This window comes from Mustelus asterias, chromosome 15, assembly GCF_964213995.1.
Source record: "Mustelus asterias chromosome 15, sMusAst1.hap1.1, whole genome shotgun sequence".
Taxonomy (NCBI): Eukaryota; Metazoa; Chordata; class Chondrichthyes; order Carcharhiniformes; family Triakidae; genus Mustelus; species Mustelus asterias.
The window spans coordinates 60138223-60282401 of record NC_135815.1 but is presented as its reverse complement, the minus strand read 5'-3'; positions in this window follow the sequence as shown (position 1 = coordinate 60282401).

Genomic DNA, 144179 nt, shown 5'->3' with positions numbered 1-144179 from the left:
TGGCCAAATTCTCACTGAACTCACTGCTTTTCACTGGCTCCATTCTCACTCTACTCACTGCGTTTCACTGGCCCCATTCTCACTGAACTCACTGCTTTTCACAGGCTCCATTCTCACTCATCTCACTGCTTTTCACTGGCCCCATTCTCACTGAACTCACTGCTTTTCACTGGCCCCATTTTCACTGAACTCACTGCTTTTCACTGGCCCCATTCTCACTGAACTCACTGCTTTTCACTGACGAAAATCCCACTCAATTCTCAGCTTTTCACTGGCCCCATTCTCACTGAACTCACTGCTTTTCTCTGGCCCCATTCTCACTGAACTCACTGCTTTTCTCTGGCCCCATTCTCACTGAACTCACTGCTTTTCACTGGCTCCAATCTCACTGCATTCTCAGCTTTTCACTGGCCCCATTCCCACTGAACTCACTGCTTTTCACTGGCCCCATTCACACTAACCTCACTGCTTTTCACTGGCTCCATTCTCACTCTACTCACTGAGTTAAACTGGCCCCATTGTCACTGAACTCACTGCTTTTCACTGGTCCCATTCTCACTGAACTCACTGCGTTTCACTGGCTCCATTCTCACTCATGTCACTGCTTTTCACTGGCCCCATTCTCACTCATGTCACTGCTTTTCACTGGCGCCATTCTCACTGAACTCACTGCTTTTCACTGGCCCCATTCTCACTGAACTCACTGCGTTTCACTGGCTCCATTCTCACTCATCTCACTGCTTTTCACTGGCCCCATTCTCACTGAACTCAGTGCTTTTCATTGGCCCCATTCGCGCTGAACCAACTGCTTTTCACTGGCCCCATTCTCACTGAACTCTCCATTTTCACTGACAACATTCGCACAGCACTCACTGCTTTTCTCTGGCCCCATTCTCAATGAACTAACTGCCTTTCAATCACCCAACTCTCACTCAATTCTCAGCTTTTCACTGGCCCCATTCTCACTGAACTCACTGCTTTTCACTGGCCCCATTCTCACTGAACTCAGTGCTTTTCATTGGCCCCACCCGCGCTGAACTCACTGCTTTTCACTGGCCCCATTCTCACTGAACTCTCCATTTTCACTGACACCATTCCCACAGCACTCACTGTTTTTCACTGGCCCCATTCTCAATGAACTAACTGCCTTTCAATCACCCAACTCTCACTCAATTCTCAGCTTTTCACTGGCCCCACTCTCACTGAACTCACTGCTTTTCACCGGCTCCATTCTCAGTGAACTCACTACCTTTCTCTGGCCCCATTCTCAGTGAATTCACTGCTTTTCACTGGCCCCATTCTCAATGCACTCACTGCTTTTCACTGGCCCCATTCTCACTCAATTCTCAGCTTTTTACTGGCCCCATTCTCACTGAACTCACTGCCTTTCGCTGGCCCAATTGTCACTGAACTCACTGCTTTCCACTGGCCCCATTCTCACTGACCTCACTGCGTTTCACTGGCCCCATTCTCACTGAACTCACTGCTTTTCACTGGCTCCATTCTCACTCTACTCACTGCGTTTCACTGGCCCCATTCTCACTGAACTCACTGCTTTTCACAGGCTCCATTCTCACTCATCTCACTGCTTTTCACTGGCCCCATTCTCACTGAACTCACTGCTTTTCACTGGCCCCATTTTCACTGAACTCACTGCTTTTCACTGGCCCCATTCTCACTGAACTCACTGCTTTTCACTGACGAAAATCCCACTCAATTCTCAGCTTTTCACTGGCCCCATTCTCACTGAACTCACTGCTATTCTCTGGCCCCATTCTCACTGAACTCACTGCTTTTCACTGGCTCCAATCTCACTGCATTCTCAGCTTTTCACTGGCCCCATTCTCACTGAACACACTGATTTTCACTGGCCCCATTTTCACTGAACTCTCAATTTTCACTGACCCCATTCTCAATGAACTCACTGCTTTTGCGGGCCCCATACTCACTGAACTTACTGCTTTTCACTGGCCCCATTCTCACTGAACTCACTGCTTTTCACTGGCCCCATTCACATTGAACTCACTGCTTTTCACTGGCTCCATTCTCACTCTACTCATTGCGTTTCAGTGGCTCCATTCTCACTGAACTCACTGCTTTTCACTGGCCCCATTCTCACTGAACTCACTGCGTTTCACTGGCTCCATTCTCACTCTTCTCACTGCTTTTCACTGGCCCCATGCTCACTGAACTCACTGCTTTTCACTGGCCCCATTCTCACTGAACTCACTGCTTTTCACTGGCCCCATTCACACTGAACTCACTGCTTTTCACTGGCTCCATTCTCACTCTACTCACTCCGTTTCACTGGCCCCATTCTCACTGAACTCACTGCTTTTCACCGGCTCCATTCTCAGTGAACTCACTGCCTTTCTCTGGCCCCATTCTCAGTGAATTCACTGCTTTTCACTGGCCCCATTCTCAATGCACTCACTGCATTTCACTGGCCCCATTCTCACTCAATTCTCAGCTTTTTACTGGCCCCATTCTCACTGAACTCACTGCTTTTCAATGGCCCCATTTTCACTGAACTCTCAATTTGCACGAACCCCATTCTCACTGAACTCACTGCTTTCCACTGGCCCATTCTCACTGACCTCACTGCTTTTCACTGGCTCCATTCTCACTCTACTTACTGTGTTTCACTGGCCCCATTCTCACTGAACTCACTGCTTTTCCCAGGCTCCATTCACACTCATCTCACTGCTTTTCACTGGCCCCATTCTCACTGAACTCACTGCTTTTCACTGGCCCCATTTTCACTGAACTCACTACTTTTCACTGGCCCCATTCTCACTGAACTCACAGCTTTTCACTGGCTCCATTCTCACTCTACTCACTGTGTTTCTATGGCCCCATTCTCACTGAACTGACTGCTTTTCACTGAACCCCATTCTCACTGAACTCACTGCGTTTCACTGGCTCCATTCTCACTCATGTCACTGCTTTTCACTGGCCCCATTCTCACTGAACTCACTGCTTTTCACTGGCCCCATTCTCACTGAACTTACTGCGTTTCACTGGCTCCATTCTCACTCATCTCATTGCTTTTCACTGGCCCCATTCTCACTGAACTCACTGTTTTTCACTGGCTCCATTTTCACTGAACTCACTGCTTTTCACTGGCCCCATTCTCACTGAACTCACTGCTTTTCACTGACGAAAATCCCACTCAATTCTCAGCTTTTCACTGGCCCCATTCTCACTGAACTCACTGCTTTTCTCTGGCCCCATTGTCACTGAACTCACTGCTTTTCACTGGCTCCAATCTCACTGCATTCTCAGCTTTTCACTGGCCCCATTCTCACTGAACACACTGATTTTCACTGGCCCCATTTTCACTGAACTCACTGCTTTTCACTGGCCTGATTCACACTGAACTCACTGCTTTTCACTGGTCCAATCTCACTGCATTCTCAGCTTTTCAATGGCCCCGTTCTCATTGAACACACTGCTTTTCACTGGCCCCATTTTCACTGAACTCTCAATTTTCACTGACCCCAGTCTCACTGAACTCACTGCTTTTCGCCGACCCCATTCTTACTGAACTCACTGCTTTTCACTGGCCCCATTCACACTGAACTCACTGCTCTTCACTGGCCTCATTCTCACTTAACTCAATGCTTTTCATTGGCCCCATTCTCACTGAACTCACTGATTTTCACTGGCTCAAATCTCACTGCCATCTTAGCTTTTCACTGACCCCATTCTCACTAAACTCATTGCTTTTCGCTGGACCCATTTTCACTGACCTCACTGCTTTTCACTGGCTCCATTCTCACTCTACTCACTGCGTTTCACTGGCCCCATTCTCACTGAACTCACTGCTTTTCACAGGCTCCATTCGCACTCATCTCACTGCTTTTCACTGCCCCCATTCTCACTGAACTCACTGCTTTTCACTGGCCCCATTTTCACTGAACTCACTGCTTTTCACTGCCCCCATTCTCACTGAACTCACTGCTTTTCACTGGCTCCATTCTCACTGAACTCACTGCTTTTCACAGGCTCCATTCGCACTCATCTCACTGCTTTTCACTGCCCCCATTCTCACTGAACTCACTGCTTTTCACTGGCCCCATTTTCACTGAACTCACTGCTTTTCACTGCCCCCATTCTCACTGAACTCACTGCTTTTCACTGCCCCCATTCTCACTGAACTCACTGCTTTTCACTGGCTCCATTCTCACTGAACTCACTGCTTTTCACTGGCCCCATTTTCCCTGAACTCTCAATTTTCACTGTCCCCATTCTCACTGCACTCACTGCTTTTCGCTGGCCCCATTCTAACTGAACTCTCTGCATTTCACTGGCCCCATTCACACTGAACTCACAGCTGTTCACTCTCCCCATTCTCACTCTACTCACTGCGTTTCACTGGCCCCATTCTCACTCATCTCACTGCTTTTCACTGGCCCCATTCTCACTGTACTCACTGCTTTTCACTGGCCCCATTCTCACTGACGTCACTGCCTTTCGCTGGCCCCATTCTCACTGTACTCACTGCTTTTCACTGTCCTCATTCTCACTGAACTCACTGCTTTTCACTGGCTCCATTCTCACTCCACTCTCTGCTTTTCACTGGCCCCATTCTCACTGAACTCACTGCTTTTCACTGGCCCCATTCTCACTGAACTCACTGCTTTTCACTGACCCAATTCCCACTCAATTCTCAGCTTTTCACTGGCCCCATTCTCACCGAACTCACTGCTTTTCTCTGGCCCCATTCTCACTGAACTCACTGCTTATCACTGGCTCCAATCTCACTGCATTCTCAGCTTTTCACTGGCCCCATTCTCACTGAACACACTGATTTTCACTGGCCCCATTTTCACTGAACTCTCAATTTTCACTGACCCCATTCTCACCGAACTCACAGCTTTTTGCGGGCCCCATTCTCACTGAACTCACTGCTTTTCACTGGCCCCATTCTCACTGAACTCACTGCTTTTCACTGATCCAATTCCCACTCAATTCTCAGCTTTTCACTGGCCCCATTCTCACTGAACTCACTGCTTTTCACTGGCACCATTCTCACTGAACTCACTGCTTTTCACTGGCTCCAATCTCACTGCATTCTCAGCTTTTCACTGGCCCCATTCTCACTGACCACACTGCTTTTCGCTGGCCCCATTCTCACTGAACTCACTGTTTTTCACTGGCCCCATTCACACTGACCTCACTGCTTTTCACTGGCTCCATTCTCACTCTACTCACTGCGTTAAACTGGCCCCATTGTCACTGAACTCACTGCTTTTCACTGGTCCCATTCTCACTGAACTCACTGCGTTTCACTGGCTCCATTCTCACTCATGTCACTGCATTTCACTGGCCCCATTGCACTCATGTCACTGCTTTTCACTGGCCCCATTCTCACTGAACTCACTGCTTTTCACTGGCTCCAATCTCACTGCATTCTCAGCTTTTCACTGGCCCCATTCTCACTGAACACACTGATTTTCACTGGCCCAATTTTCACTGAACTCTCAATTTTCATTGACCCCATTCTCACTGAACTCACTGCTTTTCGCTGGCCCCATTCTCACTGAACTCACTGCTTTTCACTGGCCCCATTCACACTGACCTCACTGCTTTTCACTGGCTCCATTCTCACTCTACTCACTGCGATTCAATGGCCCCATTCTCACTGAACTCACTGCTTTTCGCTGGCCCCATTCTCACTGAACTCAGTGCTTTTCACTGGCCCCATTCACACTGAACTCACTGCTTTTCACTGGCCCCATTCTCACTGAACTCACTGCGTTTCGCTGGCTCCATTCTCACTCTTCTCACTGCTTTTCACTGGCCCCATGCTCACTGAACTCACTGCGTTCCACTGGCCCCATTCTCACTCATCTCACTGCTTTTCACTGGCCCCATTCTCACTGAACTCACTGTTTTTCACTGGCTCCATTTTCACTGAACTCACTGCTTTTCACTGGCCCCATTCTCACTGAACTCACTGCTTTTCACTGACGAAAATCCCACTCAATTCTCAGCTTTTCACTGGCCCCATTCTCACTGAACTCACTGCTTTTCTCTGGCCCCATTGTCACTGAACTCACTGCTTTTCACTGGCTCCAATCTCACTGCATTCTCAGCTTTTCACTGGCCCCATTCTCACTGAACACACTGATTTTCACTGGCCCCATTTTCACTGAACTCACTGCTTTTCACTGGCCTGATTCACACTGAACTCACTGCTTTTCACTGGTCCAATCTCACTGCATTCTCAGCTTTTCACTGGCCCCGTTCTCATTGAACACACTGCTTTTCACTGGCCCCATTTTCACTGAACTCTCAATTTTTACTGACCCCAGTCTCACTGAACTCACTGCTTTTCGCCGACCCCATTCTCACTGAACTCACTGCTTTTCACTGGCCCCATTCACACTGAACTCACTGCTCTTCACTGGCCTCATTCTCACTTAACTCAATGCTTTTCATTGGCCCCATTCTCACTGAACTCACTGATTTTCACTGGCTCAAATCTCACTGCCATCTTAGCTTTTCACTGACCCCATTCTCACTAAACTCATTGCTTTTCGCTGGACCCATTTTCACTGACCTCCCTGCTTTTCACTGGCTCCATTCTCACTCTACTCACTGCGTTTCACTGGCCCCATTCTCACTGAACTCACTGCTTTTCACAGGCTCCATTCGCACTCATCTCACTGCTTTTCACTGCCCCCATTCTCACTGAACTCACTGCTTTTCACTGGCCCCATTTTCACTGAACTCACTGATTTTCACTGCCCCCATTCTCACTGAACTCACTGCTTTTCACTGGCTCCATTCTCACTGAACTCACTGCTTTTCACTGGCCCCATTTTCCCTGAACTCTCAATTTTCACTGTCCCCATTCTCACTGCACTCACTGCTTTTCGCTGGCCCCATTCTAACTGAACTCTCTGCATTTCACTGGCCCCATTCACACTGAACTCACAGCTGTTCACTCTCCCCATTCTCACTCTACTCACTGCGTTTCACTGGCCCCATTCTCACTCATCTCACTGCTTTTCACTGGCCCCATTCTCACTGTACTCACTGCTTTTCACTGGCCCCATTCTCACTGAAGTCACTGCCTTTCGCTGGCCCCATTCTCACTGTACTCACTGCTTTTCACTGGCCTCATTCTCACTGAACTCACTGCTTTTCACTGGCTCCATTCTCACTCCACTCTCTGCTTTTCACTGGCCCCATTCTCACTGAACTCACTGCTTTTCACTGGCCCCATTCTCACTGAACTCACTGCTTTTCACTGACCCAATTCCCACTCAATTCTCAGCTTTTCACTGGCCCCATTCTCACTGAACTCACTGCTTTTCACTGGCCCCATTCTCACTGAACTCACTGCTTTTCACTGGCTGCAATCTCACTGCATTCTCAGCTTTTCACTGGCCCCATTCACACTGAACTCACTGCTTTTCACTGGCTCCATTCTCACTCTACTCACTGCGTTTCACTGGCCACATTCTCACTGAACTCACGACTTTTCACTGGCCCCATTCTCACTGAACTCACTGCGTTTCACTGGCTCCATTCTCACTGAACTCACTGCGTTTCACTGGCTCCATTCTCACTCATCTCACTGCTTTTCACTGGCCCCCATTCCCACTGAACTCAGTGCTATTCATTGGCCCCATTCTCAGTGAACTCACTGCTTTTCACTGGCCCCATACTCACTGAACTCGCCATTTTCACTGACAACATTCTCTGAGCACTCACTGCTTTTCACTGGCTCCATTCTCAATGAACTAACTGCTTTTCACTGACCCCATTCTCACTGCCCTCACTGCTTTTCACTGGCCCCATTCTCAGTGAACTCACTGCTTTTCTCTGGCCCCATTGTCACTGAACTCACTGCTTTTCACTGGCTCCAATCTCACTGCATTCTCAGCTTTTCACTGGCCCCATTCTCACTGAACACACTGATTTTCACTGGCCCCATTTTCACTGAACTCACTGCTTTTCACTGGCCTGATTCACACTGAACTCACTGCTTTTCACTGGTCCAATCTCACTGCATTCTCAGCTTTTCACTGGCCCCGTTCTCATTCAACACACTGCTTTTCACTGGCCCCATTTTCACTGAACTCTCAATTTTCACTGACCCCAGTCTCACTGAACTCACTGCTTTTCGCCGACCCCATTCTCACTGAACTCACTGCTTTTCACTGGCCCCATTCACACTGAACTCACTGCTCTTCACTGGCCTCATTCTCACTTAACTCAATGCTTTTCATTGGCCCCATTCTCACTGAACTCACTGATTTTCACTGGCTCAAATCTCACTGCCATCTTAGCTTTTCACTGACCCCATTCTCACTAAACTCATTGCTTTTCGCTGGACCCATTTTCACTGACCTCACTGCTTTTCACTGGCTCCATTCTCACTCTACTCACTGCGTTTCACTGGCCCCATTCTCACTGAACTCACTGCTTTTCACAGGCTCCATTCGCACTCATCTCACTGCTTTTCACTGCCCCCATTCTCACTGAACTCACTGCTTTTCACTGGCCCCATTTTCACTGAACTCACTGCTTTTCACTGCCCCCATTCTCACTGAACTCACTGCTTTTCACTGGCTCCATTCTCACTGAACTCACTGCTTTTCACTGGCCCCATTTTCCCTGAACTCTCAATTTTCACTGTCCCCATTCTCACTGCACTCACTGCTTTTCGCTGGCCCCATTCTAACTGAACTCTCTGCATTTCACTGGCCCCATTCACACTGAACTCACAGCTGTTCACTCTCCCCATTCTCACTCTACTCACTGCGTTTCACTGGCCCCATTCTCACTCATCTCACTGCTTTTCACTGGCCCCATTCTCACTGTACTCACTGCTTTTCACTGGCCCCATTCTCACTGAAGTCACTGCCTTTCGCTGGCCCCATTCTCACTGTACTCACTGCTTTTCACTGTCCTCATTCTCACTGAACTCACTGCTTTTCACTGGCTCCATTCTCACTCCACTCTCTGCTTTTCACTGGCCCCATTCTCACTGAACTCACTGCTTTTCACTGGCCCCATTCTCACTGAACTCACTGCTTTTCACTGACCCAATTCCCACTCAATTCTCAGCTTTTCACTGGCCCCATTCTCACTGAACTCACTGCTTTTCACTGGCCCCATTCTCACTGAACTCACTGCTTTTCACTGGCTGCAATCTCACTGCATTCTCAGCTTTTTACTGGCCCCATTCACACTGAACTCACTGCTTTTCACTGGCTCCATTCTCACTCTACTCACTGCGTTTCACTGGCCACATTCTCACTGAACTCACGACTTTTCACTGGCCCCATTCTCACTGAACTCACTGCGTTTCACTGGCTCCATTCTCACTGAACTCACTGCGTTTCACTGGCTCCATTCTCACTCATCTCACTGCTTTTCACTGGCCCCCATTCCCACTGAACTCAGTGCTATTCATTGGCCCCATTCGCACTGAACTCACTGCTTTTCACTGGCCCCATACTCACTGAACTCGCCATTTTCACTGACACCATTCTCTGAGCACTCACTGCTTTTCACTGGCTCCATTCTCAATGAACTAACTGCTTTTCACTGACCCCATTCTCACTGCCCTCACTGCTTTTCACTGGCCCCATTCTCAGTGAATTCACTGCTTTTCACTGGCCCCATGCTCACTGAACTCACTGCTTTTCACTGACCCCATTCTCACTGCACTCACCGCTTTTCACTGACCCCATTCTCACTGCACTCACTGCTTTTCACTGGCCCCATTCTCAGTGAACTCATTGCTTTTCACTGGCCTCATTCTCAGTGAACTCACTGCTTTTCACTGGCCCCATTCTCACTGAACTCACTGCTTTTCACTGGCCCCATTCCAACTGAACTCACTGATTTTCACTGACCCAATTCCCAATCTATTATCAGCTTTTTACTCTCCCCATTCTCACTGAACTCACTGCTTTTCACTGGCCCCATTTTCACTGAACTCACTGCTTTTCGCTGGCCCCATTCTCACTGAACTCACTGCTTTTCACTGGCTCCAATCTCACTGCATTCTCAGCTTTTCACTGGCCCCATTCTCACTGAACTCACTACTTTTCACTGATCCAATTCCCACTCAATTCTCAGCTTTTCACTGGCCCCATTCTCACGGAACTCAATGCTTTTCATTGGCCCCATTCTCACTGAACTCACTGATTTTCACTGGCTCAAAACTCACTGCCATCTCAGCTTTTCACTGACCCCATTCTCACTACATTCACTGCTTTTCTCTGGCCCCATTCTCACTGCACTCACTGCTTTTCACTGGCTCCATTCTCACTCTACTCACTGCGTTTCACTGGCCCCATTCTCACTGAACTCACTGAACTGACTGAACTCACTGCTTTTCACTGGCCCCATTCTCACTGAACTCACTGCTTTTCACTGGCCCCTTTCTCTCTGAACTCTCCATTTTCACTGAACCCATTTTCACTGCACTCACTGCTTTTCACTGGCCCCATTCACACTGAACTCACAGCTGTTCACACGCCCCATTCTCACTCTACTCACTGCGTTTCACTGGCCCCAATCTCACTCATCTCACTGCTTTTCACTGGCCCCATTCTCACTGTACTCACTGCTTTTCACTGGCCCCATTCTCACTAAAGTCACTGCCGTTCGCTGGCCCCATTCTCACTGAACTCACTGCTTTTCACTGGCCTCATTCTCACTGAACTCACTGCTTTTCACTGGCTCCATTCTCACTTCACTGCTTTTCACTGGCCCCATTCTCACTGAACTCACTGCTTTTCACTGCCCCATTCTCACTGAACTCACTGCTTTTCACTGGCCCCATTCTCACTGAACTCACTGCTTTTCACTGACCCAATTCCCACTCAATTCTCAGCTTTTCACTGGCCCCATTCTCACTGAACTCACTGCTTTTCACTGGCCCCATTCTCACCGAACTCACTGCTTTTCACTGGCTGCAATCTCACTGCATTCTCAGCTGTTCACTGGCCCCATTCACACTGAACTCACTGCTTTTCACTGGCTCCATTCTCACTCTACTCACTGCGTTTCACTGGCCACATTCTCACTGAACTCACGGCTTTTCACTGGCCCCATTCTCACTGAACTCACTGCGTTTCACTGGCTCCATTCTCACTCATCTCACTGCTTTTCACTGGACCCCATTCCCACTGAACTCAGTGCTATTCATTCGCCCCATTCGCACTGAACTCACTGCTTTTCACTGGCCCCATACTCACTGAACTCGCCATTTTCACTGACACCATTCTCTGAGCACTCACTGCTTTTCACTGGCTCCATTCTCAATGAACTAACTGCTTTTCACTGACCCCATTCTCACTGCCCTCACTGCTTTTCACTGGCCCCATTCTCAGTGAATTCACTGCTTTTCACTGGCCCCATGCTCACTGAACTCACTGCTTTTCACTGACCCCATTCTCACTGCATTCTCAGCTTTACACTGACCCCATTCTCACTGCACTCACTGCTTTTCACTGGCCCCATTCTCAGTGAACTCATTGCTTTTCACTGGCCTCATTCTCAGTGAACTCACGGCTTTTCACTGGCCCCATTCTCACTGAAATCTCCATTTTCACTGACACCATTCCCACAGCCCCATTCTCACTGAACTCACTGCTTTTCACCGGCTCCATTCTCAGTGAACTCACTGCCATTCTCTGGCCCCATTCTCAGTGAATTCACTGCTTTTCACTGGCCCCATTCTCAATGCACTCACTGCTTTTCACTGGCCCCATTCTCACTCAATTCTCAGCTTTTTACTGGCCCCATTCTCACTGAAATCACTGCTTTTCACTGGCCCCATTTTCACTGAACTCTCAATTTGCACTGACCCCATTCTCACTGAACTCACTGCCCTTCGCTGGCCCAATTGTCACTGAACTCACTGCTTTCCACTGGCCCCATTCTCACTGACCTCACTGCGTTTCACTGGCTCCATTCTCACTGAACTCACTGCTTTTCACAGGCTCCATTCTCACTCATTTCACTGCTTTTCACTGGCACCATTCTCACTGAACTCACTGCTTTTCACTGGCCCCATTTTCACTCTACTCACTGCGTTTCACTGGCCCCATTCTCACTGAACTCACTGCTTTTCACTGGCTCCATTCTCACTCCACTCTCTGCGTTTCACTGGCCCCATTCTCACTGAACTCACTGAACTCACTGCTTTTCACAGGCTCCATTCTCACTCATCTCACTGCTTTTCACTGGCCCATTCTCACTTCACTGCTTTTCACTGGCCCCATTCTCACTGAACTCACTGCTTTTCACTGCCCCATTCTCACTGAACTCACTGCTTTTCACTGGCCCCATTCTCACTGAACTCACTGCTTTTCACTGACCCAATTCCCACTCAATTCTCAGCTTTTCACTGGCCCCATTCTCACTGAACTCACTGCTTTTCACTGGCCCCATTCTCACCGAACTCACTGCTTTTCACTGGCTGCAATCTCACTGCATTCTCAGCTGTTCACTGGCCCCATTCACACTGAACTCACTGCTTTTCACTGGCTCCATTCTCACTCTACTCACTGCGTTTCACTGGCCACATTCTCACTGAACTCACGGCTTTTCACTGGCCCCATTCTCACTGAACTCACTGCGTTTCACTGGCTCCATTCTCACTCATCTCACTGCTTTTCACTGGCCCCCATTCCCACTGAACTCAGTGCTATTCATTCGCCCCATTCGCACTGAACTCACTGCTTTTCACTGGCCCCATACTCACTGAACTCGCCATTTTCACTGACACCATTCTCTGAGCACTCACTGCTTTTCACTGGCTCCATTCTCAATGAACTAACTGCTTTTCACTGACCCCATTCTCACTGCCCTCACTGCTTTTCACTGGCCCCATTCTCAGTGAATTCACTGCTTTTCACTGGCCCCATGCTCACTGAACTCACTGCTTTTCACTGACCCCATTCTCACTGCATTCTCAGCTTTACACTGACCCCATTCTCACTGCACTCACTGCTTTTCACTGGCCCCATTCTCAGTGAACTCATTGCTTTTCACTGGCCTCATTCTCAGTGAACTCACGGCTTTTCACTGGCCCCATTCTCACTGAAATCTCCATTTTCACTGACACCATTCCCACAGCCCCATTCTCACTGAACTCACTGCTTTTCACCGGCTCCATTCTCAGTGAACTCACTGCCATTCTCTGGCCCCATTCTCAGTGAATTCACTGCTTTTCACTGGCCCCATTCTCAATGCACTCACTGCTTTTCACTGGCCCCATTCTCACTCAATTCTCAGCTTTTTACTGGCCCCATTCTCACTGAACTCACTGCTTTTCACTGGCCCCATTTTCACTGAACTCTCAATTTGCACTGACCCCATTCTCACTGAACTCACTGCCCTTCGCTGGCCCAATTGTCACTGAACTCACTGCTTTCCACTGGCCCCATTCTCACTGACCTCACTGCGTTTCACTGGCTCCATTCTCACTGAACTCACTGCTTTTCACAGGCTCCATTCTCACTCATTTCACTGCTTTTCACTGGCACCATTCTCACTGAACTCACTGCTTTTCACTGGCCCCATTTTCACTCTACTCACTGCGTTTCACTGGCCCCATTCTCACTGAACTCACTGCTTTTCACAGGCTCCATTCTCACTCATCTCACTGCTTTTCACTTGCCCCCTTCTCACTGAACTCACTGCTTTTCACTGGCCCCATTTTCACTGAACTCACTGCTTTTCACTGGCCCCATTCTCACTGAACTCACTGCTTTTCACTGACGAAATTCCCACTCAATTCTCAGCTTTTCACTGGCCCCATTCTCACTGAACTCACTGCTTTTCTCTGGCCCCATTCTCACTGAACTCACTGCTTTTCACTGGCCCCAATCTCACTGCATTCTCAGCTTTTCACTGGCCCCATTCTCACTGAACACACTGATTTTCACTGGCCCCATTTTCACTGAACTCTCAATTTTCACTGACCCCATTCTCACAGAACTCACTGCTTTTGCGGGCCCCATCCTCACTGAACTTACTGCTTTTCACTGGCCCCATTCTCACTGAACTCACTGCTTTTCACTGGCTCCATTCTCACTCTACTCACTGCGTTTCACTGGCCCCATTCTCACTGAACTCACTGAACTGACTGAACTCACTGCTTTTCACTGGCCCCATTCTCACTGAACTCACTGCTTTTCACTGGCCCCTTTCTCTCTGAACTCTCCATTTTCACTGAACCCATTTTCACTGCACTCACTGCTTTTCACTGGCCCCATTCACACTGAACTCACAGCTGTTCACACGCCCCATTCTCACTCTACTCACTGCGTTTCACTGGCCCCAATCTCACTCATCTCACTGCTTTTCACTGGCCCCATTCTCACTGTACTCACTGCTTTTCACTGGCCCCATTCTCACTAAAGTCACTGCCGTTCGCTGGCCCCATTCTCACTGAACTCACTGCTTTTCACTGGCCTCATTCTCACTGAACTCACTGCTTTTCACTGGCTCCATTCTCACTCCACTCTCTGCGTTTCACTGGCCCCATTCTCACTGAACTCACTGAACTCACTGCTTTTCACAGGCTCCATTCTCACTCATCTCACTGCTTTTCACTGGCCCATTCTCACTTCACTGCTTTTCACTGGCCCCATTCTCACTGAACTCACTGCTTTTCACTGCCCCATTCTCACTGAACTCACTGCTTTTCACTGGCCCCATTCTCACTGAACTCACTGCTTTTCACTGACCCAATTCCCACTCAATTCTCAGCTTTTCACTGGCCCCATTCTCACTGAACTCACTGCTTTTCACTGGCCCCATTCTCACCGAACTCACTGCTTTTCACTGGCTGCAATCTCACTGCATTCTCAGCTGTTCACTGGCCCCATTCACACTGAACTCACTGCTTTTCACTGGCTCCATTCTCACTCTACTCACTGCGTTTCACTGGCCACATTCTCACTGAACTCACGGCTTTTCACTGGCCCCATTCTCACTGAACTCACTGCGTTTCACTGGCTCCATTCTCACTCATCTCACTGCTTTTCACTGGACCCCATTCCCACTGAACTCAGTGCTATTCATTCGCCCCATTCGCACTGAACTCACTGCTTTTCACTGGCCCCATACTCACTGAACTCGCCATTTTCACTGACACCATTCTCTGAGCACTCACTGCTTTTCACTGGCTCCATTCTCAATGAACTAACTGCTTTTCACTGACCCCATTCTCACTGCCCTCACTGCTTTTCACTGGCCCCATTCTCAGTGAATTCACTGCTTTTCACTGGCCCCATGCTCACTGAACTCACTGCTTTTCACTGACCCCATTCTCACTGCATTCTCAGCTTTACACTGACCCCATTCTCACTGCACTCACTGCTTTTCACTGGCCCCATTCTCAGTGAACTCATTGCTTTTCACTGGCCTCATTCTCAGTGAACTCACGGCTTTTCACTGGCCCCATTCTCACTGAAATCTCCATTTTCACTGACACCATTCCCACAGCCCCATTCTCACTGAACTCACTGCTTTTCACCGGCTCCATTCTCAGTGAACTCACTGCCATTCTCTGGCCCCATTCTCAGTGAATTCACTGCTTTTCACTGGCCCCATTCTCAATGCACTCACTGCTTTTCACTGGCCCCATTCTCACTCAATTCTCAGCTTTTTACTGGCCCCATTCTCACTGAACTCACTGCTTTTCACTGGCCCCATTTTCACTGAACTCTCAATTTGCACTGACCCCATTCTCACTGAACTCACTGCCCTTCGCTGGCCCAATTGTCACTGAACTCACTGCTTTCCACTGGCCCCATTCTCACTGACCTCACTGCGTTTCACTGGCTCCATTCTCACTGAACTCACTGCTTTTCACAGGCTCCATTCTCACTCATTTCACTGCTTTTCACTGGCACCATTCTCACTGAACTCACTGCTTTTCACTGGCCCCATTTTCACTCTACTCACTGCGTTTCACTGGCCCCATTCTCACTGAACTCACTGCTTTTCACAGGCTCCATTCTCACTCATCTCACTGCTTTTCACTTGCCCCCTTCTCACTGAACTCACTGCTTTTCACTGGCCCCATTCTCACTGAAATCTCCATTTTCACTGACACCATTCCCACAGCCCCATTCTCACTGAACTCACTGCTTTTCACCGGCTCCATTCTCAGTGAACTCACTGCCATTCTCTGGCCCCATTCTCAGTGAATTCACTGCTTTTCACTGGCCCCATTCTCAATGCACTCACTGCTTTTCACTGGCCCCATTCTCACTCAATTCTCAGCTTTTTACTGGCCCCATTCGCACTGAACTCACTGCTTTTCACTGGCCCCATTTTCACTGAACTCTCAATTTGCACTGACCCCATTCTCACTGAACTCACTGCCCTTCGCTGGCCCAATTGTCACTGAACTCACTGCTTTCCACTGGCCCCATTCTCACTGACCTCACTGCGTTTCACTGGCTCCATTCTCACTGAACTCACTGCTTTTCACAGGCTCCATTCTCACTCATTTCACTGCTTTTCACTGGCACCATTCTCACTGAACTCACTGCTTTTCACTGGCCCCATTTTCACTCTACTCACTGCGTTTCACTGGCCCCATTCTCACTGAACTCACTGCTTTTCACAGGCTCCATTCTCACTCATCTCACTGCTTTTCTCTTGCCCCCTTCTCACTGAACTCACTGCTTTTCACTGGCCCCATTTTCACTGAACTCACTGCTTTTCACTGGCCCCATTCTCACTGAACTCACTGCTTTTCACTGACGACATTCCCACTCAATTCTCAGCTTTTCACTGGCCCCATTCTCACTGAACTCACTGCTTTTCTCTGGCCCCATTCTCACTGAACTCACTGCTTTTCACTGGCTCCAATCTCACTGCATTCTCAGCTTTTCACTGGCCCCATTCTCACTGAACACACTGATTTTCACTGGCCCCATTTTCACTGAACTCTCAATTTTCACTGACCCCATTCTCACAGAACTCACTGCTTTTGCGGGCCCCATCCTCACTGAACTTACTGCTTTTCACTGGCCCCATTCTCACTGAACTCACTGCTTTTCACTGGCTCCATTCTCACTCTACTCACTGCGTTTCACTGGCTCCATTCTCACTGAACTCACTGCTTTTCACTGGCCCCATTTTCACTGAACTCACTGCGTTTCACTGGCTCCATTCTCACTCTTCTCACTGCTTTTCACTGGCCCCATGCTCACTGAACTCACTGCTTTTCACTGGCCCCATTCTCTCTGAACTCACTGCTTTTCACTGGCTCCATTCTCACTCTACTCACTCCGTTTCACTGGCCCCATTCTCACTGAACTCACTGCTTTTCACCGGCCCCATTCTCACTCAATTCTCAGCTTTTTACTGGCCCCATTCTCACTGAACTCACTGCCTTTCTCTGGCCCCATTCTCAGTGAATTCACTGCTTTACACTGGCCCTATTCTCAATGCACTCACTGCTTTTCACTGGCCCCATTCTCACTCAATTCTCAGCTTTTTACTGGCCCCATTCTCACTGAACTCACTGCTTTTCACTGGCCCTATTTTCACTGAACTCTCAATTTGCACGAACCCCATTCTCACTGAACTCACTGCCTTTCGCTGGCCCAGTTCTCACTGAACTCACTGCTTTCCAGTGGCCCATTCTCACTGACCTCACTGCTTTTCACTGGCCCCATTTTCACTCGACTCACTGCGTTTCACTGGCCCCATTCTCACTGAACTCACTGCTTTTCACAGGCTCCATTCTCACTCATCTCACTGCTTTTCACTTGCCCCCTTCTCACTGAACTCACTGCTTTTCACTGGCCCCATTTTCACTGAACTCACTGCTTTTCACTGGCCCCATTCTCACTGAACTCACTGCTTTTCACTGACGAAATTCCCACTCAATTCTCAGCTTTTCACTGGCCCCATTCTCACTGAACTCACTGCTTTTCTCTGGCCCCATTCTCATTGAACTCACTGCTTTTCACTGGCTCCAATCTCACTGCATTCTCAGCTTTTCACTGGCCCCATTCTGACTGAACACACTGATTTTCACTGGCCCCATTTTCACTGAACTCTCAATTTTCACTGACCCCATTCTCACTGAACTCACTGCTTTTGCGGGCCCCATACTCACTAAACGTACTGCTTTTCACTGGCCCCATTCTCACTGAACTCACTGCTTTTAACTGGCCCCATTCACATTGAACTCACTGCTTTTCACTGGCTCCATTCTCACTCTACTCACTGCGTTTCACTGGCTCCATTCTCACTGAACTCACTGCTTTTCACTGGCCCCATTCTCACTGAACTCACTGCGTTTCACTGGCTCCATTCTCACTCATCTCACTGCTTTTCACTGGCCCCATGCTCACTGAACTCACTGCTTTTCACTGGCCCCATTCTCACTGAACTCACTGCTTTTCACTGGCCCCATTCACACTGAACTCACTGCTTTTCACTGGCTCCATTCTCACTCTACTCACTGCGTTTCACTGGCTCCATTCTCACTGAACTCACTGCTTTTCACTGGCCCCATTCTCACTGAACTCACTGCGATTCACTGGCTCCATTCTCTCTCTTCTCACTGCTTTTCACTGGCCCCATGCTCAATGAACTCACTGCTTTTCACTGGCCCCATTCTCACTGAACTCACTGCTTTTCACTGGCCCCATTCACACTGAACTCACTGCTTTTCACTGGCTCCATTCTCACTCTACTCACTCCGTTTCACTGGCCCCATTCTCACTGAACTCACTGCTTTTCACCGGCTCCATTCTCAGTGAACTCACTGCCTTTCTCTGGCCCCATTCTCAGTGAATTCACTGCTTTTCACTGGCCCCATTCTCAATGCACTCAATGCTTTTCAGTGGCCCCATTCTCACTCAATTCTCAGCTTTTTACTGGCCCCATTCTCACTGAACTCACTGCTTTTCACTGGCCCCATTTTCACTGAACTCTCAATTTGCGAGAACCCCATTCTCACTGAACTCACTGCCTTTCGCTGGCCCAGTTCTCACTGAACTCACTGCTTTCCACTGGCCCCATTCTCACTGACCTCACTGCTTTTCACTGGCTCCATTCTCACTCTACTTACTGTGTTTCACTGGCCCCATTCTCACTGAACTCACTGCTTTTCACAGGCTCCCTTCTCACTCATCTCACTGCTTTTCACTGGCCCCATTCTCACTGAACTGACTGCTTTTCACTGAACCCCATTCTCACTGAACTCACTGCGTTTCACTGGCTCCATTCTCACTCATGTCACTGCTTTTCACTGGCCCCATTCTCACTGAACTCACTGCTTTTCACTGGCCCCATTCTCACTGAACTCACTGCGTTTCACTGGCTCCATTCTCACTCATCTCACTGCTTTTCACTGGCCCCATTCTCACTGAACTCAGTGCTTTTCATTGGCCCCACCCGCGCTGAACTCACTGCTTTTCACTGGCCCCATTCTCACTGAACTCTCCATTTTCACTGACACCATTCCCACAGCACTCACTGTTTTTCACTTGCCCCATTCTCAATGAACTAACTGCCTTTCAATCACGCAACTCTCACTCAATTCTCAGCTTTTCACTGGCCCCATTCTCACTGAACTCACTGCTTTTCACCGGCTCCATTCTCAGTGAACTCACTACCTTTCTCTGGCCCCATTCTGAGTGAATTCACTGCTTTTCACTGGCCCCATTCTCAATGCACTCACTGCTTTTCACTGGCCCCATTCTCACTCAATTCTCAGCTTTTTACTGGCCCCATTCTCACTGAAATCACTGCTTTTCACTGGCCCCATTTTCACTGAACTCTCAATTTGCACTGACCCCATTCTCACTGAACTCACTGCCTTTCGCTGGCCAAATTCTCACTGAACTCACTGCTTTTCACTGGCTCCATTCTCACTCTACTCACTGCGTTTCACTGGCCCCATTCTCACTGAACTCACTGCTTTTCACAGGCTCCATTCTCACTCATCTCACTGCTTTTCACTGGCCCCATTCTCACTGAACTCACTGCTTTTCACTGGCCCCATTTTCACTGAACTCACTGCTTTTCACTGGCCCCATTCTCACTGAACTCACTGCTTTTCACTGACGAAAATCCCACTCAATTCTCAGCTTTTCACTGGCCCCATTCTCACTGAACTCAATGCTTTTCTCTGGCCCCATTCTCACTGAACTCACTGCTTTTCACTGGCTCCAATCTCACTGCATTCTCAGCTTTTCACTGGCCCCATTCTCACTGAACACATTGATTTTCACTGGCCCCATTTTCACTGAACTCTCAATTTTCACTGACCCCATTCTCAATGAACTCACTGCTTTTGCGGGCCCCATACTCACTGAACTTACTGCTTTTCACTGGCCCCATTCTCACTGAACTCACTGCTTTTCACTGGCCCCATTCACATTGAACTCACTGCTTTTCACTGGCTCCATTCTCACTCTACTCATTGCGTTTCAGTGGCTCCATTCTCACTGAACTCACTGCTTTTCACTGGCCCCATTCTCACTGAACTCACTGCGTTTCACTGGCTCCATTCTCACTCTTCTCACTGCTTTTCACTGGCCCCATGCTCACTGAACTCACTGCTTTTCACTGGCCCCATTCTCACTGAACTCACTGCTTTTCACTGGCCCCATTCACACTGAACTCACTGCTTTTCACTGGCTCCATTCTCACTCTACTCACTCCGTTTCACTGGCCCCATTTTCACTGAACTCACTGCTTTTCACTGGCCCCATTCTCACTGAACTCACTGCTTTTCACTGACGAAAATCCCACTCAATTCTCAGCTTTTCACTGGCCCCATTCTCACTGAACTCACTGCTTTTCTCTGGCCCCATTCTCACTGAACTCACTGCTTTTCTCTGGCCCCATTCTCACTGAACTCACTGCTTTTCACTGGCTCCAATCTCACTGCATTCTCAGCTTTTCACTGGCCCCATTCCCACTGAACTCACTGCTTTTCACTGGCCCCATTCACACTAACCTCACTGCTTTTCACTGGCTCCATTCTCACTCTACTCACTGACTTAAACTGGCCCCATTGTCACTGAACTCACTGCTTTTCACTGGTCCCATTCTCACTGAACTCACTGCGTTTCACTGGCTCCATTCTCACTCATGTCACTGCTTTTCACTGGCCCCATTCTCACTCATGTCACTGCTTTTCACTGGCGCCATTCTCACTGAACTCACTGCTTTTCACTGGCCCCATTCTCACTGAACTCACTGCGTTTCACTGGCTCCATTCTCACTCATCTCACTGCTTTTCACTGGCCCCATTCTCACTGAACTCAGTGCTTTTCATTGGCCCCATTCGCGCTGAACCAACTGCTTTTCACTGGCCCCATTCTCACTGAACTCTCCATTTTCACTGACAACATTCGCACAGCACTCACTGCTTTTCTCTGGCCCCATTCTCAATGAACTAACTGCCTTTCAATCACCCAACTCTCACTCAATTCTCAGCTTTTCACTGGCCCCATTCTCACTGAACTCACTGCTTTTCACTGGCCCCATTCTCACTGAACTCAGTGCTTTTCATTGGCCCCACCCGCGCTGAACTCACTGCTTTTCACTGGCCCCATTCTCACTGAACTCTCCATTTTCACTGACACCATTCCCACAGCACTCACTATTTTTCACTGGCCCCATTCTCAATGAACTAACTGCCTTTCAATCACCCAACTCTCACTCAATTCTCAGCTTTTCACTGGCCCCACTCTCACTGAACTCACTGCTTTTCACCGGCTCCATTCTCAGTGAACTCACTACCTTTCTCTGGCCCCATTCTCAGTGAATTCACTGCTTTTCACTGGCCCCATTCTCAATGCACTCACTGCTTTTCACTGGCCCCATTTTCACTGAACTCTCAATTTGCACTGACCCCATTCTCACTGAACTCACTGCCTTTCGCTGGCCAAATTCTCACTGAACTCACTGCTTTTCACTGGCTCCATTCTCACTCTACTCACTGCGTTTCACTGGCCCCATTCTCACTGAACTCACTGCTTTTCACAGGCTCCATTCTCACTCATCTCACTGCTTTTCACTGGCCCCATTCTCACTGAACTCACTGCTTTTCACTGGCCCCATTTTCACTGAACTCACTGCTTTTCACTGGCCCCATTCTCACTGAACTCACTGCTTTTCACTGACGAAAATCCCACTCAATTCTCAGCTTTTCACTGGCCCCATTCTCACTGAACTCACTGCTTTTCTCTGGCCCCATTCTCACTGAACTCACTGCTTTTCACTGGCTCCAATCTCACTGCATTCTCAGCTTTTCACTGGCCCCATTCTCACTGAACTCACTGCTTTTCACTGGCCCCATTCACACTAACCTCACTGCTTTTCACTGGCTCCTTTCTCACTCCACTCACTGAGTTAAACTGGCCCCATTGTCACTGAACTCACTGCTTTTCACTGGTCCCATTCTCACTGAACTCACTGCGTTTCACTGGCTGCATTCTCACTCATGTCACTGCTTTTCACTGGCCCCATTCTCACTCATGTCACTGCTTTTCACTGGCCCCATTCTCACTGAACTCACTGCTTTTCACTGGCCCCATTCTCACTGAACTCACTGCGTTTCACTGGCTCCATTCTCACTCATCTCACTGCTTTTCACTGGCCCCATTCTCACTGAACTCAGTGCTTTTCATTGGCCCCATTCGCGCTGAACCCACTGCTTTTCACTGGCCCCATTCTCACTGAACTCTCCATTTTCACTGACAACATTCGCACAGCACTCACTGCTTTTCTCTGGCCCCATTCTCAATGAACTAACTGCCTTTCAATCACCCAACTCTCACTCAATTCTCAGCTTTTCACTGGCCCCATTCTCACTGAACTCACTGCTTTTCACTGGCCCCATTCTCAATGCACTCACTGCTTTTCTCTGGCCCCATTCTCAGTGAATTCTCAGCTTTTTACTGGCCCCATTCTCACTGAACTCACTGCTTTTCACTGGCCCCATTTTCACTGAACTCTCACTTTGCACTGACCCCATTCTCACTGAACTCACTGCCTTTCGCTGGCCCAATTGTCACTAAACTCACTGCTTTCCACTGGCCCCATTCTCACTGACCTCACTGCGTTTCACTGGCCCCATTCTCACTGAACTCACTGCTTTTCACTGGCTCCATTCTCACTCTACTCACTGCGTTTCACTGGCCCCATTCTCACTGAACTCACTGCTTTTCACAGGCTCCATTCTCACTCATCTCACTGCTTTTCACTGGCCCCATTCTCACTGAACTCACTGCTTTTCACTGGCCCCATTTTCACTGAACTCACTGCTTTTCACTGGCCCCATTCTCACTGAACTCACTGCTTTTCACTGACGAAAATCCCACTCAATTCTCAGCTTTTCACTGGCCCCATTCTCACTGAACTCACTGCTTTTCTCTGGCCCCATTCTCACTGAACTCACTGCTTTTCACTGGCTCCAATCTCACTGCATTCTCAGTTTTTCACTGGCCGCATTCTCACTGAACACACTGATTTTCACTGGCCCCATTTTCACTGAACTCTCAATTTTCACTGACCCCATTCTCAATGAACTCACTGCTTTTCACTGGCCCCATACTCACTGAACTTACTGCTTTTCACTGGCCCCATTCTCACTGAACTCACTGCTTTTCACTGGCCCCATTCTCATTGAACTCACTGCTTTTCACTGGCTCCATTCTCACTCTACTCATTGCGTTTCAGTGGCTCCATTCTCACTGAACTCACTGCTTTTCACTGGCCCCATTCTCACTGAACTCACTGCTTTTCACAGGCTCCATTCTCACTCATCTCACTGCTTTTCACTGGCCCCATTCTCACTGAACTCACTGCTTTTCACTGGCCCCATTTTCACTGAACTCACTGCTTTTCACTGGCCCCATTCTCACTGAACTCACTGCTTTTCACTGACGAAAATCCCACTCAATTCTCAGCTTTTCACTGGCCCCATTCTCACTGAACTCACTGCTTTTCTCTGGCCCCATTCTCACTGAACTCACTGCTTTTCACTGGCTCCAATCTCACTGCATTCTCAGCTTTTCACTGGCCCCATTCTCACTGAACTCACTGCTTTTCACTGGCCCCATTCACACTAACCTCACTGCTTTTCACTGGCTCCTTTCTCACTCCACTCACTGAGTTAAACTGGCCCCATTGTCACTGAACTCACTGCTTTTCACTGGTCCCATTCTCACTGAACTCACTGCGTTTCACTGGCTGCATTCTCACTCATGTCACTGCTTTTCACTGGCCCCATTCTCACTCATGTTACTGCTTTTCACTGGCCCCATTCTCACTGAACTCACTGCTTTTCACTGGCCCCATTCTCACTGAACTCACTGCGTTTCACTGGCTCCATTCTCACTCATCTCACTGCTTTTCACTGGCCCCATTCTCACTGAACTCAGTGCTTTTCATTGGCCCCATTCGCGCTGAACCCACTGCTTTTCACTGGCCCCATTCTCACTGAACTCTCCATTTTCACTGACAACATTCGCACAGCACTCACTGCTTTTCTCTGGCCCCATTCTCAATGAACTAACTGCCTTTCAATCACCCAACTCTCACTCAATTCTCAGCTTTTCACTGGCCCCATTCTCACTGAACTCACTGCTTTTCACTGGCCCCATTCTCAATGCACTCACTGCTTTTCTCTGGCCCCATTCTCAGTGAATTCTCAGCTTTTTACTGGCCCCATTCTCACTGAACTCACTGCTTTTCACTGGCCCCATTTTCACTGAACTCTCACTTTGCACTGACCCCATTCTCACTGAACTCACTGCCTTTCGCTGGCCCAATTGTCACTGAACTCACTGCTTTTCACTGACGAAAATCCCACTCAATTCTCAGCTTTTCACTGGCCCCATTCTCACTGAACTCACTGCTTTTCTCTGGCCCCATTCTCACTGAACTCACTGCTTTTCACTGGCTCCAATCTCACTGCATTCTCAGCTTTTCACTGGCCCCATTCTCACTGAACTCACTGCTTTTCACTGGCCCCATTCACACTAACCTCACTGCTTTTCACTGGCTCCTTTCTCACTCCACTCACTGAGTTAAACTGGCCCCATTGTCACTGAACTCACTGCTTTTCACTGGTCCCATTCTCACTGAACTCACTGCGTTTCACTGGCTGCATTCTCACTCATGTCACTGCTTTTCACTGGCCCCATTCTCACTCATGTTACTGCTTTTCACTGGCCCCATTCTCACTGAACTCACTGCTTTTCACTGGCCCCATTCTCACTGAACTCACTGCGTTTCACTGGCTCCATTCTCACTCATCTCACTGCTTTTCACTGGCCCCATTCTCACTGAACTCAGTGCTTTTCATTGGCCCCATTCGCGCTGAACCCACTGCTTTTCACTGGCCCCATTCTCACTGAACTCTCCATTTTCACTGACAACATTCGCACAGCACTCACTGCTTTTCTCTGGCCCCATTCTCAATGAACTAACTGCCTTTCAATCACCCAACTCTCACTCAATTCTCAGCTTTTCACTGGCCCCATTCTCACTGAACTCACTGCTTTTCACTGGCCCCATTCTCAATGCACTCACTGCTTTTCTCTGGCCCCATTCTCAGTGAATTCTCAGCTTTTTACTGGCCCCATTCTCACTGAACTCACTGCTTTTCACTGGCCCCATTTTCACTGAACTCTCACTTTGCACTGACCCCATTCTCACTGAACTCACTGCCTTTCGCTGGCCCAATTGTCACTAAACTCACTGCTTTCCACTGGCCCCATTCTCACTGACCTCACTGCCTTTCACTGGCCCCATTCTCACTGAACTCACTGCTTTTCACTGGCTCCATTCTCACTCTACTCACTGCGTTTCACTGGCCCCATTCTCACTGAACTCACTGCTTTTCACAGGCTCCATTCTCACTCATCTCACTGCTTTTCACTGGCCCCATTCTCACTGAACTCACTGCTTTTCACTGGCCCCATTTTCACTGAACTCACTGCTTTTCACTGGCCCCATTCTCACTGAACTCACTGCTTTTCACTGACGAAAATCCCACTCAATTCTCAGCTTTTCACTGGCCCCATTCTCACTGAACTCACTGCTTTTCTCTGGCCCCATTCTCACTGAACTCACTGCTTTTCACTGGCTCCAATCTCACTGCATTCTCAGTTTTTCACTGGCCGCATTCTCACTGAACACACTGATTTTCACTGGCCCCATTTTCACTGAACTCTCAATTTTCACTGACCCCATTCTCAATGAACTCACTGCTTTTCACTGGCCCCATACTCACTGAACTTACTGCTTTTCACTGGCCCCATTCTCACTGAACTCACTGCTTTTCACTGGCCCCATTCTCATTGAACTCACTGCTTTTCACTGGCTCCATTCTCACTCTACTCATTGCGTTTCAGTGGCTCCATTCTCACTGAACTCACTGCTTTTCACTGGCCCCATTCTCACTGAACTCACTGCGTTTCACTGGCTCCATTCTCATTCTTCTCACTGCTTTTCACTGGCCCCATGCTCACTGAACTCACTGCTTTTCACTGGCCCCATTCTCACTGAACTCACTGCTTTTCACTGGCCCCATTCACACTGAACTCACTGCTTTTCACTGGCTCCATTCTCACTCTACTCACTCCGTTTCACTGGCCCCATTCTCACTGAACTCACTGCTTTTCACCGGCTCCATTCTCAGTGAACTCACTGCCTTTCTCTGGCCCCATTCTCAGTGAATTCACTGCTTTTCACTGGCCCCATTCTCAATGCACTCACTGCATTTCACTGGCCCCATTCCCACTCAATTCTCAGCTTTTTACTGGCCCCATTCTCACTGAACTCACTGCTTTTCACTGGCCCCATTTTCACTGAACTCTGAATTTGCACTGACCCCATTCTCACTGAACTCACTGCTTTCCACTGGCCCATTCTCACTGACCTCACTGCTTTTCACTGGCTCCATTCTCACTCTACTTACTGTGTTTCACTGGCCCCATTCTCACTGAACTCACTGCTTTTCCCCGGCTCCATTCTCACTCATCTCACTGCTTTTCACTGGCCCCATTCTCACTGAACTCACTGCTTTTCACTGGCCCCATTTTCACTGAACTCACTACTTTTCACTGGCCCCATTCTCACTGAACTCACAGCTTTTCACTGGCCCCATTCTCACTCTACTCACTGTGTTTCTATGGCCCCATTCTCACTGAACTGACTGCTTTTCACTGAACCCCATTCTCACTGAACTCACTGCGTTTCACTGGCTCCATTCTCACTCATGTCACTGCTTTTCACTGGCCCCATTCTCACTGAACTCACTGCTTTTCACTGGCCCCATTCTCACTGAACTCACTGCGTTTCACTGGCTCCATTCTCACTCATCTCACTGCTTTTCACTGGCCCCATTCTCACTGAACTCAGTGCTTTTCATTGGCCCCACCCGCGCTGAACTCACTGCTTTTCACTGGCCCCATTCTCACTGAACTCTCCATTTTCACTGACACCATTCCCACAGCACTCACTGTTTTTCACTGGCCCCATTCTCAATGAACTAACTGCCTTTCAATCACCCAACTCTCACTCAATTCTCAGCTTTTCACTGGCCCCATTCTCACTGAACTCACTGCTTTTCACCGGCTCCATTCTCAGTGAACTCACTACCTTTCTCTGGCCCCATTCTCAGTGAATTCACTGCTTTTCACTGGCCCCATTCTCAATGCACTCACTGCTTTTCACTGGCCCCATTCTCACTCAATTCTCAGCATTTTACTGGCCCCATTCTCACTGAACTCACTGCTTTTCACTGGCCCCATTTTCACTGAACTCTCAATTTGCACTGACCCCATTCTCACTGAACTCACTGCCTTTCGCTGGCCAAATTCTGACTGAACTCACTGCTTTCCACTGGCCCCATTCTCACTGACCTCACAGCTTTGCACTGGCTCCATTCTCACTCTACTCACTGCGTTTCACTGGCCCCATTCTCACTGAACTCACTGCTTTTCACAGGCTCCATTCTCACTCATCTCACTGATTTTCACTGGCCCCATTCTCACTGAACTCACTGCTTTTCACTGGCCCCATTTTCACTGAACTCACTGCTTTTCACTGGCCCCATACTCACTGAACTCACTGCTTTTCACTGACGTAATTCCCACTCAATTCTCAGCTTTTCACTGGCCCCATTCTCACCGAACTCACTGCTTTTCTCTGGCCCCATTCTCACTGAACTCACTGCTTATCACTGGCTCCAATCTCACTGCATTCTCAGCTTTTCACTGGCCCCATTCTCACTGAACACACTGATTTTCACTGGCCCCATTTTCACTGAACTCTCAATTTTCACTGACCCCATTCTCACCGAACTCACAGCTTTTTGCGGGCCCCATTCTCACTGAACTCACTGCTTTTCACTGGCCCCATTCTCCATGAACTCACTGCTTTTCACTGATCCAATTCCCACTCAATTCTCAGCTTTTCACTGGCCCCATTCTCACTGAACTCACTGCTTTTCACTGGCACCATTCTCACTGAACTCACTGCTTTTCACTGGCTCCAATCTCACTGCATTCTCAGCTTTTCACTGGCCCCATTCTCACTGACCACACTGCTTTTCGCTGGCCCCATTCTCACTGAACTCACTGCTTTTCACTGGCCCCATTCACACTGACCTCACTGCTTTTCACTGGCTCCATTCTCACTCTACTCACTGCGTTAAACTGGCCCCATTGTCACTGAACTCACTGCTTTTCACTGGTCCCATTCTCACTGAACTCACTGCGTTTCACTGGCTCCATTCTCACTCATGTCACTGCATTTCACTGGCCCCATTGCACTCATGTCACTGCTTTTCACTGGCCCCATTCTCACTGAACTCACTGCTTTTCACTGGCTCCAATCTCACTGCATTCTCAACTTTTCACTGGCCCCATTCTCACTGAACACACTGATTTTCACTGGCCCAATTTTCACTGAACTCTCAATTTTCATTGACCCCATTCTCACTGAACTCACTGATTTTCGCTGGCCCCATTCTCACTGAACTCACTGCTTTTCACTGGCCCCATTCACACTGACCTCACTGCTTTTCACTGGCTCCATTCTCACTGAACTCACTGCGTTTCGCTGGCTCCATTCTCACTCTTCTCACTGCTTTTCACTGGCCCCATGCTCACTGACCTCACTGCGTTCCACTGGCCCCATTCTCACTCATCTCACTGCTTTTCACTGGCCCCATTCTCACTGAACTCACTGTTTTTCACTGGCTCCATTTTCACTGAACTCACTGCTTTTCACTGGCCCCATTCTCACTGAACTCACTGCTTTTCACTGACGAAAATCCCACTCAATTCTCAGCTTTTCACTGGCCCCATTCTCACTGAACTCACTGCTTTTCTCTGGCCCCATTGTCACTGAACTCACTGCTTTTCACTGGCTCCAATCTCACTGAACACACTGATTTTCACTGGCCCCATTTTCACTGAACTCACTGCTTTTCACTGGCCTGATTCACACTGAACTCACTGCTTTTCACTGGTCCAATCTCACTGCATTCTCAGCTTTTCACTGGCCCCGTTCTCATTGAACACACTGCTTTTCACTGGCCCCATTTTCACTGAACTCTCAATTTTCACTGACCCCAGTCTCACTGAACTCACTGCTTTTCGCCGACCCCATTCTCACTGAACTCACTGCTTTTCACTGGCCCCATTCACACTGAACTCACTGCTCTTCACTGGCCTCATTCTCACTTAACTCAATGCTTTTCATTGGCCCCATTCTCACTGAACTCACTGATTTTCACTGGCTCAAATCTCACTGCCATCTTAGCTTTTCACTGACCCCATTCTCACTAAACTCATTGCTTTTCGCTGGACCCATTTTCACTGACCTCACTGCTTTTCACTGGCTCCATTCTCACTCTACTCACTGCGTTTCACTGGCCCCATTCTCACTGAACTCACTGCTTTTCACAGGCTCCATTCGCACTCATCTCACTGCTTTTAACTGCCCCCATTCTCACTGAACTCACTGCTTTTCACTGGCCCCATTTTCACTGAACTCACTGCTTTTCACTGCCCCCATTCTCACTGAACTCACTGCTTTTCACTGGCTCCATTCTCACTGAACTCACTGCTTTTCACTGGCCCCATTTTCCCTGAACTCTCAATTTTCACTGTCCCCATTCTCACTGCACTCACTGCTTTTCGCTGGCCCCATTCTAACTGAACTCTCTGCATTTCACTGGCCCCATTCACACTGAACTCACAGCTGTTCACTCTCCCCATTCTCACTCTACTCACTGCGTTTCACTGGCCCCATTCTCACTCATCTCACTGCTTTTCACTGGCCCCATTCTCACTGTACTCACTGCTTTTCACTGGCCCCATTCTCACTGAAGTCACTGCCTTTCGCTGGCCCCATTCTCACTGTACTCACTGCTTTTCACTGTCCTCATTCTCACTGAACTCACTGCTTTTCACTGGCTCCATTCTCACTCCACTCTCTGCTTTTCACTGGCCCCATTCTCACTGAACTCACTGCTTTTCACTGGCCCCATTCTCACTGAACTCACTGCTTTTCACTGACCCAATTCCCACTCAATTCTCAGCTTTTCACTGGCCCCATTCTCACCGAACTCACTGCTTTTCTCTGGCCCCATTCTCACTGAACTCACTGCTTATCACTGGCTCCAATCTCACTGCATTCTCAGCTTTTCACTGGCCCCATTCTCACTGAACACACTGATTTTCACTGGCCCCATTTTCACTGAACTCTCAATTTTCACTGACCCCATTCTCACCGAACTCACAGCTTTTCACTGGCCCCATTCTCAATGCACTCACTGCTTTTCACTGGCCCCATTCTCACTCAATTCTCAGCATTTTACTGGCCCCATTCTCACTGAACTCACTGCTTTTCACTGGCCCCATTTTCACTGAACTCTCAATTTGCACTGACCCCATTCTCACTGAACTCACTGCCTTTCGCTGGCCAAATTCTGACTGAACTCACTGCTTTCCACTGGCCCCATTCTCACTGACCTCACAGCTTTGCACTGGCTCCATTCTCACTCTACTCACTGCGTTTCACTGGCCCCATTCTCACTGAACTCACTGCTTTTCACAGGCTCCATTCTCACTCATCTCACTGATTTTCACTGGCCCCATTCTCACTGAACTCACTGCTTTTCACTGGCCCCATTTTCACTGAACTCACTGCTTTTCACTGGCCCCATACTCACTGAACTCACTGCTTTTCACTGACGTAATTCCCACTCAATTCTCAGCTTTTCACTGGCCCCATTCTCACCGAACTCACTGCTTTTCTCTGGCCCCATTCTCACTGAACTCACTGCTTATCACTGGCTCCAATCTCACTGCATTCTCAGCTTTTCACTGGCCCCATTCTCACTGAACACACTGATTTTCACTGGCCCCATTTTCACTGAACTCTCAATTTTCACTGACCCCATTCTCACCGAACTCACAGCTTTTTGCGGGCCCCATTCTCACTGAACTCACTGCTTTTCACTGGCCCCATTCTCCATGAACTCACTGCTTTTCACTGATCCAATTCCCACTCAATTCTCAGCTTTTCACTGGCCCCATTCTCACTGAACTCACTGCTTTTCACTGGCACCATTCTCACTGAACTCACTGCTTTTCACTGGCTCCAATCTCACTGCATTCTCAGCTTTTCACTGGCCCCATTCTCACTGACCACACTGCTTTTCGCTGGCCCCATTCTCACTGAACTCACTGCTTTTCACTGGCCCCATTCACACTGACCTCACTGCTTTTCACTGGCTCCATTCTCACTCTACTCACTGCGTTAAACTGGCCCCATTGTCACTGAACTCACTGCTTTTCACTGGTCCCATTCTCACTGAACTCACTGCGTTTCACTGGCTCCATTCTCACTCATGTCACTGCATTTCACTGGCCCCATTGCACTCATGTCACTGCTTTTCACTGGCCCCATTCTCACTGAACTCACTGCTTTTCACTGGCTCCAATCTCACTGCATTCTCAACTTTTCACTGGCCCCATTCTCACTGAACACACTGATTTTCACTGGCCCAATTTTCACTGAACTCTCAATTTTCATTGACCCCATTCTCACTGAACTCACTGATTTTCGCTGGCCCCATTCTCACTGAACTCACTGCTTTTCACTGGCCCCATTCACACTGACCTCACTGCTTTTCACTGGCTCCATTCTCACTGAACTCACTGCGTTTCGCTGGCTCCATTCTCACTCTTCTCACTGCTTTTCACTAGCCCCATGCTCACTGACCTCACTGCGTTCCACTGGCCCCATTCTCACTCATCTCACTGCTTTTCACTGGCCCCATTCTCACTGAACTCACTGTTTTTCACTGGCTCCATTTTCACTGAACTCACTGCTTTTCACTGGCCCCATTCTCACTGAACTCACTGCTTTTCACTGACGAAAATCCCACTCAATTCTCAGCTTTTCACTGGCCCCATTCTCACTGAACTCACTGCTTTTCTCTGGCCCCATTGTCACTGAACTCACTGCTTTTCACTGGCTCCAATCTCACTGAACACACTGATTTTCACTGGCCCCATTTTCACTGAACTCACTGCTTTTCACTGGCCTGATTCACACTGAACTCACTGCTTTTCACTGGTCCAATCTCACTGCATTCTCAGCTTTTCACTGGCCCCGTTCTCATTGAACACACTGCTTTTCACTGGCCCCATTTTCACTGAACTCTCAATTTTCACTGACCCCAGTCTCACTGAACTCACTGCTTTTCGCCGACCCCATTCTCACTGAACTCACTGCTTTTCACTGGCCCCATTCACACTGAACTCACTGCTCTTCACTGGCCTCATTCTCACTTAACTCAATGCTTTTCATTGGCCCCATTCTCACTGAACTCACTGATTTTCACTGGCTCAAATCTCACTGCCATCTTAGCTTTTCACTGACCCCATTCTCACTAAACTCATTGCTTTTCGCTGGACCCATTTTCACTGACCTCACTGCTTTTCACTGGCTCCATTCTCACTCTACTCACTGCGTTTCACTGGCCCCATTCTCACTGAACTCACTGCTTTTCACAGGCTCCATTCGCACTCATCTCACTGCTTTTAACTGCCCCCATTCTCACTGAACTCACTGCTTTTCACTGGCCCCATTTTCACTGAACTCACTGCTTTTCACTGCCCCCATTCTCACTGAACTCACTGCTTTTCACTGGCTCCATTCTCACTGAACTCACTGCTTTTCACTGGCCCCATTTTCCCTGAACTCTCAATTTTCACTGTCCCCATTCTCACTGCACTCACTGCTTTTCGCTGGCCCCATTCTAACTGAACTCTCTGCATTTCACTGGCCCCATTCACACTGAACTCACAGCTGTTCACTCTCCCCATTCTCACTCTACTCACTGCGTTTCACTGGCCCCATTCTCACTCATCTCACTGCTTTTCACTGGCCCCATTCTCACTGTACTCACTGCTTTTCACTGGCCCCATTCTCACTGAAGTCACTGCCTTTCGCTGGCCCCATTCTCACTGTACTCACTGCTTTTCACTGTCCTCATTCTCACTGAACTCACTGCTTTTCACTGGCTCCATTCTCACTCCACTCTCTGCTTTTCACTGGCCCCATTCTCACTGAACTCACTGCTTTTCACTGGCCCCATTCTCACTGAACTCACTGCTTTTCACTGACCCAATTCCCACTCAATTCTCAGCTTTTCACTGGCCCCATTCTCACCGAACTCACTGCTTTTCTCTGGCCCCATTCTCACTGAACTCACTGCTTATCACTGGCTCCAATCTCACTGCATTCTCAGCTTTTCACTGGCCCCATTCTCACTGAACACACTGATTTTCACTGGCCCCATTTTCACTGAACTCTCAATTTTCACTGACCCCATTCTCACCGAACTCACAGCTTTTTGCGGGCCCCATTCTCACTGAACTCACTGCTTTTCACTGGCCCCATTCTCACTGAACTCACTGCTTTTCACTGATCCAATTCCCACTCAATTCTCAGCTTTTCACTGGCCCCATTCTCACTGAACTCACTGCTTTTCACTGGCACCATTCTCACTGAACTCACTGCTTTTCACTGGCTCCAATCTCACTGCATTCTCAGCTTTTCACTGGCCCCATTCTCACTGACCACACTGCTTTTCGCTGGCCCCATTCTCACTGAACTCACTGCTTTTCACTGGCCACATTCACACTGACCTCACTGCTTTTCACTGGCTCCATTCTCACTCTACTCACTGCGTTAAACTGGCCCCATTGTCACTGAACTCACTGCTTTTCACTGGTCCCATTCTCACTGAACTCACTGCGTTTCACTGGCTCCATTCTCACTCATGTCACTGCATTTCACTGGCCCCATTGCACTCATGTCACTGCTTTTCACTGGCCCCATTCTCACTGAACTCACTGCTTTTCACTGGCTCCAATCTCACTGCATTCTCAGCTTTTCACTGGCCCCATTCTCACTGAACACACTGATTTTCACTGGCCCAATTTTCACTGAACTCTCAATTTTCATTGACCCCATTCTCACTGAACTCACTGCTTTTCGCTGGCCCCATTCTCACTGAACTCACTGCTTTTCACTGGCCCCATTCACACTGACCTCACTGCTTTTCACTGGCTCCATTCTCACTCTACTCACTGCGATTCAATGGCCCCATTCTCACTGAACTCACTGCTTTTCGCTGGCCCCATTCTCACTGAACTCAGTGCTTTTCACTGGCCCCATTCACACTGAACTCACTGCTTTTCACTGGCCCCATTCTCACTGAACTCACTGCGTTTCGCTGGCTCCATTCTCACTCTTCTCACTGCTTTTCACTGGCCCCATGCTCACTGAACTCACTGCGTTCCACTGGCCCCATTCTCACTCATCTCACTGCTTTTCACTGGCCCCATTCTCACTGAACTCACTGTTTTTCACTGGCTCCATTTTCACTGAACTCACTGCTTTTCACTGGCCCCATTCTCACTGAACTCACTGCTTTTCACTGACGAAAATCCCACTCAATTCTCAGCTTTTCACTGGCCCCATTCTCACTGAACTCACTGCTTTTCTCTGGCCCCATTGTCACTGAACTCACTGCTTTTCACTGGCTCCAATCTCACTGAACACACTGATTTTCACTGGCCCCATTTTCACTGAACTCACTGCTTTTCACTGGCCTGATTCACACTGAACTCACTGCTTTTCACTGGTCCAATCTCACTGCATTCTCAGCTTTTCACTGGCCCCGTTCTCATTGAACACACTGCTTTTCACTGGCCCCATTTTCACTGAACTCTCAATTTTCACTGACCCCAGTCTCACTGAACTCACTGCTTTTCGCCGACCCCATTCTCACTGAACTCACTGCTTTTCACTGGCCCCATTCACACTGAACTCACTGCTCTTCACTGGCCTCATTCTCACTTAACTCAATGCTTTTCATTGGCCCCATTCTCACTGAACTCACTGATTTTCACTGGCTCAAATCTCACTGCCATCTTAGCTTTTCACTGACCCCATTCTCACTAAACTCATTGCTTTTCGCTGGACCCATTTTCACTGACCTCACTGCTTTTCACTGGCTCCATTCTCACTCTACTCACTGCGTTTCACTGGCCCCATTCTCACTGAACTCACTGCTTTTCACAGGCTCCATTCGCACTCATCTCACTGCTTTTAACTGCCCCCATTCTCACTGAACTCACTGCTTTTCACTGGCCCCATTTTCACTGAACTCACTGCTTTTCACTGCCCCCATTCTCACTGAACTCACTGCTTTTCACTGGCTCCATTCTCACTGAACTCACTGCTTTTCACTGGCCCCATTTTCCCTGAACTCTCAATTTTCACTGTCCCCATTCTCACTGCACTCACTGCTTTTCGCTGGCCCCATTCTAACTGAACTCTCTGCATTTCACTGGCCCCATTCACACTGAACTCACAGCTGTTCACTCTCCCCATTCTCACTCTACTCACTGCGTTTCACTGGCCCCATTCTCACTCATCTCACTGCTTTTCACTGGCCCCATTCTCACTGTACTCACTGCTTTTCACTGGCCCCATTCTCACTGAAGTCACTGCCTTTCGCTGGCCCCATTCTCACTGTACTCACTGCTTTTCACTGTCCTCATTCTCACTGAACTCACTGCTTTTCACTGGCTCCATTCTCACTCCACTCTCTGCTTTTCACTGGCCCCATTCTCACTGAACTCACTGCTTTTCACTGGCCCCATTCTCACTGAACTCACTGCTTTTCACTGACCCAATTCCCACTCAATTCTCAGCTTTTCACTGGCCCCATTCTCACCGAACTCACTGCTTTTCTCTGGCCCCATTCTCACTGAACTCACTGCTTATCACTGGCTCCAATCTCACTGCATTCTCAGCTTTTCACTGGCCCCATTCTCACTGAACACACTGATTTTCACTGGCCCCATTTTCACTGAACTCTCAATTTTCACTGACCCCATTCTCACCGAACTCACAGCTTTTTGCGGGCCCCATTCTCACTGAACTCACTGCTTTTCACTGGCCCCATTCTCACTGAACTCACTGCTTTTCACTGATCCAATTCCCACTCAATTCTCAGCTTTTCACTGGCCCCATTCTCACTGAACTCACTGCTTTTCACTGGCACCATTCTCACTGAACTCACTGCTTTTCACTGGCTCCAATCTCACTGCATTCTCAGCTTTTCACTGGCCCCATTCTCACTGACCACACTGCTTTTCGCTGGCCCCATTCTCACTGAACTCACTGCTTTTCACTGGCCACATTCACACTGACCTCACTGCTTTTCACTGGCTCCATTCTCACTCTACTCACTGCGTTAAACTGGCCCCATTGTCACTGAACTCACTGCTTTTCACTGGTCCCATTCTCACTGAACTCACTGCGTTTCACTGGCTCCATTCTCACTCATGTCACTGCATTTCACTGGCCCCATTGCACTCATGTCACTGCTTTTCACTGGCCCCATTCTCACTGAACTCACTGCTTTTCACTGGCTCCAATCTCACTGCATTCTCAGCTTTTCACTGGCCCCATTCTCACTGACCACACTGCTTTTCGCTGGCCCCATTCTCACTGAACTCACTGCTTTTCACTGTCCTCATTCTCACTGAACTCACTGCTTTTCACTGGCTCCATTCTCACTCCACTCTCTGCTTTTCACTGGCCCCATTCTCACTGAACTCACTGCTTTTCACTGGCCCCATTCTCACTGAACTCACTGCTTTTCACTGACCCAATTCCCACTCAATTCTCAGCTTTTCACTGGCCCCATTCTCACTGAACTCACTGCTTTTCACTGGCCCCATTCTCACTGAACTCACTGCTTTTCACTGGCTGCAATCTCACTGCATTCTCAGCTTTTCACTGGCCCCATTCACACTGAACTCACTGCTTTTCACTGGCTCCATTCTCACTCTACTCACTGCGTTTCACTGGCCACATTCTCACTGAACTCACGACTTTTCACTGGCCCCATTCTCACTGAACTCACTGCGTTTCACTGGCTCCATTCTCACTGAACTCACTGCGTTTCACTGGCTCCATTCTCACTCATCTCACTGCTTTTCACTGGCCCCCATTCCCACTGAACTCAGTGCTATTCATTGGCCCCATTCTCAGTGAACTCACTGCTTTTCACTGGCCCCATACTCACTGAACTCGCCATTTTCACAGACACCATTCTCTGAGCACTCACTGCTTTTCACTGGCTCCATTCTCAATGAACTAACTGCTTTTCACTGACCCCATTCTCACTGCCCTCACTGCTTTTCACTGGCCCCATTCTCAGTGAATTCACTGCTTTTCACTGGCCCCATGCTCACTGAACTCACTGCTTTTCACTGACCCCATTCTCACTGCACTCACCGCTTTTCACTGACCCCATTCTCACTGCACTCACTGCTTTTCACTGGCCCCATTCTCAGTGAACTCATTGCTTTTCACTGGCCTCATTCTCAGTGAACTCACTGCTTTTCACTGGCCCCATTCTCACTGAACTCACTGCTTTTCACTGGCCCCATTCCAACTGAACTCACTGATTTTCACTGACCCAATTCCCAATCTATTATCAGCTTTTTACTCTCCCCATTCTCACTGAACTCACTGCTTTTCACTGGCCCCATTTTCACTGAACTCACTGCTTTTCGCTGGCCCCATTCTCACTGAACTCACTGCTTTTCACTGGCTCCAATCTCACTGCATTCTCAGCTTTTCACTGGCCCCATTCTCACTGAACTCACTGCTTTTCACTGATCCAATTCCCACTCAATTCTCAGCTTTTCACTGGCCCCATTCTCACGGAACTCAATGCTTTTCACTGGCCCATTCTCACTTCACTGCTTTTCACTGGCCCCATTCTCACTGAACTCACTGCTTTTCACTGCCCCATTCTCACTGAACTCACTGCTTTTCACTGACCCAATTCCCACTCAATTCTCAGCTTTTCACTGGCCCCATTCTCACTGAACTCACTGCTTTTCACTGGCCCCATTCTCACCGAACTCACTGCTTTTCACTGGCTGCAATCTCACTGCATTCTCAGCTGTTCACTGGCCCCATTCACACTGAACTCACTGCTTTTCACTGGCTCCATTCTCACTGAACTCACTGCGTTTCACTGGCTCCATTCTCACTCATCTCACTGCTTTTCACTGGCCCCCATTCCCACTGAACTCAGTGCTATTCATTCGCCCCATTCGCACTGAACTCACTGCTTTTCACTGGCCCCATACTCACTGAACTCGCCATTTTCACTGACACCATTCTCTGAGCACTCACTGCTTTTCACTGGCTCCATTCTCAATGAACTAACTGCTTTTCACTGACCCCATTCTCACTGCCCTCACTGCTTTTCACTGGCCCCATTCTCAGTGAATTCACTGCTTTTCACTGGCCCCATGCTCACTGAACTCACTGCTTTTCACTGACCCCATTCTCACTGCATTCTCAGCTTTACACTGACCCCATTCTCACTGCACTCACTGCTTTTCACTGGCCCCATTCTCAGTGAACTCATTGCTTTTCACTGGCCTCATTCTCAGTGAACTCACGGCTTTTCACTGGCCCCATTCTCACTGAACTCACTGCTTTTCACTGGCCCCATTCCAACTGAACTCACTGATTTTCACTGGCTTCATTCTCACTGCATTCTCAGCTTTACACTGGCCGCATTCTCACTGAACTCACTGCTTTTCACTCGCGCCATTCTCACTGTACTCACTGCTTTTCACTGGCCCCATTCTCACTGAACTCACTGCTTTTCACTGGCCCCATTCTCACTGAACACACTGATTTTCACTGGCCCAATTTTCACTGAACTCTCAATTTTCATTGACCCCATTCTCACTGAACTCACTGCTTTTCGCTGGCCCCATTCTCACTGAACTCACTGCTTTTCACTGGCCCCATTCACACTGACCTCACTGCTTTTCACTGGCTCCATTCTCACTCTACTCACTGCGATTCAATGGCCCCATTCTCACTGAACTCACTGCTTTTCGCTGGCCCCATTCTCACTGAACTCAGTGCTTTTCACTGGCCCCATTCACACTGAACTCACTGCTTTTCACTGGCCCCATTCTCACTGAACTCACTGCGTTTCGCTGGCTCCATTCTCACTCTTCTCACTGCTTTTCACTGGCCCCATGCTCACTGAACTCACTGCGTTCCACTGGCCCCATTCTCACTCATCTCACTGCTTTTCACTGGCCCCATTCTCACTGAACTCACTGTTTTTCACTGGCTCCATTTTCACTGAACTCACTGCTTTTCACTGGCCCCATTCTCACTGAACTCACTGCTTTTCACTGACGAAAATCCCACTCAATTCTCAGCTTTTCACTGGCCCCATTCTCACTGAACTCACTGCTTTTCTCTGGCCCCATTGTCACTGAACTCACTGCTTTTCACTGGCTCCAATCTCACTGAACACACTGATTTTCACTGGCCCCATTTTCACTGAACTCACTGCTTTTCACTGGCCTGATTCACACTGAACTCACTGCTTTTCACTGGTCCAATCTCACTGCATTCTCAGCTTTTCACTGGCCCCGTTCTCATTGAACACACTGCTTTTCACTGGCCCCATTTTCACTGAACTCTCAATTTTCACTGACCCCAGTCTCACTGAACTCACTGCTTTTCGCCGACCCCATTCTCACTGAACTCACTGCTTTTCACTGGCCCCATTCACACTGAACTCACTGCTCTTCACTGGCCTCATTCTCACTTAACTCAATGCTTTTCATTGGCCCCATTCTCACTGAACTCACTGATTTTCACTGGCTCAAATCTCACTGCCATCTTAGCTTTTCACTGACCCCATTCTCACTAAACTCATTGCTTTTCGCTGGACCCATTTTCACTGACCTCACTGCTTTTCACTGGCTCCATTCTCACTCTACTCACTGCGTTTCACTGGCCCCATTCTCACTGAACTCACTGCTTTTCACAGGCTCCATTCGCACTCATCTCACTGCTTTTAACTGCCCCCATTCTCACTGAACTCACTGCTTTTCACTGGCCCCATTTTCACTGAACTCACTGCTTTTCACTGCCCCCATTCTCACTGAACTCACTGCTTTTCACTGGCTCCATTCTCACTGAACTCACTGCTTTTCACTGGCCCCATTTTCCCTGAACTCTCAATTTTCACTGTCCCCATTCTCACTGCACTCACTGCTTTTCGCTGGCCCCATTCTAACTGAACTCTCTGCATTTCACTGGCCCCATTCACACTGAACTCACAGCTGTTCACTCTCCCCATTCTCACTCTACTCACTGCGTTTCACTGGCCCCATTCTCACTCATCTCACTGCTTTTCACTGGCCCCATTCTCACTGTACTCACTGCTTTTCACTGGCCCCATTCTCACTGAAGTCACTGCCTTTCGCTGGCCCCATTCTCACTGTACTCACTGCTTTTCACTGTCCTCATTCTCACTGAACTCACTGCTTTTCACTGGCTCCATTCTCACTCCACTCTCTGCTTTTCACTGGCCCCATTCTCACTGAACTCACTGCTTTTCACTGGCCCCATTCTCACTGAACTCACTGCTTTTCACTGACCCAATTCCCACTCAATTCTCAGCTTTTCACTGGCCCCATTCTCACCGAACTCACTGCTTTTCTCTGGCCCCATTCTCACTGAACTCACTGCTTATCACTGGCTCCAATCTCACTGCATTCTCAGCTTTTCACTGGCCCCATTCTCACTGAACACACTGATTTTCACTGGCCCCATTTTCACTGAACTCTCAATTTTCACTGACCCCATTCTCACCGAACTCACAGCTTTTTGCGGGCCCCATTCTCACTGAACTCACTGCTTTTCACTGGCCCCATTCTCACTGAACTCACTGCTTTTCACTGATCCAATTCCCACTCAATTCTCAGCTTTTCACTGGCCCCATTCTCACTGAACTCACTGCTTTTCACTGGCACCATTCTCACTGAACTCACTGCTTTTCACTGGCTCCAATCTCACTGCATTCTCAGCTTTTCACTGGCCCCATTCTCACTGACCACACTGCTTTTCGCTGGCCCCATTCTCACTGAACTCACTGCTTTTCACTGGCCACATTCACACTGACCTCACTGCTTTTCACTGGCTCCATTCTCACTCTACTCACTGCGTTAAACTGGCCCCATTGTCACTGAACTCACTGCTTTTCACTGGTCCCATTCTCACTGAACTCACTGCGTTTCACTGGCTCCATTCTCACTCATGTCACTGCATTTCACTGGCCCCATTGCACTCATGTCACTGCTTTTCACTGGCCCCATTCTCACTGAACTCACTGCTTTTCACTGGCTCCAATCTCACTGCATTCTCAGCTTTTCACTGGCCCCATTCTCACTGACCACACTGCTTTTCGCTGGCCCCATTCTCACTGAACTCACTGCTTTTCACTGTCCTCATTCTCACTGAACTCACTGCTTTTCACTGGCTCCATTCTCACTCCACTCTCTGCTTTTCACTGGCCCCATTCTCACTGAACTCACTGCTTTTCACTGGCCCCATTCTCACTGAACTCACTGCTTTTCACTGACCCAATTCCCACTCAATTCTCAGCTTTTCACTGGCCCCATTCTCACTGAACTCACTGCTTTTCACTGGCCCCATTCTCACTGAACTCACTGCTTTTCACTGGCTGCAATCTCACTGCATTCTCAGCTTTTCACTGGCCCCATTCACACTGAACTCACTGCTTTTCACTGGCTCCATTCTCACTCTACTCACTGCGTTTCACTGGCCACATTCTCACTGAACTCACGACTTTTCACTGGCCCCATTCTCACTGAACTCACTGCGTTTCACTGGCTCCATTCTCACTGAACTCACTGCGTTTCACTGGCTCCATTCTCACTCATCTCACTGCTTTTCACTGGCCCCCATTCCCACTGAACTCAGTGCTATTCATTGGCCCCATTCTCAGTGAACTCACTGCTTTTCACTGGCCCCATACTCACTGAACTCGCCATTTTCACAGACACCATTCTCTGAGCACTCACTGCTTTTCACTGGCTCCATTCTCAATGAACTAACTGCTTTTCACTGACCCCATTCTCACTGCCCTCACTGCTTTTCACTGGCCCCATTCTCAGTGAATTCACTGCTTTTCACTGGCCCCATGCTCACTGAACTCACTGCTTTTCACTGACCCCATTCTCACTGCACTCACCGCTTTTCACTGACCCCATTCTCACTGCACTCACTGCTTTTCACTGGCCCCATTCTCAGTGAACTCATTGCTTTTCACTGGCCTCATTCTCAGTGAACTCACTGCTTTTCACTGGCCCCATTCTCACTGAACTCACTGCTTTTCACTGGCCCCATTCCAACTGAACTCACTGATTTTCACTGACCCAATTCCCAATCTATTATCAGCTTTTTACTCTCCCCATTCTCACTGAACTCACTGCTTTTCACTGGCCCCATTTTCACTGAACTCACTGCTTTTCGCTGGCCCCATTCTCACTGAACTCACTGCTTTTCACTGGCTCCAATCTCACTGCATTCTCAGCTTTTCACTGGCCCCATTCTCACTGAACTCACTGCTTTTCACTGATCCAATTCCCACTCAATTCTCAGCTTTTCACTGGCCCCATTCTCACGGAACTCAATGCTTTTCACTGGCCCATTCTCACTTCACTGCTTTTCACTGGCCCCATTCTCACTGAACTCACTGCTTTTCACTGCCCCATTCTCACTGAACTCACTGCTTTTCACTGACCCAATTCCCACTCAATTCTCAGCTTTTCACTGGCCCCATTCTCACTGAACTCACTGCTTTTCACTGGCCCCATTCTCACCGAACTCACTGCTTTTCACTGGCTGCAATCTCACTGCATTCTCAGCTGTTCACTGGCCCCATTCACACTGAACTCACTGCTTTTCACTGGCTCCATTCTCACTGAACTCACTGCGTTTCACTGGCTCCATTCTCACTCATCTCACTGCTTTTCACTGGCCCCCATTCCCACTGAACTCAGTGCTATTCATTCGCCCCATTCGCACTGAACTCACTGCTTTTCACTGGCCCCGTACTCACTGAACTCGCCATTTTCACTGACACCATTCTCTGAGCACTCACTGCTTTTCACTGGCTCCATTCTCAATGAACTAACTGCTTTTCACTGACCCCATTCTCACTGCCCTCACTGCTTTTCACTGGCCCCATTCTCAGTGAATTCACTGCTTTTCACTGGCCCCATGCTCACTGAACTCACTGCTTTTCACTGACCCCATTCTCACTGCATTCTCAGCTTTACACTGACCCCATTCTCACTGCACTCACTGCTTTTCACTGGCCCCATTCTCAGTGAACTCATTGCTTTTCACTGGCCTCATTCTCAGTGAACTCACGGCTTTTCACTGGCCCCATTCTCACTGAACTCACTGCTTTTCACTGGCCCCATTCCAACTGAACTCACTGATTTTCACTGGCTTCATTCTCACTGCATTCTCAGCTTTACACTGGCCGCATTCTCACTGAACTCACTGCTTTTCACTCGCGCCATTCTCACTGTACTCACTGCTTTTCACTGGCCCCATTCTCACTGAACTCACTGCTTTTCACTGGCCCCATTCTCAGTGAACTCATTGCTTTTCACTGGCCTCATTCTCAGTGAACTCACTGCTTTTCACTGGCCCCATTCTCACTGAACTCACTGCTTATCACTGGCCCCATTCCAACTGAACTCACTGATTTTCATTGGCTCCATTCTCACTGCATTCCCAGCTTTACACTGGCCCCATTCTCACTGAACTCACTGCTTTTCACTGGCCCCATTCTCACTGAACTCACTGCTTTTCACTGGCCCCATTCTCACTGAACTCACTGCTTTTCACTCGCGCCATTCTCACTGTACTCACTGCTTTTCACTGGCCCCATTCTCACTGAACTCACTGCTTTTCACTGGCCCCATTCTCAGTGAACTCATTGCTTTTCACTGGCCTCATTCTCAGTGAACTCACTGCATTTCACTGGCCCCATTCTCACTGAACTCACTGCTTTTCACTGGCCCCATTCCAACTGAACTCACTGATTTTCATTGGCTCCATTCTCACTGCATTCCCAGCTTTACACTGGCCCCATTCTCACTGAACTCACTGCTTTTCACTGGCCCCATTCTCACTGAACTCACTGATTTTCACTGGCTCCATTGTCACTGCATTCTCAGCTTTTGACCGGGGCCATTCACACTGAACTCAGTGCTTTTCACTGGCCCCAAATTCATTGAACTCTCAATTTTCACTGACCCCATTCTCACTGAAGTCACTGCCTTTCGCTGGCCCCATTCTCACTGAACTCACTGCTTTTCACTGGCCCCATTCTCACTGAACTCACTGCTTTTCGCTGATGCATTCTAACTCTAATCTCTGTGTTTCACTGGCCCCATTCTCACTGAACTCACTGAACTCACTGCTTTTCACAGGCTCCATTCTCACTCATCTCACTGCTTTTCACTGGCCCCATTCTCACTGTACTCACTGCTTTTCACTGGCCCCATTCTCACTGAACTCACTGCTTTTCACTGGCCCCATTCTCACTGAACTCACTATTTTTCACTGGCCCCATTCTCACTGAACTCACAGCATTTCACTGACCCAATACCCACTCAATTCTCAGCTTTTCACTGACCCCATTCTCACTGCACTCACTGCTTTTCACTGGCCCCATTCACACTGAACTCACTGCTTTCCACTGGCCCCTTTCTCACTGAACTCACTGCTTTTCACGGGCTCCATTCTCACTCTACTCACTGCGTTTCATTGGCAACATTCTCACGGAACTCACTGCTTTTCACAGGCTCCATTCTCACTCATCTCACTGCATTTCACTGGCCCCATTCTCACTGAACTCATTGCTTCTCACTGGCCCCATTCTCACTGAACTCACTGCTTTTCACTGGCCCCATTCTCACTGAACTCACTGCTTTTCACTGACCCAATTCCCACTCAATTCTCAGCTTTTCACTGGCCCCATTCTCACTGAACTCACTGCTTTTCACTGGCCCCATTCTCACTGAACTCATTGCTTTTCACTGGCTACAATCTCACTGCATTCTCAGCTTTTCACTGGCCCCATTCTCACTGAACACACTGCTTTTGCGGGCCCCATTCTCACTGAACTCACTGCTTTTCACTGGCCCCATTCACACTGAACTCATTGCTTTTCACTGGCTCCATTCTCACTCTACTCACTGCGTTTCACTGGCCCCATTCTCACTGAACTCACTGCAATTCATTGGCCCCATTCTTACTGAACTCACTGCTTTTCACTTGACAATTCTCACTGAACTCAGTGCTTTTCATTGGCCCCATTCTCACTGAACTCACTGATTTTCACTGGCTCCAATATTACTGCATTCTCAGCTTTTCACTGGCTCCATTCTCACTGAAATCACTGCTTTTCACTGGCCCCATTTTCCCTGAACTCTCTATTTTCACTGACCCCATTCTCACTGCACTCACTGCTTTTCACTGGCCCCATTCTCAATGAACTCACTGCTTTTCAATCGCCCAATTCTCACTTAATTCTCCGCTTTTCACTGGCCCCATTCGCACTGAACTCACTGCTTTTCACGGAGCCAATTCCCACTGAATTCTCAGCTTTTCACTGGCCCCATTCTCACTGAACTCACTGCTTTTCACAGGCTCCATTTTCACTGAACTCACTGCTTTTCACTGGCCTCATTCTCACTGAACTCACTGCTTTTCACAGGCTCCATTCTCACTCATCTCACTGCTTTTCACTGGCCCATTCTCACTTCACTGCTTTTCACTGGCCCCAATCTCACTGAACTCACTGCTTTTCACTGCCCCATTCTCACTGCACTCACTGCTTTTCACTGGCCCCATTCTCACTGAACTCACTGCTTTTCACTGATCCAATTCCCACTCAATTCTCAGCTTTTCACTGGCCCCATTCTCACTGAACTCACTGGTTTTCACTGGCCCCATTCTCACTGAACTCACTGCTTTTCACTGGCTGCAATCTCACTGCATTCTCAGCTTTTCACTGGCCCCATTCACACTGAACTCACTGCTTTTCACTGGCTCCATTCTCATTCTACTCACTGCGTTTCGCTGGCCACATTCTCAATGAAATCACGGCTTTTCACTGGCCCCATTCTCACTGAACTCATTGCGTTTCACTGGTTCCATTCTCACTCATCTCACTGCTTTTCACTGGCCCCCATTCCCACTGAACTCAGTGCTATTCATTCGTCCCATTCGCACTGAACTCACTGCTTTTCACTGGCCCCATTCTCACTGAACTCGCCATTTTCACTGACACCATTCTCTGAGCACTCACTGCTTTTCACTGGCTCCATTCTCAATGAACTAACTGCTATTCACTGACCCCATTCTCACTGCCCTCACTGCTTTTCACTGGCCCCATTCTCAGTGAATTCACTGCTTTCCACTGGCCCCATTCTCACTGAACTCACTGCTTTTCACTGACCCCATTCTCACTGCACTCACTGCTTTTCACTGGCCCCATTCTCAATGAACTAACTGCTTTTCACTGACCCCATTCTCACTGCACTCACTGCTTTTCACTGGCCCCATTCTCAGCGAACTCATTGCTTTTCACTGGCCTCATTCTCAGTGAACTCACGGCTTTTCACTGGCCCCATTCTCACTGAACTCACTGCTTTTCACTGGCCCCATTCCAACTGAACTCACTGATTTTCACTGGCTCCATTCTCACTGCATTCTCAGCTTTACACTGGCCCCATTCTCACTGAACTCACTGCTTTTCACTGGCGCCATTCTCACTGTACTCACTGCTTTTCACTGGCCCCATTCTCACTGAACTCACTGCTTTTCACTGGCCCCATTCTCACTGAACTCACAGCTTTTCACTGACCCAATTTCCAATCAATTCTCAGCTTTTCACTGTCCCCATTCTCACTGAACACACTGCTTTTCACTGGCCCATTTTCACTGAACTCACTGCATTTCACTGGCCCATTCTCACTGAACTCACTGCTTTTCGCTGGCCCCATTCTCACTGAACTCACTGCTTTTCACTGACCCAATTCCCACTCACTTCTCAGCTTTTCACTGGCCCCATTCTCACTGAACTCACTGCTTTTCACTGGCCCCATTCTCACTGAACTCACTGCTTTTCACTGGCTGCAATCTCACTGCATTCTCAGCTTTTCACTGGCCCCATTCACACTGAACTCACTGCTTTTCACTGGCTCCATTCTCACTCTACTCACTGCGTTCCACTGGCCACATTCTCACTGAACTCGCGGCTTTTCACTGGCCCCATTCTCACTGAACTCACTGCGTTTCACTGGCTCCATTCTCACTCATCTCACTGCTTTTCACTGGCCCCCATTCCCACTGAACTCGCCATTTTCACTGACACCATTCTCTGAGCACTCACTGCTTTTCACTGGCTCCATTCTCAATGAACTAACTGCTTTTCACTGACCCCATTCTCACTGCCCTCACTGCTTTTCACTGGCCCCATTCTCAGTGAATTCACTGCTTTCCACTGGCCCCATTCTCACTAAACTCACTGCTTTTCACTGATCCCATTCTCACTGCACGCACTGCTTTTCACTGGCCCCATTCTCACTGAACTCACTGCTTTTCACTGACCCCATTCTCACTGCACTCACTGCTTTTCACTGGCCCCATTCTCAGTGAACTCATTGCTTTTCACTGGCCTCATTCTCAGTGAACTCACTGCTTTTCACTGGCCCCATTCTCACTGAACTCACTGATTTTCATTGGCTCCATTCTCACTGCATTCTCAGCTTTACACTGGCCCCATTCTCACTGAACTCACTGCTTTTCACTGGCCCCATTCTCACTGAACTCACTGCTTTTCACTGGCTGCAATCTCACTGCATTCTCAGCTTTTCACTGGCCCCATTCACACTGAACTCACTGCTTTTCACTGGCTCCATTCTCACTCTACTCACTGCGTTTCACTGGCCACATTCTCACTGAACTCACGGCTTTTCACTGGCCCCATTCTCACTGAACTCACTGCATTTCACTGGCTCCATTCTCACTCATCTCACTGCTTTTCACTGGCCCCCATTCCCACTGAACTCAGTGCTATTCAGTCGCCCCATTCGCACTGAACTCACTGCTTTTCACTGGCCCCATACTCACTGAACTCGCCATTTTCACTGACACCATTCTCTGAGCACTCACTGCTTTTCACTGGCTCCATTCTCAATGAACTAACTGCTTTTCACTGACCCCATTCTCACTGCCCTCACTGCTTTTCACTGGCCCCATTCTCAGTGAATTCACTGCTTTTCACTGGCCCCATGCTCACTGAACTCACTGCTTGTCACTGACCCCATTCTCACTGCATTCTCAGCTTTACACTGACCCCATTCTCACTGCACTCACTGCTTTTCACTGGCCCCATTCTCAGTGAACTCATTGCTTTTCACTGGCCTCATTCTCAGTGAACTCACGGCTTTTCACTGGCCCCATTCTCACTGAACTCACTGCTTTTCACTGGCCCCATTCCAACTGAACTCACTGATTTTCACTGGCTTCATTCTCACTGCATTCTCAGCTTTACACTGGCCGCATTCTCACTGAACTCACTGCTTTTCACTCGCGCCATTCTCACTGTACTCACTGCTTTTCACTGGCCCCATTCTCACTGAACTCACTGCTTTTCACTGGCCCCATTCTCAGTGAACTCATTGCTTTTCACTGGCCTCATTCTCAGTGAACTCACTGCTTTTCACTGGCCCCATTCTCACTGAACTCACTGCTTATCACTGGCCCCATTCCAACTGAACTCGCTGATTTTCATTGGCTCCATTCTCACTGCATTCCCAGCTTTACACTGGCCCCATTCTCACTGAACTCACTGCTTTTCACTGGCCCCATTCTCACTGAACTCACTGCTTTTCACTGGCCCCATTCTCACTGAACTCACTGCTTTTCACTCGCGCCATTCTCACTGTACTCACTGCTTTTCACTGGCCCCATTCTCAGTGAACTCATTGCTTTTCACTGGCCTCATTCTCAGTGAACTCACTGCTTTTCACTGGCCCCATTCTCACTGAACTCACTGCTTTTCACTGGCCCCATTCCAACTGAACTCACTGATTTTCATTGGCTCCATTCTCACTGCATTCCCAGCTTTACACTGGCCCCATTCTCACTGAACTCACTGCTTTTCACTGGCCCCATTCTCACTGAACTCACTGCTTGTCACTGTCTGCAATCTCACTGCATTCTCAGCTTTTCACTGGCCCCATTCACACTGAACTCACTGCTTTTCACTGGCTCCATTCTCACTCTACTCACTGCGTTTCACTGGCCCCATTCTCAATGAACTCACTGCTTTTCAATCGCCCAATTCTCACTCAATTCTCAGCTTTTCAATGACCCATTCTCACTGAACTCACTGCGTTTCACTGGCCCCATTCTCAATGAAATCACTGCTTTTCAAACGCCCAATTCTCACTCAATTCTCAGCTTTTCACTGGCCCATTCCAACTGAACTCACTGATTTTCACTGGCTCCATTCTCAGTGCATTCTCAGCTTTTCACTGGCCCCATTGTCACTGAACTCCCTGCTTTTCACTGGCCCCATTCTCACTGAACTCACTGATTTTCACTGGCTCCATTGTCACTGCATTCTCAGCTTTTGACCGGGGCCATTCACACTGAACTCAGTGCTTTTCACTGGCCCCATATTCATTGAACTCTCAATTTTCACTGACCCCATTCTCACTGAAGTCACTGCCTTTCGCTGGCCCCATTCTCACTGAACTCACTGCTTTTCACTGGCCCCATTCTCACTGAACTCACTGCTTTTCGCTGATCCATTCTAACTCTAATCTCTGCGTTTCACTGGCCCCATTCTCACTGAACTCACTGAACTCACTGCTTTTCACAGGCTCCATTCTCACTCATCTCACTGCTTTTCACTGGCCCCATTCTCACTGTACTCACTGCTTTTCACTGGCCCCATTCTCACTGAACTCACTGCTTTTCACTGGCCCCATTCTCACTGAACTCACTATTTTTCACTGGCCCCATTCTCACTGAACTCACAGCATTTCACTGACCCAATACCCACTCAATTCTCAGCTTTTCACTGACCCCATTCTCACTGCACTCACTGCTTTTCACTGGCCCCATTCACACTGAACTCACTGCTTTCCACTGGCCCCTTTCTCACTGAACTCACTGTTTTTCACGGGCTCCATTCTCACTCTCCTCACTGCGTTTCATTGGCAACATTCTCACGGAACTCACTGCTTTTCACAGGCTCCATTCTCACTCATCTCACTGCATTTCACTGGCCCCATTCTCACTGGACTCATTGCTTCTCACTGGCCCCATTCTCACTGAACTCACTGCTTTTCACTGGCCCCATTCTCACTGAACTCACTGCTTTTCACTGGCCCCATTCTCACTGAACTCATTGCCTTTCACTAGCTACAATCTCACTGCATTCTCAGCTTTTCACTGGCCCCATTCTCACTGAACACACTGCTTTTGCGGGCCCCATTCTCACTGAACTCACTGCTTTTCACTGGCCCCATTCACACTGAACTCATTGCTTTTCACTGGCTCCATTCTCACTCTACTCACTGCGTTTCACTGGCCCCATTCTCACTGAACTCACTGCAATTCATTGGCCCCATTCTTACTGAACTCACTGCTTTTCACTTGACAATTCTCACTGAACTCAGTGCTTTTCATTGGCCCCATTCTCACTGAACTCACTGATTTTCACTGGCTCCAATATTACTGCATTCTCAGCTTTTCACTGGCTCCATTCTCACTGAAATCACTGCTTTTCACTGGCCCCATTTTCCCTGAACTCTCTATTTTCACTGACCCCATTCTCACTGCACTCACTGCTTTTCACTGGCTCCATTCTCACTGAAATCACTGCTTTTCACTGGCCCCATTTTCCCTGAACTCTCTATTTTCACTGACCCCATTCTCACTGCACTCTCTGATTTTCACTGGCCCCATTTTCACTGAACTCTCAATTTTCACTGACCCCATTCTCACTGAACTCACTGCTTTTCACTGACCCCATTCTCACTGCACTCACTGCTTTTCACTGGCCCCATTCTCAGTGAACTCATTGCTTTTCACTGGCCTCATTCTCAGTGAACTCACTGCTTTTCACTGGCCCCATTCTCACTGAACTCACTGATTTTCATTGGCTCCATTCTCACTGCATTCTCAGCTTTACACTGGCCCCATTCTCACTGAACTCACTGCTTTTCACTGGCCCCATTCTCACTGAACTCACTGCTTTTCACTGGCTGCAATCTCACTGCATTCTCAGCTTTTCACTGGCCCCATTCACACTGAACTCACTGCTTTTCACTGGCTCCATTCTCACTCTACTCACTGCGTTTCACTGGCCACATTCTCACTGAACTCACGGCTTTTCACTGGCCCCATTCTCACTGAACTCACTGCATTTCACTGGCTCCATTCTCACTCATCTCACTGCTTTTCACTGGCCCCCATTCCCACTGAACTCAGTGCTATTCATTGGCCCCATTCGCACTGAACTCACTGCTTTTCACTGGCCCCATACTCACTGAACTCGCCATTTTCACTGACACCATTCTCTGAGCACTCACTGCTTTTCACTGGCTCCATTCTCAATGAACTAACTGCTTTTCACTGACCCCATTCTCACTGCCCTCACTGCTTTTCACTGGCCCCATTCTCAGTGAATTCACTGCTTTTCACTGGCCCCATGCTCACTGAACTCACTGCTTTTCACTGACCCCATTCTCACTGCATTCCCAGCTTTACACTGACCCCATTCTCACTGCACTCACTGCTTTTCACTGGCCCCATTCTCAGTGAACTCATTGCTTTTCACTGGCCTCATTCTCAGTGAACTCACGGCTTTTCACTGGCCCCATTCTCACTGAACTCACTGCTTTTCACTGGCCCCATTCCAACTGAACTCACTGATTTTCACTGGCTTCATTCTCACTGCATTCTCAGCTTTACACTGGCCGAATTCTCACTGAACTCACTGCTTTTCACTCGCGCCATTCTCACTGTACTCACTGCTTTTCACTGGCCCCATTCTCACTGAACTCACTGCTTTTCACTGGCCCCATTCTCAGTGAACTCATTGCTTTTCACTGGCCTCATTCTCAGTGAACTCACTGCTTTTCACTGGCCCCATTCTCACTGAACTCACTGCTTATCACTGGCCCCATTCCAACTGAACTCGCTGATTTTCATTGGCTCCATTCTCACTGCATTCCCAGCTTTACACTGGCCCCATTCTCACTGAACTCACTGCTTTTCACTGGCCCCATTCTCACTGAACTCACTGCTTTTCACTGGCCCCATTCTCACTGAACTCACTGCTTTTCACTCGCGCCATTCTCACTGTACTCACTGCTTTTCACTGGCCCCATTCTCAGTGAACTCATTGCTTTTCACTGGCCTCATTCTCAGTGAACTCATTGCTTTTCACTGGCCTCATTCTCAGTGAACTCACTGCTTTTCACTGGCCCCATTCTCACTGAACTCACTGCTTTTCACTGGCCCCATTCCAACTGAACTCACTGATTTTCATTGGCTCCATTCTCACTGCATTCCCAGCTTTACACTGGCCCCATTCTCACTGAACTCACTGCTTTTCACTGGCCCCATTCTCACTGAACTCACTGCTTGTCACTGTCTGCAATCTCACTGCATTCTCAGCTTTTCACTGGCCCCATTCACACTGAACTCACTGCTTTTCACTGGCTCCATTCTCACTCTACTCACTGCGTTTCACTGGCCCCATTCTCAATGAACTCACTGCTTTTCAATCACCCAATTCTCACTCAATTCTCAGCTTTTCAATGACCCATTCTCACTGAACTCACTGCGTTTCACTGGCCCCATTCTCAATGAAATCACTGCTTTTCAAACGCCCAATTCTCACTCAATTCTCAGCTTTTCACTGGCCCCATTCCAACTGAACTCACTGATTTTCACTGGCTCCATTCTCAGTGCATTCTCAGCTTTTCACTGGCCCCATTGTCACTGAACTCCCTGCTTTTCACTGGCCCCATTCTCACTGAACTCACTGATTTTCACTGGCTCCATTGTCACTGCATTCTCAGCTTTTGACCGGGGCCATTCACACTGAACTCAGTGCTTTTCACTGGCCCCATATTCATTGAACTCTCAATTTTCACTGACCCCATTCTCACTGAAATCACTGCCTTTCACTGGCCCCATTCTCACTGAACTCACTGCTTTTCACTGGCCCCATTCTCACTGAACTCACTGCTTTTCGCTGATCCATTCTAACTCTAATCTCTGCGTTTCACTGGCCCCATTCTCACTGAACTCACTGAACTCACTGCTTTTCACAGGCTCCATTCTCACTCATCTCACTGCTTTTCACTGGCCCCATTCTCACTGGACTCATTGCTTCTCACTGGCCCCATTCTCACTGAACTCACTGCTTTTCACTGGCCCCATTCTCACTGAACTCACTGCTTTTCACTGGCCCCATTCTCACTGAACTCATTGCTTTTCACTGGCTACAATCTCACTGCATTCTCAGCTTTTCACTGGCCCCATTCTCACTGAACACACTGCTTTTGCGGGCCCCATTCTCACTGAACTCACTGCTTTTCACTGGCCCCATTCACACTGAACTCATTGCTTTTCACTGGCTCCATTCTCACTCTACTCACTGCGTTTCACTGGCCCCATTCTCACTGAACTCACTGCAATTCATTGGCCCCATTCTTACTGAACTCACTGCTTTTCACTTGACAATTCTCACTGAACTCAGTGCTTTTCATTGGCCCCATTCTCACTGAACTCACTGATTTTCACTGGCTCCAATATTACTGCATTCTCAGCTTTTCACTGGCTCCATTCTCACTGAAATCACTGCTTTTCACTGGCCCCATTTTCCCTGAACTCTCTATTTTCACTGACCCCATTCTCACTGCACTCACTGCTTTTCACTGGCCCCATTCTCAATGAACTCACTGCTTTTCAATCGCCCAATTCTCACTTAATTCTCCGCTTTTCACTGGCCCCATTCGCACTGAACTCACTGCTTTTCACGGAGCCAATTCTCACTCAATTCTCAGCTTTTCACTGGCCCCATTCTCACTGAACTCACTGCTTTTCACTGGCCCCATTCTCACTGAACTCACTGCTTTTCACTGGCCCCATTCTCACTGAACTCACTGCTTTTCACTGGCTCCATTCTCACTCTACTCTCTGCGTTTCACTGGCCCCATTCTCACTGTACTCACTGAACTCACTGCTTTTCACTGGCTCCATTCTCACTCTACTCTCTGCTTTTCACTGGCCCCATTCTCACTGAACTCACTGCGTTTCACTGGCTCCATTCTCACTCTTCTCACTGCTTTTCACTGGCCCCATGCTCACTGAACTCACTGCTTTTCACTGGCCCCATTCTCACTGAACTCACTGCTTTTCACTGGCCCCATTCACACTGAACTCACTGCTTTTCACTGGCTCCATTCTCACTCTACTCACTCCGTTTCACTGGCCCCATTTTCACTGAACTCACTGCTTTTCACTGGCCCCATTCTCACTGAACTCACTGCTTTTCACTGACGAAAATCCCACTCAATTCTCAGCTTTTCACTGGCCCCATTCTCACTGAACTCACTGCTTTTCTCTGGCCCCATTCTCACTGAACTCACTGCTTTTCTCTGGCCCCATTCTCACTGAACTCACTGCTTTTCACTGGCTCCAATCTCACTGCATTCTCAGCTTTTCACTGGCCCCATTCCCACTGAACTCACTGCTTTTCACTGGCCCCATTCACACTAACCTCACTGCTTTTCACTGGCTCCATTCTCACTCTACTCACTGACTTAAACTGGCCCCATTGTCACTGAACTCACTGCTTTTCACTGGTCCCATTCTCACTGAACTCACTGCGTTTCACTGGCTCCATTCTCACTCATGTCACTGCTTTTCACTGGCCCCATTCTCACTCATGTCACTGCTTTTCACTGGCGCCATTCTCACTGAACTCACTGCTTTTCACTGGCCCCATTCTCACTGAACTCACTGCGTTTCACTGGCTCCATTCTCACTCATCTCACTGCTTTTCACTGGCCCCATTCTCACTGAACTCAGTGCTTTTCATTGGCCCCATTCGCGCTGAACCAACTGCTTTTCACTGGCCCCATTCTCACTGAACTCTCCATTTTCACTGACAACATTCGCACAGCACTCACTGCTTTTCTCTGGCCCCATTCTCAATGAACTAACTGCCTTTCAATCACCCAACTCTCACTCAATTCTCAGCTTTTCACTGGCCCCATTCTCACTGAACTCACTGCTTTTCACTGGCCCCATTCTCACTGAACTCAGTGCTTTTCATTGGCCCCACCCGCGCTGAACTCACTGCTTTTCACTGGCCCCATTCTCACTGAACTCTCCATTTTCACTGACACCATTCCCACAGCACTCACTGTTTTTCACTGGCCCCATTCTCAATGAACTAACTGCCTTTCAATCACCCAACTCTCACTCAATTCTCAGCTTTTCACTGGCCCCACTCTCACTGAACTCACTGCTTTTCACCGGCTCCATTCTCAGTGAACTCACTACCTTTCTCTGGCCCCATTCTCAGTGAATTCACTGCTTTTCACTGGCCCCATTCTCAATGCACTCACTGCTTTTCACTGGCCCCATTTTCACTGAACTCTCAATTTGCACTGACCCCATTCTCACTGAACTCACTGCCTTTCGCTGGCCAAATTCTCACTGAACTCACTGCTTTTCACTGGCTCCATTCTCACTCTACTCACTGCGTTTCACTGGCCCCATTCTCACTGAACTCACTGCTTTTCACTGGCCCCATTTTCCCTGAACTCACTGCTTTTCACTGGCCCCATTCTCACTGAACTCACTGCTTTTCACTGACGAAAATCCCACTCAATTCTCAGCTTTTCACTGGCCCCATTCTCACTGAACTCACTGCTTTTCTCTGGCCCCATTCTCACTGAACTCACTGCTTTTCACTGGCTCCAATCTCACTGCATTCTCAGCTTTTCACTGGCCCCATTCTCACTGAACTCACTGCTTTTCACTGGCCCCATTCACACTAACCTCACTGCTTTTCACTGGCTCCTTTCTCACTCCACTCACTGAGTTAAACTGGCCCCATTGTCACTGAACTCACTGCTTTTCACTGGTCCCATTCTCACTGAACTCACTGCGTTTCACTGGCTGCATTCTCACTCATGTCACTGCTTTTCACTGGCCCCATTCTCACTCATGTCACTGCTTTTCACTGGCCCCATTCTCACTGAACTCACTGCTTTTCACTGGCCCCATTCTCACTGAACTCACTGCGTTTCACTGGCTCCATTCTCACTCATCTCACTGCTTTTCACTGGCCCCATTCTCACTGAACTCAGTGCTTTTCATTGGCCCCATTCGCGCTGAACCCACTGCTTTTCACTGGCCCCATTCTCACTGAACTCTCCATTTTCACTGACAACATTCGCACAGCACTCACTGCTTTTCTCTGGCCCCATTCTCAATGAACTAACTGCCTTTCAATCACCCAACTCTCACTCAATTCTCAGCTTTTCACTGGCCCCATTCTCACTGAACTCACTGCTTTTCACTGGCCCCATTCTCAATGCACTCACTGCTTTTCTCTGGCCCCATTCTCAGTGAATTCTCAGCTTTTTACTGGCCCCATTCTCACTGAACTCACTGCTTTTCACTGGCCCCATTTTCACTGAACTCTCACTTTGCACTGACCCCATTCTCACTGAACTCACTGCCTTTCGCTGGCCCAATTGTCACTAAACTCACTGCTTTCCACTGGCCCCATTCTCACTGACCTCACTGCGTTTCACTGGCCCCATTCTCACTGAACTCACTGCTTTTCACTGGCTCCATTCTCACTCTACTCACTGCGTTTCACTGGCCCCATTCTCACTGAACTCACTGCTTTTCACAGGCTCCATTCTCACTCATCTCACTGCTTTTCACTGGCCCCATTCTCACTGAACTCACTGCTTTTCACTGGCCCCATTTTCACTGAACTCACTGCTTTTCACTGGCCCCATTCTCACTGAACTCACTGCTTTTCACTGACGAAAATCCCACTCAATTCTCAGCTTTTCACTGGCCCCATTCTCACTGAACTCACTGCTTTTCTCTGGCCCCATTCTCACTGAACTCACTGCTTTTCACTGGCTCCAATCTCACTGCATTCTCAGTTTTTCACTGGCCGCATTCTCACTGAACACACTGATTTTCACTGGCCCCATTTTCACTGAACTCTCAATTTTCACTGACCCCATTCTCAATGAACTCACTGCTTTTCACTGGCCCCATACTCACTGAACTTACTGCTTTTCACTGGCCCCATTCTCACTGAACTCACTGCTTTTCACTGGCCCCATTCTCATTGAACTCACTGCTTTTCACTGGCTCCATTCTCACTCTACTCATTGCGTTTCAGTGGCTCCATTCTCACTGAACTCACTGCTTTTCACTGGCCCCATTCTCACTGAACTCACTGCTTTTCACAGGCTCCATTCTCACTCATCTCACTGCTTTTCACTGGCCCCATTCTCACTGAACTCACTGCTTTTCACTGGCCCCATTTTCACTGAACTCACTGCTTTTCACTGGCCCCATTCTCACTGAACTCACTGCTTTTCACTGACGAAAATCCCACTCAATTCTCAGCTTTTCACTGGCCCCATTCTCACTGAACTCACTGCTTTTCTCTGGCCCCATTCTCACTGAACTCACTGCTTTTCACTGGCTCCAATCTCACTGCATTCTCAGCTTTTCACTGGCCCCATTCTCACTGAACTCACTGCTTTTCACTGGCCCCATTCACACTAACCTCACTGCTTTTCACTGGCTCCTTTCTCACTCCACTCACTGAGTTAAACTGGCCCCATTGTCACTGAACTCACTGCTTTTCACTGGTCCCATTCTCACTGAACTCACTGCGTTTCACTGGCTGCATTCTCACTCATGTCACTGCTTTTCACTGGCCCCATTCTCACTCATGTTACTGCTTTTCACTGGCCCCATTCTCACTGAACTCACTGCTTTTCACTGGCCCCATTCTCACTGAACTCACTGCGTTTCACTGGCTCCATTCTCACTCATCTCACTGCTTTTCACTGGCCCCATTCTCACTGAACTCAGTGCTTTTCATTGGCCCCATTCGCGCTGAACCCACTGCTTTTCACTGGCCCCATTCTCACTGAACTCTCCATTTTCACTGACAACATTCGCACAGCACTCACTGCTTTTCTCTGGCCCCATTCTCAATGAACTAACTGCCTTTCAATCACCCAACTCTCACTCAATTCTCAGCTTTTCACTGGCCCCATTCTCACTGAACTCACTGCTTTTCACTGGCCCCATTCTCAATGCACTCACTGCTTTTCTCTGGCCCCATTCTCAGTGAATTCTCAGCTTTTTACTGGCCCCATTCTCACTGAACTCACTGCTTTTCACTGGCCCCATTTTCACTGAACTCTCACTTTGCACTGACCCCATTCTCACTGAACTCACTGCCTTTCGCTGGCCCAATTGTCACTAAACTCACTGCTTTCCACTGGCCCCATTCTCACTGACCTCACTGCCTTTCACTGGCCCCATTCTCACTGAACTCACTGCTTTTCACTGGCTCCATTCTCACTCTACTCACTGCGTTTCACTGGCCCCATTCTCACTGAACTCACTGCTTTTCACAGGCTCCATTCTCACTCATCTCACTGCTTTTCACTGGCCCCATTCTCACTGAACTCACTGCTTTTCACTGGCCCCATTTTCACTGAACTCACTGCTTTTCACTGGCCCCATTCTCACTGAACTCACTGCTTTTCACTGACGAAAATCCCACTCAATTCTCAGCTTTTCACTGGCCCCATTCTCACTGAACTCACTGCTTTTCTCTGGCCCCATTCTCACTGAACTCACTGCTTTTCACTGGCTCCAATCTCACTGCATTCTCAGTTTTTCACTGGCCGCATTCTCACTGAACACACTGATTTTCACTGGCCCCATTTTCACTGAACTCTCAATTTTCACTGACCCCATTCTCAATGAACTCACTGCTTTTCACTGGCCCCATACTCACTGAACTTACTGCTTTTCACTGGCCCCATTCTCACTGAACTCACTGCTTTTCACTGGCCCCATTCTCATTGAACTCACTGCTTTTCACTGGCTCCATTCTCACTCTACTCATTGCGTTTCAGTGGCTCCATTCTCACTGAACTCACTGCTTTTCACTGGCCCCATTCTCACTGAACTCACTGCGTTTCACTGGCTCCATTCTCATTCTTCTCACTGCTTTTCACTGGCCCCATGCTCACTGAACTCACTGCTTTTCACTGGCCCCATTCTCACTGAACTCACTGCTTTTCACTGGCCCCATTCACACTGAACTCACTGCTTTTCACTGGCTCCATTCTCACTCTACTCACTCCGTTTCACTGGCCCCATTCTCACTGAACTCACTGCTTTTCACCGGCTCCATTCTCAGTGAACTCACTGCCTTTCTCTGGCCCCATTCTCAGTGAATTCACTGCTTTTCACTGGCCCCATTCTCAATGCACTCACTGCATTTCACTGGCCCCATTCCCACTCAATTCTCAGCTTTTTACTGGCCCCATTCTCACTGAACTCACTGCTTTTCACTGGCCCCATTTTCACTGAACTCTGAATTTGCACTGACCCCATTCTCACTGAACTCACTGCTTTCCACTGGCCCATTCTCACTGACCTCACTGCTTTTCACTGGCTCCATTCTCACTCTACTTACTGTGTTTCACTGGCCCCATTCTCACTGAACTCACTGCTTTTCCCCGGCTCCATTCTCACTCATCTCACTGCTTTTCACTGGCCCCATTCTCACTGAACTCACTGCTTTTCACTGGCCCCATTTTCACTGAACTCACTACTTTTCACTGGCCCCATTCTCACTGAACTCACAGCTTTTCACTGGCCCCATTCTCACTCTACTCACTGTGTTTCTATGGCCCCATTCTCACTGAACTGACTGCTTTTCACTGAACCCCATTCTCACTGAACTCACTGCGTTTCACTGGCTCCATTCTCACTCATGTCACTGCTTTTCACTGGCCCCATTCTCACTGAACTCACTGCTTTTCACTGGCCCCATTCTCACTGAACTCACTGCGTTTCACTGGCTCCATTCTCACTCATCTCACTGCTTTTCACTGGCCCCATTCTCACTGAACTCAGTGCTTTTCATTGGCCCCACCCGCGCTGAACTCACTGCTTTTCACTGGCCCCATTCTCACTGAACTCTCCATTTTCACTGACACCATTCCCACAGCACTCACTGTTTTTCACTGGCCCCATTCTCAATGAACTAACTGCCTTTCAATCACCCAACTCTCACTCAATTCTCAGCTTTTCACTGGCCCCATTCTCACTGAACTCACTGCTTTTCACCGGCTCCATTCTCAGTGAACTCACTACCTTTCTCTGGCCCCATTCTCAGTGAATTCACTGCTTTTCACTGGCCCCATTCTCAATGCACTCACTGCTTTTCACTGGCCCCATTCTCACTCAATTCTCAGCATTTTACTGGCCCCATTCTCACTGAACTCACTGCTTTTCACTGGCCCCATTTTCACTGAACTCTCAATTTGCACTGACCCCATTCTCACTGAACTCACTGCCTTTCGCTGGCCAAATTCTGACTGAACTCACTGCTTTCCACTGGCCCCATTCTCACTGACCTCACAGCTTTGCACTGGCTCCATTCTCACTCTACTCACTGCGTTTCACTGGCCCCATTCTCACTGAACTCACTGCTTTTCACAGGCTCCATTCTCACTCATCTCACTGATTTTCACTGGCCCCATTCTCACTGAACTCACTGCTTTTCACTGGCCCCATTTTCACTGAACTCACTGCTTTTCACTGGCCCCATACTCACTGAACTCACTGCTTTTCACTGACGTAATTCCCACTCAATTCTCAGCTTTTCACTGGCCCCATTCTCACCGAACTCACTGCTTTTCTCTGGCCCCATTCTCACTGAACTCACTGCTTATCACTGGCTCCAATCTCACTGCATTCTCAGCTTTTCACTGGCCCCATTCTCACTGAACACACTGATTTTCACTGGCCCCATTTTCACTGAACTCTCAATTTTCACTGACCCCATTCTCACCGAACTCACAGCTTTTTGCGGGCCCCATTCTCACTGAACTCACTGCTTTTCACTGGCCCCATTCTCCATGAACTCACTGCTTTTCACTGATCCAATTCCCACTCAATTCTCAGCTTTTCACTGGCCCCATTCTCACTGAACTCACTGCTTTTCACTGGCACCATTCTCACTGAACTCACTGCTTTTCACTGGCTCCAATCTCACTGCATTCTCAGCTTTTCACTGGCCCCATTCTCACTGACCACACTGCTTTTCGCTGGCCCCATTCTCACTGAACTCACTGCTTTTCACTGGCCCCATTCACACTGACCTCACTGCTTTTCACTGGCTCCATTCTCACTCTACTCACTGCGTTAAACTGGCCCCATTGTCACTGAACTCACTGCTTTTCACTGGTCCCATTCTCACTGAACTCACTGCGTTTCACTGGCTCCATTCTCACTCATGTCACTGCATTTCACTGGCCCCATTGCACTCATGTCACTGCTTTTCACTGGCCCCATTCTCACTGAACTCACTGCTTTTCACTGGCTCCAATCTCACTGCATTCTCAACTTTTCACTGGCCCCATTCTCACTGAACACACTGATTTTCACTGGCCCAATTTTCACTGAACTCTCAATTTTCATTGACCCCATTCTCACTGAACTCACTGATTTTCGCTGGCCCCATTCTCACTGAACTCACTGCTTTTCACTGGCCCCATTCACACTGACCTCACTGCTTTTCACTGGCTCCATTCTCACTGAACTCACTGCGTTTCGCTGGCTCCATTCTCACTCTTCTCACTGCTTTTCACTGGCCCCATGCTCACTGACCTCACTGCGTTCCACTGGCCCCATTCTCACTCATCTCACTGCTTTTCACTGGCCCCATTCTCACTGAACTCACTGTTTTTCACTGGCTCCATTTTCACTGAACTCACTGCTTTTCACTGGCCCCATTCTCACTGAACTCACTGCTTTTCACTGACGAAAATCCCACTCAATTCTCAGCTTTTCACTGGCCCCATTCTCACTGAACTCACTGCTTTTCTCTGGCCCCATTGTCACTGAACTCACTGCTTTTCACTGGCTCCAATCTCACTGAACACACTGATTTTCACTGGCCCCATTTTCACTGAACTCACTGCTTTTCACTGGCCTGATTCACACTGAACTCACTGCTTTTCACTGGTCCAATCTCACTGCATTCTCAGCTTTTCACTGGCCCCGTTCTCATTGAACACACTGCTTTTCACTGGCCCCATTTTCACTGAACTCTCAATTTTCACTGACCCCAGTCTCACTGAACTCACTGCTTTTCGCCGACCCCATTCTCACTGAACTCACTGCTTTTCACTGGCCCCATTCACACTGAACTCACTGCTCTTCACTGGCCTCATTCTCACTTAACTCAATGCTTTTCATTGGCCCCATTCTCACTGAACTCACTGATTTTCACTGGCTCAAATCTCACTGCCATCTTAGCTTTTCACTGACCCCATTCTCACTAAACTCATTGCTTTTCGCTGGACCCATTTTCACTGACCTCACTGCTTTTCACTGGCTCCATTCTCACTCTACTCACTGCGTTTCACTGGCCCCATTCTCACTGAACTCACTGCTTTTCACAGGCTCCATTCGCACTCATCTCACTGCTTTTAACTGCCCCCATTCTCACTGAACTCACTGCTTTTCACTGGCCCCATTTTCACTGAACTCACTGCTTTTCACTGCCCCCATTCTCACTGAACTCACTGCTTTTCACTGGCTCCATTCTCACTGAACTCACTGCTTTTCACTGGCCCCATTTTCCCTGAACTCTCAATTTTCACTGTCCCCATTCTCACTGCACTCACTGCTTTTCGCTGGCCCCATTCTAACTGAACTCTCTGCATTTCACTGGCCCCATTCACACTGAACTCACAGCTGTTCACTCTCCCCATTCTCACTCTACTCACTGCGTTTCACTGGCCCCATTCTCACTCATCTCACTGCTTTTCACTGGCCCCATTCTCACTGTACTCACTGCTTTTCACTGGCCCCATTCTCACTGAAGTCACTGCCTTTCGCTGGCCCCATTCTCACTGTACTCACTGCTTTTCACTGTCCTCATTCTCACTGAACTCACTGCTTTTCACTGGCTCCATTCTCACTCCACTCTCTGCTTTTCACTGGCCCCATTCTCACTGAACTCACTGCTTTTCACTGGCCCCATTCTCACTGAACTCACTGCTTTTCACTGACCCAATTCCCACTCAATTCTCAGCTTTTCACTGGCCCCATTCTCACCGAACTCACTGCTTTTCTCTGGCCCCATTCTCACTGAACTCACTGCTTATCACTGGCTCCAATCTCACTGCATTCTCAGCTTTTCACTGGCCCCATTCTCACTGAACACACTGATTTTCACTGGCCCCATTTTCACTGAACTCTCAATTTTCACTGACCCCATTCTCACCGAACTCACAGCTTTTTGCGGGCCCCATTCTCACTGAACTCACTGCTTTTCACTGGCCCCATTCTCCATGAACTCACTGCTTTTCACTGATCCAATTCCCACTCAATTCTCAGCTTTTCACTGGCCCCATTCTCACTGAACTCACTGCTTTTCACAGGCTCCATTCGCACTCATCTCACTGCTTTTAACTGCCCCCATTCTCACTGAACTCACTGCTTTTCACTGGCCCCATTTTCACTGAACTCACTGCTTTTCACTGCCCCCATTCTCACTGAACTCACTGCTTTTCACTGGCTCCATTCTCACTGAACTCACTGCTTTTCACTGGCCCCATTTTCCCTGAACTCTCAATTTTCACTGTCCCCATTCTCACTGCACTCACTGCTTTTCGCTGGCCCCATTCTAACTGAACTCTCTGCATTTCACTGGCCCCATTCACACTGAACTCACAGCTGTTCACTCTCCCCATTCTCACTCTACTCACTGCGTTTCACTGGCCCCATTCTCACTCATCTCACTGCTTTTCACTGGCCCCATTCTCACTGTACTCACTGCTTTTCACTGGCCCCATTCTCACTGAAGTCACTGCCTTTCGCTGGCCCCATTCTCACTGTACTCACTGCTTTTCACTGTCCTCATTCTCACTGAACTCACTGCTTTTCACTGGCTCCATTCTCACTCCACTCTCTGCTTTTCACTGGCCCCATTCTCACTGAACTCACTGCTTTTCACTGGCCCCATTCTCACTGAACTCACTGCTTTTCACTGACCCAATTCCCACTCAATTCTCAGCTTTTCACTGGCCCCATTCTCACCGAACTCACTGCTTTTCTCTGGCCCCATTCTCACTGAACTCACTGCTTATCACTGGCTCCAATCTCACTGCATTCTCAGCTTTTCACTGGCCCCATTCTCACTGAACACACTGATTTTCACTGGCCCCATTTTCACTGAACTCTCAATTTTCACTGACCCCATTCTCACCGAACTCACAGCTTTTTGCGGGCCCCATTCTCACTGAACTCACTGCTTTTCACTGGCCCCATTCTCACTGAACTCACTGCTTTTCACTGATCCAATTCCCACTCAATTCTCAGCTTTTCACTGGCCCCATTCTCACTGAACTCACTGCTTTTCACTGGCACCATTCTCACTGAACTCACTGCTTTTCACTGGCTCCAATCTCACTGCATTCTCAGCTTTTCACTGGCCCCATTCTCACTGACCACACTGCTTTTCGCTGGCCCCATTCTCACTGAACTCACTGCTTTTCACTGGCCACATTCACACTGACCTCACTGCTTTTCACTGGCTCCATTCTCACTCTACTCACTGCGTTAAACTGGCCCCATTGTCACTGAACTCACTGCTTTTCACTGGTCCCATTCTCACTGAACTCACTGCGTTTCACTGGCTCCATTCTCACTCATGTCACTGCATTTCACTGGCCCCATTGCACTCATGTCACTGCTTTTCACTGGCCCCATTCTCACTGAACTCACTGCTTTTCACTGGCTCCAATCTCACTGCATTCTCAGCTTTTCACTGGCCCCATTCTCACTGAACACACTGATTTTCACTGGCCCAATTTTCACTGAACTCTCAATTTTCATTGACCCCATTCTCACTGAACTCACTGCTTTTCGCTGGCCCCATTCTCACTGAACTCACTGCTTTTCACTGGCCCCATTCACACTGACCTCACTGCTTTTCACTGGCTCCATTCTCACTCTACTCACTGCGATTCAATGGCCCCATTCTCACTGAACTCACTGCTTTTCGCTGGCCCCATTCTCACTGAACTCAGTGCTTTTCACTGGCCCCATTCACACTGAACTCACTGCTTTTCACTGGCCCCATTCTCACTGAACTCACTGCGTTTCGCTGGCTCCATTCTCACTCTTCTCACTGCTTTTCACTGGCCCCATGCTCACTGAACTCACTGCGTTCCACTGGCCCCATTCTCACTCATCTCACTGCTTTTCACTGGCCCCATTCTCACTGAACTCACTGTTTTTCACTGGCTCCATTTTCACTGAACTCACTGCTTTTCACTGGCCCCATTCTCACTGAACTCACTGCTTTTCACTGACGAAAATCCCACTCAATTCTCAGCTTTTCACTGGCCCCATTCTCACTGAACTCACTGCTTTTCTCTGGCCCCATTGTCACTGAACTCACTGCTTTTCACTGGCTCCAATCTCACTGAACACACTGATTTTCACTGGCCCCATTTTCACTGAACTCACTGCTTTTCACTGGCCTGATTCACACTGAACTCACTGCTTTTCACTGGTCCAATCTCACTGCATTCTCAGCTTTTCACTGGCCCCGTTCTCATTGAACACACTGCTTTTCACTGGCCCCATTTTCACTGAACTCTCAATTTTCACTGACCCCAGTCTCACTGAACTCACTGCTTTTCGCCGACCCCATTCTCACTGAACTCACTGCTTTTCACTGGCCCCATTCACACTGAACTCACTGCTCTTCACTGGCCTCATTCTCACTTAACTCAATGCTTTTCATTGGCCCCATTCTCACTGAACTCACTGATTTTCACTGGCTCAAATCTCACTGCCATCTTAGCTTTTCACTGACCCCATTCTCACTAAACTCATTGCTTTTCGCTGGACCCATTTTCACTGACCTCACTGCTTTTCACTGGCTCCATTCTCACTCTACTCACTGCGTTTCACTGGCCCCATTCTCACTGAACTCACTGCTTTTCACAGGCTCCATTCGCACTCATCTCACTGCTTTTAACTGCCCCCATTCTCACTGAACTCACTGCTTTTCACTGGCCCCATTTTCACTGAACTCACTGCTTTTCACTGCCCCCATTCTCACTGAACTCACTGCTTTTCACTGGCTCCATTCTCACTGAACTCACTGCTTTTCACTGGCCCCATTTTCCCTGAACTCTCAATTTTCACTGTCCCCATTCTCACTGCACTCACTGCTTTTCGCTGGCCCCATTCTAACTGAACTCTCTGCATTTCACTGGCCCCATTCACACTGAACTCACAGCTGTTCACTCTCCCCATTCTCACTCTACTCACTGCGTTTCACTGGCCCCATTCTCACTCATCTCACTGCTTTTCACTGGCCCCATTCTCACTGTACTCACTGCTTTTCACTGGCCCCATTCTCACTGAAGTCACTGCCTTTCGCTGGCCCCATTCTCACTGTACTCACTGCTTTTCACTGTCCTCATTCTCACTGAACTCACTGCTTTTCACTGGCTCCATTCTCACTCCACTCTCTGCTTTTCACTGGCCCCATTCTCACTGAACTCACTGCTTTTCACTGGCCCCATTCTCACTGAACTCACTGCTTTTCACTGACCCAATTCCCACTCAATTCTCAGCTTTTCACTGGCCCCATTCTCACTGAACTCACTGCTTTTCACTGGCCCCATTCTCACTGAACTCACTGCTTTTCACTGGCTGCAATCTCACTGCATTCTCAGCTTTTCACTGGCCCCATTCACACTGAACTCACTGCTTTTCACTGGCTCCATTCTCACTCTACTCACTGCGTTTCACTGGCCACATTCTCACTGAACTCACGACTTTTCACTGGCCCCATTCTCACTGAACTCACTGCGTTTCACTGGCTCCATTCTCACTGAACTCACTGCGTTTCACTGGCTCCATTCTCACTCATCTCACTGCTTTTCACTGGCCCCCATTCCCACTGAACTCAGTGCTATTCATTGGCCCCATTCTCAGTGAACTCACTGCTTTTCACTGGCCCCATACTCACTGAACTCGCCATTTTCACAGACACCATTCTCTGAGCACTCACTGCTTTTCACTGGCTCCATTCTCAATGAACTAACTGCTTTTCACTGACCCCATTCTCACTGCCCTCACTGCTTTTCACTGGCCCCATTCTCAGTGAATTCACTGCTTTTCACTGGCCCCATGCTCACTGAACTCACTGCTTTTCACTGACCCCATTCTCACTGCACTCACCGCTTTTCACTGACCCCATTCTCACTGCACTCACTGCTTTTCACTGGCCCCATTCTCAGTGAACTCATTGCTTTTCACTGGCCTCATTCTCAGTGAACTCACTGCTTTTCACTGGCCCCATTCTCACTGAACTCACTGCTTTTCACTGGCCCCATTCCAACTGAACTCACTGATTTTCACTGACCCAATTCCCAATCTATTATCAGCTTTTTACTCTCCCCATTCTCACTGAACTCACTGCTTTTCACTGGCCCCATTTTCACTGAACTCACTGCTTTTCGCTGGCCCCATTCTCACTGAACTCACTGCTTTTCACTGGCTCCAATCTCACTGCATTCTCAGCTTTTCACTGGCCCCATTCTCACTGAACTCACTGCTTTTCACTGATCCAATTCCCACTCAATTCTCAGCTTTTCACTGGCCCCATTCTCACGGAACTCAATGCTTTTCACTGGCCCATTCTCACTTCACTGCTTTTCACTGGCCCCATTCTCACTGAACTCACTGCTTTTCACTGCCCCATTCTCACTGAACTCACTGCTTTTCACTGACCCAATTCCCACTCAATTCTCAGCTTTTCACTGGCCCCATTCTCACTGAACTCACTGCTTTTCACTGGCCCCATTCTCACCGAACTCACTGCTTTTCACTGGCTGCAATCTCACTGCATTCTCAGCTGTTCACTGGCCCCATTCACACTGAACTCACTGCTTTTCACTGGCTCCATTCTCACTGAACTCACTGCGTTTCACTGGCTCCATTCTCACTCATCTCACTGCTTTTCACTGGCCCCCATTCCCACTGAACTCAGTGCTATTCATTCGCCCCATTCGCACTGAACTCACTGCTTTTCACTGGCCCCATACTCACTGAACTCGCCATTTTCACTGACACCATTCTCTGAGCACTCACTGCTTTTCACTGGCTCCATTCTCAATGAACTAACTGCTTTTCACTGACCCCATTCTCACTGCCCTCACTGCTTTTCACTGGCCCCATTCTCAGTGAATTCACTGCTTTTCACTGGCCCCATGCTCACTGAACTCACTGCTTTTCACTGACCCCATTCTCACTGCATTCTCAGCTTTACACTGACCCCATTCTCACTGCACTCACTGCTTTTCACTGGCCCCATTCTCAGTGAACTCATTGCTTTTCACTGGCCTCATTCTCAGTGAACTCACGGCTTTTCACTGGCCCCATTCTCACTGAACTCACTGCTTTTCACTGGCCCCATTCCAACTGAACTCACTGATTTTCACTGGCTTCATTCTCACTGCATTCTCAGCTTTACACTGGCCGCATTCTCACTGAACTCACTGCTTTTCACTCGCGCCATTCTCACTGTACTCACTGCTTTTCACTGGCCCCATTCTCACTGAACTCACTGCTTTTCACTGGCCCCATTCTCAGTGAACTCATTGCTTTTCACTGGCCTCATTCTCAGTGAACTCACTGCTTTTCACTGGCCCCATTCTCACTGAACTCACTGCTTATCACTGGCCCCATTCCAACTGAACTCACTGATTTTCATTGGCTCCATTCTCACTGCATTCCCAGCTTTACACTGGCCCCATTCTCACTGAACTCACTGCTTTTCACTGGCCCCATTCTCACTGAACTCACTGCTTTTCACTGGCCCCATTCTCACTGAACTCACTGCTTTTCACTCGCGCCATTCTCACTGTACTCACTGCTTTTCACTGGCCCCATTCTCACTGAACTCACTGCTTTTCACTGGCCCCATTCTCAGTGAACTCATTGCTTTTCACTGGCCTCATTCTCAGTGAACTCACTGCATTTCACTGGCCCCATTCTCACTGAACTCACTGCTTTTCACTGGCCCCATTCCAACTGAACTCACTGATTTTCATTGGCTCCATTCTCACTGCATTCCCAGCTTTACACTGGCCCCATTCTCACTGAACTCACTGCTTTTCACTGGCCCCATTCTCACTGAACTCACTGATTTTCACTGGCTCCATTGTCACTGCATTCTCAGCTTTTGACCGGGGCCATTCACACTGAACTCAGTGCTTTTCACTGGCCCCAAATTCATTGAACTCTCAATTTTCACTGACCCCATTCTCACTGAAGTCACTGCCTTTCGCTGGCCCCATTCTCACTGAACTCACTGCTTTTCACTGGCCCCATTCTCACTGAACTCACTGAACTCACTGCTTTTCACAGGCTCCATTCTCACTCATCTCACTGCTTTTCACTGGCCCCATTCTCACTGTACTCACTGCTTTTCACTGGCCCCATTCTCACTGAACTCACTGCTTTTCACTGGCCCCATTCTCACTGAACTCACTATTTTTCACTGGCCCCATTCTCACTGAACTCACAGCATTTCACTGACCCAATACCCACTCAATTCTCAGCTTTTCACTGACCCCATTCTCACTGCACTCACTGCTTTTCACTGGCCCCATTCACACTGAACTCACTGCTTTCCACTGGCCCCTTTCTCACTGAACTCACTGCTTTTCACGGGCTCCATTCTCACTCTACTCACTGCGTTTCATTGGCAACATTCTCACGGAACTCACTGCTTTTCACAGGCTCCATTCTCACTCATCTCACTGCATTTCACTGGCCCCATTCTCACTGAACTCATTGCTTCTCACTGGCCCCATTCTCACTGAACTCACTGCTTTTCACTGGCCCCATTCTCACTGAACTCACTGCTTTTCACTGACCCAATTCCCACTCAATTCTCAGCTTTTCACTGGCCCCATTCTCACTGAACTCACTGCTTTTCACTGGCCCCATTCTCACTGAACTCATTGCTTTTCACTGGCTACAATCTCACTGCATTCTCAGCTTTTCACTGGCCCCATTCTCACTGAACACACTGCTTTTGCGGGCCCCATTCTCACTGAACTCACTGCTTTTCACTGGCCCCATTCACACTGAACTCATTGCTTTTCACTGGCTCCATTCTCACTCTACTCACTGCGTTTCACTGGCCCCATTCTCACTGAACTCACTGCAATTCATTGGCCCCATTCTTACTGAACTCACTGCTTTTCACTTGACAATTCTCACTGAACTCAGTGCTTTTCATTGGCCCCATTCTCACTGAACTCACTGATTTTCACTGGCTCCAATATTACTGCATTCTCAGCTTTTCACTGGCTCCATTCTCACTGAAATCACTGCTTTTCACTGGCCCCATTTTCCCTGAACTCTCTATTTTCACTGACCCCATTCTCACTGCACTCACTGCTTTTCACTGGCCCCATTCTCAATGAACTCACTGCTTTTCAATCGCCCAATTCTCACTTAATTCTCCGCTTTTCACTGGCCCCATTCGCACTGAACTCACTGCTTTTCACGGAGCCAATTCCCACTGAATTCTCAGCTTTTCACTGGCCCCATTCTCACTGAACTCACTGCTTTTCACAGGCTCCATTTTCACTGAACTCACTGCTTTTCACTGGCCTCATTCTCACTGAACTCACTGCTTTTCACAGACTCCATTCTCACTCATCTCACTGCTTTTCACTGGCCCATTCTCACTTCACTGCTTTTCACTGGCCCCAATCTCACTGAACTCACTGCTTTTCACTGCCCCATTCTCACTGCACTCACTGCTTTTCACTGGCCCCATTCTCACTGAACTCACTGCTTTTCACTGATCCAATTCCCACTCAATTCTCAGCTTTTCACTGGCCCCATTCTCACTGAACTCACTGGTTTTCACTGGCCCCATTCTCACTGAACTCACTGCTTTTCACTGGCTGCAATCTCACTGCATTCTCAGCTTTTCACTGGCCCCATTCACACTGAACTCACTGCTTTTCACTGGCTCCATTCTCATTCTACTCACTGCGTTTCGCTGGCCACATTCTCAATGAAATCACGGCTTTTCACTGGCCCCATTCTCACTGAACTCATTGCGTTTCACTGGTTCCATTCTCACTCATCTCACTGCTTTTCACTGGCCCCCATTCCCACTGAACTCAGTGCTATTCATTCGTCCCATTCGCACTGAACTCACTGCTTTTCACTGGCCCCATTCTCACTGAACTCGCCATTTTCACTGACACCATTCTCTGAGCACTCACTGCTTTTCACTGGCTCCATTCTCAATGAACTAACTGCTATTCACTGACCCCATTCTCACTGCCCTCACTGCTTTTCACTGGCCCCATTCTCAGTGAATTCACTGCTTTCCACTGGCCCCATTCTCACTGAACTCACTGCTTTTCACTGACCCCATTCTCACTGCACTCACTGCTTTACACTGGCGCCATTCTCAATGAACTAACTGCTTTTCACTGACCCCATTCTCACTGCACTCACTGCTTTTCACTGGCCCCATTCTCAGCGAACTCATTGCTTTTCACTGGCCTCATTCTCAGTGAACTCACGGCTTTTCACTGGCCCCATTCTCACTGAACTCACTGCTTTTCACTGGCCCCATTCCAACTGAACTCACTGATTTTCACTGGCTCCATTCTCACTGCATTCTCAGCTTTACACTGGCCCCATTCTCACTGAACTCACTGCTTTTCACTGGCGCCATTCTCACTGTACTCACTGCTTTTCACTGGCCCCATTCTCACTGAACTCACTGCTTTTCACTGGCCCCATTCTCACTGAACTCACAGCTTTTCACTGACCCAATTTCCAATCAATTCTCAGCTTTTCACTGTCCCCATTCTCACTGAACACACTGCTTTTCACTGGCCCATTTTCACTGAACTCACTGCATTTCACTGGCCCATTCTCACTGAACTCACTGCTTTTCGCTGGCCCCATTCTCACTGAACTCACTGCTTTTCACTGACCCAATTCCCACTCACTTCTCAGCTTTTCACTGGCCCCATTCTCACTGAACTCACTGCTTTTCACTGGCCCCATTCTCACTGAACTCACTGCTTTTCACTGGCTGCAATCTCACTGCATTCTCAGCTTTTCACTGGCCCCATTCACACTGAACTCACTGCTTTTCACTGGCTCCATTCTCACTCTACTCACTGCGTTCCACTGGCCACATTCTCACTGAACTCGCGGCTTTTCACTGGCCCCATTCTCACTGAACTCACTGCGTTTCACTGGCTCCATTCTCACTCATCTCACTGCTTTTCACTGGCCCCCATTCCCACTGAACTCGCCATTTTCACTGACACCATTCTCTGAGCACTCACTGCTTTTCACTGGCTCCATTCTCAATGAACTAACTGCTTTTCACTGACCCCATTCTCACTGCCCTCACTGCTTTTCACTGGCCCCATTCTCAGTGAATTCACTGCTTTCCACTGGCCCCATTCTCACTGAACTCACTGCTTTTCACTGATCCCATTCTCACTGCACGCACTGCTTTTCACTGGCCCCATTCTCACTGAACTCACTGCTTTTCACTGACCCCATTCTCACTGCACTCACTGCTTTTCACTGGCCCCATTCTCAGTGAACTCATTGCTTTTCACTGGCCTCATTCTCAGTGAACTCACTGCTTTTCACTGGCCCCATTCTCACTGAACTCACTGATTTTCATTGGCTCCATTCTCACTGCATTCTCAGCTTTACACTGGCCCCATTCTCACTGAACTCACTGCTTTTCACTGGCCCCATTCTCACTGAACTCACTGCTTTTCACTGGCTGCAATCTCACTGCATTCTCAGCTTTTCACTGGCCCCATTCACACTGAACTCACTGCTTTTCACTGGCTCCATTCTCACTCTACTCACTGCGTTTCACTGGCCACATTCTCACTGAACTCACGGCTTTTCACTGGCCCCATTCTCACTGAACTCACTGCATTTCACTGGCTCCATTCTCACTCATCTCACTGCTTTTCACTGGCCCCCATTCCCACTGAACTCAGTGCTATTCAGTCGCCCCATTCGCACTGAACTCACTGCTTTTCACTGGCCCCATACTCACTGAACTCGCCATTTTCACTGACACCATTCTCTGAGCACTCACTGCTTTTCACTGGCTCCATTCTCAATGAACTAACTGCTTTTCACTGACCCCATTCTCACTGCCCTCACTGCTTTTCACTGGCCCCATTCTCAGTGAATTCACTGCTTTTCACTGGCCCCATGCTCACTGAACTCACTGCTTGTCACTGACCCCATTCTCACTGCATTCTCAGCTTTACACTGACCCCATTCTCACTGCACTCACTGCTTTTCACTGGCCCCATTCTCAGTGAACTCATTGCTTTTCACTGGCCTCATTCTCAGTGAACTCACGGCTTTTCACTGGCCCCATTCTCACTGAACTCACTGCTTTTCACTGGCCCCATTCCAACTGAACTCACTGATTTTCACTGGCTTCATTCTCACTGCATTCTCAGCTTTACACTGGCCGCATTCTCACTGAACTCACTGCTTTTCACTCGCGCCATTCTCACTGTACTCACTGCTTTTCACTGGCCCCATTCTCACTGAACTCACTGCTTTTCACTGGCCCCATTCTCAGTGAACTCATTGCTTTTCACTGGCCTCATTCTCAGTGAACTCACTGCTTTTCACTGGCCCCATTCTCACTGAACTCACTGCTTATCACTGGCCCCATTCCAACTGAACTCGCTGATTTTCATTGGCTCCATTCTCACTGCATTCCCACCTTTACACTGGCCCCATTCTCACTGAAGTCACTGCTTTTCACTGGCCCCATTCTCACTGAACTCACTGCTTTTCACTGGCCCCATTCTCACTGAACTCACTGCTTTTCACTCGCGCCATTCTCACTGTACTCACTGCTTTTCACTGGCCCCATTCTCAGTGAACTCATTGCTTTTCACTGGCCTCATTCTCAGTGAACTCACTGCTTTTCACTGGCCCCATTCTCACTGAACTCACTGCTTTTCACTGGCCCCATTCCAACTGAACTCACTGATTTTCATTGGCTCCATTCTCACTGCATTCCCAGCTTTACACTGGCCCCATTCTCACTGAACTCACTGCTTTTCACTGGCCCCATTCTCACTGAACTCACTGCTTGTCACTGTCTGCAATCTCACTGCATTCTCAGCTTTTCACTGGCCCCATTCACACTGAACTCACTGCTTTTCACTGGCTCCATTCTCACTCTACTCACTGCGTTTCACTGGCCCCATTCTCAATGAACTCACTGCTTTTCAATCGCCCAATTCTCACTCAATTCTCAGCTTTTCAATGACCCATTCTCACTGAACTCACTGCGTTTCACTGGCCCCATTCTCAATGAAATCACTGCTTTTCAAACGCCCAATTCTCACTCAATTCTCAGCTTTTCACTGGCCCATTCCAACTGAACTCACTGATTTTCACTGGCTCCATTCTCAGTGCATTCTCAGCTTTTCACTGGCCCCATTGTCACTGAACTCCCTGCTTTTCACTGGCCCCATTCTCACTGAACTCACTGATTTTCACTGGCTCCATTGTCACTGCATTCTCAGCTTTTGACCGGGGCCATTCACACTGAACTCAGTGCTTTTCACTGGCCCCATATTCATTGAACTCTCAATTTTCACTGACCCCATTCTCACTGAAGTCACTGCCTTTCGCTGGCCCCATTCTCACTGAACTCACTGCTTTTCACTGGCCCCATTCTCACTGAACTCACTGCTTTTCGCTGATCCATTCTAACTCTAATCTCTGCGTTTCACTGGCCCCATTCTCACTGAACTCACTGAACTCACTGCTTTTCACAGGCTCCATTCTCACTCATCTCACTGCTTTTCACTGGCCCCATTCTCACTGTACTCACTGCTTTTCACTGGCCCCATTCTCACTGAACTCACTGCTTTTCACTGGCCCCATTCTCACTGAACTCACTATTTTTCACTGGCCCCATTCTCACTGAACTCACAGCATTTCACTGACCCAATACCCACTCAATTCTCAGCTTTTCACTGACCCCATTCTCACTGCACTCACTGCTTTTCACTGGCCCCATTCACACTGAACTCACTGCTTTCCACTGGCCCCTTTCTCACTGAACTCACTGTTTTTCACGGGCTCCATTCTCACTCTCCTCACTGCGTTTCATTGGCAACATTCTCACGGAACTCACTGCTTTTCACAGGCTCCATTCTCACTCATCTCACTGCATTTCACTGGCCCCATTCTCACTGGACTCATTGCTTCTCACTGGCCCCATTCTCACTGAACTCACTGCTTTTCACTGGCCCCATTCTCACTGAACTCACTGCTTTTCACTGGCCCCATTCTCACTGAACTCATTGCCTTTCACTAGCTACAATCTCACTGCATTCTCAGCTTTTCACTGGCCCCATTCTCACTGAACACACTGCTTTTGCGGGCCCCATTCTCACTGAACTCACTGCTTTTCACTGGCCCCATTCACACTGAACTCATTGCTTTTCACTGGCTCCATTCTCACTCTACTCACTGCGTTTCACTGGCCCCATTCTCACTGAACTCACTGCAATTCATTGGCCCCATTCTTACTGAACTCACTGCTTTTCACTTGACAATTCTCACTGAACTCAGTGCTTTTCATTGGCCCCATTCTCACTGAACTCACTGATTTTCACTGGCTCCAATATTACTGCATTCTCAGCTTTTCACTGGCTCCATTCTCACTGAAATCACTGCTTTTCACTGGCCCCATTTTCCCTGAACTCTCTATTTTCACTGACCCCATTCTCACTGCACTCACTGCTTTTCACTGGCTCCATTCTCACTGAAATCACTGCTTTTCACTGGCCCCATTTTCCCTGAACTCTCTATTTTCACTGACCCCATTCTCACTGCACTCTCTGATTTTCACTGGCCCCATTTTCACTGAACTCTCAATTTTCACTGACCCCATTCTCACTGAACTCACTGCTTTTCACTGACCCCATTCTCACTGCACTCACTGCTTTTCACTGGCCCCATTCTCAGTGAACTCATTGCTTTTCACTGGCCTCATTCTCAGTGAACTCACTGCTTTTCACTGGCCCCATTCTCACTGAACTCACTGATTTTCATTGGCTCCATTCTCACTGCATTCTCAGCTTTACACTGGCCCCATTCTCACTGAACTCACTGCTTTTCACTGGCCCCATTCTCACTGAACTCACTGCTTTTCACTGGCTGCAATCTCACTGCATTCTCAGCTTTTCACTGGCCCCATTCACACTGAACTCACTGCTTTTCACTGGCTCCATTCTCACTCTACTCACTGCGTTTCACTGGCCACATTCTCACTGAACTCACGGCTTTTCACTGGCCCCATTCTCACTGAACTCACTGCATTTCACTGGCTCCATTCTCACTCATCTCACTGCTTTTCACTGGCCCCCATTCCCACTGAACTCAGTGCTATTCATTGGCCCCATTCGCACTGAACTCACTGCTTTTCACTGGCCCCATACTCACTGAACTCGCCATTTTCACTGACACCATTCTCTGAGCACTCACTGCTTTTCACTGGCTCCATTCTCAATGAACTAACTGCTTTTCACTGACCCCATTCTCACTGCCCTCACTGCTTTTCACTGGCCCCATTCTCAGTGAATTCACTGCTTTTCACTGGCCCCATGCTCACTGAACTCACTGCTTTTCACTGACCCCATTCTCACTGCATTCCCAGCTTTACACTGACCCCATTCTCACTGCACTCACTGCTTTTCACTGGCCCCATTCTCAGTGAACTCATTGCTTTTCACTGGCCTCATTCTCAGTGAACTCACGGCTTTTCACTGGCCCCATTCTCACTGAACTCACTGCTTTTCACTGGCCCCATTCCAACTGAACTCACTGATTTTCACTGGCTTCATTCTCACTGCATTCTCAGCTTTACACTGGCCGAATTCTCACTGAACTCACTGCTTTTCACTCGCGCCATTCTCACTGTACTCACTGCTTTTCACTGGCCCCATTCTCACTGAACTCACTGCTTTTCACTGGCCCCATTCTCAGTGAACTCATTGCTTTTCACTGGCCTCATTCTCAGTGAACTCACTGCTTTTCACTGGCCCCATTCTCACTGAACTCACTGCTTATCACTGGCCCCATTCCAACTGAACTCGCTGATTTTCATTGGCTCCATTCTCACTGCATTCCCAGCTTTACACTGGCCCCATTCTCACTGAACTCACTGCTTTTCACTGGCCCCATTCTCACTGAACTCACTGCTTTTCACTGGCCCCATTCTCACTGAACTCACTGCTTTTCACTCGCGCCATTCTCACTGTACTCACTGCTTTTCACTGGCCCCATTCTCAGTGAACTCATTGCTTTTCACTGGCCTCATTCTCAGTGAACTCATTGCTTTTCACTGGCCTCATTCTCAGTGAACTCACTGCTTTTCACTGGCCCCATTCTCACTGAACTCACTGCTTTTCACTGGCCCCATTCCAACTGAACTCACTGATTTTCATTGGCTCCATTCTCACTGCATTCCCAGCTTTACACTGGCCCCATTCTCACTGAACTCACTGCTTTTCACTGGCCCCATTCTCACTGAACTCACTGCTTGTCACTGTCTGCAATCTCACTGCATTCTCAGCTTTTCACTGGCCCCATTCACACTGAACTCACTGCTTTTCACTGGCTCCATTCTCACTCTACTCACTGCGTTTCACTGGCCCCATTCTCAATGAACTCACTGCTTTTCAATCACCCAATTCTCACTCAATTCTCAGCTTTTCAATGACCCATTCTCACTGAACTCACTGCGTTTCACTGGCCCCATTCTCAATGAAATCACTGCTTTTCAAACGCCCAATTCTCACTCAATTCTCAGCTTTTCACTGGCCCCATTCCAACTGAACTCACTGATTTTCACTGGCTCCATTCTCAGTGCATTCTCAGCTTTTCACTGGCCCCATTGTCACTGAACTCCCTGCTTTTCACTGGCCCCATTCTCACTGAACTCACTGATTTTCACTGGCTCCATTGTCACTGCATTCTCAGCTTTTGACCGGGGCCATTCACACTGAACTCAGTGCTTTTCACTGGCCCCATATTCATTGAACTCTCAATTTTCACTGACCCCATTCTCACTGAAATCACTGCCTTTCACTGGCCCCATTCTCACTGAACTCACTGCTTTTCACTGGCCCCATTCTCACTGAACTCACTGCTTTTCGCTGATCCATTCTAACTCTAATCTCTGCGTTTCACTGGCCCCATTCTCACTGAACTCACTGAACTCACTGCTTTTCACAGGCTCCATTCTCACTCATCTCACTGCTTTTCACTGGCCCCATTCTCACTGGACTCATTGCTTCTCACTGGCCCCATTCTCACTGAACTCACTGCTTTTCACTGGCCCCATTCTCACTGAACTCACTGCTTTTCACTGGCCCCATTCTCACTGAACTCATTGCTTTTCACTGGCTACAATCTCACTGCATTCTCAGCTTTTCACTGGCCCCATTCTCACTGAACACACTGCTTTTGCGGGCCCCATTCTCACTGAACTCACTGCTTTTCACTGGCCCCATTCACACTGAACTCATTGCTTTTCACTGGCTCCATTCTCACTCTACTCACTGCGTTTCACTGGCCCCATTCTCACTGAACTCACTGCAATTCATTGGCCCCATTCTTACTGAACTCACTGCTTTTCACTTGACAATTCTCACTGAACTCAGTGCTTTTCATTGGCCCCATTCTCACTGAACTCACTGATTTTCACTGGCTCCAATATTACTGCATTCTCAGCTTTTCACTGGCTCCATTCTCACTGAAATCACTGCTTTTCACTGGCCCCATTTTCCCTGAACTCTCTATTTTCACTGACCCCATTCTCACTGCACTCACTGCTTTTCACTGGCCCCATTCTCAATGAACTCACTGCTTTTCAATCGCCCAATTCTCACTTAATTCTCCGCTTTTCACTGGCCCCATTCGCACTGAACTCACTGCTTTTCACGGAGCCAATTCTCACTCAATTCTCAGCTTTTCACTGGCCCCATTCTCACTGAACTCACTGCTTTTCACTGGCCCCATTCTCACTGAACTCACTGCTTTTCACTGGCCCCATTCTCACTGAACTCACTGCTTTTCACTGGCTCCATTCTCACTCTACTCTCTGCGTTTCACTGGCCCCATTCTCACTGTACTCACTGAACTCACTGCTTTTCACCTCCCCCATTCTCACTGAACTCACTGCTTTTCACTGGCCCCATTCTCACTGTCCTCACTGCTTTTCACCTCCCCCATTCTCACTGAACTCACTGCTTTTCACTGGCCCCATTCTCACTGAACTCACTGCTTTTCACTGGCCCCATTCCAACTGAACACACTGATTTTCACTGGCTCCATTCTCACTGAACTCACTGCTTTTCACTGGCCCCATATTCACTGAACTCTCAATTTTCACTGACCCCATTCTCACTGAAGTCACTGCCTTTCGCTGGCCCCATTCTCACTCAACTCTCTGAGTTTCAGTGGCCCCATTCTCACTGAACTCACTGAACTCACTGCTTTTCACAGGCTCCATTCTCACTCATCTCACTGCTTTTCACTGGCCCCTCTCACTGTACTCACTGCTTTTCACTGGCCCCATTCTCACTGAACTCTCAGCTTTTCCCTGCCCCATTCTCACTGAACTCACTGCGTTTCACTGGCCCCATTCTCAATGAACTCACTGCTTTTCAATCGCCCAATTCTCACTCAATTCTCAGCTTTTCAATTACCCTTTCTCACTGAACTCACTGCGTTTCACTGGCCCCATTCTCAATGAAATCACTGCTTTTCAAACGCCCAATTCTCACTCAATTCCCAGCTTTTCACTGGCCCCATTCCAACTGAACTCACTGATTTTCACTGGCTCCATTCTCAGTGCATTCTCAGCTTTTCACTGGCCCCATTGTCACTGAACTCTCTGCTTTTCACTGGCCCCATTCTCACTGAACTCACTGATTTTCACTGGCTCCATTGTCACTGCATTCTCAGCTTTTGACCGGGGCCATTCACACTGAACTCAGTGCTTTTCACTGGCCCCATATTCATTGAACTCTCAATTTTCACTGACCCCATTCTCACTGAAGTCACTGCTTTTCACTGGCCCCATTCTCACTGAACTCACTGCTTTTCACTGATCCATTCTAACTCTAATCTCTGCGTTTCACTGGCCCCATTCTCACTGAACTCACTGAACTCACTGCTTTTCACAGGCTCCATTCTCACTCATCTCACTGCTTTTCACTGGCCCCATTCTCACTGTACTCACTGCTTTTCACTGGCCCCATTCTCACTGAACTCACTGCTTTTCACTGGCTCCATTCTCACTGAACTCACTGCTTTTCACTGGCCCCATATTCACTGAACTCTCAATTTTCACTGACCCCATTCTCACTGAAGTCACTGCCTTTCGCTGGCCCCATTCTCACTCAACTCTCTGAGTTTCAGTGGCCCCATTCTCACTGAACTCACTGAACTCACTGCTTTTCACAGGCTCCATTCTCACTGAACTCACTGCTTTTCACTGGCTGCAATCTCACTGCATTCTCAGCTTTTCACTGGCCCCATTCACACTGAACTCACTGCTTTTCACTGGCTCCATTCTCACTCTACTCACTGCGTTTCACTGGCCACATTCTCACTGAACTCACGGCTTTTCACTGGCCCCATTCTCACTGAACTCACTGCATTTCACTGGCTCCATTCTCACTCATCTCACTGCTTTTCACTGGCCCCCATTCCCACTGAACTCAGTGCTATTCATTGGCCCCATTCGCACTGAACTCACTGCTTTTCACTGGCCCCATACTCACTGAACTCGCCATTTTCACTGACACCATTCTCTGAGCACTCACTGCTTTTCACTGGCTCCATTCTCAATGAACTAACTGCTTTTCACTGACCCCATTCTCACTGCCCTCACTGCTTTTCACTGGCCCCATTCTCAGTGAATTCACTGCTTTTCACTGGCCCCATGCTCACTGAACTCACTGCTTTTCACTGACCCCATTCTCACTGCATTCCCAGCTTTACACTGACCCCATTCTCACTGCACTCACTGCTTTTCATTGGCCCCATTCTCAGTGAACTCATTGCTTTTCACTGGCCTCATTCTCAGTGAACTCACGGCTTTTCACTGGCCCCATTCTCACTGAACTCACTGCTTTTCACTGGCCCCATTCCAACTGAACTCACTGATTTTCACTGGCTTCATTCTCACTGCATTCTCAGCTTTACACTGGCCGAATTCTCACTGAACTCACTGCTTTTCACTCGCGCCATTCTCACTGTACTCACTGCTTTTCACTGGCCCCATTCTCACTGAACTCACTGCTTTTCACTGGCCCCATTCTCAGTGAACTCATTGCTTTTCACTGGCCTCATTCTCAGTGAACTCACTGCTTTTCACTGGCCCCATTCTCACTGAACTCACTGCTTATCACTGGCCCCATTCCAACTGAACTCGCTGATTTTCATTGGCTCCATTCTCACTGCATTCCCAGCTTTACACTGGCCCCATCCTCACTGAACTCACTGCTTTTCACTGGCCCCATTCTCACTGAACTCACTGCTTTTCACTGGCCCCATTCTCACTGAACTCACTGCTTTTCACTCGCGCCATTCTCACTGTACTCACTGCTTTTCACTGGCCCCATTCTCAGTGAACTCATTGCTTTTCACTGGCCTCATTCTCAGTGAACTCATTGCTTTTCACTGGCCTCATTCTCAGTGAACTCACTGCTTTTCACTGGCCCCATTCTCACTGAACTCACTGCTTTTCACTGGCCCCATTCCAACTGAACTCACTGATTTTCATTGGCTCCATTCTCACTGCATTCCCAGCTTTACACTGGCCCCATTCTCACTGAACTCACTGCTTTTCACTGGCCCCATTCTCACTGAACTCACTGCTTGTCACTGTCTGCAATCTCACTGCATTCTCAGCTTTTCACTGGCCCCATTCACACTGAACTCACTGCTTTTCACTGGCTCCATTCTCACTCTACTCACTGCGTTTCACTGGCCCCATTCTCAATGAACTCACTGCTTTTCAATCACCCAATTCTCACTCAATTCTCAGCTTTTCAATGACCCATTCTCACTGAACTCACTGCGTTTCACTGGCCCCATTCTCAATGAAATCACTGCTTTTCAAACGCCCAATTCTCACTCAATTCTCAGCTTTTCACTGGCCCCATTCCAACTGAACTCACTGATTTTCACTGGCTCCATTCTCAGTGCATTCTCAGCTTTTCACTGGCCCCATTGTCACTGAACTCCCTGCTTTTCACTGGCCCCATTCTCACTGAACTCACTGATTTTCACTGGCTCCATTGTCACTGCATTCTCAGCTTTTGACCGGGGCCATTCACACTGAACTCAGTGCTTTTCACTGGCCCCATATTCATTGAACTCTCAATTTTCACTGACCCCATTCTCACTGAAATCACTGCCTTTCACTGGCCCCATTCTCACTGAACTCACTGCTTTTCACTGGCCCCATTCTCACTGAACTCACTGCTTTTCGCTGATCCATTCTAACTCTAATCTCTGCGTTTCACTGGCCCCATTCTCACTGAACTCACTGAACTCACTGCTTTTCACAGGCTCCATTCTCACTCATCTCACTGCTTTTCACTGGCCCCATTCTCACTGGACTCATTGCTTCTCACTGGCCCCATTCTCACTGAACTCACTGCTTTTCACTGGCCCCATTCTCACTGAACTCACTGCTTTTCACTGGCCCCATTCTCACTGAACTCATTGCTTTTCACTGGCTACAATCTCACTGCATTCTCAGCTTTTCACTGGCCCCATTCTCACTGAACACACTGCTTTTGCGGGCCCCATTCTCACTGAACTCACTGCTTTTCACTGGCCCCATTCACACTGAACTCATTGCTTTTCACTGGCTCCATTCTCACTCTACTCACTGCGTTTCACTGGCCCCATTCTCACTGAACTCACTGCAATTCATTGGCCCCATTCTTACTGAACTCACTGCTTTTCACTTGACAATTCTCACTGAACTCAGTGCTTTTCATTGGCCCCATTCTCACTGAACTCACTGATTTTCACTGGCTCCAATATTACTGCATTCTCAGCTTTTCACTGGCTCCATTCTCACTGAAATCACTGCTTTTCACTGGCCCCATTTTCCCTGAACTCTCTATTTTCACTGACCCCATTCTCACTGCACTCACTGCTTTTCACTGGCCCCATTCTCAATGAACTCACTGCTTTTCAATCGCCCAATTCTCACTTAATTCTCCGCTTTTCACTGGCCCCATTCGCACTGAACTCACTGCTTTTCACGGAGCCAATTCTCACTCAATTCTCAGCTTTTCACTGGCCCCATTCTCACTGAACTCACTGCTTTTCACTGGCCCCATTCTCACTGAACTCACTGCTTTTCACTGGCCCCATTCTCACTGAACTCACTGCTTTTCACTGGCTCCATTCTCACTCTACTCTCTGCGTTTCACTGGCCCCATTCTCACTGTACTCACTGAACTCACTGCTTTTCACCTCCCCCATTCTCACTGAACTCACTGCTTTTCACTGGCCCCATTCTCACTGTCCTCACTGCTTTTCACCTCCCCCATTCTCACTGAACTCACTGCTTTTCACTGGCCCCATTCTCACTGAACTCACTGCTTTTCACTGGCCCCATTCCAACTGAACACACTGATTTTCACTGGCTCCATTCTCACTGAACTCACTGCTTTTCACTGGCCCCATATTCACTGAACTCTCAATTTTCACTGACCCCATTCTCACTGAAGTCACTGCCTTTCGCTGGCCCCATTCTCACTCAACTCTCTGAGTTTCAGTGGCCCCATTCTCACTGAACTCACTGAACTCACTGCTTTTCACAGGCTCCATTCTCACTCATCTCACTGCTTTTCACTGGCCCCTCTCACTGTACTCACTGCTTTTCACTGGCCCCATTCTCACTGAACTCTCAGCTTTTCCCTGCCCCATTCTCACTGAACTCACTGCGTTTCACTGGCCCCATTCTCAATGAACTCACTGCTTTTCAATCGCCCAATTCTCACTCAATTCTCAGCTTTTCAATTACCCTTTCTCACTGAACTCACTGCGTTTCACTGGCCCCATTCTCAATGAAATCACTGCTTTTCAAACGCCCAATTCTCACTCAATTCCCAGCTTTTCACTGGCCCCATTCCAACTGAACTCACTGATTTTCACTGGCTCCATTCTCAGTGCATTCTCAGCTTTTCACTGGCCCCATTGTCACTGAACTCTCTGCTTTTCACTGGCCCCATTCTCACTGAACTCACTGATTTTCACTGGCTCCATTGTCACTGCATTCTCAGCTTTTGACCGGGGCCATTCACACTGAACTCAGTGCTTTTCACTGGCCCCATATTCATTGAACTCTCAATTTTCACTGACCCCATTCTCACTGAAGTCACTGCTTTTCACTGGCCCCATTCTCACTGAACTCACTGCTTTTCACTGATCCATTCTAACTCTAATCTCTGCGTTTCACTGGCCCCATTCTCACTGAACTCACTGAACTCACTGCTTTTCACAGGCTCCATTCTCACTCATCTCACTGCTTTTCACTGGCCCCATTCTCACTGTACTCACTGCTTTTCACTGGCCCCATTCTCACTGAACTCACTGCTTTTCACTGGCCCCATTCTCACTGAACTCACTGCTTTTCACTGGCCCCATTCTCACTGAACTCACGGCATTTCACTGACCCAATACCCAGTCAATTCTCAGCTTTTCACTGACCCCATTCTCACTGCACTCACTGCTTTTCACTGGCCCCATTCACACTGAACTCACTGCTTTCCACTGGCCCCATTCTCACTGAACTCACTGCTTTTCACGGGCTCCATTCTCACTCTACTCACTGCGTTTCATTGGCCCCATTCTCACGGAACTCACTGCTTTTCACAGGCTCCATTCTCACTCATCTCACTGCTTTTCACTGGCCCCATTCTCACTGAACTCACTGCTTTTCACTGGCCCCATTCACACTGAACTCATTGCTTTTCACTGGCTCCATTCTCACTCTACTCACTGCGTTTCACTGGCCCCATTCTCACTGAACTCACTGCAATTCATTGGCCCCATTCTTACTGAACTCACTGCTTTTCACTTGACAATTCTCACTGAACTCAGTGCTTTTCATTGGCCCCATTCTCACTGAACTCACTGATTTTCACTGGCTCCAATATTACTGCATTCTCAGCTTTTCACTGGCTCCATTCTCACTGAAATCACTGCTTTTCACTGGCCCCATTTTCCCTGAACTCTCTATTTTCACTGACCCCATTCTCACTGCACTCACTGCTTTTCACTGGCCCCATTCTCAATGAACTCACTGCTTTTCAATCGCCCAATTCTCACTTAATTCTCCGCTTTTCACTGGCCCCATTCGCACTGAACTCACTGCTTTTCACGGAGCCAATTCTCACTCAATTCTCAGCTTTTCACTGGCCCCATTCTCACTGAACTCACTGCTTTTCACAGGCTCCATTTTCACTGAACTCACTGCTTTTCACTGGCCCCATTCTCACTGAACTCACTGCTTTTCACTAGCCCCATTCTCACTGAACTCACTGATTTTCACTGGCTCCATTCTCACTCTACTCTCTGCGTTTCACTGGCCCCATTCTCACTGTACTCACTGAACTCACTGCTTTTCACAGGCTCCATTCTCACTTACCTCACTGCTTTTCACTGGCCCCATTCTCACTGTCCTCACTGCTTTTCACCTCCCCCATTCTCACTGAACTCACTGATTTTCACTGGCCCCATTCTCAATGAACTCACTGCTTTTCAATCGCCCAATTCTCACTCAATTCTCAGCTTTTCACTGGCCCCATTCTCACTGAACTCACTGCTTTTCACTGGCCCCATTCCAACTGAACACACTGATTTTCACTGGCTCCATTCTCACTGAACTCACTGCTTTTCACTGGCCCCATATTCACTGAACTCTCAATTTTCACTGACCCCATTCTCACTGAAGTCACTGCCTTTCGCTGGCCACATTCTCACTCAACTCTCTGAGTTTCAGTGGCCCCATTCTCACTGAACTCACTGAACTCACTGCTTTTCACAGGCTCCATTCTCACTCATCTCACTGCTTTTCACTGGCCCCTCTCACTGTACTCACTGCTTTTCACTGGCCCCATTCTCACTGAACTCTCAGCTTTTCCCTGCCCCATTCTCACTGAACTCACTGCGTTTTCACTGGCCCCATTCTCACTGAACTCACTGCTTTTCACTGGCCCCATTCTCACTGAACTCATTGCTTTTCACTGGCTACAATCTCACTGCATTCTCAGCTTTTCACTGGCCCCATTCTCACTGAACACACTGCTTTTGCGGGCCCCATTCTCACTGAACTCACTGCTTTTCACTGGCCCCATTCACACTGAACTCACTGCTTTTCACTGGCCTCATTCTCACTGAACTCACTGCTTTTCACTGGCTCCTCTCTCACTCTACTCTCTGCGTTTCACTGACCCCATTCTCACTGAACTCACTGAACTCACTGCTTTTCACAGGCTCCATTCTCACTCATCTCACTGCTTTTCACTGGCCCCATTCTCACTGTACTCACTGCTTTTCACTGGCCCCCTTCTCAGTGAACTCACTGCTTTTCACTGGCCCCATTCTCACTGAACTCACTGCTTTTCACTGGCCCCATCTCACTGAACTCACTGCTTTTCACTGACCCAATTCCCACTCAATTCTCAGCTTTTCACTGGCCCCATTCTCACTGAACTCACTGCTTTTCACTGGCCCCATTCTCACTGAACTCACTGCTTTTCACTGGCTGCAATCTCACTGCATTCTCAGCTTTTCACTGGCCCCATTCACACTGAACTCACTGCTTTTCACTGGCTCCATTCTCACTCTACTCACTGCGTTTCACTGGCCACATTCTCACTGAACTCACTGAACTCACTGCTTTTCACAGGCTCCATTCTCACTTATCTCACTGCTTTTCTCTGGCCTCATTCTCACTGTCCTCACTGCTTTTCACCTCCCCCATTCTCACTGAACTCACTGCTTTTCACTGGCCCCATTCTCAATGAACTCACTGCTTTTCAATCGCCGAATTCTCACTCAATTCTCAGCTTTTCACTGGCCCCATTCTCACTGAACTCACTGCTTTTCACTGGCCCCATTACAACTGAACTCACTGATTTTCACTGGCTCCATTCTCACTGAACTCACTGCTTTTCACTGGCCCCATATTCACTGAACTCTCAATTTTCACTGACCCCATTCTCACTGAAGTCACTGCCTTTCGCTGGCCCCATTCTCACTCAACTCTCTGAGTTTCAGTGGCCCCATTCTCACTGAACTCACTGAACTCACTGCTTTTCACAGGCTCCATTCTCACTCATCTCACTGCTTTTCACTGGCCCCATTCTCACTGTACTCACTGCTTTTCACTGGCCCCCTGCTTTTCAGTGGCCCCATTCTCACTGAACTCACTGAACTCACTGCTTTTCAATGGCCCCATTCTCACTGAACTCACAGCTTTTCACTGGCCCCATTCTCACTGAACTCACTGCTTTTCACTGACCCAATTCCCACTCAATTCTCAGATTTTCACTGGCCCCATTCTCACTGAATTCACTGCTTTTCACTGGCCCCATTCTCACTGAACTCACTGCTTTTCACTGGCTGCAATCTCACTGCATTCTCAGCTTTTCACTGGCCCCATTCTCACTGCACACACTGCTTTTCACTGGCCCCATTTTCACTGAACTCTCAATTTTCACTGACCCCATTCTCACTGAACTCACTGCTTTTCACTGGCCCCATTCACACTGAACTCACTGCTTTTCACTGGCTCCATTCTGACTCTACTCACTGCGTTTCACTGGCCCCATTCTCACAGAACTCACTGCGTTTCACTGGCTCCATTCTCTCTCATCTCACTGATTTTCACTGGCCCCATTCACTCTGAACTCACTGCTTTTCACTGGCTCCATTCTGACTCTACTCACTGCGTTCCACTGGCCCCATTCTCATTGAACTCACTGCGTTTCGCTGGCCCCATTCTCACTGAACTCACTTCTTTCCACTGGCCGCATTCTAACTGAACTCACTGCTTTTCACTGCCTCCATTCTGACTCTACTCACTGCGTTTCACTGGCCCCATTCGCGCTGAACTCACTGCTTTTCACTGGCCCCATTCTCACTGAACTCACTGCTTTTCACTGGCCCCATTCTCACTGAAATCACTGCTTTTCACTGGCTCCATTCCCACTCTACTCTTTGTGTTTCACTGGCCCCATTCTCAGTGAACTCACTGAACTCACTGCTTTTCAGAGGCTCCATTCGCACTCATCTCACTGCTTTTCACTGGCCCCTCTCACTGTACTCACTGCTTTTCGCTGGGCCCATTCTCACTGAACTCTCAGCTTTTCCCTGCCCCATTCTCACTGAACTCACTGCGTTTCACTGTCCCATTCTCAATGAACTCACTGCTTTTCAATCGCCCAATTCTCACTCAATTCTCAGCTTTTCACTGACCCATTCTCACTGAACTCACTGCGTTTCACTGGCCCCATTCTCAATGAAATCACTGCTTTTCAAACGCCCAATTCTCACTCAATTCTCAGCTTTTCACTGGCCCCATTCCAACTGAACTCACTGATTTTCACTGGCTCCATTCTCAGTGCATTCTCAGCTTTTCACTGGCCCCATTGTCACTGAACTCTCTGCTTTTCACTGGCCCCATTCTCACTGAACTCACTGATTTTCACTGGCTCCATTGTCACTGCATTCTCAGCTTTTGACCGGGGCCATTCACACTGAACTCAGTGCTTTTCACTGGCCCCATATTCACTGAACTCTCAATTTTCACTGACCCCATTCTCACTGAAGTCACTGCCTGTCGCTGGCCCCATTCTCACTGAACTCACTGCTTTTCACTGGCCCCATTCTTACTGAACTCACTGCTTTTCACTGATCCATTCTAACTCTAATCTCTGCGTTTCACTGGCCCCATTCTCACTGAACTCACTGAACTCACTGCTTTTCACAGGCTCCATTCTCACTCATCTCACTGCTTTTCACTGGCCCCATTCTCACTGTACTCACTGCTTTTCACTGGCCCCATTCTCACTGAACTCACTGCTTTTCACTGGCCCCATTCTCACTGAACTCACTGCTTTTCACTGGCCCCATTCTCACTGAACTCACGGCATTTCACTGACCCAATACCCACTCAATTCTCAGCTTTTCACTGACCCCATTCTCACTGCACTCACTGCTTTTCACTGGCCCCATTCTCATTGAACACACTGCTTTTCACTGGCCCCATTTTCACTGAACTCTCAATTTTCACTGACCCCATTCTCACTGAAATCACTGCTTTTCACTGGCCCCATTCACACTGAACTCAGTGCTTTTCACTGGCCTCATTCTCACTCAACTCACTGCTTTTCACTGGCTCCACTCTCACTCTACTCTCTGCGTTTCACTGACCCCATTCTCACTGAACTCACTGAACTCACTGCTTTTCACAGGCTCCATTCTCACTCATCTCACTGCTTTTCACTGGCCCCATTCTCACAGTACTCACTGCTTTTCACTGGCCCCCTTCTCACTGAACTCACTGCTTTTCACTGGCCCCATTCTCACTGAACTCACTGCTTTTCACTGGCCCCATCTCACTGAACTCACTGCTTTTCACTGACCCAATTCCCACTCAATTCTCAGCTTTTCACTGGCCACATTCTCACTGAACTCACTGCTTTTCACTGGCCCCATTCTCACTGAACTCACTGCTTTTCACTGGCTGCAATATCACTGCATTCTCAGCTTTTCACTGGCCCCATTCACACTGAACTCACTGCTTTTCACTGGCTCCATTCTCACTCTACTCACTGCGTTTCACTGGCCACATTCTCACTGAACTCACGGCTTTTCACTGGCCCCATTCTCACTGAACTCACTGCGTTTCACTGGCTCTATTCTCACTCATCTCACTGCTTTTCACTGGCCCCCATTCCCACTGAACTCAGTGCTATTCATTCGCCCCATTCGCACTGAACTCACTGCTTTTCACTGGCCCCATTCTCACTGAACTCGCCATTTTCACTGACACCATTCTCTGAGCACTCACTGCTTTTCACTGGCTCCATTCTCAATGAACTAACTGCTTTTCACTGACCCCAATCTCACTGCACTCACTGCTTTTCACTGGCCCCATTCTCAGTGAATTCAATGCTTTTCACTGGCCCCATTCTCACTGAACCCACTGCTTTTCACTGACCCCATTCTCACTGCGCTCACTGCTTTTCACTGGCCCCATTCTCAGTGAACTCATTGCTTTTCACTGAACTTATTCTCAGTGAACTCACTGCTTTTCACTGGCCCCATTCTCACTGAACTCACTGCTTTTCACTGGCCTCATTCCAACTGAACTCACTGATTTTCACTCGTCCATTCTCACTGCATTCTCAGCTTTACACTGGCCCCATTCTCACTGAACTCACTGCTTTTCACTGGCGCCATTCTAACTGTACTCACTGCTTTTCACTGGCCCCATTCTCACTGAAATCACTGCTTTTCACTGGCCCCATTCTCACTCTACTCACTGCTTTTCACTGCCCCATTCTCACTGAACTCACTGCATTTCACTGGCCCCATTCTCACTGAACTCACTGCTTTTCACAGACCCAATTGCCACTCACTTCTCAGCTTTTCACTGGCCCCACACTCACTGAACGCACTGCTTTTCATTGGCCCCATTCTCACTCATCTCACTGCTTTTCACTGGCCCCATTCTCACTGTACTCACTGCTTTTCACTGGCCCCATTCTCACTGAACTCACTGCTTTTCACTGGCCCCATTCTCACTGAACTCACTGCTTTTCACTGGCCCCATTCTCACTGAACTCACGGCATTTCACTGACCCAATACCCAGTCAATTCTCAGCTTTTCACTGACCCCATTCTCACTGCACTCACTGCTTTTCACTGGCCCCATTCACACTGAACTCACTGCTTTCCACTGGCCCCCTTCTCACTGAACTCACTGCTTTTCACGGGCTCCATTCTCACTCTACTCACTGCGTTTCATTGCCCCCATTCTCACGGAACTCACTGCTTTTCACAGGCTCCATTCTCACTCATCTCACTGCTTTTCACTGGCCCCATTCTCACTGAACTCACTGAACTCACTGCTTTTCACAGGCTCCATTCTCACTCATCTCACTGCTTTTCACTGGCCCCATTCTCACTGTACTCACTGCTTTTCACTGGCCCCATTCTCACTGAACTCACTGCTTTTCACTGGCCCCATTCTCACTGAACTCACTGCTTTTCACTGGCCCCATTCTCACTGAACTCACGGCATTTCACTGACCCAATACCCAGTCAATTCTCAGCTTTTCACTGACCCCATTCTCACTGCACTCACTGCTTTTCACTGGCCCCATTCACACTGAACTCACTGCTTTCCACTGGCCCCCTTCTCACTGAACTCACTGCTTTTCACGGGCTCCATTCTCACTCTACTCACTGCGTTTCATTGGCCCCATTCTCACGGAACTCACTGCTTTTCACAGGCTCCATTCTCACTCATCTCACTGCTTTTCACTGGCCCCATTCTCACTGAACTCATTGCTTCTCACTGGCCCCATTCTCACTGAACTCACTGCTTTTCACTGGCCCCATTCTCACTGAACTCAATGCTTTTCACTGACCCAATTCCCACTCAATTCTCAGCTTTTCACTGGCCCCATTCTCACTGAACTCACTGCTTTTCACTGGCCCCATTCTCACTGAACTCATTGCTTTTCACTGGCTACAATCTCACTGCATTCTCAGCTTTTCACTGGCCCCATTCTCACTGAACACACTGCTTTTGCGGGCCCCATTCTCACTGAACTCACTGCTTTTCACTGGCCCCATTCACACTGAACTCACTGCTTTTCACTGGCCTCATTCTCACTGAACTCACTGCTTTTCACTGGCTCCTCTCTCACTCTACTCTCTGCGTTTCACTGACCCCATTCTCACTGAACTCACTGAACTCACTGCTTTTGACAGGCTCCATTCTCACTCATCTCACTGCTTTTCACTGGCCCCATTCTCACTGTACTCACTGCTTTTCACTGGCCCCCTTCTCAGTGAACTCACTGCTTTTCACTGGCCCCATTCTCACTGAACTCACTGCTTTTCACTGGCCCCATCTCACTGAACTCACTGCTTTTCACTGACCCAATTCCCACTCAATTCTCAGCTTTTCACTGGCCCCATTCTCACTGAACTCACTGCTTTTCACTGGCCCCATTCTCACTGAACTCACTGCTTTTCACTGGCTGCAATCTCACTGCATTCTCAGCTTTTCACTGGCCCCATTCACACTGAACTCACTGCTTTTCACTGGCTCCATTCTCACTCTACTCACTGCGTTTCACTGGCCACATTCTCACTGAACTCACTGAACTCACTGCTTTTCACAGGCTCCATTCTCACTTATCTCACTGCTTTTCTCTGGCCTCATTCTCACTGTCCTCACTGCTTTTCACCTCCCCCATTCTCACTGAACTCACTGCTTTTCACTGGCCCCATTCTCAATGAACTCACTGCTTTTCAATCGCCGAATTCTCACTCAATTCTCAGCTTTTCACTGGCCCCATTCTCACTGAACTCACTGCTTTTCACTGGCCCCATTACAACTGAACTCACTGATTTTCACTGGCTCCATTCTCACTGAACTCACTGCTTTTCACTGGCCCCATATTCACTGAACTCTCAATTTTCACTGACCCCATTCTCACTGAAGTCACTGCCTTTCGCTGGCCCCATTCTCACTCAACTCTCTGAGTTTCAGTGGCCCCATTCTCACTGAACTCACTGAACTCACTGCTTTTCACAGGCTCCATTCTCACTCATCTCACTGCTTTTCACTGGCCCCATTCTCACTGTACTCACTGCTTTTCACTGGCCCCCTGCTTTTCAGTGGCTCCATTCTCACTGAACTCACTGAACTCACTGCTTTTCAATGGCCCCATTCTCACTGAACTCACAGCTTTTCACTGGCCCCATTCTCACTGAACTCACTGCTTTTCACTGACCCAATTCCCACTCAATTCTCAGATTTTCACTGGCCCCATTCTCACTGAATTCACTGCTTTTCACTGGCCCCATTCTCACTGAACTCACTGCTTTTCACTGGCTGCAATCTCACTGCATTCTCAGCTTTTCACTGGCCCCATTCTCACTGCACACACTGCTTTTCACTGGCCCCATTTTCACTGAACTCTCAATTTTCACTGACCCCATTCTCACTGAACTCACTGCTTTTCACTGGCTGCAATCTCACTGCATTCTCAGCTTTTCACTGGCCCCATTCACACTGAACTCACTGCTTTTCACTGGCTCCATTCTCACTCTACTCACTGCGTTTCGCTGGCCACATTCTCACTGAACTCACTGAACTCACTGCTTTTCACAGGCTCCATTCTCACTTATCTCACTGCTTTTCTCTGGCCTCATTCTCACTGTCCTCACTGCTTTTCACCTCCCCCATTCTCACTGAACTCACTGCTTTTTACTGGCCCCATTCTCAATGAACTCACTGCTTTTCAATCGCCGAATTCTCACTCAATTCTCAGCTTTTCACTGGCCCCATTCTCACTGAACTCACTGCTTTTCACTGGCCCCATTACAACTGAACTCACTGATTTTCACTGGCTCCATTCTCACTGAACTCACTGCTTTTCACTGGCCCCATATTCACTGAACTCTCAATTTTCACTGACCCCATTCTCACTGAAGTCACTGCCTTTCGCTGGCCCCATTCTCACTCAACTCTCTGAGTTTCAGTGGCCCCATTCTCACTGAACTCACTGAACTCACTGCTTTTCACAGGCTCCATTCTCACTCATCTCACTGCTTTTCACTGGCCCCATTCTCACTGTACTCACTGCTTTTCACTGGCCCCCTGCTTTTCAGTGGCCCCATTCTCACTGAACTCACTGAACTCACTGCTTTTCAATGGCCCCATTCTCACTGAACTCACAGCTTTTCACTGGCCCCATTCTCACTGAACTCACTGCTTTTCACTGACCCAATTCCCACTCAATTCTCAGATTTTCACTGGCCCCATTCTCACTGAATTCACTGCTTTTCACTGGCCCCATTCTCACTGAACTCACTGCTTTTCACTGGCTGCAATCTCACTGCATTCTCAGCTTTTCACTGGCCCCATTCTCACTGCACACACTGCTTTTCACTGGCCCCATTTTCACTGAACTCTCAATTTTCACTGACCCCATTCTCACTGAACTCACTGCTTTTCACTGGCCCCATTCACACTGAACTCACTGCCTTTCACTGGCTCCATTCTGACTCTACTCACTGCGTTTCACTGGCCCCATTCTCACAGAACTCACTGCGTTTCACTGGCTCCATTCTCTCTCATCTCACTGATTTTCACTGGCCCCATTCACTCTGAACTCACTGCTTTTCACTGGCTCCATTCTGACTCTACTCACTGCGTTCCACTGGCCCCATTCTCATTGAACTCACTGCGTTTCGCTGGCCCCATTCTCACTGAACTCACTTCTTTCCACTGGCCGCATTCTAACTGAACTCACTGCTTTTCACTGCCTCCATTCTGACTCTACTCACTGCGTTTCACTGGCCCCATTCGCGCTGAACTCACTGCTTTTCACTGGCCCCATTCTCACTGAACTCACTGCTTTTCACTGGCCCCATTCTCACTGAAATCACTGCTTTTCACTGGCTCCATTCCCACTCTACTCTTTGTGTTTCACTGGCCCCATTCTCAGTGAACTCACTGAACTCACTGCTTTTCAGAGGCTCCATTCGCACTCATCTCACTGCTTTTCACTGGCCCCTCTCACTGTACTCACTGCTTTTCGCTGGGCCCATTCTCACTGAACTCTCAGCTTTTCCCTGCCCCATTCTCACTGAACTCACTGCGTTTCACTGTCCCATTCTCAATGAACTCACTGCTTTCCAATCGCCCAATTCTCACTCAATTCTCAGCTTTTCACTGACCCATTCTCACTGAACTCACTGCGTTTCACTGGCCCCATTCTCAATGAAATCACTGCTTTTCAAACGCCCAATTCTCACTCAATTCTCAGCTTTTCACTGGCCCCATTCCAACTGAACTCACTGATTTTCACTGGCTCCATTCTCAGTGCATTCTCAGCTTTTCACTGGCCCCATTGTCACTGAACTCTCTGCTTTTCACTGGCCCCATTCTCACTGAACTCACTGATTTTCACTGGCTCCATTGTCACTGCATTCTCAGCTTTTGACCGGGGCCATTCACACTGAACTCAGTGCTTTTCACTGGCCCCATATTCACTGAACTCTCAATTTTCACTGACCCCATTCTCACTGAAGTCACTGCCTGTCGCTGGCCCCATTCTCACTGAACTCACTGCTTTTCACTGGCCCCATTCTTACTGAACTCACTGCTTTTCACTGATCCATTCTAACTCTAATCTCTGCGTTTCACTGGCCCCATTCTCACTGAACTCACTGAACTCACTGCTTTTCACAGGCTCCATTCTCACTCATCTCACTGCTTTTCACTGGCCCCATTCTCACTGTACTCACTGCTTTTCACTGGCCCCATTCTCACTGAACTCACTGCTTTTCACTGGCCCCATTCACACTGAACTCACTGCTTTTCACTGGCCTCATTCTCACTGAACTCACTGCTTTTCACTGGCTCCTCTCTCACTCTACTCTCTGCGTTTCACTGACCCCATTCTCACTGAACTCACTGAACTCACTGCTTTTGACAGGCTCCATTCTCACTCATCTCACTGCTTTTCACTGGCCCCATTCTCACTGTACTCACTGCTTTTCACTGGCCCCCTTCTCAGTGAACTCACTGCTTTTCACTGGCCCCATTCTCACTGAACTCACTGCTTTTCACTGGCCCCATCTCACTGAACTCACTGCTTTTCACTGACCCAATTCCCACTCAATTCTCAGCTTTTCACTGACCCCATTCTCACTGAACTCACTGCTTTTCACTGGCCCCATTCTCACTGAACTCACTGCTTTTCACTGGCTGCAATCTCACTGCATTCTCAGCTTTTCACTGGCCCCATTCACACTGAACTCACTGCTTTTCACTGGCTCCATTCTCACTCTACTCACTGCGTTTCGCTGGCCACATTCTCACTGAACTCACTGAACTCACTGCTTTTCACAGGCTCCATTCTCACTTATCTCACTGCTTTTCTCTGGCCTCATTCTCACTGTCCTCACTGCTTTTCACCTCCCCCATTCTCACTGAACTCACTGCTTTTTACTGGCCCCATTCTCAATGAACTCACTGCTTTTCAATCGCCGAATTCTCACTCAATTCTCAGCTTTTCACTGGCCCCATTCTCACTGAACTCACTGCTTTTCACTGGCCCCATTACAACTGAACTCACTGATTTTCACTGGCTCCATTCTCACTGAACTCACTGCTTTTCACTGGCCCCATATTCACTGAACTCTCAATTTTCACTGACCCCATTCTCACTGAAGTCACTGCCTTTCGCTGGCCCCATTCTCACTCAACTCTCTGAGTTTCAGTGGCCCCATTCTCACTGAACTCACTGAACTCACTGCTTTTCACAGGCTCCATTCTCACTCATCTCACTGCTTTTCACTGGCCCCATTCTCACTGTACTCACTGCTTTTCACTGGCCCCCTGCTTTTCAGTGGCCCCATTCTCACTGAACTCACTGAACTCACTGCTTTTCAATGGCCCCATTCTCACTGAACTCACAGCTTTTCACTGGCCCCATTCTCACTGAACTCACTGCTTTTCACTGACCCAATTCCCACTCAATTCTCAGATTTTCACTGGCCCCATTCTCACTGAATTCACTGCTTTTCACTGGCCCCATTCTCACTGAACTCACTGCTTTTCACTGGCTGCAATCTCACTGCATTCTCAGCTTTTCACTGGCCCCATTCTCACTGCACACACTGCTTTTCACTGGCCCCATTTTCACTGAACTCTCAATTTTCACTGACCCCATTCTCACTGAACTCACTGCTTTTCACTGGCCCCATTCACACTGAACTCACTGCTTTTCACTGGCTCCATTCTGACTCTACTCACTGCGTTTCACTGGCCCCATTCTCACAGAACTCACTGCGTTTCACTGGCTCCATTCTCTCTCATCTCACTGATTTTCACTGGCCCCATTCACTCTGAACTCACTGCTTTTCACTGGCTCCATTCTGACTCTACTCACTGCGTTCCACTGGCCCCATTCTCATTGAACTCACTGCGTTTCGCTGGCCCCATTCTCACTGAACTCACTTCTTTCCACTGGCCGCATTCTAACTGAACTCACTGCTTTTCACTGCCTCCATTCTGACTCTACTCACTGCGTTTCACTGGCCCCATTCGCGCTGAACTCACTGCTTTTCACTGGCCCCATTCTCACTGAACTCACTGCTTTTCACTGGCCCCATTCTCACTGAAATCACTGCTTTTCACTGGCTCCATTCCCACTCTACTCTTTGTGTTTCACTGGCCCCATTCTCAGTGAACTCACTGAACTCACTGCTTTTCAGAGGCTCCATTCGCACTCATCTCACTGCTTTTCACTGGCCCCTCTCACTGTACTCACTGCTTTTCGCTGGGCCCATTCTCACTGAACTCTCAGCTTTTCCCTGCCCCATTCTCACTGAACTCACTGCGTTTCACTGTCCCATTCTCAATGAACTCACTGCTTTTCAATCGCCCAATTCTCACTCAATTCTCAGCTTTTCACTGACCCATTCTCACTGAACTCACTGCGTTTCACTGGCCCCATTCTCAATGAAATCACTGCTTTTCAAACGCCCAATTCTCACTCAATTCTCAGCTTTTCACTGGCCCCATTCCAACTGAACTCACTGATTTTCACTGGCTCCATTCTCAGTGCATTCTCAGCTTTTCACTGGCCCCATTGTCACTGAACTCTCTGCTTTTCACTGGCCCCATTCTCACTGAACTCACTGATTTTCACTGGCTCCATTGTCACTGCATTCTCAGCTTTTGACCGGGGCCATTCACACTGAACTCAGTGCTTTTCACTGGCCCCATATTCACTGAACTCTCAATTTTCACTGACCCCATTCTCACTGAAGTCACTGCCTGTCGCTGGCCCCATTCTCACTGAACTCACTGCTTTTCACTGGCCCCATTCTTACTGAACTCACTGCTTTTCACTGATCCATTCTAACTCTAATCTCTGCGTTTCACTGGCCCCATTCTCACTGAACTCACTGAACTCACTGCTTTTCACAGGCTCCATTCTCACTCATCTCACTGCTTTTCACTGGCCCCATTCTCACTGTACTCACTGCTTTTCACTGGCCCCATTCTCACTGAACTCACTGCTTTTCACTGGCCCCATTCACACTGAACTCACTGCTTTTCACTGGCCTCATTCTCACTGAACTCACTGCTTTTCACTGGCTCCTCTCTCACTCTACTCTCTGCGTTTCACTGACCCCATTCTCACTGAACTCACTGAACTCACTGCTTTTGACAGGCTCCATTCTCACTCATCTCACTGCTTTTCACTGGCCCCATTCTCACTGTACTCACTGCTTTTCACTGGCCCCCTTCTCAGTGAACTCACTGCTTTTCACTGGCCCCATTCTCACTGAACTCACTGCTTTTCACTGGCCCCATCTCACTGAACTCACTGCTTTTCACTGACCCAATTCCCACTCAATTCTCAGCTTTTCACTGACCCCATTCTCACTGAACTCACTGCTTTTCACTGGCCCCATTCTCACTGAACTCACTGCTTTTCACTGGCTGCAATCTCACTGCATTCTCAGCTTTTCACTGGCCCCATTCACACTGAACTCACTGCTTTTCACTGGCTCCATTCTCACTCTACTCACTGCGTTTCGCTGGCCACATTCTCACTGAACTCACTGAACTCACTGCTTTTCACAGGCTCCATTCTCACTTATCTCACTGCTTTTCTCTGGCCTCATTCTCACTGTCCTCACTGCTTTTCACCTCCCCCATTCTCACTGAACTCACTGCTTTTTACTGGCCCCATTCTCAATGAACTCACTGCTTTTCAATCGCCGAATTCTCACTCAATTCTCAGCTTTTCACTGGCCCCATTCTCACTGAACTCACTGCTTTTCACTGGCCCCATTACAACTGAACTCACTGATTTTCACTGGCTCCATTCTCACTGAACTCACTGCTTTTCACTGGCCCCATATTCACTGAACTCTCAATTTTCACTGACCCCATTCTCACTGAAGTCACTGCCTTTCGCTGGCCCCATTCTCACTCAACTCTCTGAGTTTCAGTGGCCCCATTCTCACTGAACTCACTGAACTCACTGCTTTTCACAGGCTCCATTCTCACTCATCTCACTGCTTTTCACTGGCCCCATTCTCACTGTACTCACTGCTTTTCACTGGCCCCCTGCTTTTCAGTGGCCCCATTCTCACTGAACTCACTGAACTCACTGCTTTTCAATGGCCCCATTCTCACTGAACTCACAGCTTTTCACTGGCCCCATTCTCACTGAACTCACTGCTTTTCACTGACCCAATTCCCACTCAATTCTCAGATTTTCACTGGCCCCATTCTCACTGAATTCACTGCTTTTCACTGGCCCCATTCTCACTGAACTCACTGCTTTTCACTGGCTGCAATCTCACTGCATTCTCAGCTTTTCACTGGCCCCATTCTCACTGCACACACTGCTTTTCACTGGCCCCATTTTCACTGAACTCTCAATTTTCACTGACCCCATTCTCACTGAACTCACTGCTTTTCACTGGCCCCATTCACACTGAACTCACTGCTTTTCACTGGCTCCATTCTGACTCTACTCACTGCGTTTCACTGGCCCCATTCTCACAGAACTCACTGCGTTTCACTGGCTCCATTCTCTCTCATCTCACTGATTTTCACTGGCCCCATTCACTCTGAACTCACTGCTTTTCACTGGCTCCATTCTGACTCTACTCACTGCGTTCCACTGGCCCCATTCTCATTGAACTCACTGCGTTTCGCTGGCCCCATTCTCACTGAACTCACTTCTTTCCACTGGCCGCATTCTAACTGAACTCACTGCTTTTCACTGCCTCCATTCTGACTCTACTCACTGCGTTTCACTGGCCCCATTCGCGCTGAACTCACTGCTTTTCACTGGCCCCATTCTCACTGAACTCACTGCTTTTCACTGGCCCCATTCTCACTGAAATCACTGCTTTTCACTGGCTCCATTCCCACTCTACTCTTTGTGTTTCACTGGCCCCATTCTCAGTGAACTCACTGAACTCACTGCTTTTCAGAGGCTCCATTCGCACTCATCTCACTGCTTTTCACTGGCCCCTCTCACTGTACTCACTGCTTTTCGCTGGGCCCATTCTCACTGAACTCTCAGCTTTTCCCTGCCCCATTCTCACTGAACTCACTGCGTTTCACTGTCCCATTCTCAATGAACTCACTGCTTTTCAATCGCCCAATTCTCACTCAATTCTCAGCTTTTCACTGACCCATTCTCACTGAACTCACTGCGTTTCACTGGCCCCATTCTCAATGAAATCACTGCTTTTCAAACGCCCAATTCTCACTCAATTCTCAGCTTTTCACTGGCCCCATTCCAACTGAACTCACTGATTTTCACTGGCTCCATTCTCAGTGCATTCTCAGCTTTTCACTGGCCCCATTGTCACTGAACTCTCTGCTTTTCACTGGCCCCATTCTCACTGAACTCACTGATTTTCACTGGCTCCATTGTCACTGCATTCTCAGCTTTTGACCGGGGCCATTCACACTGAACTCAGTGCTTTTCACTGGCCCCATATTCACTGAACTCTCAATTTTCACTGACCCCATTCTCACTGAAGTCACTGCCTGTCGCTGGCCCCATTCTCACTGAACTCACTGCTTTTCACTGGCCCCATTCTTACTGAACTCACTGCTTTTCACTGATCCATTCTAACTCTAATCTCTGCGTTTCACTGGCCCCATTCTCACTGAACTCACTGAACTCACTGCTTTTCACAGGCTCCATTCTCACTCATCTCACTGCTTTTCACTGGCCCCATTCTCACTGTACTCACTGCTTTTCACTGGCCCCATTCTCACTGAACTCACTGCTTTTCACTGGCCCCATTCTCACTGAACTCACTGCTTTTCACTGGCCCCATTCTCACTGAACTCACGGCATTTCACTGACCCAATACCCACTCAATTCTCAGCTTTTCACTGACCCCATTCTCACTGCACTCACTGCTTTTCACTGGCCCCATTCTCATTGAACACACTGCTTTTCACCGGCCCCATTTTCACTGAACTCTCAATTTTCACTGACCCCATTCTCACTGAAATCACTGCTTTTCACTGGCCCCATTCACACTGAACTCACTGCTTTTCACTGGCCTCATTCTCACTCAACTCACTGCTTTTCACTGGCTCCACTCTCACTCTAGTCTCTGCGTTTCACTGACCACATTCTCACTGAACTCACTGAACTCACTGCTTTTCACAGGCTCCATTCTCACTCATCTCACTGCTTTTCACTGGCCCCATTCTCACAGTACTCACTGCTTTTCACTGGCCCCCTTCTCACTGAACTCACTGCTTTTCACTGGCCCCATTCTCACTGAACTCACTGCTTTTCACTGGCCCCATCTCACTGAACTCACTGCTTTTCACTGGCCCCATTCTCACTGAACTCACTGCTTTTCACTGGCTGCAATCTCACTGCATTCTCAGCTTTTCACTGGCCCCATTCACACTGAACTCACTGCTTTTCACTGGCTCCATTCTCACTCTACTCACTGCGTTTCGCTGGCCACATTCTCACTGAACTCACTGAACTCACTGCTTTTCACAGGCTCCATTCTCACTTATCTCACTGCTTTTCTCTGGCCTCATTCTCACTGTCCTCACTGCTTTTCACCTCCCCCATTCTCACTGAACTCACTGCTTTTTACTGGCCCCATTCTCAATGAACTCACTGCTTTTCAATCGCCGAATTCTCACTCAATTCTCAGCTTTTCACTGGCCCCATTCTCACTGAACTCACTGCTTTTCACTGGCCCCATTACAACTGAACTCACTGATTTTCACTGGCTCCATTCTCACTGAACTCACTGCTTTTCACTGGCCCCATATTCACTGAACTCTCAATTTTCACTGACCCCATTCTCACTGAAGTCACTGCCTTTCGCTGGCCCCATTCTCACTCAACTCTCTGAGTTTCAGTGGCCCCATTCTCACTGAACTCACTGAACTCACTGCTTTTCACAGGCTCCATTCTCACTCATCTCACTGCTTTTCACTGGCCCCATTCTCACTGTACTCACTGCTTTTCACTGGCCCCCTGCTTTTCAGTGGCCCCATTCTCACTGAACTCACTGAACTCACTGCTTTTCAATGGCCCCATTCTCACTGAACTCACAGCTTTTCACTGGCCCCATTCTCACTGAACTCACTGCTTTTCACAGGCTCCATTCGCACTCATCTCACTGCTTTTCACTGGCCCCATTCTCACTGAACTCGCCATTTTCACTGACACCATTCTCTGAGCACTCACTGCTTTTCACTGGCTCCATTCTCAATGAACTAACTGCTTTTCACTGACCCCAATCTCACTGCCCTCACTGCTTTTCACTGGCCCCATTCTCAGTGAATTCAATGCTTTTCACTGGCCCCATTCTCACTGAACCCACTGCTTTTCACTGACCCCATTCTCACTGCACTCACTGCTTTTCACTGGCCCCATTCTCAATGAACTAACTGCTTTTCACTGACCTCATTCTCACTGCACTCAGTGCTTTTCACTGGCCCCATTCTCAGTGAACTCATTGCTTTTCACTGAACTCATTCTCAGTGAACTCACTGCTTTTCACTGGCCCCATTCTCACTGAACTCACTGCTTTTCACTGGCCTCATTCCAACTGAACTCACTGATTTTCACTCGTCCATTCTCACTGCATTCTCAGCTTTACACTGGCCCCATTCTCACTGAACTCACTGCTTTTCACTGGCGCCATTCTAACTGTACTCACTGCTTTTCACTGGCCCCATTCTCACTGAAATCACTGCTTTTCACTGGCCCCATTCTCACTCTACTCACTGCTTTTCACTGCCCCATTCTCACTGAACTCACTGCTTTTCGCTGGCCCCATTCTCACTGAACTCACTGCTTTTCACAGACCCAATTGCCACTCACTTCTCAGCTTTTCACTGGCCCCACACTCACTGAACGCACTGCTTTTCATTGGCCCCATTCTCACTGAACTCACTGCTTTTCACTGGCTCCAATCTCACTGCATTCTCAGCTTTTCACTGGCCCCATTCTCACTGAACACACTGCTTTTCACTGGCCCCATTTTCACTGAACTCTCCATTTTCACTGGCCCCAGTCTCACTGAACTCACTGCTTTTCGCTGGCCCCATTCTCACGGAACTCACTGCTTTTCACTGGCCCCATTCACACTGAACTCACTGCTTTTCACTGGCTCCATTCTCACTCTACTCACTGCGTTTCACTGGCCGCATTCTCACTGAACTCACTGCATTTCACTGGCCCCATTCTCACTGAACTCACTGCGTTTCACGGCTCCATTCTCACTCTTCTCACTGTTTTTCACTGGCCCCATGCTCACTGAACTCACTGCATTTCACTGGCCCCATTCTCACTGAACTCACTGCTTTTCACTGGCCCCATTCTCACTGAACTCACTGATTTTCACAGGCTCCAATCTTACTGCATTCTCAGCTTTTCACTGGCTCCATTCTCACTGAACTCACTGCTTTTCACTGGCCCCATTTTCCCTGAACTCTCAATTTTCACTGTCCCCATTCTCACTGCACTCACTGCTTTTCACTGGCTCCATTCTCACTGCATTCTCAGCTTTTCACTGGCCCCATTCTCACTGAACTCACTGCTTTTCACTGACCCAATTCCCACTCAATTCTCAGCTTTTCGCTGGCCCCATTCTCACTGAACTCAATGCTTTTCATTGGCCCCATTCTCACTGAACTCACTGATTTTCACTGGCTCAAATCTCACTGCCATCTCAGCTTTTCACTGACCCCATTCTCACTACATTCACTGCTTTTCGCTGGCCCCATTCTCACTGCACTCACTGCTTTTCACTGGCCCCATTCTCACTGAACTCACTGAACTCACTGCTTTTGACAGGCTCCATTCTCACTCATCTCACTGCTTTTCACTGGCCCCATTCTCACTGAACTCACTGAACTCACTGAACTCACTGCTTTTGACAGGCTCCATTCTCACTCATCTCACTGCTTTTCACTGGCCCCATTCTCACTGTACTCACTGCTTTTCACTGGCCCCCTTCTCACTGAACTCACTGCTTTTCACTGGCCCCATTCTCACTGCACTCACTGCTTTTCACTGGCCCCATCTCACTGAACTCACTGCTTTTCACTGACCCAATTCCCACTCAATTCTCAGCTTTTCACTGGCCCCATTCTCACTGAACTCACTGCTTTTCACTGGCCCCATTCTCACTGAACTCACTGCTTTTCACTGGCTGCAATCTCACTGCATTCTCAGCTTTTCACTGGCCCCATTCACACTGAACTCACTGCCTTTCACTGGCTCCATTCTCACTCTACTCACTGCGTTTCACTGGCCACATTCTCACTGAACTCACGTCTTTTCACTGGCATCATTCTCACTGAACTCACTGCGTTTCACTGGCTCCATTCTCACTCATCTCACTGCTTTTCACTGGCCCCCATTCCCACTGAACTCAGTGCTATTCATTCGCCCCATTCGCACTGAACTCACTGCTTTTCACTGGCCCCATTCTCACTGAACTCGCCATTTTCACTGACACCATTCTCTGAGCACTCACTGCTTTTCACTGGCTCCATTCTCAATGAACTAACTGCTTTTCACTGACCCCAATCTCACTGCCCTCACTTCTTTTCACTGGCACCATTCTCAGTGAATTCAATGCTTTTCACTGGCCCCATTCTCACTGAACCCACTGCTTTTCACTGACCCCATTCTCACTGCACTCACTGCTTTTCACTGGCCCCATTCTCAATGAACTAACTGCTTTTCACTGACCTCATTCTCACTGCACTCAGTGCTTTTCACTGGCCCCATTCTCAGTGAACTCATTGCTTTTCACTGATCTCATACTCAGTGAACTCACTGCTTTTCACTGGCCCCATTCTCACTGAACTCACTGCTTTTCACTGGCCTCATTCCAACTGAACTCACTGATTTTCAGTCGTCCATTCTCACTGCATTCTCAGCTTTACACTGGCCCCATTCTCACTGAACTCACTGCTTTTCACTGGCGCCATTCTAACTGTACTCACTGCTTTTCACTGGCCCCATTCTCACTGAAATCACTGCTTTTCACTGGCCCCATTCTCACTGAACTCACTGCTTTTCACTGCCCCATTCTCATTGAACTCACTGCTTTTCGCTGGCCCCATTCTCACTGAACTCACTGCTTTTCAGAGACCCAATTGCCACTCACTTCTCAGCTTTTCACTGGCCCCACACTCCCTGAACGCACTGCTTTTCATTGGCCCCATTCTCACTGAACTCACTGCTTTTCACTGGCTCCAATCTCACTGCATTCTCAGCTTTTCACTGGCCCCATTCTCACTGAACTCACTGCTTTTCGCTGGCCCCATTCTCACGGAACTCACTGCTTTTCACTGGCCCCATTCACACTGAACTCACTGCTTTTCACTGGCTCCATTCTCACTCTACTCACTGCGTTTCACTGGCCGCATTCTCACTGAACTCACTGCATTTCACTGGCCCCATTCTCACTGAACTCACTGCGTTTCACGGCTCCATTCTCACTCTTCTCACTGTTTTTCACTGGCCCCATGCTCACTGAACTCACTGCATTTCACTGGCCCCATTCTCACTGAACTCACTGCTTTTCACTGGCCCCATTCTCACTGAACTCACTGATTTTCACAGGCTCCAATCTTACTGCATTCTCAGCTTTTCACTGGCTCCATTCTCACTGAACTCACTGCTTTTCACTGGCCCCATTTTCCCTGAACTCTCAATTTTCACTGTCCCCATTCTCACTGCACTCACTGCTTTTCACTGGCTCCATTCTCACTGCATTCTCAGCTTTTCACTGGCCCCATTCTCACTGAACTCACTGCTTTTCACTGACCCAATTCCCACTCAATTCTCAGGTTTTCACTGGCCCCATTCTCACTGAACTCAATGCTTTTCATTGGCCCCATTCTCACTCAACTCACTGATTTTCACTGGCTCAAATCTCACTGCCATCTCAGCTTTTCATTGACCCCATTCTCACTACATTCACTGCTTTTCGCTGGCCCCATTCTCACTGCACTCACTGCTTTTCACTGGCTCCATTCTCACTCTCCTCACTGCGTTTCACTGGCCCCATTCTCAGTGAACTCACTGAACTGACTGAACTCACTGCTTTTCACTGGCCCCATTCTCACTGAACTCACTGCTTTTCACTGGCCCCATTCTCTCTGAACTCTCCATTTTCACTGAACCCATTTTCACTGCACTCACTGTTTTTCGCTGGCCCCATTCTCACTGAACTCTCTGCATTTCACTGGCGCCATTCACACTGAACTCACAGCTGTTCACTCGCCCCATTCTCACTCTACTCACTGCGTTTCACTGGCCCCATTCTCACTCATCTCACTGCGTTTCACTGGCCCCATTCTCACTGTACTCACTGCTTTTCACTGGCCCCATTCTCACTGAAGTCACTGCCTTTCGCTGGCCCCATTCTCACTGAACTCACTGCTTTTCACTGGCCCCATTCTCACTCCACTCTCTGCTTTTCACTGGCCCCATTGTCACTGAACTCACTGCTTTTCACTGACCCAATTCCCACTCAATTCTCAGCTTTTCACTGGCCCCATTCTCACTGAACTCACTGCTTTTCACTGGCCCCATTCTCACTGAACTCACTGCTTTTCACTGGCTGCAATCTCACTGCATTCTCAGCTTTTCACTGGCCCCATTCACACTGAACTCACTGCTTTTCACTGGCTCCATTCTCACTCTACTCACTGCGTTTCACTGGCCACATTCTCACTGAACTCACGGCTTTTCACTGGCCCCATTCTCACTGAACTCACTGCGTTTCACTGGCTCCATTCTCACTCATCTCACTGCTTTTCACTGGCCCCCATTCCCACTGAACTCAGTGCTATTCATTGGCCCCATTCGCACTGAACTCACTGCTTTTCACTGGCCCCATACTCACTGAACTCGCCATTTTCACTGACACCATTCTCTGAGCACTCACTGCTTTTCACTGGCTCCATTCTCAATGAACTAACTGCTTTTCACTGACCCCATTCTCACTGCCCTCACTGCTTTTCACTGGCCCCATTCTCAGTGAATTCACTGCTTTTCACTGGTCCCATGCTCACTGAACTCACTGCTTTTCACTGACCCCATTCTCACTGCACTCACCGCTTTTCACTGACCCCATTCTCACTGCACTCACTGCTTTTCACTGGCCCCATTCTCAGTGAACTCATTGCTTTTCACTGGCCTCATTCTCAGTGAACTCACTGCTTTTCACTGGCCCCATTCTCACTGAACTCACTGCTTTTCACTGACCCCATTCCAACTGAACTCACTGATTTTCACTGGCTTCATTCTCACTGCATTCTCAGCTTTACACTGGCCCCATTCTCACTGAACTCACTGCTTTTCACTGGCGCCATTCTCACTGTACTCACTGCTTATCACTTGCCCCATTCTCACTGAACTCACTGCTTTTCACTGGCCCCATTCTCACTGAACTCACTGATTTTCACTGACCCAATTCCCAATCAATTATCAGCTTTTTACTGTCCCCATTCTCACTGAACTCACTGCTTTTCACTGGCCCCATTTTCACTGAACTCACTGCTTTTCACTGGCCCATTCTCACTGAACTCACTGCTTTTCGCTGGCCCCATTCTCACTGAGCTCACTGCTTTTAACTGGCTCCAATCTCACTGCATTCTCAGCTTTTCACTGGCCCCATTCTCACTGAACTCACTACTTTTCACTGACCCCTTTCTCTCTGAACTCTCCATTTTCACTGAACCCATTTTCACTGCACTCACTGCTTTTCGCTGGCCCCATTCTCACTGAACTCTCTGCTTTTCACTGGCCCCATTCACACTGAACTCACAGCTGTTCACATGCCCCATTCTCACTCTACTCACTGCGTTTCACTGGCCCCATTCTCACTCATCTCACTGCTTTTCACTGGCCCCATTCTCACTGTACTCACTGCTTTTCACTGGCCCCATTCTCACTAAAGTCACTGCCGTTCGCAGACCCCATTCTCACTGAACTCACTGCTTTTCACTGGCCTCATTCTCACTGAACTCACTGCTTTTCACTGGCTCCATTCTCACTCCACTCTCTGCGTTTCACTGGCCCCATTCTCACTGAACTCACTGAACTCACTGCTTTTCACAGGCTCCATTCTCATTCTACTCACTGCGTTTCACTGGCCACATTCTCACTGAAATCACGGCTTTTCACTGGCCCATTCTCACTGTACTCACTGCTTTTCACTGGCCCCCTTCTCACTGAACTCACTGCTTTTCACGGGCCCCATTCTCACTGAACTCACTGCTTTTCACTGGCCCCATTCGCACTGAACTCACTGCTTTTCACTGGCCCCATTCTCACTGAACTCACTGCTTTTCACTGGCTGCAATCTCACTGCATTCTCAGCTTTTCACTGGCCCCATTCACACTGAACTCACTGCTTTTCACTGGCTCCATTCTCATTCTACTCACTGTGTTTCACTGGCCACATTCTCACTGAACTCACGGCATTTCACTGGCCCCATTCTCACTGAACTCATTGCGTTTCACTGGCTCCATTCTCACTCATCTCACTGCTTTTCACTGGCCCCCATTCCCACTGAACTCAGTGCTATTCATTCGCCCCATTCGCACTGAACTCACTGCTTTTCACTGGCCCCATTCTCACTGAACGCACTGCTTTTCATTGGCCCCATTCTCACTGAACTCACTGCTCTTCACTGGCTCCAATCTCACTGCATTCTCAGCTTTTCACTGGCCCCATTCTCACTGAACACACTGCTTTTCACTGGCCCCATTTTCACTGAACTCTCCATTTTCACTGGCCCCAGTCTCACTGAACTCACTGCTTTTCGCTGGCCCCATTCTCACGGAACTCACTGCTTTTCACTGGCCCCATTCACACTGAACTCACTGCTTTTCACTGGCTCCATTCTCACTCTACTCACTGCGTTTCACTGGCCGCATTCTCACTGAACTCACTGCATTTCACTGGCCCCATTCTCACTGAACTCATTGCGTTTCACGGCTCCATTCTCACTCTTCTCACTGTTTTTCACTGGCCCCAGTCTCACTGAACTCACTGCTTTTCACTGGCCCCATTCTCACTGAACTCACTGATTTTCACAGGCTCCAATCTTACTGCATTCTCAGCTTTTCACTGGCTCCATTCTCACTGAACTCACTGCTTTTCACTGGCCCCATTTTCCCTGAACTCTCAATTTTCACTGTCCCCATTCTCACTGCACTCACTGCTTTTCACTGGCCCCATTCTCACTGAACTCACTGCTTTTCACTGGCCCCATTCCAACTGAACTCACTGATTTTCACTGGCTCCATTCTCACTGCATTCTCAGCTTTTCACTGGCCCCATTCTCACTGAACTCACTGCTTTTCACTGACCCAATTCCCACTCAATTCTCAGCTTTTCACTGGCCCCATTCTCACTGAACACACTGATTTTCACTGGCTCAAATCTCACTGCCATCTCAGCTTTTCACTGACCCCATTTTCACGACATTCACTGCTTTTCGCTGACCCCATTCTCACTGCACTCACTGCTTTTCACTGGCTCCATTCTCACTCTACTCACTGCGTTTCACTGGCCCCACTCTCACTGAACTCACTGAACTGAGTGAACTCACTGCTTTTCACTGGCCCCATTCTCACTGAACTCACTGTTTTTCACTGGCCCCATTCTCTCTGAACTCTCCATTTTCACTGAACCCATTTTCACTGCACTCACTGCTTTTCGCTGGCCCCTTTCTCACTGAACTCTCTGCATTTCACTGGCCCCATTCACACTGAACTCACAGCTGTTCACTCGCCCCATTCTCACTCTACTCACTGCGTTTCACTGGCCCCATTCTCACTCATCTCACTGCTTTTCACTGGCCCCATTCTCACTGTACTCACTGCTTTTCACTGGCCCCATTCTCACTGAAGTCACTGCCTTTCGCTGGCCCCATTCTCACTGAACTCACTGCTTTTCACTGGCCCCATTCTCTCTGAACTCTCCATTTTCACTGAACCCATTTTCACTGCACTCACTGCTTTTCGCTGGCCCCATTCTCACTCAACTCTCTGCATTTCACTGGCGCCATTCACACTGAACTCACAGCTGTTCACTCGCCCCATTCTCACTCTACTCACTGCGTTTCACTGGCCCCATTCTCACTCATCTCACTGCTTTTCACTGGCCCCATTCTCACTGAAGTCACTGCCTTTCGCTGGCCCCATTCTCACTGAACTCACTGCTTTTCACTGGCCCCATTCTCACTCCACTCTCTGCTTTTCACTGGCCCCATTCTCACTGAACTCACTGCTTTTCACTGACCCAATTCCCACTCAATTCTCAGCTTTTCACTGGCCCCATTCTCACTGAACTCACTGCTTTTCACTGGCCCCATTCTCACTGAACTCACTGCTTTTCACTGGCTGCAATCTCACTGCATTCTCAGCTTTTCACTGGCCCCATTCATACTGAACTCACGGCTTTTCACTGGCCCCATTCTCACTGAACTCACTGCGTTTCACTGGCTCCATTCTCACTCATCTCACTGCTTTTCACTGGCCCCCATTCCCACTGAACTCAGTGCTATTCATTGGCCCCATTCTCAGTGAACTCACTGCTTTTCACTGGCCCCATACTCACTGAACTCGCCATTTTCACTGACACCATTCTCTGAGCACTCACTGCTTTTCACTGGCTCCATTCTCAATGAACTAACTGCTTTTCACTGACCCCATTCTCACTGCCCTCACTGCTTTTCACTGGCCCCATTCTCAGTGAATTCACTGCTTTTCACTGGCCCCATGCTCACTGAACTCACTGCTTTTCACTGACCCCATTCTCACTGCACTCACCGCTTTTCACTGACCCCATTCTCACTGCACTCACTGCTTTTCACTGGCCCCATTCTCAGTGAACTCATTGCTTTTCACTGGCCTCATTCTCAGTGAACTCACTGCTTTTCACTGGCCCCATTCTCACTGAACTCACTGCTTTTCACTGGCCCCATTCCAACTGAACTCACTGATTTTCACTGGCATCATTCTCACTGCATTCTCAGCTTTTCACTGGCCGCATTCTCACTGAACTCACTGCTTTTCACTGGCGCCATTCTCACTGTACTCACTGCTTTTCACTTGCCCCATTCTCACTGAACTCACTGCATTTCACTGGCCCCATTCTCACTGAAATCACTGATTTTCACTGACCCAATTCCCAATCTATTATCAGCTTTTTACTCTCCCCATTCTCACTGAACTCACTGCTTTTCACTGGCCCCATTTTCACTGAACTCACTGCTTTTCGCTGGCCCCATTCTCACTGAACTCACTGCTTTTCACTGGCTCCAATCTCACTGCATTCTCAGCTTTTCACTGGCCCCATTCTCACTGAACTCACTGCTTTTCACTGATCCAATTCCCACTCAATTCTCAGCTTTTCACTGGCCCCATTCTCACGGAACTCAATGCTTTTCATTGGCCCCATTCTCACTGAACTTACTGATTTTCACTGGCTAAAATCTCACTGCCATCTCAGCTTTTCACTGACCCCATTCTCACTACATTCACTGCTTTTCTCTGGCCCCATTCTCACTGCACTCACTGCTTTTCACTGGCTCCATTCTCACTCTACTCACTGCGTTTCACTGGCCCCATTCTCACTGAACTCACTGAACTGACTGAACTCACTGCTTTTCACTGGCCCCATTCTCACAGAACTCACTGCTTTTCACTGGCCCCTTTCTCTCTGAACTCTCCATTTTCACTGAACCCATTTTCACTGCACTCACTGCTTTTCACTGGCCCCATTCACACTGAACTCACAGCTGTTCACACGCCCCATTCTCACTCTACTCACTGCGTTTCACTGGCCCCAATCTCACTCATCTCACTGCTTTTCACTGGCCCCATTCTCACTGTACTCACTGCTTTTCACTGGCCCCATTCTCACTAAAGTCACTGCCGTTCGCTGGCCCCATTCTCACTGAACTCACTGCTTTTCACTGGCCTCATTCTCACTGAACTCACTGCTTTTCACTGGCTCCATTCTCACTCCACTCTCTGCGTTTCACTGGCCCCATTCTCACTGAACTCACTGCTTTTCACAGGCTCCATTCTCACTCATCTCACTGCTTTTCACTGGCCCATTCTCACTTCACTGCTTTTCACTGGCCCCATTCTCACTGAACTCACTGAACTCACTGCTTTTCACAGGCTCCATTCTCACTCATCTCACTGCTTTTCACTGGCCCCATTCTCACTGTACTCACTGCTTTTCACTGGCCCCATTCTCACTGAACTCACTGCTTTTCACTGGCCCCATTCTCACTGAACTCACTGCTTTTCACTGGCCCCATTCTCACTGAACTCACGGCATTTCACTGACCCAATACCCAGTCAATTCTCAGCTTTTCACTGACCCCATTCTCACTGCACTCACTGCTTTTCACTGGCCCCATTCACACTGAACTCACTGCTTTCCACTGGCCCCCTTCTCACTGAACTCACTGCTTTTCACGGGCTCCATTCTCACTCTACTCACTGCGTTTCATTGGCCCCATTCTCACGGAACTCACTGCTTTTCACAGGCTCCATTCTCACTCATCTCACTGCTTTTCACTGGCCCCATTCTCACTGAACTCATTGCTTCTCACTGGCCCCATTCTCACTGAACTCACTGCTTTTCACTGGCCCCATTCTCACTGAACTCAATGCTTTTCACTGACCCAATTCCCACTCAATTCTCAGCTTTTCACTGGCCCCATTCTCACTGAACTCACTGCTTTTCACTGGCCCCATTCTCACTGAACTCATTGCTTTTCACTGGCTACAATCTCACTGCATTCTCAGCTTTTCACTGGCCCCATTCTCACTGAACACACTGCTTTTGCGGGCCCCATTCTCACTGAACTCACTGCTTTTCACTGGCCCCATTCACACTGAACTCACTGCTTTTCACTGGCCTCATTCTCACTGAACTCACTGCTTTTCACTGGCTCCTCTCTCACTCTACTCTCTGCGTTTCACTGACCCCATTCTCACTGAACTCACTGAACTCACTGCTTTTGACAGGCTCCATTCTCACTCATCTCACTGCTTTTCACTGGCCCCATTCTCACTGTACTCACTGCTTTTCACTGGCCCCCTTCTCAGTGAACTCACTGCTTTTCACTGGCCCCATTCTCACTGAACTCACTGCTTTTCACTGGCCCCATCTCACTGAACTCACTGCTTTTCACTGACCCAATTCCCACTCAATTCTCAGCTTTTCACTGGCCCCATTCTCACTGAACTCACTGCTTTTCACTGGCCCCATTCTCACTGAACTCACTGCTTTTCACTGGCTGCAATCTCACTGCATTCTCAGCTTTTCACTGGCCCCATTCACACTGAACTCACTGCTTTTCACTGGCTCCATTCTCACTCTACTCACTGCGTTTCACTGGCCACATTCTCACTGAACTCACTGAACTCACTGCTTTTCACAGGCTCCATTCTCACTTATCTCACTGCTTTTCTCTGGCCTCATTCTCACTGTCCTCACTGCTTTTCACCTCCCCCATTCTCACTGAACTCACTGCTTTTCACTGGCCCCATTCTCAATGAACTCACTGCTTTTCAATCGCCGAATTCTCACTCAATTCTCAGCTTTTCACTGGCCCCATTCTCACTGAACTCACTGCTTTTCACTGGCCCCATTACAACTGAACTCACTGATTTTCACTGGCTCCATTCTCACTGAACTCACTGCTTTTCACTGGCCCCATATTCACTGAACTCTCAATTTTCACTGACCCCATTCTCACTGAAGTCACTGCCTTTCGCTGGCCCCATTCTCACTCAACTCTCTGAGTTTCAGTGGCCCCATTCTCACTGAACTCACTGAACTCACTGCTTTTCACAGGCTCCATTCTCACTCATCTCACTGCTTTTCACTGGCCCCATTCTCACTGTACTCACTGCTTTTCACTGGCCCCCTGCTTTTCAGTGGCTCCATTCTCACTGAACTCACTGAACTCACTGCTTTTCAATGGCCCCATTCTCACTGAACTCACAGCTTTTCACTGGCCCCATTCTCACTGAACTCACTGCTTTTCACTGACCCAATTCCCACTCAATTCTCAGATTTTCACTGGCCCCATTCTCACTGAATTCACTGCTTTTCACTGGCCCCATTCTCACTGAACTCACTGCTTTTCACTGGCTGCAATCTCACTGCATTCTCAGCTTTTCACTGGCCCCATTCTCACTGCACACACTGCTTTTCACTGGCCCCATTTTCACTGAACTCTCAATTTTCACTGACCCCATTCTCACTGAACTCACTGCTTTTCACTGGCTGCAATCTCACTGCATTCTCAGCTTTTCACTGGCCCCATTCACACTGAACTCACTGCTTTTCACTGGCTCCATTCTCACTCTACTCACTGCGTTTCGCTGGCCACATTCTCACTGAACTCACTGAACTCACTGCTTTTCACAGGCTCCATTCTCACTTATCTCACTGCTTTTCTCTGGCCTCATTCTCACTGTCCACACTGCTTTTCACCTCCCCCATTCTCACTGAACTCACTGCTTTTTACTGGCCCCATTCTCAATGAACTCACTGCTTTTCAATCGCCGAATTCTCACTCAATTCTCAGCTTTTCACTGGCCCCATTCTCACTGAACTCACTGCTTTTCACTGGCCCCATTACAACTGAACTCACTGATTTTCACTGGCTCCATTCTCACTGAACTCACTGCTTTTCACTGGCCCCATATTCACTGAACTCTCAATTTTCACTGACCCCATTCTCACTGAAGTCACTGCCTTTCGCTGGCCCCATTCTCACTCAACTCTCTGAGTTTCAGTGGCCCCATTCTCACTGAACTCACTGAACTCACTGCTTTTCACAGGCTCCATTCTCACTCATCTCACTGCTTTTCACTGGCCCCATTCTCACTGTACTCACTGCTTTTCACTGGCCCCCTGCTTTTCAGTGGCCCCATTCTCACTGAACTCACTGAACTCACTGCTTTTCAATGGCCCCATTCTCACTGAACTCACAGCTTTTCACTGGCCCCATTCTCACTGAACTCACTGCTTTTCACTGACCCAATTCCCACTCAATTCTCAGATTTTCACTGGCCCCATTCTCACTGAATTCACTGCTTTTCACTGGCCCCATTCTCACTGAACTCACTGCTTTTCACTGGCTGCAATCTCACTGCATTCTCAGCTTTTCACTGGCCCCATTCTCACTGCACACACTGCTTTTCACTGGCCCCATTTTCACTGAACTCTCAATTTTCACTGACCCCATTCTCACTGAACTCACTGCTTTTCACTGGCCCCATTCACACTGAACTCACTGCCTTTCACTGGCTCCATTCTGACTCTACTCACTGCGTTTCACTGGCCCCATTCTCACAGAACTCACTGCGTTTCACTGGCTCCATTCTCTCTCATCTCACTGATTTTCACTGGCCCCATTCACTCTGAACTCACTGCTTTTCACTGGCTCCATTCTGACTCTACTCACTGCGTTCCACTGGCCCCATTCTCATTGAACTCACTGCGTTTCGCTGGCCCCATTCTCACTGAACTCACTTCTTTCCACTGGCCGCATTCTAACTGAACTCACTGCTTTTCACTGCCTCCATTCTGACTCTACTCACTGCGTTTCACTGGCCCCATTCGCGCTGAACTCACTGCTTTTCACTGGCCCCATTCTCACTGAACTCACTGCTTTTCACTGGCCCCATTCTCACTGAAATCACTGCTTTTCACTGGCTCCATTCCCACTCTACTCTTTGTGTTTCACTGGCCCCATTCTCAGTGAACTCACTGAACTCACTGCTTTTCAGAGGCTCCATTCGCACTCATCTCACTGCTTTTCACTGGCCCCTCTCACTGTACTCACTGCTTTTCGCTGGGCCCATTCTCACTGAACTCTCAGCTTTTCCCTGCCCCATTCTCACTGAACTCACTGCGTTTCACTGTCCCATTCTCAATGAACTCACTGCTTTTCAATCGCCCAATTCTCACTCAATTCTCAGCTTTTCACTGACCCATTCTCACTGAACTCACTGCGTTTCACTGGCCCCATTCTCAATGAAATCACTGCTTTTCAAACGCCCAATTCTCACTCAATTCTCAGCTTTTCACTGGCCCCATTCCAACTGAACTCACTGATTTTCACTGGCTCCATTCTCAGTGCATTCTCAGCTTTTCACTGGCCCCATTGTCACTGAACTCTCTGCTTTTCACTGGCCCCATTCTCACTGAACTCACTGATTTTCACTGGCTCCATTGTCACTGCATTCTCAGCTTTTGACCGGGGCCATTCACACTGAACTCAGTGCTTTTCACTGGCCCCATATTCACTGAACTCTCAATTTTCACTGACCCCATTCTCACTGAAGTCACTGCCTGTCGCTGGCCCCATTCTCACTGAACTCACTGCTTTTCACTGGCCCCATTCTTACTGAACTCACTGCTTTTCACTGATCCATTCTAACTCTAATCTCTGCGTTTCACTGGCCCCATTCTCACTGAACTCACTGAACTCACTGCTTTTCACAGGCTCCATTCTCACTCATCTCACTGCTTTTCACTGGCCCCATTCTCACTGTACTCACTGCTTTTCACTGGCCCCATTCTCACTGAACTCACTGCTTTTCACTGGCCCCATTCACACTGAACTCACTGCTTTTCACTGGCCTCATTCTCACTGAACTCACTGCTTTTCACTGGCTCCTCTCTCACTCTACTCTCTGCGTTTCACTGACCCCATTCTCACTGAACTCACTGAACTCACTGCTTTTGACAGGCTCCATTCTCACTCATCTCACTGCTTTTCACTGGCCCCATTCTCACTGTACTCACTGCTTTTCACTGGCCCCCTTCTCAGTGAACTCACTGCTTTTCACTGGCCCCATTCTCACTGAACTCACTGCTTTTCACTGGCCCCATCTCACTGAACTCACTGCTTTTCACTGACCCAATTCCCACTCAATTCTCAGCTTTTCACTGACCCCATTCTCACTGAACTCACTGCTTTTCACTGGCCCCATTCTCACTGAACTCACTGCTTTTCACTGGCTGCAATCTCACTGCATTCTCAGCTTTTCACTGGCCCCATTCACACTGAACTCACTGCTTTTCACTGGCTCCATTCTCACTCTACTCACTGCGTTTCGCTGGCCACATTCTCACTGAACTCACTGAACTCACTGCTTTTCACAGGCTCCATTCTCACTTATCTCACTGCTTTTCTCTGGCCTCATTCTCACTGTCCTCACTGCTTTTCACCTCCCCCATTCTCACTGAACTCACTGCTTTTTACTGGCCCCATTCTCAATGAACTCACTGCTTTTCAATCGCCGAATTCTCACTCAATTCTCAGCTTTTCACTGGCCCCATTCTCACTGAACTCACTGCTTTTCACTGGCCCCATTACAACTGAACTCACTGATTTTCACTGGCTCCATTCTCACTGAACTCACTGCTTTTCACTGGCCCCATATTCACTGAACTCTCAATTTTCACTGACCCCATTCTCACTGAAGTCACTGCCTTTCGCTGGCCCCATTCTCACTCAACTCTCTGAGTTTCAGTGGCCCCATTCTCACTGAACTCACTGAACTCACTGCTTTTCACAGGCTCCATTCTCACTCATCTCACTGCTTTTCACTGGCCCCATTCTCACTGTACTCACTGCTTTTCACTGGCCCCCTGCTTTTCAGTGGCCCCATTCTCACTGAACTCACTGAACTCACTGCTTTTCAATGGCCCCATTCTCACTGAACTCACAGCTTTTCACTGGCCCCATTCTCACTGAACTCACTGCTTTTCACTGACCCAATTCCCACTCAATTCTCAGATTTTCACTGGCCCCATTCTCACTGAATTCACTGCTTTTCACTGGCCCCATTCTCACTGAACTCACTGCTTTTCACTGGCTGCAATCTCACTGCATTCTCAGCTTTTCACTGGCCCCATTCTCACTGCACACACTGCTTTTCACTGGCCCCATTTTCACTGAACTCTCAATTTTCACTGACCCCATTCTCACTGAACTCACTGCTTTTCACTGGCCCCATTCACACTGAACTCACTGCTTTTCACTGGCTCCATTCTGACTCTACTCACTGCGTTTCACTGGCCCCATTCTCACAGAACTCACTGCGTTTCACTGGCTCCATTCTCTCTCATCTCACTGATTTTCACTGGCCCCATTCACTCTGAACTCACTGCTTTTCACTGGCTCCATTCTGACTCTACTCACTGCGTTCCACTGGCCCCATTCTCATTGAACTCACTGCGTTTCGCTGGCCCCATTCTCACTGAACTCACTTCTTTCCACTGGCCGCATTCTAACTGAACTCACTGCTTTTCACTGCCTCCATTCTGACTCTACTCACTGCGTTTCACTGGCCCCATTCGCGCTGAACTCACTGCTTTTCACTGGCCCCATTCTCACTGAACTCACTGCTTTTCACTGGCCCCATTCTCACTGAAATCACTGCTTTTCACTGGCTCCATTCCCACTCTACTCTTTGTGTTTCACTGGCCCCATTCTCAGTGAACTCACTGAACTCACTGCTTTTCAGAGGCTCCATTCGCACTCATCTCACTGCTTTTCACTGGCCCCTCTCACTGTACTCACTGCTTTTCGCTGGGCCCATTCTCACTGAACTCTCAGCTTTTCCCTGCCCCATTCTCACTGAACTCACTGCGTTTCACTGTCCCATTCTCAATGAACTCACTGCTTTTCAATCGCCCAATTCTCACTCAATTCTCAGCTTTTCACTGACCCATTCTCACTGAACTCACTGCGTTTCACTGGCCCCATTCTCAATGAAATCACTGCTTTTCAAACGCCCAATTCTCACTCAATTCTCAGCTTTTCACTGGCCCCATTCCAACTGAACTCACTGATTTTCACTGGCTCCATTCTCAGTGCATTCTCAGCTTTTCACTGGCCCCATTGTCACTGAACTCTCTGCTTTTCACTGGCCCCATTCTCACTGAACTCACTGATTTTCACTGGCTCCATTGTCACTGCATTCTCAGCTTTTGACCGGGGCCATTCACACTGAACTCAGTGCTTTTCACTGGCCCCATATTCACTGAACTCTCAATTTTCACTGACCCCATTCTCACTGAAGTCACTGCCTGTCGCTGGCCCCATTCTCACTGAACTCACTGCTTTTCACTGGCCCCATTCTTACTGAACTCACTGCTTTTCACTGATCCATTCTAACTCTAATCTCTGCGTTTCACTGGCCCCATTCTCACTGAACTCACTGAACTCACTGCTTTTCACAGGCTCCATTCTCACTCATCTCACTGCTTTTCACTGGCCCCATTCTCACTGTACTCACTGCTTTTCACTGGCCCCATTCTCACTGAACTCACTGCTTTTCACTGGCCCCATTCACACTGAACTCACTGCTTTTCACTGGCCTCATTCTCACTGAACTCACTGCTTTTCACTGGCTCCTCTCTCACTCTACTCTCTGCGTTTCACTGACCCCATTCTCACTGAACTCACTGAACTCACTGCTTTTGACAGGCTCCATTCTCACTCATCTCACTGCTTTTCACTGGCCCCATTCTCACTGTACTCACTGCTTTTCACTGGCCCCCTTCTCAGTGAACTCACTGCTTTTCACTGGCCCCATTCTCACTGAACTCACTGCTTTTCACTGGCCCCATCTCACTGAACTCACTGCTTTTCACTGACCCAATTCCCACTCAATTCTCAGCTTTTCACTGACCCCATTCTCACTGAACTCACTGCTTTTCACTGGCCCCATTCTCACTGAACTCACTGCTTTTCACTGGCTGCAATCTCACTGCATTCTCAGCTTTTCACTGGCCCCATTCACACTGAACTCACTGCTTTTCACTGGCTCCATTCTCACTCTACTCACTGCGTTTCGCTGGCCACATTCTCACTGAACTCACTGAACTCACTGCTTTTCACAGGCTCCATTCTCACTTATCTCACTGCTTTTCTCTGGCCTCATTCTCACTGTCCTCACTGCTTTTCACCTCCCCCATTCTCACTGAACTCACTGCTTTTTACTGGCCCCATTCTCAATGAACTCACTGCTTTTCAATCGCCGAATTCTCACTCAATTCTCAGCTTTTCACTGGCCCCATTCTCACTGAACTCACTGCTTTTCACTGGCCCCATTACAACTGAACTCACTGATTTTCACTGGCTCCATTCTCACTGAACTCACTGCTTTTCACTGGCCCCATATTCACTGAACTCTCAATTTTCACTGACCCCATTCTCACTGAAGTCACTGCCTTTCGCTGGCCCCATTCTCACTCAACTCTCTGAGTTTCAGTGGCCCCATTCTCACTGAACTCACTGAACTCACTGCTTTTCACAGGCTCCATTCTCACTCATCTCACTGCTTTTCACTGGCCCCATTCTCACTGTACTCACTGCTTTTCACTGGCCCCCTGCTTTTCAGTGGCCCCATTCTCACTGAACTCACTGAACTCACTGCTTTTCAATGGCCCCATTCTCACTGAACTCACAGCTTTTCACTGGCCCCATTCTCACTGAACTCACTGCTTTTCACTGACCCAATTCCCACTCAATTCTCAGATTTTCACTGGCCCCATTCTCACTGAATTCACTGCTTTTCACTGGCCCCATTCTCACTGAACTCACTGCTTTTCACTGGCTGCAATCTCACTGCATTCTCAGCTTTTCACTGGCCCCATTCTCACTGCACACACTGCTTTTCACTGGCCCCATTTTCACTGAACTCTCAATTTTCACTGACCCCATTCTCACTGAACTCACTGCTTTTCACTGGCCCCATTCACACTGAACTCACTGCTTTTCACTGGCTCCATTCTGACTCTACTCACTGCGTTTCACTGGCCCCATTCTCACAGAACTCACTGCGTTTCACTGGCTCCATTCTCTCTCATCTCACTGATTTTCACTGGCCCCATTCACTCTGAACTCACTGCTTTTCACTGGCTCCATTCTGACTCTACTCACTGCGTTCCACTGGCCCCATTCTCATTGAACTCACTGCGTTTCGCTGGCCCCATTCTCACTGAACTCACTTCTTTCCACTGGCCGCATTCTAACTGAACTCACTGCTTTTCACTGCCTCCATTCTGACTCTACTCACTGCGTTTCACTGGCCCCATTCGCGCTGAACTCACTGCTTTTCACTGGCCCCATTCTCACTGAACTCACTGCTTTTCACTGGCCCCATTCTCACTGAAATCACTGCTTTTCACTGGCTCCATTCCCACTCTACTCTTTGTGTTTCACTGGCCCCATTCTCAGTGAACTCACTGAACTCACTGCTTTTCAGAGGCTCCATTCGCACTCATCTCACTGCTTTTCACTGGCCCCTCTCACTGTACTCACTGCTTTTCGCTGGGCCCATTCTCACTGAACTCTCAGCTTTTCCCTGCCCCATTCTCACTGAACTCACTGCGTTTCACTGTCCCATTCTCAATGAACTCACTGCTTTTCAATCGCCCAATTCTCACTCAATTCTCAGCTTTTCACTGACCCATTCTCACTGAACTCACTGCGTTTCACTGGCCCCATTCTCAATGAAATCACTGCTTTTCAAACGCCCAATTCTCACTCAATTCTCAGCTTTTCACTGGCCCCATTCCAACTGAACTCACTGATTTTCACTGGCTCCATTCTCAGTGCATTCTCAGCTTTTCACTGGCCCCATTGTCACTGAACTCTCTGCTTTTCACTGGCCCCATTCTCACTGAACTCACTGATTTTCACTGGCTCCATTGTCACTGCATTCTCAGCTTTTGACCGGGGCCATTCACACTGAACTCAGTGCTTTTCACTGGCCCCATATTCACTGAACTCTCAATTTTCACTGACCCCATTCTCACTGAAGTCACTGCCTGTCGCTGGCCCCATTCTCACTGAACTCACTGCTTTTCACTGGCCCCATTCTTACTGAACTCACTGCTTTTCACTGATCCATTCTAACTCTAATCTCTGCGTTTCACTGGCCCCATTCTCACTGAACTCACTGAACTCACTGCTTTTCACAGGCTCCATTCTCACTCATCTCACTGCTTTTCACTGGCCCCATTCTCACTGTACTCACTGCTTTTCACTGGCCCCATTCTCACTGAACTCACTGCTTTTCACTGGCCCCATTCTCACTGAACTCACTGCTTTTCACTGGCCCCATTCTCACTGAACTCACTGCATTTCACTGACCCAATACCCACTCAATTCTCAGCTTTTCACTGACCCCATTCTCACTGCACTCACTGCTTTTCACTGGCCCCATTCTCATTGAACACACTGCTTTTCACCGGCCCCATTTTCACTGAACTCTCAATTTTCACTGACCCCATTCTCACTGAAATCACTGCTTTTCACTGGCCCCATTCACACTGAACTCACTGCTTTTCACTGGCCTCATTCTCACTCAACTCACTGCTTTTCACTGGCTCCACTCTCACTCTAGTCTCTGCGTTTCACTGACCCCATTCTCACTGAACTCACTGAACTCACTGCTTTTCACAGGCTCCATTCTCACTCATCTCACTGCTTTTCACTGGCCCCATTCTCACAGTACTCACTGCTTTTCACTGGCCCCCTTCTCACTGAACTCACTGCTTTTCACTGGCCCCATTCTCACTGAACTCACTGCTTTTCACTGGCCCCATCTCACTGAACTCACTGCTTTTCACTGGCCCCATTCTCACTGAACTCACTGCTTTTCACTGGCTGCAATCTCACTGCATTCTCAGCTTTTCACTGGCCCCATTCACACTGAACTCACTGCTTTTCACTGGCTCCATTCTCACTCTACTCACTGCGTTTCGCTGGCCACATTCTCACTGAACTCACTGAACTCACTGCTTTTCACAGGCTCCATTCTCACTTATCTCACTGCTTTTCTCTGGCCTCATTCTCACTGTCCTCACTGCTTTTCACCTCCCCCATTCTCACTGAACTCACTGCTTTTTACTGGCCCCATTCTCAATGAACTCACTGCTTTTCAATCGCCGAATTCTCACTCAATTCTCAGCTTTTCACTGGCCCCATTCTCACTGAACTCACTGCTTTTCACTGGCCCCATTACAACTGAACTCACTGATTTTCACTGGCTCCATTCTCACTGAACTCACTGCTTTTCACTGGCCCCATATTCACTGAACTCTCAATTTTCACTGACCCCATTCTCACTGAAGTCACTGCCTTTCGCTGGCCCCATTCTCACTCAACTCTCTGAGTTTCAGTGGCCCCATTCTCACTGAACTCACTGAACTCACTGCTTTTCACAGGCTCCATTCTCACTCATCTCACTGCTTTTCACTGGCCCCATTCTCACTGTACTCACTGCTTTTCACTGGCCCCCTGCTTTTCAGTGGCCCCATTCTCACTGAACTCACTGAACTCACTGCTTTTCAATGGCCCCATTCTCACTGAACTCACAGCTTTTCACTGGCCCCATTCTCACTGAACTCACTGCATTTCACAGGCTCCATTCGCACTCATCTCACTGCTTTTCACTGGCCCCATTCTCACTGAACTCGCCATTTTCACTGACACCATTCTCTGAGCACTCACTGCTTTTCACTGGCTCCATTCTCAATGAACTAACTGCTTTTCACTGACCCCAATCTCACTGCCCTCACTGCTTTTCACTGGCCCCATTCTCAGTGAATTCAATGCTTTTCACTGGCCCCATTCTCACTGAACCCACTGCTTTTCACTGACCCCATTCTCACTGCACTCACTGCTTTTCACTGGCCCCATTCTCAATGAACTAACTGCTTTTCACTGACCTCATTCTCACTGCACTCAGTGCTTTTCACTGGCCCCATTCTCAGTGAACTCATTGCTTTTCACTGAACTCATTCTCAGTGAACTCACTGCTTTTCACTGGCCCCATTCTCACTGAACTCACTGCTTTTCACTGGCCTCATTCCAACTGAACTCACTGATTTTCACTCGTCCATTCTCACTGCATTCTCAGCTTTACACTGGCCCCATTCTCACTGAACTCACTGCTTTTCACTGGCGCCATTCTAACTGTACTCACTGCTTTTCACTGGCCCCATTCTCACTGAAATCACTGCTTTTCACTGGCCCCATTCTCACTCTACTCACTGCTTTTCACTGCCCCATTCTCACTGAACTCACTGCTTTTCGCTGGCCCCATTCTCACTGAACTCACTGCTTTTCACAGACCCAATTGCCACTCACTTCTCAGCTTTTCACTGGCCCCACACTCACTGAACGCACTGCTTTTCATTGGCCCCATTCTCACTGAACTCACTGCTTTTCACTGGCTCCAATCTCACTGCATTCTCAGCTTTTCACTGGCCCCATTCTCACTGAACACACTGCTTTTCACTGGCCCCATTTTCACTGAACTCTCCATTTTCACTGGCCCCAGTCTCACTGAACTCACTGCTTTTCGCTGGCCCCATTCTCACGGAACTCACTGCTTTTCACTGGGCCCCATTCACACTGAACTCACTGCTTTTCACTGGCTCCATTCTCACTCTACTCACTGCGTTTCACTGGCCGCATTCTCACTGAACTCACTGCATTTCACTGGCCCCATTCTCACTGAACTCACTGCGTTTCACGGCTCCATTCTCACTCTTCTCACTGTTTTTCACTGGCCCCATGCTCACTGAACTCACTGCATTTCACTGGCCCCATTCTCACTGAACTCACTGCTTTTCACTGGCCCCATTCTCACTGAACTCACTGATTTTCACAGGCTCCAATCTTACTGCATTCTCAGCTTTTCACTGGCTCCATTCTCACTGAACTCACTGCTTTTCACTGGCCCCATTTTCCCTGAACTCTCAATTTTCACTGTCCCCATTCTCACTGCACTCACTGCTTTTCACTGGCTCCATTCTCACTGCATTCTCAGCTTTTCACTGGCCCCATTCTCACTGAACTCACTGCTTTTCACTGACCCAATTCCCACTCAATTCTCAGCTTTTCGCTGGCCCCATTCTCACTGAACTCAATGCTTTTCATTGGCCCCATTCTCACTGAACTCACTGATTTTCACTGGCTCAAATCTCACTGCCATCTCAGCTTTTCACTGACCCCATTCTCACTACATTCACTGCTTTTCGCTGGCCCCATTCTCACTGCACTCACTGCTTTTCACTGGCCCCATTCTCACTGAACTCACTGAACTCACTGCTTTTGACAGGCTCCATTCTCACTCATCTCACTGCTTTTCACTGGCCCCATTCTCACTGAACTCACTGAACTCACTGAACTCACTGCTTTTGACAGGCTCCATTCTCACTCATCTCACTGCTTTTCACTGGCCCCATTCTCACTGTACTCACTGCTTTTCACTGGCCCCCTTCTCACTGAACTCACTGCTTTTCACTGGCCCCATTCTCACTGCACTCACTGCTTTTCACTGGCCCCATCTCACTGAACTCACTGCTTTTCACTGACCCAATTCCCACTCAATTCTCAGCTTTTCACTGGCCCCATTCTCACTGAACTCACTGCTTTTCACTGGCCCCATTCTCACTGAACTCACTGCTTTTCACTGGCTGCAATCTCACTGCATTCTCAGCTTTTCACTGGCCCCATTCACACTGAACTCACTGCCTTTCACTGGCTCCATTCTCACTCTACTCACTGCGTTTCACTGGCCACATTCTCACTGAACTCACGTCTTTTCACTGGCATCATTCTCACTGAACTCACTGCGTTTCACTGGCTCCATTCTCACTCATCTCACTGCTTTTCACTGGCCCCCATTCCCACTGAACTCAGTGCTATTCATTCGCCCCATTCGCACTGAACTCACTGCTTTTCACTGGCCCCATTCTCACTGAACTCGCCATTTTCACTGACACCATTCTCTGAGCACTCACTGCTTTTCACTGGCTCCATTCTCAATGAACTAACTGCTTTTCACTGACCCCAATCTCACTGCCCTCACTTCTTTTCACTGGCACCATTCTCAGTGAATTCAATGCTTTTCACTGGCCCCATTCTCACTGAACCCACTGCTTTTCACTGGCCCCATTCTCAATGAACTAACTGCTTTTCACTGACCTCATTCTCACTGCACTCAGTGCTTTTCACTGGCCCCATTCTCAGTGAACTCATTGCTTTTCACTGATCTCATACTCAGTGAACTCACTGCTTTTCACTGGCCCCATTCTCACTGAACTCACTGCTTTTCACTGGCCTCATTCCAACTGAACTCACTGATTTTCAGTCGTCCATTCTCACTGCATTCTCAGCTTTACACTGGCCCCATTCTCACTGAACTCACTGCTTTTCACTGGCGCCATTCTAACTGTACTCACTGCTTTTCACTGGCCCCATTCTCACTGAAATCACTGCTTTTCACTGGCCCCATTCTCACTGAACTCACTGCTTTTCACTGCCCCATTCTCATTGAACTCACTGCTTTTCGCTGGCCCCATTCTCACTGAACTCACTGCTTTTCAGAGACCCAATTGCCACTCACTTCTCAGCTTTTCACTGGCCCCACACTCCCTGAACGCACTGCTTTTCATTGGCCCCATTCTCACTGAACTCACTGCTTTTCACTGGCTCCAATCTCACTGCATTCTCAGCTTTTCACTGGCCCCATTCTCACTGAACACACTGCTTTTCACTGGCCCCATTTTCACTGAACTCTCCATTTTCACTGGCCCCCGTCTCACTGAACTCACTGCTTTTCGCTGGCCCCATTCTCACGGAACTCACTGCTTTTCACTGGCCCCATTCACACTGAACTCACTGCTTTTCACTGGCTCCATTCTCACTCTACTCACTGCGTTTCACTGGCCGCATTCTCACTGAACTCACTGCATTTCACTGGCCCCATTCTCACTGAACTCACTGCGTTTCACGGCTCCATTCTCACTCTTCTCACTGTTTTTCACTGGCCCCATGCTCACTGAACTCACTGCATTTCACTGGCCCCATTCTCACTGAACTCACTGCTTTTCACTGGCCCCATTCTCACTGAACTCACTGATTTTCACAGGCTCCAATCTTACTGCATTCTCAGCTTTTCACTGGCTCCATTCTCACTGAACTCACTGCTTTTCACTGGCCCCATTTTCCCTGAACTCTCAATTTTCACTGTCCCCATTCTCACTGCACTCACTGCTTTTCACTGGCTCCATTCTCACTGCATTCTCAGCTTTTCACTGGCCCCATTCTCACTGAACTCACTGCTTTTCACTGACCCAATTCCCACTCAATTCTCAGGTTTTCACTGGCCCCATTCTCACTGAACTCAATGCTTTTCATTGGCCCCATTCTCACTCAACTCACTGATTTTCACTGGCTCAAATCTCACTGCCATCTCAGCTTTTCATTGACCCCATTCTCACTACATTCACTGCTTTTCGCTGGCCCCATTCTCACTGCACTCACTGCTTTTCACTGGCTCCATTCTCACTCTCCTCACTGCGTTTCACTGGCCCCATTCTCAGTGAACTCACTGAACTGACTGAACTCACTGCTTTTCACTGGCCCCATTCTCACTGAACTCACTGCTTTTCACTGGCCCCATTCTCTCTGAACTCTCCATTTTCACTGAACCCATTTTCACTGCACTCACTGTTTTTCGCTGGCCCCATTCTCACTGAACTCTCTGCATTTCACTGGCGCCATTCACACTGAACTCACAGCTGTTCACTCGCCCCATTCTCACTCTACTCACTGCGTTTCACTGGCCCCATTCTCACTCATCTCACTGCGTTTCACTGGCCCCATTCTCACTGTACTCACTGCTTTTCACTGGCCCCATTCTCACTGAAGTCACTGCCTTTCGCTGGCCCCATTCTCACTGAACTCACTGCTTTTCACTGGCCCCATTCTCACTCCACTCTCTGCTTTTCACTGGCCCCATTGTCACTGAACTCACTGCTTTTCACTGACCCAATTCCCACTCAATTCTCAGCTTTTCACTGGCCCCATTCTCACTGAACTCACTGCTTTTCACTGGCCCCATTCTCACTGAACTCACTGCTTTTCACTGGCTGCAATCTCACTGCATTCTCAGCTTTTCACTGGCCCCATTCACACTGAACTCACTGCTTTTCACTGGCTCCATTCTCACTCTACTCACTGCGTTTCACTGGCCACATTCTCACTGAACTCACGGCTTTTCACTGGCCCCATTCTCACTGAACTCACTGCGTTTCACTGGCTCCATTCTCACTCATCTCACTGCTTTTCACTGGCCCCCATTCCCACTGAACTCAGTGCTATTCATTGGCCCCATTCGCACTGAACTCACTGCTTTTCACTGGCCCCATACTCACTGAACTCGCCATTTTCACTGACACCATTCTCTGAGCACTCACTGCTTTTCACTGGCTCCATTCTCAATGAACTAACTGCTTTTCACTGACCCCATTCTCACTGCCCTCACTGCTTTTCACTGGCCCCATTCTCAGTGAATTCACTGCTTTTCACTGGTCCCATGCTCACTGAACTCACTGCTTTTCACTGACCCCATTCTCACTGCACTCACCGCTTTTCACTGACCCCATTCTCACTGCACTCACTGCTTTTCACTGGCCCCATTCTCAGTGAACTCATTGCTTTTCACTGGCCTCATTCTCAGTGAACTCACTGCTTTTCACTGGCCCCATTCTCACTGAACTCACTGCTTTTCACTGACCCCATTCCAACTGAACTCACTGATTTTCACTGGCTTCATTCTCACTGCATTCTCAGCTTTACACTGGCCCCATTCTCACTGAACTCACTGCTTTTCACTGGCGCCATTCTCACTGTACTCACTGCTTATCACTTGCCCCATTCTCACTGAACTCACTGCTTTTCACTGGCCCCATTCTCACTGAACTCACTGATTTTCACTGACCCAATTCCCAATCAATTATCAGCTTTTTACTGTCCCCATTCTCACTGAACTCACTGCTTTTCACTGGCCCCATTTTCACTGAACTCACTGCTTTTCACTGGCCCATTCTCACTGAACTCACTGCTTTTCGCTGGCCCCATTCTCACTGAGCTCACTGCTTTTAACTGGCTCCAATCTCACTGCATTCTCAGCTTTTCACTGGCCCCATTCTCACTGAACTCACTACTTTTCACTGACCCCTTTCTCTCTGAACTCTCCATTTTCACTGAACCCATTTTCACTGCACTCACTGCTTTTCGCTGGCCCCATTCTCACTGAACTCTCTGCTTTTCACTGGCCCCATTCACACTGAACTCACAGCTGTTCACATGCCCCATTCTCACTCTACTCACTGCGTTTCACTGGCCCCATTCTCACTCATCTCACTGCTTTTCACTGGCCCCATTCTCACTGTACTCACTGCTTTTCACTGGCCCCATTCTCACTAAAGTCACTGCCGTTCGCAGACCCCATTCTCACTGAACTCACTGCTTTTCACTGGCCTCATTCTCACTGAACTCACTGCTTTTCACTGGCTCCATTCTCACTCCACTCTCTGCGTTTCACTGGCCCCATTCTCACTGAACTCACTGAACTCACTGCTTTTCACAGGCTCCATTCTCATTCTACTCACTGCGTTTCACTGGCCACATTCTCACTGAAATCACGGCTTTTCACTGGCCCATTCTCACTGTACTCACTGCTTTTCACTGGCCCCCTTCTCACTGAACTCACTGCTTTTCACGGGCCCCATTCTCACTGAACTCACTGCTTTTCACTGGCCCCATTCGCACTGAACTCACTGCTTTTCACTGGCCCCATTCTCACTGAACTCACTGCTTTTCACTGGCTGCAATCTCACTGCATTCTCAGCTTTTCACTGGCCCCATTCACACTGAACTCACTGCTTTTCACTGGCTCCATTCTCATTCTACTCACTGTGTTTCACTGGCCACATTCTCACTGAACTCACGGCATTTCACTGGCCCCATTCTCACTGAACTCATTGCGTTTCACTGGCTCCATTCTCACTCATCTCACTGCTTTTCACTGGCCCCCATTCCCACTGAACTCAGTGCTATTCATTCGCCCCATTCGCACTGAACTCACTGCTTTTCACTGGCCCCATTCTCACTGAACGCACTGCTTTTCATTGGCCCCATTCTCACTGAACTCACTGCTCTTCACTGGCTCCAATCTCACTGCATTCTCAGCTTTTCACTGGCCCCATTCTCACTGAACACACTGCTTTTCACTGGCCCCATTTTCACTGAACTCTCCATTTTCACTGGCCCCAGTCTCACTGAACTCACTGCTTTTCGCTGGCCCCATTCTCACGGAACTCACTGCTTTTCACTGGCCCCATTCACACTGAACTCACTGCTTTTCACTGGCTCCATTCTCACTCTACTCACTGCGTTTCACTGGCCGCATTCTCACTGAACTCACTGCATTTCACTGGCCCCATTCTCACTGAACTCATTGCGTTTCACGGCTCCATTCTCACTCTTCTCACTGTTTTTCACTGGCCCCAGTCTCACTGAACTCACTGCTTTTCACTGGCCCCATTCTCACTGAACTCACTGATTTTCACAGGCTCCAATCTTACTGCATTCTCAGCTTTTCACTGGCTCCATTCTCACTGAACTCACTGCTTTTCACTGGCCCCATTTTCCCTGAACTCTCAATTTTCACTGTCCCCATTCTCACTGCACTCACTGCTTTTCACTGGCCCCATTCTCACTGAACTCACTGCTTTTCACTGGCCCCATTCCAACTGAACTCACTAATTTTCACTGGCTCCATTCTCACTGCATTCTCAGCTTTTCACTGGCCCCATTCTCACTGAACTCACTGCTTTTCACTGACCCAATTCCCACTCAATTCTCAGCTTTTCACTGGCCCCATTCTCACTGAACACACTGATTTTCACTGGCTCAAATCTCACTGCCATCTCAGCTTTTCACTGACCCCATTTTCACGACATTCACTGCTTTTCGCTGACCCCATTCTCACTGCACTCACTGCTTTTCACTGGCTCCATTCTCACTCTACTCACTGCGTTTCACTGGCCCCACTCTCACTGAACTCACTGAACTGAGTGAACTCACTGCTTTTCACTGAACCCATTTTCACTGCACTCACTGCTTTTCGCTGGCCCCTTTCTCACTGAACTCTCTGCATTTCACTGGCCCCATTCACACTGAACTCACAGCTGTTCACTCGCCCCATTCTCACTCTACTCACTGCGTTTCACTGGCCCCATTCTCACTCATCTCACTGCTTTTCACTGGCCCCATTCTCACTGTACTCACTGCTTTTCACTGGCCCCATTCTCACTGAAGTCACTGCCTTTCGCTGGCCCCATTCTCACTGAACTCACTGCTTTTCACTGGCCCCATTCTCTCTGAACTCTCCATTTTCACTGAACCCATTTTCACTGCACTCACTGCTTTTCGCTGGCCCCATTCTCACTCAACTCTCTGCATTTCACTGGCGCCATTCACACTGAACTCACAGCTGTTCACTCGCCCCATTCTCACTCTACTCACTGCGTTTCACTGGCCCCATTCTCACTCATCTCACTGCTTTTCACTGGCCCCATTCTCACTGAAGTCACTGCCTTTCGCTGGCCCCATTCTCACTGAACTCACTGCTTTTCACTGGCCCCATTCTCACTCCACTCTCTGCTTTTCACTGGCCCCATTCTCACTGAACTCACTGCTTTTCACTGACCCAATTCCCACTCAATTCTCAGCTTTTCACTGGCCCCATTCTCACTGAACTCACTGCTTTTCACTGGCCCCATTCTCACTGAACTCACTGCTTTTCACTGGCTGCAATCTCACTGCATTCTCAGCTTTTCACTGGCCCCATTCACACTGAACTCACGGCTTTTCACTGGCCCCATTCTCACTGAACTCACTGCGTTTCACTGGCTCCATTCTCACTCATCTCACTGCTTTTCACTGGCCCCCATTCCCACTGAACTCAGTGCTATTCATTGGCCCCATTCTCAGTGAACTCACTGCTTTTCACTGGCCCCATACTCACTGAACTCGCCATTTTCACTGACACCATTCTCTGAGCACTCACTGCTTTTCACTGGCTCCATTCTCAATGAACTAACTGCTTTTCACTGACCCCATTCTCACTGCCCTCACTGCTTTTCACTGGCCCCATTCTCAGTGAATTCACTGCTTTTCACTGGCCCCATGCTCACTGAACTCACTGCTTTTCACTGACCCCATTCTCACTGCACTCACCGCTTTTCACTGACCCCATTCTCACTGCACTCACTGCTTTTCACTGGCCCCATTCTCAGTGAACTCATTGCTTTTCACTGGCCTCATTCTCAGTGAACTCACTGCTTTTCACTGGCCCCATTCTCACTGAACTCACTGCTTTTCACTGGCCCCATTCCAACTGAACTCACTGATTTTCACTGGCATCATTCTCACTGCATTCTCAGCTTTTCACTGGCCGCATTCTCACTGAACTCACTGCTTTTCACTGGCGCCATTCTCACTGTACTCACTGCTTTTCACTTGCCCCATTCTCACTGAACTCACTGCATTTCACTGGCCCCATTCTCACTGAAATCACTGATTTTCACTGACCCAATTCCCAATCTATTATCAGCTTTTTACTCTCCCCATTCTCACTGAACTCACTGCTTTTCACTGGCCCCATTTTCACTGAACTCACTGCTTTTCGCTGGCCCCATTCTCACTGAACTCACTGCTTTTCACTGGCTCCAATCTCACTGCATTCTCAGCTTTTCACTGGCCCCATTCTCACTGAACTCACTGCTTTTCACTGATCCAATTCCCACTCAATTCTCAGCTTTTCACTGGCCCCATTCTCACGGAACTCAATGCTTTTCATTTGCCCCATTCTCACTGAACTTACTGATTTTCACTGGCTAAAATCTCACTGCCATCTCAGCTTTTCACTGACCCCATTCTCACTACATTCACTGCTTTTCTCTGGCCCCATTCTCACTGCACTCACTGCTTTTCACTGGCTCCATTCTCACTCTACTCACTGCGTTTCACTGGCCCCATTCTCACTGAACTCACTGAACTGACTGAACTCACTGCTTTTCACTGGCCCCATTCTCACAGAACTCACTGCTTTTCACTGGCCCCTTTCTCTCTGAACTCTCCATTTTCACTGAACCCATTTTCACTGCACTCACTGCTTTTCACTGGCCCCATTCACACTGAACTCACAGCTGTTCACACGCCCCATTCTCACTCTACTCACTGCGTTTCACTGGCCCCAATCTCACTCATCTCACTGCTTTTCACTGGCCCCATTCTCACTGTACTCACTGCTTTTCACTGGCCCCATTCTCACTAAAGTCACTGCCGTTCGCTGGCCCCATTCTCACTGAACTCACTGCTTTTCACTGGCCTCATTCTCACTGAACTCACTGCTTTTCACTGGCTCCATTCTCACTCCACTCTCTGCGTTTCACTGGCCCCATTCTCACTGAACTCACTGCTTTTCACAGGCTCCATTCTCACTCATCTCACTGCTTTTCACTGGCCCATTCTCACTTCACTGCTTTTCACTGGCCCCATTCTCACTGAACTCACTGAACTGACTGAACTCACTGCTTTTCACTGGCCCCATTCTCACTGAACTCACTGCTTTTCACTGGCCCCTTTCTCTCTGAACTCTCCATTTTCACTGAACCCATTTTCACTGCACTCACTGCTTTTCGCTGGCCCCATTCTCACTGAACTCTCTGCTTTTCACTGGCCCCATTCACACTGAACTCACAGCTGTTCACACGCCCCATTCTCACTCTACTCACTGCGTTTCACTGGCCCCATTCTCACTCATCTCACTGCTTTTCACTGGCCCCATTCTCACTGTACTCACTGCTTTTCACTGGCCCCATTCTCACTAAAGTCACTGCCGTTCGCAGGCCCCATTCTCACTGAACTCACTGCTTTTCACTGGCCTCATTCTCACTGAACTCACTGCTTTTCACTGGCTCCATTCTCACTCCACTCTCTGCGTTTCACTGGCCCCATTCTCACTGAACTCACTGAACTCACTGCTTTTCACAGGCTCCATTCTCATTCTACTCACTGCGTTTCACTGGCCACATTCTCACTGAAATCACGGCTTTTCACTGGCCCATTCTCACTGTACTCACTGCTTTTCACTGGCCCCCTTCTCACTGAACTCACTGCTTTTCACTGGCCCCATTCTCACTGAACTCACTGCTTTTCACTGGCCCCATTTTCACTGAACTCACTGCTTTTCACTGGCCCCATTCTCACTGAACTCACTGCTTTTCACTGGCTGCAATCTCACTGCATTCTCAGCTTTTCACTGGCCCCATTCACACTGAACTCACTGCTTTTCACTGGCTCCATTCTCATTCTACTCACTGCGTTTCACTGGCCACATTCTCACTGAAATCACGGCTTTTCACTGGCCCCATTCTCACTGAACTCATTGCGTTTCACTGGTTCCATTCTCACTCATCTCACTGCTTTTCACTGGCCCCCATTCCCACTGAACTCAGTGCTATTCATTCGCCCCATTCGCACTGAACTCACTGCTTTTCACTGGCCCCATTCTCACTGAACGCACTGCTTTTCATTGGCCCCATTCTCACTGAACTCACTGCTTTTCACTGGCTCCAATCTCACTGCATTCTCAGCTTTTCACTGGCCCCATTCTCACTGAACACACTGCTTTTCACTGGCCCCATTTTCACTGAACTCTCCATTTTCACTGGCCCCAGTCTCACTGAACTCACTGCTTTTCGCTGGCCCCATTCTCACGGAACTCACTGCTTTTCACTGGCCCCATTCACACTGAACTCACTGCTTTTCACTGGCTCCATTCTCACTCTACTCACTGCGTTTCACTGGCCGCATTCTCACTGAACTCACTGCATTTCACTGGCCCCATTCTCACTGAACTCATTGCGTTTCACGGCTCCATTCTCACTCTTCTCACTGTTTTTCACTGGCCCCAGTCTCACTGAACTCACTGCTTTTCACTGGCCCCATTCTCACTGAACTCACTGATTTTCACAGGCTCCAATCTTACTGCATTCTCAGCTTTTCACTGGCTCCATTCTCACTGAACTCACTGCTTTTCACTGGCCCCATTTTCCCTGAACTCTCAATTTTCACTGTCCCCATTCTCACTGCACTCACTGCTTTTCACTGGCCCCATTCTCACTGAACTCACTGCTTTTCACTGGCCCCATTCCAACTGAACTCACTGATTTTCACTGGCTCCATTCTCACTGCATTCTCAGCTTTTCACTGGCCCCATTCTCACTGAACTCACTGCTTTTCACTGACCCAATTCCCACTCAATTCTCAGCTTTTCACTGGCCCCATTCTCACTGAACACACTGATTTTCACTGGCTCAAATCTCACTGCCATCTCAGCTTTTCACTGACCCCATTTTCACTACATTCACTGCTTTTCGCTGACCCCATTCTCACTGCACTCACAGCTTTTCACTGGCTCCATTCTCACTCTACTCACTGCGTTTCACTGGCCCCACTCTCACTGAACTCACTGAACTGACTGAACTCACTGCTTTTCACTGGCCCCATTCTCACTGAACTCACTGTTTTTCACTGGCCCCATTCTCTCTGAACTCTCCATTTTCACTGAACCCATTTTCACTGCACTCACTGCTTTTCGCTGGCCCCTTTCTCACTGAACTCTCTGCATTTCACTGGCCCCATTCACACTGAACTCACAGCTGTTCACTCGCCCCATTCTCACTCTACTCACTGCGTTTCACTGGCCCCATTCTCACTCATCTCACTGCTTTTCACTGGCCCCATTCTCACTGTACTCACTGCTTTTCACTGGCCCCATTCTCACTGAAGTCACTGCCTTTCGCTGGCCCCATTCTCACTGAACTCACTGCTTTTCACTGTCCTCATTCTCACTGAACTCACTGCTTTTCACTGGCTCCATTCTCACTCTACTCTCTGCTTTTCACTGGCCCCATTCTCACTGAACTCACTGCTTTTCACTGGCCCCATTGTCACTGAACTCACTGCTTTTCACTGACCCAATTCCCACTCAATTCTCAGCTTTTCACTGGCCCCATTCTCACTGAACTCACTGCTTTTCACTGGCCCTATTCTCACTGAACTCACTGCTTTTCACTGGCTGCGATCTCACTGCATTCTTAGCTTTTCACTGGCCCCATTCACACTGACCTCACTGCTTTTCACTGGCTCCATTCTCACTCTACTCTCTGCTTTTCACTGGCCCCATTCTCACTGAACTCACTGCTTTTCACTGGCCCCATTGTCACTGAACTCACTGCTTTTCACTGACCCAATTCCCACTCAATTCTCAGCTTTTCACTGGCCCCATTCTCACTGAACTCACTGCTTTTCACTGGCCCTATTCTCACTGAACTCACTGCTTTTCATTGGCTCCATTCTCACTGCATTCTCAGCTTTACACTGGCCCCATTCTCACTGAACTCACTGCTTTTCACTGGCCCCATTCTCACTGAACTCACTGCTTTTCACTGGCTGCAATCTCACTGCATTCTCAGCTTTTCACTGGCCCCATTCACACTGAACTCACTGCTTTTCACTGGCTCCATTCTCACTCTACTCACTGCGTTTCACTGGCCACATTCTCACTGAACTCACGGCTTTTCACTGGCCCCATTCTCACTGAACTCACTGCGTTTCACTGGCTCCATTCTCACTCATCTCACTGCTTTTCACTGGCCCCCATTCCCACTGAACTCAGTGCTATTCATTGGCCCCATTCGCACTGAACTCACTGCTTTTCACTGGCCCCATACTCACTGAACTCGCCATTTTCACTGACACCATTCTCTGAGCACTCACTGCTTTTCACTGGCTCCATTCTCAATGAACTAACTGCTTTTCACTGACTCCATTCTCACTGCCCTCACTGCTTTTCACTGGCCCCATTCTCAGTGAATTCACTGCTTTTCACTGGCCCCATGCTCACTGAACCCACTGCTTTTCACTGACCCCATTCTCACTGCACTCACCGCTTTTCACTGACCCCATTCTCACTGCACTCACTGCTTTTCACTGGCCCCATTCTCAGTGAACTCATTGCTTTTCACTGGCCTCATTCTCAGTGAACTCACTGCTTTTCACTGGCCCCATTCTCACTGAACTCACTGCTTTTCACTGGCCCCATTCCAACTGAACTCACTGATTTTCACTGGCTTCATTCTCACTGCATTCTCAGCTTTACACTGGCCGCATTCTCACTGAACTCACTGATTTTCACTGGCGCCATTCTCACTGTACTCACTGCTTTTCACTTGCCCCATTCTCACTGAACTGACTGCTTTTCACTGGCCCCATTCTCACTGAACTCACTGATTTTCACTGACCCAATTCCCAATCAATTATCAGCTTTTTACTGTCCCCATTCTCACTGAACTCACTGCTTTTCACTGGCCCCATTTTCACTGAACCCACTGCTTTTCACTGGCCCATTCTCACTGAACTCACTGCTTTTCGCTGGCCCCATTCTCACTGAACTCACTGCTTTTCACTGGCTCCAATCTCACTGCATTCTCAGCTTTTCACTGGCCCCATTCGCACTGAACTCACTGCTTTTCACTGACCCAATTCCCACTCAATTCTCAGCTTTTCACTGGCCCCATTGTCACTGAACACAATGCTTTTCATTGGCCCCATTCTCACTGAACTCACTGATTTTCACTGGCTCAAATCTCACTGCCATCTCAGCTTTTCACTGACCCCATTCTCACTACATTCACTGCTTTTCGCTGGCCCCATTCTCACTGCACTCACTGCTTTTCACGGGCTCCATTCTCACTCTACTCTGCGTTTCACTGGCCCCATTCTCACTGAACTCACTGATTTTCACTGGCTGCAATCTCACTGCATTCTCAGCTTTTCACTGGCCCCATTCACACTGAACTCACTGCTTTTCACTGGCTCCAATCTCATTCTACTCACAGCGTTTCACTGGCCACATTCTCACTGAAATCACGGCTTTTCACTGGCCCCATTCTCACTGAACTCATTGCGTTTCACTGGCTCCATTCTCACTCATCTCACTGCTTTTCACTGGCCCCCATTCCCACTGAACTCAGTGCTATTCATTCGTCCCATTCGCACTGAACTCACTGCTTTTCACTGGCCCCATTCTCACTGAACTCGCCATTTTCACTGACACCATTCTCTGAGCACTGACTGCATTTCACTGGCTCCACTCTCAATGAACAAACTGCTGTTCTCTGACCCCATTCTCACTGCCCTCACTGCTTTTCACTGGCCCCATTCTCAGTGAATTCACTGCTTTCCACTGGCCCCATTCTCACTGAACTCACTGATTTTCACTGGCTCCATTCTCACTCCACTCTCTGCGTTTCACTGGCCCCATTCTCACTGAACTCACTGAACTCACTGCTTTTCACAGGCTCCATTCTCACTCATCTCACTGCTTTTCACTGGCCCATTCTCACTTCACTGCTTTTCACTGGCCCCATTCTCACTGAACTCACTGCTTTTCATTGGCCCCTTTCTCTCTGAACTCTCCATTTTCACTGAACCCATTTTCACTGCACTCACTGCTTTTCACTGGCGCCATTCTCACTGAACTCACAGCTGTTCACACGCCCCATTCTCACTCTACTCACTGCGTTTCACTGGCCCCATTCTCACTCATCTCACTGCTTTTCACTGGCACCATTCTCACTGTACTCACTGCTTTTCACTGGCCCCATTCTCACAAAAGTCACTGCAGTTCGCTGGCCCCATTCTCACTGAACGCACTGCTTTTCACTGGCCTCATTCTCACTGAACTCACTGCTTTTCACTGGCTCCATTCTCACTCCACTCTCTGCGTTTCACTGGCCCCATTCTCACTGAACTCACTGAACTCACTGCTTTTCACAGGCTCCATTCTCACTCATCTCACTGCTTTTCACTGGCCCATTCTCACTTCACTGCTTTTCACTGGCCCCCTTCTCACTGAACTCACTGCTTTTCACTGCCCCATTCTCACTGAACTCACTGCTTTTCACTGGCCCCATTCTCACTGAACTCACTGCTTTTCACTGACCCAATTCCCACGCAATTCTCACCTTTTCACTGGCCCCATTCTCACTGAACTCACTGCTTTTCACTGGCCCCATTCTCACTGAACTCACTGCTTTTCAGTGGCTGCAATCTCACTGCATTCTCAGCTGTTCACTGGCCCCATTCACACTGAACTCACTGCTTTTCACTGGCTCCAATCTCATTCTACTCACAGCGTTTCACTGGCCACATTCTCACTGAAATCACGGCTTTTCACTGGCCCCATTCTCACTGAACTCATTGCGTTTCACTGGCTCCATTCTCACTCCTCTCACTGCTTTTCACTGGCCCCCATTCCCACTGAACTCAGTGCTATTCATTCGTCCCATTCGCACTGAACTCACTGCTTTTCACTGGCCCCATTCTCACTGAACTCGCCATTTTCACTGACACCATTCTCTGAGCACTGACTGCATTTCACTGGCTCCACTCTCAATGAACAAACTGCTGTTCTCTGACCCCATTCTCACTGCCCTCACTGCTTTTCACTGGCCCCATTCTCAGTGAATTCACTGCTTTCCACTGGCCCCATTCTCACTGAACTCACTGCTTTTCACTGACCCCATTCTCACTGCACTCACTGCTTTTCACTGGCCCCATTCTCAATGAACTAACTGCTTTTCACTGACCCCATTCTCACTGCACTCACTGCTTTTCACTGGCCCCATTCTCAGTGAACTCATTGCTTTTCACTGGCCTCATTCTCAGTGAACTCACTGCTTTTCACTGGCCCCATTCTCACTGAACTCACTGCTTTTCACTGGCCCCATTCCAACTGAACTCACTGATTTTCACTGGCTCCATTCTCACTGCATTCTCAGCTTTACACTGGCCCCATTCTCACTGAACTCACTGCTTTTCACTGGCGCCATTCTCACTGTACTCACTGCTTTTCACTGGCCCCATTCTCATTGAACTCACTGCTTTTCACTGGCCCCATTCTCACTGAACTCACTGATTTTCACTGACCCAATTTCCAATCAATTCTCAGCTTTTCACTGTCCCCATTCTCACTGAACACACTGCTTTTCACTGGCCCATTTTCACTGAACTCACTGCATTTCACTGGCCCATTCTCACTGAACTCACTGCTTTTCGCTGGCCCCATTCTCACTTAACTCACTGCTTTTCACTGACCCAATTCCCACTCACTTCTCAGCTTTTCACTGGCCCCATTCTCACTGAACTCACTGCTTTTCACTGGCCCCATTCTCACTGAACTCACTGCTTTTCACTGGCTGCAATCTCACTGCATTCTCAGCTTTTCACTGGCCCCATTCACACTGAACTCACTGCTTTTCACTGGCTCCATTCTCACTCGACTCACTGCGTTTCACTGGCCACATTCTCACTGAACTCACGGCTTTTCACTGGCCCCATTCTCACTGAACTCACTGCGTTTCACTGGCTCCATTCTCACTCATCTCACTGCTTTTCACTGGCCCCCATTCCCACTGAACTCAGTGCTATTCATTCGCCCCATTCGCACTGAACTCACTGCTTTTCACTGGACCCATTCTCACTGAACTCGCCATTTTCACTGACACCATTCTCTGAGCACTGACTGCTTTTCACTGGCTCCATTCTCAATGAACTAACTGCTTTTCACTGACCCCATTCTCACTGCCCTCACTGCTTTTCACTGGCCCCATTCTCAGTGAATTCACTGTTTTCCACTGGCCCCATTCTCACTGAACTCACTGCTTTTCACTGACCCCATTCTCACTGCACGCACTGCTTTTCACTGGCCCCATTCTCAATGAACTAACTGCTTTTCACTGACCCCATTCTCACTGCACACACTGCTTTTCACTGGCCCCATTCTCAGTGAACTCATTGCTTTTCACTGGCCTCATTCTCAGTGAACTCACTGCTTTTCACTGGCCCCATTCCCACTGAACTCACTGATTTTCATTGACTCCATTCTCACTGCATTCTCAGCTTTACACTGGCCCCATTCTCACTGAACTCACTGCTTTTCACTGGCCCCATTCTCACTGAACTCACTGCTTTTCACTGGCCCCATTCACACTGAACTCACTGCTTTTCACTCGCTCCATTCTCACTCTACTCACTGCGTTTCACTGGCCACATTCTCACTGAACTCACGGCTTTTCACTGGCCCCATTCTCACTGAATTCACTGCGGTTCACTGGCTCCATTCTCACTCATCTCACTGCTTTTCACTGGCCCCCATTCCCACTGAACTCAGTGCTATTCATTGGCCCCATTCGCACTGAACTCAGTGCTTTTCACTGGCCCCATACTCACTGAACTCGCCATTTTCACTGACACCATTCTCTGAGCACTCACTGCTTTTCACTGGCTCCATTCTCAATGAACTAACTGCTTTTCACTGACCCCATGCTCACTGCCCTCACTGCTTTTCACTGGCCCCATTCTCAGTGAATTCACTGCTTTTCACTGGCCCCATGCTCACTGAACTCACTGCTTTTCACTGACCCCATTCTCACTGCATTCTCTGCTTTACAATGACCCCATTCTCACTGCACTCACTGCTTTTCACTGGCCCCATTCTCAGTGAACTCATTGCTTTTCACTGGCCTCATTCTCAGTGAACTCACGGCGTTTCACTGGCCCCATTCTCACTGAACTCACTGCTTTTCACTGGCCCCATTCCAACTGAACTCACTGATTTTCACTGGCTTCATTCTCACTGCATTCTCAGCTTTACAATGGCCGCATTCTCACTGAACTAACTGCTTTTCACTCGCGCCATTCTCACTGTACTCACTGCTTTTCACTGGCCCCATTCTCACTGAACTCACTGCTTTTCACTGGCCCCATTCTCACTGAACTCACTGCTTTTCACTCGCGCCATTCTCACTGTACTCACTGCTTTTCACTGGCCCCATTCTCACTGAACTCACTGCTTTTCACTGGCCCCATTCTCACTGAACTCATTGCTTTTCACTGGCCTCATTCTCAGTGAACTCACTGCTTTTCACTGGCCCCATTCTCACTGAACTCACTGCTTTTCACTGGCCCCATTCCAACTGAACTCACTGATTTTCACTGGCTCCATTCTCACTGCATTCTCAGCTTTTCACTGGCCCCATTCTCACTGAACTCACTGCTTTTCACTGACCCAATTCCCACTCAATTCTCAGCTTTTCACTGGCCCCATTCTCACTGAACACACTGATTTTCACTGGCTCAAATCTCACTGCCATCTCAGCTTTTCACTGACCCCATTTTCACTCCATTCACTGCTTTTCGCTGACCCCATTCTCACTGCACTCACTGCTTTTCACTGGCTCCATTCTCACTCTACTCACTGCGTTTCACTGGCCCCACTCTCACTGAACTCACTGAACTCACTGAACTCACTGCTTTTCACTGGCCCCATTCTCACTGAACTCACTGTTTTTCACTGGCCCCATTCTCTCTGAACTCTCCATTTTCACTGAACCCATTTTCACTGCACTCACTGCTTTTCGCTGGCCCCTTTCTCACTGAACTCTCTGCATTTCACTGGCCCCATTCACACTGAACTCACAGCTGTTCACTCGCCCCATTCTCACTCTACTCACTGCGTTTCACTGGCCCCATTCTCACTCATCTCACTGCTTTTCACTGGCCCCATTCTCACTGTACTCACTGCTTTTCACTGGCCCCATTCTCACTGAAGTCACTGCCTTTCGCTGGCCCCATTCTCACTGAACTCACTGCTTTTCACTGTCCTCATTCTCACTGAACTCACTGCTTTTCACTGGCTCCATTCTCACTCTACTCTCTGCTTTTC